Consider the following 121,004-nt stretch of genomic DNA (forward strand, 5'->3'; position numbering starts at 1 on the left):
AGAACACATACTATCTAAATGCAGAAGTAGCAGCTAGCTATCTGTCTATCTGAGGACCTGTCTATTTATCTATCTAGAGCCAGTACAAAAAGATATTTATGACTCAACAGTCAGCTTCCAATGGCTTTAAAAGGAGAGGCCTGTACAATTTTAAAGGACCATACCAATGTTTTTGCACATTTTAGCTCTTTAACCAGTACACTTAATGCAACCGTTGACTTATTTCCAAACAAGGTTGTTGTTATTCAGCCACCGTTTCCTTTGTTTCCCTGCTCAGACATCAGAAATCAATGATCAGACGCCTGCAGCTGTTTGTTCTATGCTGTTATCATAGGATGAGCGGCCTGGTTTACCCCTAGACTACTCTGAGAAAATATCTACAGATAAGACATTTAGTGTGGGGGATTTTGATTTAGTATTGCACAAAAATCACATTAATTAATAACACATTAATCACACTAGCAGGGATTCTTCTTTTTAACCACAGCCAAAAGAAAATCATTGGCATTATTATAAAATTCTATTTTAACCATTTTTTAAAATGTATTTCATTTAACCAAGAATAATATGCATTTTGTTGTTATTAAAGGTTCTGGCATAATAGAAAAAATCATACATTTCTGTCATATAATGTAACACACAATGATTAAATTTCTCATATGTATTTCAATTTTTTTTATTTCCTTTTGGTTGTATTGGGTTAGTCTAAGTTTGTGTGACATTTGCTGCTTACTGCAAATATCAATGATCAAGACAAAGCACATAATAATCCCTTACTTTGCATGACTTTATCACTACATCAGTTTGTTAAGGTAGAGGTCTGTCCATAAATATTTGGACAATAAGATTTTTTTTTTTTCAATTTTGCCTCTGCACACCATCGCAGTGGATTTTCAATCACGCAATCAATATGTGGTTAAAGTGCAGAGTCTCAGCTTTAATTCAAGGGGTTTTACTAAAGTATTCCATTAACTGTTTGGGAATTACAGCCATTTTAAAACATATTAACTGGCATTATTTTCAATATAGCAGTTGTTTTTAATTCTTGGATCAAAACCCCGCCTGAAGTCTAAAACCTATGGACAACACCAAATGCTCGGCTTCCTCCCTTGCAAAGCTCTGACAGAACTTGATGAGTTGTTTCTCTCCTTCTTCATACATTTGTCTTCCCATCATTCTGCCACAAGTTAATCTTGGTTTCATCTGTCCCTCTGTTTTCTGGCAAAGCCTAATCTGGCCTTGTTGTTCTTGAGTGTAATCAGAATGTCCCAGATTGCTGATTTGGCCATTCCTAAAGTTTTTGCTATCTCTCTGATGGGTTTATTTTGGTTCTTCAGCCCAATGATGGTCACCTTCACTTTCATTGCTTTGTGCCTTAAATGTTTCAAATGCAGGGTCAACACTTAAAATCAACTTTGCATCTTTTATCTGTTTAATTTATTATAGAAGAATTAGGGAACTGCCCTATCTGGTCATGAGACTGTCAGTCAATCGTACAACAACTTTGTATTAATAATTCCCAAACAGTTGATGCAATAGACTTTTTTACTACAATGATCAGACAGTCCCCTGTAAGTACAATGTTGGCAACAGTGGGAAGGAAGAACTCAATTTTACGAGGAAGAGACCTCCGGGTCAACCAGGATCAGGGAGAGACCGTGATTGGTTGAGAGTTGACGTGAAAGGAAGGAAGATAAAAGAGATTACAAAGAGATTGGCTCAGTAAGGCATTAATAAGCGCTTTAAAAGGGGCAAATAAGGTTAATCTATACAAATAAGAAACAAGCTAAAGGAGAACGTGTGTAACGCAAAGTGACCTCATTTGTAATAAATGCACTAAAACTTGCTAAATCAGTGGTATGGTCCTGAGTTGAGTAGCTTAGTCATGGGTCCAAATGAACAACTGCACTTTCACCAGTAAAGGTATAAGACAACAGCCTGAAGAGAGAAGCCCTGTTTGAAAAAGAAAGCCACATCTGGATTTTTATAAAAACCTAATGTGGGACGAGCCTCACCTTCTGCGAGGAGTTTGGAGTTTATCTACATTAATCATCTCAAAGGGACATCAGTGATGGTCAGTCAGCCTTTGTACTTGATGTGTTGCTCTTTTTCTTAAGCTCACACAATGTAAATAGGTGAAATTAGCATAGATTCTTGTGTGACCGTCTCAAAATTTCCCCCCCGGAATATTTTACGCGAGCAGTAGATTCCTTAAAGTACATGCAATTGGGATTTTTTTTTTTTTTTTCAGTAAAAGGGCCTGATCGGCGTGCTGATAAATCTGTCGACCTGTTTCGGTCTAAACGGGCTGAAACTCACACGTCGAGCACCGCAAATGACCCGTACAGCTCAGGAAAGCCTGCCCACAGCACACACCCGCGATTCACGAAGACGGAGTTCAGATTTGACAGACGGCCATTTGCACTGACTGAAGATTGGGAGCATCTTTCTTTTCTTTTCCTCATCCTTTAACCCTCCTCAGGCGGTCACATGGCACAGGTGGTAAGCCAACGGCACGGCCTCAATCAGACCAGAATTTGTGTGTTTGCGTCCTCTGCCCGGCGTGTGTGTGTGTTTTTGGTGTGTGAATGATGAGAGTGTGTGTGTTTAATCTCATTGATTTCATTTGATGGCTGCTGATCGTGTGCGTGTTTGCCGTGCGTGTGGAAGGACACATCTTTGCCCTCGCTGTGCATGTGTGTTATGTCATTGTGTGGCAGATCTCCTTGTATATGTGCGTTTGGCGCCTCCGGGCGTGCTTGCACATTGATGACCTCGTCGATCCAGCTCCTGAAGCGGCTGACTCGCGTGTAGAGCGCAGGTGAGGAGGGATCAGCGCAGCCGTAACCCCCGGCGACAACGCCAGTGAGGATCCATCGACCTGTCTCCGCCTGACACACTAACCCGCCTCCAGAGTTGCCCTGGCAACTGTCGTCATGGAGGAGGCTGGTGTCTGGAGGACTGCCAGCACACAGGGTGCCGTGACTGGAGAAACTGTTGCCATAGCGCTTCTTACATTGCCATGATGACATCAGAGGGACCCAGGAAGCAAGAACAGAGTCTAGAAGAAGAGAAAGAAGACAACAGGATTACAAATACTAAAGCAAACAGCTGATTGAGGCGATGCTACAGGTATAAACATGTTTCTATGCTCATTTTGGGCCGTGGTATATAACATGTTAGGCCAAAGGACTCATTAGTGCTGTGTTTAAGCACATGAGAGAGTACCAACAGAGCACTCTCACATCTGCAATCAATAACTTAGAAACTGATTTTAGAAACAGAATATAAAGTCATCTTTCTGCCCGACTGGTCTCATGTTTATCCATGTCCAACCATCTTTCAGGGGTGTGTCTAGAAGAATCGCATAGAGTGGCACCAACCCTTCCTGAACCCCCACCCCACCATAGCCACTGGAGTAGAGTACCATTAATCTTATAGTCCCCAAAACCACTGGATGAGAGCATGGATAGAGCCAGCAGGAATGTTACAGAGTATATTTATTCAAGTACTTGTACTATGCTGCGCTCTGATTTTACTCCATCGCATTCTGAATGTGAATATTCAACTTCATACTCCATTTACTTAATGTTTTAGTTACTTATAACTTCTCAGATTAATTGCATTATTTTAGATCAAGCTACTGAGGAATATATAGAAGTATTTAAAATCATCAACATATCACTAATTCAATAATTAATAATAACAATATTATATTAATACTTTACTCATTTTGGGTTTTGTTGCTGTAGCCCATCTGCTTTAACTACGGTTGGATAAAGGTGTTGTTGCCATTCATTGTATGAACTACTGATCATTATAGTAAGAATCTGACGAGCTGTTTAAACAAAGTCTTGAAAATTGATGTTGTTCTGTGATCAGTACCTTAATTTTTCAGTTATTCAAGATTATTGTTACATTTTCCTCTTTGAATGTTATCATAACAATGAAGGCCTTCAGTTCAAAATGTCGCAACAAAATGAAACAATAATTTTGAATATGGCTTTATCCAACATTTATATTTCTGCTTTGAAAAAAGTCTGCAAATTAGAGCATTTTTAGAAAGATTACAGCAGCTCTGTGAAGCCGTGATTATGCGGGGGGGGGGGGGGGGGGGGGAGGCTTAGATTACCTTGTTAGTATTCTAATGTAAGCCCTAACTTTTGCTAATTAGCACCCGACAGTACAGAAGCAGCTGATGGAAATGCCATTGTTGTACACGTATTTGAACAAAGACGATGAAATGTGATGGGATCTCCAGAGTTATTAAAATTCATCTTGTGGGAGGGCTTAGATGTGCGTGTGTCATGTTTTCTGTTTCTTCGTTGCCTTTTGTGTTACGTAGCCTGATGATTGATGTGCATTTTGCTAATTTTTTTGTCAGTATGAATTAGCTCTACTGCATGTGATAACTGAGACAATTCTTTTTCATTTTCAAGCAGCTGCTGTAACTGGCTTCACCAGACAACAGATAGAAATGAACCTTTAGAGTCATGTCTCATTTACAGTTATTTTCCTATTGGTCAATTAGCACTTTCACTGTTAATTAAACAAAATCAAATCACAGGGAATGAAATGAAATGCAGTTTCCTGTTAATCCATGTACCACTGAGGGCTAGTTTCATCAAACAGTGCACATATTAACCACACGGTGGCGCCAGAGGAAAAGTTAGGAACTCATCGATGTCATTGTGATTTGTTTGCAGTGGAAAAGGAAAACCTGTATTAAATTCCATAGTAATTTCATAGCAATCCGGCCTCATGTTGTTGGGATCCTGCTCCTGACACTAGTCCAGCTCATCTGCTCTCTCATTTATATTCTGTCCTCTATGAAATACTGATGTGAAGATTTGCTGATTTTCACTGTTCTATATGTGTTTGTTGAATGTTAGACTGTCATTAAAGATGTTACTGCAGATGTAACTGAACAGATTTTCAGAATGAAAGTGTTTCTGATTTGTAGCCCAGCACCTTCTATAAAACTTACTGGTCAAAGTAAACCTCAAAAATTCCACAATTCCAGGTTATTCTTGTACTTCTGCAAATTTGTGCACCTGTGTTGAAACACACTACTCACAAACTGGTGATCTCCTCCACCCAGATGTTTCATCTAAAACATATTTTCAGACTTTATCTTTATATAACTGCCTACCTGGACCCGTCCAGCCAGCTGTAACCGTGACCACACAAGAAGATGGAGTACTTCCCCCTGAGTCTGTGTCAGTGGCAGGAAGGCATGCTGCATTGGTGTTGGGATCAAAGGTCAGACAGTGATTCTTTGAGCTAGGTAGCTTAAGCAAAGCCAGATCGTGTCCACCGCTCTGACCCTTAAACTTCCTGTGAACCACCACCTGCTCCGGTGTGAGGCGCCGCTCGGACCCCCCAACTATCACCACGTACCGGGACGGATCGCCGCCAAACCTTCAGGAGAGAGACAGAAGCAACTTAAGGGTGATTTACACTTGTGTATTACTGCGCTGAGTGGTTCCACTGCAATGTAGAAACTGATTTATTAATATTGCTTTGGATTTACCTGGTGACACAGTATGCAGACGTCAGGGCCCAGCAGGGGCTGATCAGAGTGCCACTGCAGAGAGGACTGCTGTCTTCTTCCTGAGACCGAAGCCACACAGACACCTGCCATGGCCACGTGGTCCTGAGCAAGAAGAACGAACAGATCAAAACTACTTCCTGCTTCTCTTTTTGATCTTGTTGCCATTTCAAATTAACTTTTGTTCAACATATAAATGTCAGTCAAACCAAAATAACCACAAAATACGTGATGTTTTCCAACTCGGAAGCAAAAGTTGTGCAAGATTCACCAGCTAGCCAAACGTTTCATATGTCTGCTCTGGGAGCAGCAGGTCAGCAGGTCCAAGTCAGACACACCACAGAAAAGAGGAGTCGGGGTGGAGGTGGGTTGCAAAGCAGCTTGCAGGCAGGCAAAAGCAATTTAAATAGTGTGTCTTATATGAAATTTACTAACTGGATGTGTAGAAAGAGATCAACTCAGCCATCAGCTTTTTTCTACTTTTTATAAATTGCATACAAATTATTATAAACTAAGAATCTTAGAAAACCCGTTTTTAATAGTATTAATCCTGTAAGTCCTGCATGTGCTGTATATGTTATTTCTGTGAAAGCCACAGGTTGCATGAATAATCCAGCAGGAGGTGGGAGGTGAGCCAAATATATATATATATATATATATATATATATATATATATATAATAGCAGCTGGATAGCGTAGTGGTTAGACTACACGCCTTTGGAACAGAGGATCGCAAGTTCGATTCCTGCCTGGGGCGTCTGTATCCAGTAAGGGTCCTAAGGCTAGACCCCCTATGCTAAGCGAGCCTACCGCAGACATGAGCGAGACAGATAAATATGAAGGCATGCCGGCTCGGACGTCGCCCGGATCAACAAGGTCCGCGTCAGGTGTTGAGGAACCAGGGCACCCTGACGAAAAGTGGGCTACTGGAACAAGAAGGCATCGGTGGGCAAGGGACGAAAACAGGGCGTTGTTGGAATGCTACTACGCAAGTAACCCCGGCGGAAGGGGCTACATGAATAGGATGAGGGACCTATGGATTCTTCGATACCCAACATCCACAATGACGGCGAAACAACTAGTAGCTCAGTGTTCCAACATTCGAAAGAAGGGACTGCTCTCACAGCTAGAGATTGACGAGGTACAACACAAATGCTACGGCAAGGAGGAGTCAGGACGCCAGGTCAGGGGGGAGATATCATCACCCCCACCCGAGATTGGGTACATAGCCCCAAGTGCGATAGGAGAAGGATCGGTGAGTGCGAGAGGAACTGACCTGAAAAATAGGATCATGGCCAAGCTTGAAACCTGGATCCCCCGTAGCAGGTTACCAAGATTACGTGAAGTTCCCTCAGAAGGTCTGCTAGATGATGTTAATGCAGCACTACGGGCAATACCTACAACCACGATTACCGACACTAACAAGCTGATCTACAATACGGCAGCAGTGATCAGTGAGATGCTTGGCTACAAGTTGAACAGCCACAAGGGGCAGTACCCTCCATGGAGAAGGAGGCTAGAGGGCAAGATCAAAGTAGCACGGAGGGAGGTTAGCCAACTAACGGAGTTGCAGAAAGGTGCGACAAATAAGGTGCCTAAGAAATACAGCAAGCTGTCCATACCTGAGGCCTTGGAAACTGCCAAGCAAAGACTCACAGCCTTGGCCAGCCGCTTGAGGAGGTACACCAGAGAGATCGAAGGCAGGAGAATAAACCAGCTGTTCTCCACAGAACCAGCAAAGGTGTACTCTCAGTGGCAAGGGAACAATAAGAGAACAGCACCACCAAGGCTGGAGACGGAGCAATACTGGAAGAGCATATGGGAGAAGGACGCAACCCATAACGGCAATGCTCAGTGGCTGGAGGATCTGAGGGCAGACCACAGCGACCTCCCTGAACAGGGTCCAGTAACCATCACAGTGGCAGATATCCAAGAAAGGGTCTCCAGTATGAAGAGTTGGACAGCACCAGGGCCCGACATGGTTCACGCCTACTGGCTGAAGAAGCTGACTGCACTCCACGAGCGTCTGGCAGCACAAATGAACCAACTGCTAGTTAACGAGAGACACCCGGAATGGCTAACTGAAGGCCGGACGGTCCTGATCCCCAAGGACCCCAAGAAGGGACCGGTCCCCTCCAACTACCGACCAATAACCTGCCTCAGTACTACATGGAAGCTCCTGTCAGGCATCATATCGGCTAAGTTGAACAGGCACATGGGTCAATACATGAGCGGGACACAGAAAGGAATTGGCAAGAATACCAGAGGCGCAAAACACCAGCTACTGGTAGACAGAACAATCAGCCGAGACTGCAAGACCAGACTGACCAACCTGTGCACTGCCTGGATTGATTACAAGAAGGCCTATGACTCAATGCCCCACAGCTGGATACTGGAATGCCTAGAATTGTACAAGATCAATGGGACCCTAAGAACCTTCATCAGGAACTCAATGGGGATGTGGCGTACAACACTAGAGGCCAACTCCAAGCCCATAGCACAAGTCACCATCAAGTGCGGGATCTACCAGGGAGATGCTCTGTCCCCACTGCTGTTCTGCATAGGCCTGAACCCCCTCAGTGAGATCATTAACAAGACTGGCTACGGATACCGACTACGGAACGGAGCAGTTGTCAGCCACCTCCTGTACATGGATGACATCAAGCTGTATGCCAAGAGTGAACGAGACATCGATTCACTGATCCACACTACCAGGCTATACAGCAATGACATTGGAATGTCGTTCGGACTGGAGAAGTGTAGTCGGATGGTAACAAAGAGAGGGAAGGTAGTCAGAACTGAGGGGATTGAACTACCAGAAGGCAACATTGCAGACATAGAGGACAGTTACAAGTACCTGGGGATCCCGCAGGCGAATGGGAACCATGAAGAGGCCGCTAGAAAAGCTGCAACCACCAAGTACCTGCAGAGGGTCAGGCAAGTCCTGAGGAGTCAGCTGAATGGTAAGAACAAGATCCGGGCCATCAACACGTACGCCCTGCCCGTGATCAGGTACCCTGCTGGGGTAATAGGCTGGCCAAAGGAGGAGATAGAAGCCACTGACATAAAGACAAGAAAGCTCCTTACCATGCATGGAGGGTTTCACCCCAAGTCCAGCACCCTGAGGCTGTACGCTAAGCGGAAGGAAGGGGGCCGGGGACTGGTGAGTGTCAGCACCACAGTCCAGGATGAGACAAGGAACATCCAAGAATACATTGGGAAGATGGCCCCAACTGACCGAGTGCTCAGTGAATACCTCAGGCAACAGAAACCCAAGAAAGAGGAGGGAGACGAGGAACCATCATGGAAGGACAGGCCCTTGCACGGTATGTACCACCGGCAGATAGAGGAGGTGGCTGATATCCAGAAATCCTACCAGTGGCTGGACAAAGCTGGACTGAAAGACAGCACAGAGGCACTAATCATGGCAGCACAAGAACAAGCTCTGAGCACAAGATCCATAGAGGCTGGGGTCTATCACACCAGGCAAGACCCCAGGTGCAGGCTGTGTAAAGATGCCCCAGAGACAATCCAGCACATAACAGCAGGGTGCAAGATGCTAGCAGGCAAGGCATACATGGAACGCCATAACCAAGTGGCCGGCATAGTGTACAGGAACATCTGTGCCGAGTATAACCTGGAAGTCCCGAGGTCAAAATGGGAGATGCCCCCAAGGGTGGTGGAGAATGACCGAGCTAAGATCCTGTGGGACTTCCAGATACAGACGGACAAAATGGTGGTGGCTAACCAACCGGACATAGTGGTGGTAGACAAACAGAAGAAGACGGCCGTAGTGATCGATGTAGCAGTTCCGAATGACAGCAATATCAGGAAGAAGGAACACGAGAAGCTGGAGAAATACCAAGGGCTCAGAGAAGAGCTCGAGAGGATGTGGAGGGTGAAGGTAACGGTGGTCCCCGTGGTAATCGGAGCACTAGGTGCGGTGACTCCCAAGCTAGGCGAGTGGCTCCAGCAGATCCCGGGAACAACATCGGAGATCTCTGTCCAGAAGAGCGCAGTCCTGGGAACAGCTAAGATACTGCGCAGGACCCTCAAGCTCCCAGGCCTCTGGTAGAGGACCCGAGCTTGAAGGATAAAACCGCCCGCATGGGCGTGCTGGGTGTTTTTTTTTTTATATATATATATATATACACTCAACAAAAATATAAACGCAACACCTTTGTTACTGCTCCCATTCCCCATGGGATGGACGTAGAGACCTAAAATTCATTCCAGATACACAATATAACCATCCCTCCCAAACAGTGGTCACAAATCAGTCCAAATGTGTGGTAGTGGGCACATCTGCTATATTGAGATAATCCATCCCACCTCACAGGTGTGCCACATCAGGATGCTGATCTGACATCATGAGTAGTGCACAGGTGTACCTCAGACTGCCCACAACAAAAGGCCACCCTGGAATGTGCAGTTTTTTGCGCTATTGGGGGTCTGGGGACCCAGAACCGGTCAATATCTGGTGTGACCACCATTTGCCTCATGCAGTGCAACACATCGTCGCATGGAGTCTATCAGATTGTCAATTGTGGCCTGTGGAATGTTGGTCCACTCCACTTCAATGGCTGTGCGAGGTTGTTGGATATTCGTGGGAACTGGTACACGCTGTCGTATACGCCGGTCAAGCACATCCCGAACATGCTCAATGGGTGACATGTCCGGTGAGTATGCTGGCCATGCAAGAACTGGGACATTCTCAGCTGCCATCTGCCCTGAACAATGTGAACCATGATTCATCCGTGAAGCGCACACCTCTCCAACGTGCCAGACGCCATCGAATGTGAGCATTTGCCCACACAAGTCTGTTACGGCGATGAGCTGGAGTCAGGTCAAGACCCCGATGAGGACGACGGGCATGCAGTTGAGCGTCCCTGAGACGGTTTCTGACAGTTTGTGCAGAAATTGTTTGGTTGTGCAAACCAATTGTTCCAGCAGCTGTCTGGGTGGCTGGTCTCAGACGATCTTGGAGGTGAACCTGCTGGATGTGGAGGTCCTGGGCTGGTGTGGTTACACGAGGTCTGCGGTTGTGAGGCCGGTTGGATGTGCTGCCATATTCTCTGAAACGCCTGTGGAGACGGCTTATGGTTGAGAAATGAACATTCAATGCACGGGCGACAGATCTGGTTGACATTCCTGCTGTCAGCATGCCAATTGCACGCTCCCTCATTGCTTGTGGCATCTGTGGCATTTTGCTGTGAGACAAAACTGCACATTCCAGGGTGGCCTTTTGTTGTGGGCAGTCTGAGGTACACCTGTGCACTACTCATGATGTCAGATCAGCATCCTGATGTGGCACACCTGTGAGGTGGGATGGATTATCTCAATATAGCAGATGTGCCCACTACCACACATTTGGACTGATTTGTGACCACTGTTTGGGAGGGATGGTTATATTGTGTATCTGGAATGAATTTTAGGTCTCTACGTCCATCCCATGGGGAATGGGAGCAGTAACAAAGGTGTTGCGTTTATATTTTTGTTGAGTGTATATACATATATTTGTCTATCCAGTTAAGCCACCAATGAGAATATTTTTGAGAATATTTTAGAAAAAATGGTCTGAGAAGTGAAGCAAAACAGGTTTAAATTTTCATTAATTCTGTTTTACCTGATTTTTTCCCCCTACCTGAGTATGTTTTCCTCTCCCTGATTCCTCCTCTTGCCATCTTCCTCGGCCATCTTCCTCAGCCCACAGCTCGGCTCTTCAGGCTTAATCTGTGCCGTTGATTCTCGTGGCATGATGTCACACCGTACCCCTGCATCCTCCCTTCGTCTGCAGCCCTGGATGCTCTGGCCCAGAGAGGGACACTCGCCTAGGAACTCCTCTTTCCCTGTGCACCTCACCTGGTCCAGGTGGACGGGTCCTTTCCCCTGACCAAACCCTCCAGCTGCAACTGCTCGACCGCTGGGGATGACACACATTCAAGAAGATGTGACTTTATGGTATGTTTTTGTTTTCACTAAAACTGTCATCTCTCATTCACCCTCACAAACATTAACCTGTGTCCAAGCTGTCTGCACACCACGGCTGCGTTCAGATCGTTCCAGCCTGAGTCGCAAATACTTCCCCAGTCACCATGGAGATACACTTCGACTCGACCTTCCTTCCTGCTGCTGCCACCCACAAGACGCACCAGGGGACCTAACCAAAAAAAAAAAAAAAGAAAAACAACGCTCATTCATATTCATGCCTGCGCATCTATAGAGACGGTAGCTGTATGTCCGCTGACGGTGTTAAATGTCATCCAGTGTCTCTTTATCCGGCCGCTGTTCTCATTCTAATGGACTGTGTGTGTCGACAGGAGAAGCAGGACCTCTGGAGAACAGAGCCAGTAACATCGCTTTATTTTCACAGCTGTCAGCATGTGACATGTAAACCATTTGGACAGAAAAACACCAGTTTAAACAAGGAAGGCAGGCAGCATGCGAGCAGCGGCCTGCAGCAACATCTTGCCCTTTTGTGGCAAAATAAATTTCAGCACCACCAAATCTCTGCAGTGCGGTGCAATGATACTCCTGGTTTAACTGGTTTATTTCTTCCACTATATGAAAAAGAAAATAAACTCTTTAAAATTGTGATTATGTTCTGAGACAGGAAATATATCTTTGTAAATTTAATTCAAGTTATTATTTTTAAAACCTGATCTTTATTTTTGTCCATACAAACACTGGGCATGAGTGGCTTAAAGGGTGAGGAGGAGAGCTCTGGAGGTTTGCCAGTTTGGGGAAATAAATCTAAGTGGTGAGTGCTGCTGCTGTAATGTCCTTCGGCAAGGCGGTAGCCTCAAGTTGTTCACAACAAAGGCTGTATATAAATGATGACTTACAGTTGGTTTAAACTTCTGCGTTCAATCTGCGTCGTATGTGTGCAATAACTCCCCTGAAACAGCTATGACTACTCCGATTGGCCTGTTCAGTACCGCAGATTCCTCCTATGCATTTCTGACTATGTTTTCTTTGCAGCTTTTTTAGCGTTTATCAGTTATTATTGAGAGAATAACAGCCATCGCCTCAATATAAGGTCTCACAGATGTCAGAATCTGTCAATTCCTGGTGGGACACTGCCGAAACTATCAGGAAGGATGTGATGGAATCATAAAAAGTGGAAAACCTTGAGTGACAAACATGTTTGCCTCAAAAGATGCTCATAACACAAAGCAGGGATCCAGCAGCGAAAATTTTCCCAGGAATGTATTTGTCTACTTGACTCCCTCTCACTTAAAAGCATTATGTGACACTACCAGAATATATTGGAGGTGTGTAAAGGGCAGATCCTGAGGAAAATTATCCCAAAAGTTAAAAATGTTTCAGAATTTAAAAAACAAATCGGCTGATTCATCCTAAACTACTGCATGAAATCATCCCCATCACTCACCTGTGGAAGGTGCAATGACCGGCACCTCATTAGTCTCCTCGTCGGACCTTCCTCTGCAGCGAACACCGACGTCCTCGCTGTGGGAGCAGTCGGTCCGTCCCCAGATCCCATGTTGGCAATCCAGCAGCGAGGTTTCAGATCCCTCGCACTGGACATCGTCCAGGAGGATCAGGCCCACGCCCTCGCCAAACGTCCCATCAGATACGACCTCAGCGTGACCCCTGGAGATGAGAAGAGTTTATCATCTACTTATAAAGTGATCAAAATGCAAACAGCAGTCTTCTTAGTTGTAACTATGGCAAACTTGGGGTGCAAAGAGTGCAGCTGCAATTTTCACTGAAAAAAGCTGCATGCAAAAAGACTAAAACTGTGTTCATACCTGTAACCCAGCTGCCTGCAGACCACCTCTGCATGCTGCTGGGTCCAGTGGTCGTCACACACCGTCCCCCAGTCACCGTTATGAAACACTTCGACTCGGCCCTCCCAGGGACTGTCTCCTCCAACCAGACGCACCACACCGTCTGAAACATTTTGTGGTTATAAGCAAAAATCAGATCCTCTTTTCTCAAAGGGAAGATTCTGTTTTATAGATGCTACATCTGAAATTAATATTAAAATCTGTATTTTTGGAGTTTGGTCACATGTATTGATATGTTACTGCTCGGCTCACATAAATCCTGTTCCTACTTGTCACAAACAGGATGTTGCTGCTCTATGCAGTAATGATTTATTGATGTTCGGAGCCCAGCGGCTATAAATAGCAGCTTTAAGCTCATCAGTGTGTACAATTGCTATGTGTGACTGTGTATATGTATGTGTGTGTTTGGGTGCATGTACCTGTATAAGGGCTGCAGGAGACCCCAGCATCCTCCATGTGGTCACAGTTGTGCTGCTCCCAGTTGCCATGAGGACACTGATCCAGGAACAGCTCGTTTCCTGTGCATTTCATCGCATCCAGCAGGATGGGACCTGAACCCTGACCGAAGTGAGCCCAGGACCAGGCTTTCGCCACACCACTACAACACAAACACACACACACAGGTTTTTCCAGAAGGTTACTTAAGATAAGATAAGTATATTGTCTAAAGGAGCAGAGAGGGTAGTAGAGGGACCTGAGAATAAATAGGCCATTAATAAATAGTTAAAAACCAATTACCTCAACACCTCAGTTTATTTATCAGGTTAACTGACAGAGTCAAATATCTAAAGTGATGGCAGTTTTACTTAAACAAAGGGATCAGATAAAATGCTGTCAGGCAGCCAAACAGTGAATAGTACAAAACTGTCGTCCCACAACATTTGTGTTGGGGTGAATTGTTAAATGTTGTCATTGTTGTGCTTAAATTTGTAAACCTTGTCTTAAACTGCATGTTTAGATATTCTTCTGTTCTCCTCCCCCACATGCAGGATGGTAGAGAAGGGTATAGTGTTTAACTGCAGGCACATTCCATCTAAAGCTTCTGGTTCCTTATCTGGTAAGGGATGGTTACTCCCGGCCATTTAGGGGCTCGCCTGTGCTTGTATATGGCGAACCATTAAAGGGGTTAAGCCATATACAGGTGAGGGGAGATGACCTTTGGATAACTAGGAAATGTGGTTGAACAGTTGTAAGCATATATTGTGTGGCAGGAAGTCACATCTGCAGAGACACATACACATGCACTCACTTGCTTGCACATGCATGCACACACACACAGTGCCTTAGGTTTTACGATACACCACAGGGGTTTTACGGTGAGAGGTTGTGTAACGGAGTAAAAGCTGTGAGGGGAGACTGGAGCTTTGGAGTTGGCTACAGGTGTGCTTGTGTTAGCTCTGAGCGCAGTCTCCCCTTGGAAGTAAAACGTACGAGTGGATCTTGTGTTCTGTTTGCAGTCTCTCGTGGTCTGATTCCAGCAGGGTTGCATGTTTAGACCCAACAATTTGGCATTGATAAAGCTACACAGTGTCGCACAAAACGATCAGCTTTCCCAGGAGGACGATTCATTGACACAAAATCTGTCAGTCTGCTGGATATAACTCTGAAAAACACGACTACGACAAAAAATACTCTAAAGATACTCTTTGAATAAATAAAATCATCCAAAATAATAAACTGCTTTTTTTTGTGATGTCTTCTTAATCCCAGCTTGCTATAAAAAGCCCTTTTGTGCTTCTGCTTGTGCTAAAAGTGATGTTTAACCTAAAAATAGCATGCAGCAGGTTTGTTAAAAAGAAAAGTAAAACATATCAAACTACAGGGTGGGCCATTTATATGGATACACCGTAATAAAATGGGAATGGTTGGTGATATTAAAGTCCTAAAGAAGAGGGTTGCATTGACAATCCAACACAATGGGCAGCACATTGAACACATGTTATAAGTGGTCAGAAACTTGTAAATAACTCATGAAAGAATAAAGTTACGTTGAAACCAAGCACACCATTGTTTTTCTTGTGACATTACCAATAAGTTTGATGTGTCACATGGCCCTCTTCCTATTGAGAAAACAAAAGTTGTATCCAAGATGGCCGACTTCTAAATGGCCACCATGGTCACCACCCATCTTGAGGAGTTTGCCCTCTCACATATACTAATGTGCCACAAACAGGACTTTAATATCACCAACCATTCCCATTTTATTACGGTGTATCCATATAAATGGCCCACCCTGTACAAAATGTTGCAGGAAAACCATCAACTAATTATTTGTTATTTATAAATATGAAAAAATAGGAGGAATCAGAGTACGGGAAGCAGGGAAGGGCTGGAAATTATCTAGAAATGATTTTATACAGTGAAATTTATTCAGTACAGCTTCTTAAATTTTAAAAGGCGCACAGATTCTGAACTCTTTGCCATCAAATCTTAAAAATTTTAATTAACAGGCAAAATTATGGCTTGTGTGGTCATTGTTGCTGTTTTCTGTTTGATCTGATATTTGCATTGATATGTTGTGTCTTTAAAAAGCCCAACCAGGGACACGGTCTGCAAGGTAGCTGTGGCTAAACGTTTTATATGCACTGTATAGTTGCATTCTGTTTAAATGCACTCGTGTTAACATGTGTTGTTTAAATTTTACAAATAAACATTGTATAAATAAAATACAAATACGGATGGTAAATGTATACTGAACATTTGTAATTACAGCCTCTCAGATATAATTTATAAAAGAATTCTTATTTTCTTTCATATGAATCATCAATTCATTTGTGAATTATTTATTAGTGTAATAATTTACTTTTTTAATCAGTTAAAAAAAGTAAAACCTTGTGTTTTTCATTCATTACTTACATTTAATGTTTTTACTTCTCCATTTTCCTCATTATATTTAAAAACTTGCACTTCCAATTAAAGTACTAAATGCAGAACTCTTACTTGTAATTGATTATTGTCACAGATTTGAGTTTTTCTTCCTCTGCTGTTTGTTCACAGGGAGGAGTAGTGTTAGCTAGTGCCAGCATGCAAAGTGTCTACATGTTTGACACGTATTCTCTATCTATTGCAGAGCGAAACAAAAAATAACGAATACAATCCATGTGGGGAAAAACAAATCGAGTTTGCTTCGTTTTGTTTTGCGTGTCAAAACACATCAGCGCACAGCTGTACACAGCTGTGTGGGAACCTGTGCATCAGTGTCAGGACATCTATTAATCACACGCACAAACACAGATGGTGAGGTGTCCCCCGGTGTTTCGGGAGATGAAATGCAACCTCGTGTTAAACATGGAGGAAGATCTTCACTTTCTTCTCCGTAGGGTTTACATTCTGTGTGTGAGGAAGTATTTTCAAGATGAGACAAACTGTAATCTGCTCTGCTGGAGAATCCTGAACATCTCCAGCTTACTCAACGGCATCTGATAAATAATTCAGTTTTAAATCTTTTTTGGGGCAGCACGGTGGCACGGTGGTTAGCACTGTTGCCGCACAGCAAGAAGGTCCTGAGTTCAATTCCACCATCAGGCCGGGGTCTTTCTGTGTGGAGTTTGCATGTTCTCCCCGTGTTTGCGTGGGTTCCCTCCGGGTACTCCGGCTTCCTCCCACCGTCCAAAGACATGCAGCTTGTGGGGATAGGTTAATTGGATAATCCAAATTGTCACTAGGTGTGAATGTGTGAGTGCGAATGGTTGTCTGTCCCTGTGTGTTGGCCCTGCGACAGACTGGCGACCTGTCCAGGGTGTACCCTGCCTCTCACCCTATGACAGCTGGGATAGGCTCCAGCGCCCCCCGCGACCCTGAAAAGGATAAGCGGAAGCGAATGGATGGATGGAGGGATCATTTCTGGGATTTTAAAGATACTGGCATCTTCTGTTTGTAAAGTGATTAGTGAAATTTCCAGAGCTGAATGTTCCCTATATTTGTGTCATCCACAATGCCCCATCAATTCAGTCAGTTTCAGTTGCCACACTGCAAACCTGTAAATCTTGTGTAATTGTGGTGCCATTAGTCTTTCCACTGAGAGTGGGACAAATAAACACCTGCACAACCAAAAGGTGCAGTCAAAAAGTTATGCAACTCCACACATAAAAACCTGGACCGGATTTACATTGGGCTGCTATCCCCCTAAAGGTCGTCTCCTTGAGCAGCCCTGCAACAACCTGCACACTTGGGATATGTGCTGGATCTCCTCCACTGAGTCAAAAAGGCGACACTTTAAGGACAAAGTCACAGGGAGCCAAATCGGGCATCTAGGGCAGGTGGTGTGATACATTTGCTTTGGCTAATAAAAATCCTGCATTTCCAATGTGCCGTTTGCTCTTTCTCCATCAGATGCATCAAAGAGTTACAGTAATGTAAATGCAGTCAGAGACCCTGGGGGAGTTCAATACACAGCACACAACCTCATATTTATATACCATGTTCAAAAAATTAAGGGAACACACAAACATCACAGTATACACAACGTTAATTAAACTTCAGGGATATCAATCTTTCCAATTTGGAACCATAAACCACTGTGAATCCATTTCATCTGCTTTAGTGCAAATAAAATTGACAACAGGTGCACTTGAGAGGCAGCAACAACTGTCCCAAAAAGGGAATGTGTCATGGTCCGTGGGAACAGGTAGTGTTCGTGTTGACTCAGTGGCTACGCCCTCGGGTTGGGTCGACAGCATCGCACCTGTATTCCATCTAATTACCAATTACCGGAGAACTATTTCACCCAGCGCGGATGGCTGCTCCACGCCAGTCCGTTAGTCACTCTTAGTGGTCACCGTCTGGCAATTGAAGACATCTCCTGCATGTTTTGCGTGCAAGAGAACTCCCTCAGTCTCCGTCTCTCCCTCCTTGGATTCTCTCCCACGGACACCCTCCCATCCAAGCCCCACGGTCTGACTCTGATTGTAAGCCACAGCATTCTAATTCTGGTTTAGTTTTGACTCTCTCCCTTCCTGCACACAAGTAATTGTTCCCCTTTCTGTTGCAGCTTCCCAGGGAATTTCAGGTCCTCGGCTTGAGTTTTATTCTCGTTCCCTTGGTTGTTCCTGATCATTTATGTTAGAGAAATAAATCTGTACATAGTTCCTGTGAATTTTGTATTGAGTCTGCTTTTTGATCCCCACTCTGTGTGTATGAACCTTGGTTCGTGACAGAATGGTTTTGCAGGTGGTGGCCACAGAATACTACACTCTGAGTGTTGCACAGATGCTCCAGTTCCTTCAGGCTGGCGTATCCATACGTCCCATCACAGGAAGGTTTGCTGTGTCTCCGGGCTGTTACAAGAGGAGAGCTGGGCAAGGCTATAGAAGGACAAGCCAGCAGCTGAACCGTTATCTACTTCTTTGTTTGAGTACGATTGTACAATCAGGAGGCTCACTGTCAGACCGACACAGGGACCTGCAGCGGGCTACTCAAGTTCATTCTTCTAACCTAACTGTCGCAAACAGACTTTGAGGGATGCATGAGCACTCATCATCTTTAGGCAGTGCCAGTGGCACCCGGTTCTCTTTACCAATGAGACCAGGTTCATGCTGAGAACATGTGACAGACATAAAAGACTCTGCAGGTACCGCAGTACATATGCTGCCTGCTACTTTAGGAGTACACTTATCCCCTAAAAACTGTTTGGCCTCTTATTCGTGAGCAGAGATCGAGCCGGTGACGATCCTTGACATGAAAGTTGGGTCAACTTGCCAGGTGGTGAGAACAGGACATACAGGGAGTGATCTAGAAATAGCAGCAGTTCTGGACCTGGTCCAGAGGTGCACAAGGAGAAGACCTTATAGGGGATAGAAAGCCAATTTAAAACAGGCATAGTGTTTGCTTTCTTCATCTGTACATTTGTGGCTCTCCTACTACAGTAGGTGTCTCTGTGGCCTGAGGCTCACAACGTAACCTTTAAACTAGGACAAAGATCAAAATGTTTCCATACATCTCTTATCTAGTTGTGGTGGAGGTGTGAACGTACCCAAAACCGAGCTGTCTGCACACCACCTCTGCGTCCCTGTCGTCCCACTGGTCATCGCAGATAGAGCCCCACCTTCCTGCATGAAACACCTCCACACGACCTTCAAAGTCTTCCTCACCTCCAACCAGTCGCAGAGGAGGGCCACTGCCTGAGAGGAGTTTAAAAGATGGCATGAGATCCAGCAGCATCCACCTTGAATGCTCTCACACACATTTTATTGGTACCGAATCGCTCTGTGCCTCTTATGTATGGGCCGAAACATGCAGGTGCGTTTGCCACGACATTGTGGAAGTCACACTGACCTTCTGGTGGTGCGCACACCACTGCTGCTTCGTTTCCATGGCTACAGTCACCAGTGACGAACATCCTGCTCCGGCACTTACTCAGGGTGTTCTCATCGCCCCGGCAACCTAGACGTTCGTAGTGAAATAGGCCAGAGCCCGAGCCGAACTGAGAGTGCTGCAATGCTGTGCCGATATCGCTGAAAATAGAAACGTCACCGGTGAGAATGAACTTTTTACATCAGTCACACGTCACTGTAACTCGTAGCAGATGTTTCATCCGACCTACCCCAGACCCAGCTGTCTGCAGATCACACTGGCATCCCGGTCTGTCCAGTGAGAGTCGCACACTGCTCCCCACTGGCCGTTCAGGTAAACCTCAACTCGCCCGCTGCCAGAGATCGAGCTGCCAACCAGACGTGTAGCACCTAAAATCACAAACACGCAAATTTTAATGATCAGAAAACTCAAAAATTCACAATGGCAACACAAGTAGATAATAAACATAATTTTGACATAATAACCCAAATAAGTTCAGTACAAACTCGTCTTCACAGGCATCACACATACTGTGAGGCTAACCACTCATCAAGGTGTTTGTTATTCAGTTATTAGATTGTGATCGTATCTCTGGCAGAGCTCCACTGTTTGATTCAATATTCAGCACTGAACACCTCTACATCACTTTATCAAGCACTTGTCTGTTGACACATCCTGCAGACAAACATTAGCATTCCTTTGAAGTTTGGTTTCAGGTGTATCTAAAATCGACAGTCATCCTTTAAACTCGTTTGTCCAGAGGGGAATATCTGTCTCTTCAAATGCTAATCCCTCCAATACATGCAACAGCTCGTAATCATCTGTGGCTGTCTGTTGTTTCATAGCAAATATATAGCTATACAAAACTAAACTTGTTTTCCCAGCAGACCAGTTTTACAAGATGACACAAAACCAGTGGCCTGTTTTGTTTTGTTTTTTTAAAAAGCATTTACATTTATCAGATAAAATTAACTCAACAGACACTTTGTTAGGTACACCATGTGGAAACAACTCAGTGCATTTAATCAAAATGATACTGTTGAAGTTAAAACTGAGCAACACAAAGTGGATAAAATGTGACTTTGAATGTGGCATGGTTGTTGGTACTGGACAGGCTGGTATTTGAGGAACTGCTGACCTACTTGGATTTTCCCACACAACCATCTCTAAGGTTTACAGAGACTGGTCTGAAAAAGAAAAAATATGTAGTGAGCAGAAGCGTCCTCTGTCCTGCTACTACTCATTACAAGGTATGCAGAAGAGTATCTCTGAACATACTGCATGTAGAACCTTGAAGCAGATGGACTACAGCAGAAGAAGAAAACACCGCGTGTCCTTCCTGTCAGCTAAGAACAGGAAACAGAGGCTACAGTTTGCATTTGATTGGAAATACATTGCCTGGTCTATTGAGTCTTGATTTCTGCTGCAACACACACATGTTAGTGTGAGAACATTTTGTAAACAACATGAAAGCATTCCAGCAGGATAACGTGCTGAGTCACAAAGATCAGGTATTCTCAAACAGGTTTCTTGAACTGACTGAGTGAGTCCACAGTCACCAGATCTCAGTCCAACTGAGCACCTTTGGAATGTGGTGGAACAAGAGATTCACATCACTAATGTGATGCTATCATGTCAGTAGGTACCAACATCTCTGAGGATTGTTTCCAACATCTAGATGAATTTGAGCCACAAACAACTGAAGCAGTTGTGAAGGAAAAAAGGGATCCTCAGTGTCAGGTGAGTGTAAATAAATACTAAAAGCCCCACAATCACATGGATTTGAAAGCAGTTATTCTATTAAATACATTAAGTTCATAGATGTTGGTAACATTTGAAATACCTGGAACTCTAATCAGTTTAGAAATTGGTTGTTGAGCCAGTCAGAGGCTTATTTTTAAATTGAGTAATACTGATATAGAAAGTTTAGATTTTACATGCCAGAAACCAGATTTAGAAATTATTCTTCATTACAAGAGGAACTGGGGTTCGGTTTATGACTGTTTTACTGTAATTGGAGCCACAATTTACAAAATGAACATCCTGCTGATTTAAAGAACTCTTCAAACTTGCATTGAGAATATAAACTCATCAGGAAAATATTTACTAAAATAAATAAAATGAAAAACAGCGTCACATTCCCCTTTTGGACATTTAAAATAATGCAGTTTAAGGAACTTGTGCACAAAGGGTCCACACGTTATTGCAGCTCAGTCATTAATCAGTCATGACTGCCAAGTATCAATAGAATTTTATCTTTACACACCAAATTTCTTTGGATTTTGAATTGTTGCAGTTGTTTTGCAGATATTACCTTTTACATAAAAGAGTATCTTCCCCTTTTTTTTGGTGTGAAAACCTTGTGAACAGCTTAACCAACAGCTAACAAATGTTTCATTTGAATCTGCTGGGGGGGGATGCGCACAGCACTAAATGTGGAATGAAATCATTTAAAGGTCAACTTGTTTTTAATCATGCATGAACTGTTCAGAGCGTCTGTGGATATACCCTGGTGGCAGTCGCAGTAGGCCCAGCCAATTGCTCCTGAGTTCTGTCGGAAGAAACACCACGGGTTGGACTCGCGATCCGGGTTCCTGCAGTAGTTGTGGTCACCCAGGCCGCGGCCCGGGTACTGCATGACATAGTCTGGAAACTCAGTCCATTTCAGACAGGGGGCACCAGAGTCCGTCTGCGACACGGTGCCGTTGTAGTATCCCAGTTCTGTGAATCCCTCAGAGCATGACAGAGGCACTGCACACCAAAGGGAGAGGAGAGTAAGTATATGTTGAGGAAGATGAGAGAATGAGATGTTTTGGATGAAAGGACGGGTATTTGGGTCAGCGAGGACAATGAGAATAAAAGAGATAGTTTGGGAAAAGAGAGGTGAAATGGGAGTAAAACGGGTCTTATTTAAATCACATTATCCCCGTGTCTTTATTATATCTTAACATAAAACCCTACATGGATGATTCTCCAGTACTGCAGCAGGATCCCCTCTAAGGCATTCAACCACACTGATCCATGGTGAACTGGGGAAATTTCCATGACCCTGAACCTCCTTATTTAACACGGTGGTGGCCAGATACTGCCAGTAATCTTCTCTGAGAGGGAGGAATGGGTGAGTGAAGCTTCAACAGTCTGAGAGGGAAACTGCTGACATCAAAGTGTAGCAAAATTAGGCCACAAAATGTAGAGCAGGTTTTGTGCTGCAGCTGATTAAAACGCACACAGAATGCGCTAATGAAAAGAAATCATGCTTAAAAATATAATGGGGAGAGTGGTGCACATACAGGCACTGCACAGCACACTCAGAGGTGCAAAGTCACTTAAAAAGGTAAATGATTTATACAAGTAGAGTGGAAAATAGGATCTCTCTGACTTTAGTTACTTGATCTTTTTATTGTATTTGCATATTTGTTGGAATGTTGGTCTGCAGGGCCACACTGAACTATAACATGTTAAACAATGGCTGAACCTTTGCTGATTGCATTAGTCCTTTGCTTCTGTGACAAATGTGGGAAGGGTGGCTGAACTTTGGTACAGATATCCAGGATGTTTGCTAATGATTTTTCTGTTTTTTCTTCCACTCTGTGGACAGAGCAGCAGCACCTCAAACTCGTTCCTGTGAAAGATCAACATCTGCTTAATGTGGCACAAACAATCAGTCACTACATTTTTTATTCACAGCACAACAGCAAACAAGCCGAAGACAGTTAAGAGGAAAAAATAAAACAATCCCGGTGAAAATTATGCCAAGTTCATTACAAATATCAACAAAATGTTAACTATAATACACAACTTTGTCTGCCAACTCGGGCTACATGCAGGTTCTTATCTATATTGCCTTTTGTTGCCTAACAACCACCTAGCAACAGACTGAAATGAGCAGTTTTTAGCACTAATGCGCTTACATCAGCCTACCATCTAACTTATATTAGATACAACAGGATCCTGAACTGCTGTTTATGCCATTTTCCTCCTGCATCAGTAACACAATTCTCTGTCAACCTTAGAAATAGTTATGAGTACATCAGCAGTTTCTGAAATAATCAGATAAGCCCCTCTGGCACCAACAACCACTGCACATTTATGTCACTTAAATCACCTTTCTGTTCAATTCTGATACTGAATTGAACTTCAGCGGGTCATCTTAACCATGTTAACCTAAATGCAGTTTCTGCTATGCGATTGGCTGATTAGGTAGTTGAACAGCAGTTGCATCCAATAAAGTGGCTAGTGAGTGTTTTTTTCTTCTTCTGTCTTTTCAAGTTTCGCTTTGGCTGATCTGTAAGTATGAAAACCCCCTAAACCAAAGAAAGAGCTCGACTGAATGTTGTTTTCTACAGCTACAGGAGTGTTTTCCTCTTGAGTCGTTGCATCTTCCTCTAAAGAACTTACTTTTCCCTCACCAAAGCTTCGGGGGTTTCGGAGGCCAAGCGGCTACTAAACCATGATTAATGGTAGCAGTGTATCAGCAACCCCCAACCCTTATCTCTTCAGCACACACCGCCCTGCAACCCTGAAGCTCACCTCACACACTAACGCACATCCATAGATTTCACTGCAGAGTGACCAACACTGCAACACACAAACACACACAGACAGACTGGAGGCAGATAAGAGGAAAAGCAATTCTGAAGTAAAGCACAAATGTATCCTTAAGAATTAAAAAATCTAAATCAACCTCATACTGGACTCAAAACCTGAATGCGGAGCAAGCAGCAAGAAAAAGGGTGCCTGTCCCTTTAAGGAAATTTGACACTGAGGAAACCAAAAGCAAAATACTTCTGGAGAAAGGGAACTGAGCCACACTCATTATTCTCACTCCCACACCAACGAGGAGCAACAAGTAAGTAGTCACTAGTAACCTAAGCTTTCTTAATAACACATAGCTACTGCAATTAATATTATTTATGTGCTGTACGGTCATAAACTTTTTTGCCGGTAAAGCCTTTTAGCTGAGAAATGTTGTCACAGCTCAAAAATATGATCACACGATCTCTTTAGTGATATTCCCGATTGAAGATATTTGTTGTCTAATTGTCGGAGTCGAATTTCCCACGTTTCACTATGTTTCCGGTGTCCGTAGTGAACTCTGAACTGCAGCTTTTAGGGCAAAAAGCATGAGAAGTGAAAGTAACAATAACAACATACTTTCCAGCTGCATATGCCAAGGATACAAAGGCCACGTGGGACTAATTTTATAATTTTCTTTTTTTTTTTTTTTAGTTTATCTGATTATGACTCCAACAATAGCATAAAGTTCAAGGAAGTTGCCAGTCTATTTGAAGGTTACCGACAGAGTGGGATGATACCTGTGTACCACACATAGTTGGCCAAATGAGTAATAGTTTAAGTGGTTTCTCTCATTCATTGCCTCACTGTGTCAAAACAAGTCTGGAAAGGTTGATAAAACCGAATCCATTAATAGAAGTGCTAGAAACTACAGTTTCTCTAGTGGCCACTTGATGCTAGCTTTAAAAGAGGAGTGTGTTAAGATGCCTAAACTTACAGCAGGAGAGCATGTTTGAAATAAAAAAGAACTGAACTGAACTGAACTGAAAAGCATTTGTACATCCTGAGGAAAAAACAGATTTGGTTCTTATAGATGATTTCCCCCATTCATGGCAGCTGTACAAGGCGTGGAGATTTTATAAAAAAAATTTCTACTTGTTCAAAGGCTTAAACATATGGATCATAAGCAGAGTGTGATATGTGCTTTTCTTTTTCCATGAAAATAATTTAGAAACTAGAGTGGTCCTGTATATTTTTAAGCCTATTAGAACTTTTTTTTTAAATGTATTCTATTCTCAATGTAATGTTTATAGAATAATTGTGAATTTTGAAAGTTCAGAACTTAAACATATGACAATAGCGTATACTCTGCTGTGTAGTTTCTAAGTGAAACTAAAATGTGTAATATTTTATTGCCAATAAAACGAGGCAATACAGACTGTTTCGTTTGTGACTTCTTTCACTTTGTGCTATTTGGCCAGCTGTGCCAATTACAAAACAACACAAAATATGATATTCTGTCCCAGCAGATTTTTTCTTTCTCTGCTTTAATGACATATTTTTTTTCCCATAGAGGAAATCTGTCATCTGTAAACCCTCTTTTACCCATATCTGCGAATCTTCCGACTGAGAAGGAGGAAAACTTGTTCGTTTGCTGAGATCAACGAACTAATAAATGTGTGAAAATGACTCAGCTCTCTAATGTGTTTTACAGCATCATGGACCACAAGTTCTAAATGTGAACGATGCACTAAATGACAGTTATATTAGGGATGATGTAACGCAGAAATGTGGTTGCAACCTCCCCATCAGCCCATCACCACAACTCCACCATCAACTGCAAAGCCAACAATCCGTGTACATAACTTTTCTTCACAGACATCCTGAAAACAACGGTTTCTAAGTGCAGAATGTGAGACAGCCGCCCTGGTTCAGCGATATAAGAAGACTTCACCAGTGTAGGAAATTCTGATGTCAACAACCAGGTGAGTATTTGATATTCAGTAGAAATGTTTCTGTCTTTTTCATGAGACTACTGCAAAATCTGTCACTCTGAATCCTTTTTAATCCTCTTTTATTTGATTAGGAGTAGCTTTTGCTCTGAAACAGCTAAGATCATGCTTCCTGCTAGTCTTCTCAGACTGAAAGTGAAAGCCAATTTTACTTACACTTTAACCCCACTGGGAATTTCTTAAATTTTTATCAGAGGCAGGGACTCGTAGACCAGCCTGATTATAAGGGGTGTAAGCCCTTTGATTGACAGCTGGGTTTGCCCTATTCAGCACTGAGATATAAGAAGAAAAGGAATCAGCTGTTTATTTTCCCCAGTAGGTACATTTTGTTTCAAGTCTGTTGTTTGGTTGCCAAAATCAGCATCCTATTTAATATCACAGTGGCAGCTCGGTAACCATCCACCCTAACTAGTGCAAGCATTAACTAACTTCCAAATATGATCACATGTGATTTAAAAATGAATAAATCAATATATAAATAATGACGTTCAAGATATCAAACGAGCAGTTCCTCTTAATGCACAACTACGATCATCTGTGATAGCTACTAACTCCTTTTAGTAAGACTCAATATTAATCAATCAATATAAGTCAGTATAAATCAGTAAAAGTCATCACATTCACATGGAAAAAAAATGTTGGTCTTATCCAGTTCAATTTGTATTAATTCATCGTATATATCTGTTTTAATTATACAATCTAAAATATACATATACGGTATGCTATAAATATACTTGTAAAAATATCAAATGCACAGTCCTGTGTTATATTAACATATACACCTTTATACACTGATCTATAGTTATTTAACTACACCTCTCCAAAAGTATTGCTTTTTATAATACGTCATTCTTAATATAAAGATTTAACACCCCACCGCTTCCATATAGTGCTTTATTGGTGTTTTATATAATTTTTTTAACTGATTTATATTTGTATAGCCTTCTCCACATTACTCCACAAAACCACTCCACAGGCTGTTAACTGCATGCTCCTCGTTGTTGTCCTCGCTTTGTGTTTTTTCAAATGTAGCTCCCCTCTCTGTCTGTGAAAACTTAACATTTAAAATTTTTGGTAACACATTATTTCTTCTTCTGAATATTATTTGACCAGTTTTAAATCTGACCAGATCTGTGAATTTCCACATTTTTGAATTTAGAAATATATCCGATCTTATTAACTGTCCTTACTGCACTTTTTGTGCATAGTGACTGTAGTGTGCTTTTATACCCACATAGCAAAATTTGTATGGCCCGGATCTGGCCCACACAATGTGCTTACACATGGCCCACATACCGCAAAGTATGACGACCCTTTGGTGGCCCAGATCAGGTTTGTCAGAGGTGGCCCGCACAAGGCCAGTTGCAGACACACTGCTGACCCAGAACAGTTTCAGCTCTGCCCCCAGATGTCAGCCTAATGTGTACCTTAATCAAGCCATGTAATAACAACATGTGCCAGAACACAATAGTAACATGAGAAAACTCTGTTCAGACAGTGAATGGACTGATTCTTATATAGTGCTTTTCTACTCTCCCAGATTACACAAAGTGCTCTATACAACATGCCACATTCACCCACTTCCTCTAAATTGAGTGCTTCATAACTACATTCAAACTCTTGACATGCAGACTGGGATCGAACCACTAACCTTCCAATCAGTAGGTGACCTGCTCTATCTCCTGCGCTATAGCCAACCAGTAGTAAACATGAGTAAACCCTCACTAGGTTTAGGATAAAGTGTACACTCACAAACCTGTCAAACCTGCATTTGAAACGTTGGCTACCATAGCAGTATAGTATTGCAACATGGCATTTGGGTCTTCTAACTAAAATAGGAAAATAGGAACATAAATAGTGCTGTCATTGCCAGACCTGGCCCACGTCTGGTTGACATACACCCTGCCATGACACCAGTCAGTCAGAAGGGCCAGCTTGATGCCGGATCCAGGGAAGACCTGTTTTCTATGAGCCTGGGCCACATAAACCAAACCACAATCAGGCCAGATGTGGCATGCCATCACATAAACAGTGCCATCTATGCCAGGCATGGCCCATATCTGGATGACATACCACTTACCCATGCCAGAAGTCACCCAGCAGTGCCGGCTTGACACCAGGTTCGGGCCAGACCTGTCTGCTCTGTGGGTTTGTGTTACCCCACATCTCCATATAGTGAGCTCTCACATTAGCTCATCTAATCAGTCTATTTGTGAATAACATCAGTAGTTATGTTATTAGAGATCTGCAGCTCAGATCTGCACAGCCAGGTGCTGTTTTTATATGGGTTAGTGGCTTTAAATTCATAAGGTTAATAAAGTTAATAAAGATTCATGAAGTTAGCAATAAATTCATCTTTATTTATACAGGAAAATGCCTATTTACTACATAGCAACAGGTTAAAAAAAAAACAATGCAAATACATAGTTAGAAAATGAAACGAGAAAGAATGGCATTTATTAAAAACCCAGTCTATAAGCATGGGTCCATTTAATCCTGAGTCTCGATGATGGTGCAGTTTGGTACATTTGCTCTGTGGTTTAAGTGCAGACTATCTGGTTATGAAGTGATTTGAATGTTATCAGGACGATGCTGGCTGAAAAAGGAAAAATTTGTTCCCGGGCAATACTGAGGCTCATTAAGGTGATCGCACAGGTCGCATCCTGTTCTGCAGCCTGAAAACAACAGAGCGAAACCTGCCATTCGAGTTTTAACTTTAATGGTTAAAGTCAGCGTTAAATAATTACAGCACTAAATGCAAAGATAAGCCTTTTGCTTATATAAGTAAACTCTCGGGGGTTGTTTTAAAGAGTTAGGCAAAAATGTAACTTCCACTAAAAATGCAGTGACAGCTGCTGTTAAAAGCTCCAGAATAGCTCATGAACTTATTTTAGCTAAAGCAGCTAATCTGAATGTTGGCCTAGATTTAATAGTGTTTGTCTGTTTTCTTAGAAATGGCATCTGGCAGCAGTCTCTTCTCTGAGGACCAGTTTCTGTGTCCCATCTGCCTGGATGTCTTCACTCGCCCAGTTTCCACTCCATGTGGACACAACTTCTGCATGTTGTGTATTGAAACCTACTGGAAAGATGCGCAAGTCTGTCGGTGTCCTGTCTGTAATCACGCTTTTGAAAGAAGACCGGATCTCAAGGTCAACACTTTCATTTCAGAGCTCGCGTCAAACGTCTTGTCGCTTAAAGCTAAAGATTTTGACACCTGGAGTGCTCATTCACTGCAGGCCAGCCCTGGAGCTGGGGTGCTATGTGGCATCTGTACCGACACACCGCAAGAAGCAATTAAATCATGTGTGGAGTGTCAGACTTCATACTGTGACGTTCATCTGGCGCCTCATCACCTTGCCCCTGGACTGAAGAAGCACACGCTGATTGAACCTGTGGCGAGCCTGGAGGGGCGCATCTGTGAGGAACATAACAAGCTGCTGATGTGGTTCTGCAGAGACGACAGCGCTCTGCTGTGTGACGTCTGCTCCAGCTCCCGCCACAAGGAGCACTCTGTTGTTCCTGTGGAGCGGGCGTACGACGAGAAGAAGAACCTGCTGGAGCACACTGAGGGTAAAGTGCAGCGGATGATCCAGGAAAGGCTCCAGAACGTTGTGAAAGTGAAGGAATCAGTAAAGCTAAGCAAGACAGAAACTGAAAAGGTGACTGCCAGCGGCGTGCAGGACCTAACAGACCTGGTGTCTGAGATTCAGAAGAGTCAGACAGAGCTCATCGCGGTCATCGAGGAGAAGCAAAAAACTGTAGAACAAGAAGCAGGAGGGGTAATTAGTGATATGGAGAAGGAGATCACAGAGCTGCAGGTGACAAGTGTGAAGCTGATTGAGCTAAAGCAGACTAAAGATCAGCTCCATTTTCTCCGGCACTACCCAAGCTCCTCTGTCCTGCCTCAAACAATGGATCCTTCCCATCTCAGCTTTAACCGACACCTGGAGATACAACACATAGGCGAATCTTTGAAAAACTCCGTCTCCCAGCTGCGAACAACGCTCAACAAAATGAACACAGACATACAAAAACTGTGCGACAGATCAGACGTGTCAAATAAAGCCACGCTCAGATATATGCAGCAGTACGAAGTGAACATCTTGCTGGATCCGGACACGGCTCATCCTCTGCTCATGATATCGGACGACTTGAAACAAGTAAGATACAGCATGCGCTCAGGATGGTTGGCAAACCAAATCTCGAACCCAAGCATGTTCACTGAGCATCTTGCAGTTCTGGGAAACAGAAGCTTCTCATCCCGCAAGTTTTACTTCGAGGTTTACGTGGGCCAGAAGACCGAGTGGTGTCTGGGCATGGCTGCTGCGTCGGTCCAGAGGAGAGGGTCACTCAGTCGGGATTTGCGTAGTGGGCTGTGGGCCATGTGGTTCCTGGAAAATAAGTTTGAAACCTTCAACTCTCCGGATGAGCCGGTACACTTTGGGAAAGTGGAGCGGATCGGGGTTTTTGTGGATTACGACCGAGGTCAAATATCATTTTGGGACACGGAGGCTGCAACACTTATTTACTCTTTCACTGAGTGTTTCTTTACCGAGGAGCTATATCCGTACTTTAATCCCTGTGACAATGAATTTGGCTCCAATTTAGATCCCATGATAATAGTTCCTGTTGGTGAAAGCGAGTCAGCGGGGCTTCAGAGACTCACCCTTTGAATCAAATATTTTATTCTGTTTGAGTCTTTGTGGGGTAAAAGCCAAGTGCCTTACATTTAAAGACATATATCCAATATGAAGGACGTTTTGGATATTTAATGTCTTTATCAGATATTTATCAGTGAGATAATGTGAATATGTGAGGTTTTCTTGCTAAATTTGCTAATCGCCTATCCAAGTACAGATTTTTTTCAGTTTTGTTTGGTTTCTTTTTGCTATTAATTAGCTAGAGAAAAATAGATCAACAATTCTAACGTGTTTCAGCTCCTCGTCAAACTGACACAACATTTGGGCGTTTTTCTCTCGTTTGAAAATGTTCAGGTACAAGGATGGGACTGAAAATGATGGAAAAATCTTCCAGAAAGCCTGAAGAACTATTGCTGCAGACCACTTTAAAATTACAAGAAAGACTGGCTCCTTGGAAAGAAAATATAAAGAAATGACAGTAGAATAAATCCAGTTTTGACAAATAAAAAGGAAAAGCAAACTGATAAAAACAGTGAATGTGAATCTCAATATGAAAGTCTCTCAATGTTTGTTTTAAGGAGGAAAATAATATTCAAACCTTCAGAAAGTTTAGATGTGCATTTAATGACTAATGAGTTATTTATTATCACAGTTTTTCGTATAATAATTAAATTATTTAGTCTATCACGTTATGACACATTGCCAGGCAGCTTCATAATTGTCTTATGAATGTAGGACGGTGGCTTCATCTGCAGACTAATTCATTACACTACAAAAAAAAAGACTAAACTATAGAGGGGGGGTTTTTCTGCTACATATGGTGACGTCAGTTTAAGGGTGAAAGGTTCGAGGCTTGTAACGAGTTCGGCACTTCGTGCACAGAAGATTGAACAGCATGTTAACGAGGGAGAAGAATGGGTGGAAATAATAAAATTGAGGATTTAACTGAAAAGAAAGTGGTGCTGTAAATGGGAGCAACCCCTGTGATTTCAAGACAAAATATGAATTCACCAGGTGTTCTTACTTATATAGCCGACATGGAGGTACGAGTGGAGTCGGTAAAGTGGTGAAAGGACTAAAAGGATGTGCGTCTGTAAGTCACGAATAGATGCACATTTTGCACGTGTTTACGGATTTGTAGAAAGAAATGTTGCTGCGGAGTAGTGTATTCTTTTGTATGTGTTTTTGGGCACTGTGAGCACTGCTAAAGTAGATTCCAGTATATTAAACAGATACAACAGATATATCCACATAGCAAGTCAGAGAAAAACACTGTCCCTTTAATTTTGATATATTTAATATTACATATATACCTGATTGAACATCGATCTGATTTAATTTTCAAGTGTCAACTGGAGTCATAATTCCCTGACTCATTGCAATGGTTTTTGTATTTTTTTGCAATATCCAAATAAATAATATTTGTGGGGAATGAAAGTCAAAATAAATGACATTTTTTGCCTACAATTTGTGGCTTTTGTAGCTCCTTTTTTCACCTCTCTCATATCCAGCACAGTTTAGAAGTTAATGTAATGTGTACAGAAAGAAAGTGATAGGTTTTTGTGTTACTGGTTAGTTGGCAGTACTCCGCAAACAAATGAGGCTTAAAATACACTGAGAAGTCAAGGAGGAGCCAAACAGTCATGTCCAAGGCAAATTAATGTTGTTGCACTAAAATCTGGACAGTACCTACGGAAGAGGATTAGGGCCACAGGAAGAAGAAGAAAAAAAAAGGGGGGCACGTTTTTTTTTTCTTCTTTTCCAGAATTCTGAGAAAAAAGTCAAAATTCTGAGATTAAAGTCAGACTTGTGACTTTTTTCTCAGAATTCTGGAAAAGCAGGGGGAAAAAGACGTGCCCACTTTTGTTTTTCAGTGGCCCTAATCCTCTTCCATAAATACCCGAAGTTGAAAAATGGTAAAATTTCCAATAAAGTGACAAACATGACTTTGGCCTTGAGCAGAATTTGGGTGAAAATCCACTATATGATCACTGTGCACAGGTACTACACCTGCAATTCTTGTCCATCTGACACATATTCGTGGCATAAAACATCAGACGTTTGGCCGGATGAGCTAAAAATGATTGAAAATCAAAATAAGTTGAGCATTTTAGAATATCGGCAAGAGAAAAGAAATAATAGATGAGATAAACACAATTGGAGATAGGAATTACACCTCAAGGTCATTGTAGTTACTAGTTGGGTCGCTGGAGAGTTAACGCTGACATTTTGTGTCGATGCTGATGAAAAATAAATGCACAACTTTATCTTTGAGCCATTTTTCCTTCTTTTTAAGCACTTAGGCACAAATACAAACAAACAATCATCAAATATTTAAAAAAACACAGGATACACTGCCATGTTCCCTTACTGCTTTGTAATTCGTAATCTTACCATGTAAATCATGTAATATTTTCACATATATATTTTGCATTTGTTGTGCTGAATGGCAAAAACATGCTTAAAAGCTGCACAGTAGCATTAATCAAACTTTTATCTTCAGCTTCATAAAATTTTAATAAAGTAAAAAAGCGTTACGTAACTAAAGAAAAGCAACATTTTCAGTATCGCTCAAAACTAACATTTATTATGATTTTTCATGTCTCAATATGATCCCTAAATTCTCCCCTTGTTTATATTTCACCACTTTAATATTTCACTACGCTCTTTAATGCATTTCACACAATACTCGACACCCTCCTCATTGCCACGACAACCGCACTCTGCCCATCGCCATGGGAACACTCAGTCTCCCTTCTCCCGTAATCCGTTTCCCAGCCACAATGAGTATTTGACACGGTTCACAGTCGGAGGCTGGCTGTATGGGGGGTGGGTGTGTAGCAACAACATCCTCTACACAAAACACACTAATAAATCTGGAAACCTGAGGAAATTTGCTTTTACACCATTTATCCTCATTTCCACCCAATAAAAAGAGGCAATTTTAGCAGTATGTGAATTTATGCAGGTGTTCAGTATTGTTAAAAAGCCACAATTTGAATTCCCCGTGATGGATGGTGTGTTTCTGACTGCATGGGTCTGTCAGTGTGTAGCGAGTGTTAAAGCGGAGATGTTTCACCGCACTGGAAATGAGCCGAGAGGGAGGAGTTCTTTGCCCCAACCCCCCCTCCTATCTTCATCATGCCCTTCACTCCTCTCAGGGATGCGGAGAAAGAAAGAAGAGGAAAATGAAAGGCAGAGGGGCGCAGGCCAGGATGAGGGGGAGAGGAGAGGTAGGAAAGAGTGGGAGGGGCTTTGTGAGAGTCTGAGTCAGAATGTGGGTTAAACTGGAGGGAACGGAGAAAACAGCAGAAAGGAGAGCGATGGTGTAGGAGGGGAGGACAGATGGGAGGAGAAAGTAAATGCACAGAAAGAGGATGAGAGCGTCACCTCTCGCCTACCTGAGTTCTGCACCTCATTTAAGTAGCTGTCTTCAGCCACCACCTGCATGCACAAAAGAAAGAGAGTGAGACAAAGGACCAGAATTTCATCTTGGTATAATAGTAAACAAAGAACAAGAAAAAAACATGAAATTCATTTAAAAGCAAACATAAAAAGGCAAAGATCTTCTAAGCAGATTTGGTTGAAAACTGGTGGAAATTAGGCCACCAGCGCATGATTCATTTTCCACCACAAAGTCTGAACTTTAGTGAGTCGTGACGCGTAAACAACATTCTAAAATATGCATGATGATTAGTTACAGGCCGTATCTGACTCCTCATAATTATGAATTGCAAAAAGCAAATGTGAAAGCACCAAAACAGCTGGACTGCAGCTCGATAATAACGCCTTAACACCCCCAAAAAGGGGAAAAACCTTTCATTGAGTCTAATTAGAAACAAATTTAATGGACAGAGAGTCATAAGGTCTCAAGATTATCTCTACAATTACCTTCACTGAGCACGAAAGCAACTGTGGCCATTGTTATAAAATAAGACGGGTAATTTTCTATCTATAAGGTGTATATTTTAGATAATTTCGTTTCATTTCATGCCTCATACACAGATGCTCGTGTTAAACATGGCTCTGTAAGACGTCATAAGGAGCGGATATATCTGAAGCACAGGTGCCCTGCTCACCTGCTGTTCCAGCCTAATACTTGTGAGGGACAGCCACTCAGAATAAAAGTTAACTGAAGAGTAGAGAAACTGAAACTCTCTATTTCAGACAAAGGATGAACTGAGGGGGTGCACCAAGGCCCAGAATAAGATAAATAAGGATTATTTTGATCTGTGAATCATGCAAAGCTACTCTTGAGTCATGGAATAAAAAACATGGAGCTGGAGACGAGCAGAAGAGGTCCTCTTTAATGGTTTACTGCACACGGGGTAATCCCTTGAGTATTGCGTATATTTAGTTTTTGTGCAACTTTACATGCAGATTCAAGCATTTCCCCCTAAAGTATTCTGATTTGTTGGCATTTATCCTTGAACATGAAGTCGTCTCGATGTACTTTCGATGTATTAATGAGTTTACTCCCTGATTCTCACCACTTGAAGTATAAGTATAAGCAACCCAGGGACGACAGTACAGCACAGTAACTGCAAACACACACAGTACTAGACAGCATCAGAGTTTATATTGCAGTGTTTATTTCATTTTAGATATCAGATACACATTTACACAACACACAGCCCATCTGCTCTGCTGAGAGGGCAGCGATATACAGCGCATTTCACCGTCACACAGGTGAGTTCTGCTCTCTGCTTCCTGTCACTGTTTCTGGCCACTGCACACGCACGCGTGAAACCAACACGCAAACGCCTCCCAGAAGACTCAGCTTAATGGTATTACATCAGGAACAGGCGACCTGTGATAGCAGACACGGGTGCCGATATCTCCGCTCATGTCAATCACACGGCTCAATTACGGCACTAATCTGCTCTTGCACCTGCGTCCAGTGTTTGGCCATGCAAACAGACGCACCACACCAGATGGAAGGGCAACAAATAAATAAGCAATAATCGAGACCGCTGCAGCACTGAGATAGGAAGTTGCTCCAAAGTGATGCTTTTAGTCATAAATGATCACACTCGTGCGTGCCACCTAGATGACTGTTGCTGGTAAGGTTTTGGGATATTAATGATGATTTTTGTCACTTTTATGATGTGAAACCTTAAAAGGGTCAAAACCTTTAAAGGGTAGAGTGATTTTACTTGGCATTTCTTATTATGTGTTATTACAAGGGAGCCTGGGGACCTGCAGAAGACTTCACGGTGGTGCTGAAAGCATAGTGACACAATGATTGTCAGGCACAGATAAGAAAAGTGAAAGTATTTATCAGGTCTGACAGCAAACCAGCTGCAGAGAGGGTTAGTTTATAACCAGCAGAGCAGGATTAGGAGGATTCTCCTCCACTAACTGACCTCACTGTTAAATTGAGGTTGAATCCTGATGTTTAATATGAAAATTTGGCAAAACAGGTGATGATTTTTTTTATTCCCCCCTTTATGCAAGTGACACAAAGAAATCTTGATTATAAAAAGTTCCTCGCTACAGTAACCTCAATGTTTAGCCAGTGCAAAATCAGCATCGATTTATATGGAGGTTCAGCTGATATAAACAGATATCCTAGCTGACTTTTTTTTTATTTAACAAAGCTGAAGTAAAGTAAAGTAAATCAGTTGATTATAATACATGAGCATGCTTCCACCAAGGCCGAAAGGTCCCCTCACACCACACATTCATTGAGTCTTTGGATCCAGATTAGTTTATGACAATGTCTCACAGTTTTTCTTCTTTCATTATGACTATTGTGAAAAAGGGGCTTCAGATCCAGATTAAATTCAAAAGTTAACCACTTGTGGGTCAAGCCACACCTTTGGTAAAAAACTAAAACAAGTAAAACAGTCTGCAACTTCTTATTAATAACTCATAAATCTTGCACAGAACACTAAACACTGGACACAGTATGGCTGAACATTCCTTGACAATTAAGGTTTAAAGGGTTCAAGGCCATTGTGACTTTATACATTATGAATGTATCCATACTAATTCACAGCTTCGCTAACGCCATTATGCGTGTGTCTACAGGATTTGTGGTAGTGGTGATGTTTTACTCCAGTTAACAGACATGATCTTCTTGGCAATGAACACGGGAATGGGGTCTTGTCCTAAAGTGTTCTGAAGAGGTCCTCCAACTGAAAGCACCATCTATACTCAATACTCAACTGTTTTTGCTCCACTCTTTTATCCAACCAGTATCCCTGGAGGACTGCAGTCCCTGAAGACATGCGAATGACCATTCATGAATCTGCAGTTCCTCCAACACAAAAGTGATGCAAACACAGGACCTAAAAAAAAACCTCATTCCAATCTTCCAATCAAATTCCTTAGATTCCATAGATGACTACAAACAGCTTTGTTCATGCACATGTCCTCACTGGCCAATTCAATTTAAGCTCCCTGTTTTATTTCACAGTGAGGGTGTTTTCTGCCACCCTCTGCTGTTACTAGTATCCTGTAGATTTGTGAATATGATTCTTAGTTGGATGTTTCAGTTTGTGTGATAAAATATTGTTCAACCATCCGATACATCAAATAACCTCCTTGGCAGAGGTAAATCATAAAGCAATTTTATCACAAATCCCATTAACTTTGATGTTGTAGCCTCTAATAAGGGTTCATAATCTGCAGAAACATTCATTTTATTTAACATTATGCTACTGTATTATTAATAATATAATTCATATTTGTAAATCTGCTGTATATTGGCTCTTTATTAAGTGAAGATGACACAAAAATGTATTCTGTGATGTAAATTGGAGGCTGGTTTCTGCCTATTGTTTACATACAAGCATTTTAGTCTCCACAGACTGAGCCACAGGAAAGCAGTTTGTAGGGTATAGAGATCTCCAGATTAATTTTCTGTTTTGTTCACATGTTTCCAACAAAATGAAGAGCTTCTGAATTCCAAGAATTCCTGCCAGGGGGGAAAAAACAAACTGTCTAATAAAGATGAAAAATTAGGAATTCATCTGCAGCGTGCTCGGTGTGCTCGATGTGCACGGCTGCTTTCAGTGTAAGTGGGTCTAATTAAATCCCGCACACTGCTGTACTCCACTAATGACTTCTACACTGGCTACTCGGCTCATATGCTGCATATTAACGCAACACACTCCAACTGCAGTGAGAGGAAAACTGGACGAATGTGACGAATAATTGATTGATTGATCATTAATTGATTGCGTTGCTTCTGCAAGACACAGAACAAATGAGTGAACCTGACTTCCAGCTGACCCACGCATGACAGAAACACCTGCTTCCTCGCGTTTCGAATTTAACATTTCTACGCTGACATGCAGTGACAGCTTTAACAGCCCGTGCTGGGTCCGTTCCCCAAACACCGCGGGGGCAGAAGAGGCACCGACGGGTTCTTCTCATGATATCCTGCCGCGGGGGGTGGAGGAAGAGGATGAGGAGCAGGAGAAAAGAGAGGAAGGTGGAGGGGTTGTGTTTGTCACCCAGCACAAATGGGTGTGTGCAACAATGTAGACTCCGCTTAATTGGGCAGTGTACCTTCATGCCACCATTAATTGGCTAAAATGTGGTGCTCTTTAAATTTCTGACCTGCACTTGCATTGTTGGAAATGCAGCCCAGAGAGAAAAATACACGAAAGCATCCTTTCTGTGATATAGACCTTACAACGTGGCGGCACAGCCCTGAATTCTTCTACAGGCTTATCAATACAACTGTCAGTTTAATCAGGCTGTCGGACTAATTCGATTTTTTTTGGTTTTTTTGGGTTTTTTTTAATGAAATGCAGCAGAGGTCAGCAAAGCGTGACCGTCACGGGACATGGCTTCAAAAAAAAGGAAAGCACACACAGAGAGACACACAAAAGAAAAGAAATAAATCAGGGCACATTGCACTATAAAGAAAAAACACATCCTCATCAGCAGCAGGCAGGATACAGTACCTCAGCTAACAGTGGCAGCCAGAGACAGGCGGTTCCGATCAAGCACAACATTTCCCGGCTGGTGAGAGCCATCCTTCCCGCCCGCTGTGTCTGTGTCATAGCCAGAAAAGCCGCCGCTCCTCTCCCATCTCTGTGTCCAACCTGCCCGTGAGGTGAACCGTTATCCTCCGGCTCGTCCCGCTGCTGGAAGAAACGTGGTGTGCGGTGATGATGATGATGATGATGATGTCGGCTACGTGGTGGCTTTTACGCACAGAAGGCAGGGTGCGGCACTATAAACGGGATGAAACACACAGTGATGCATGCACACACACGCACACACACACACACGCTGAACCAGTCTTGGGTGAAATAATGTTGAGCTCTGCAAAAACTTAATGCCACGAGCATGTCGCGCTCACACGCCCGCGCGCGGACACATTTTTTGTCAGGGTGAATTACTTAACTGAATTTAACTTCATTTTATGTCGTTGGTCTCAAGCTGTAGCAGATTTAAGACTATGCAGAAAATTTTCCTCAAAAACTCTCCAAGTGACCTTTAAAATGTATGAAAATGAATACATTTCTGAGTAAGACATGTCACTTAGGCATGATTAATGATGGCTTTTTAACATCTTATAGGGGGCAAATGGACACATAAAAATATTAGTAGTGATATGACAACCAGAGACCCTTGTATGTCAAGGAAATTCAGCAACTTGAGTTAAAACTGTCTCAATTTTGAGATGCCACTAAAAACAAAGCAGACTGACTTATGATGGGGTGGTAAACACATTCGAGGATTACCTGCAAAGCAGAGCCTGGGACGTTCACTAGCAGCTACAAATTGCTTAGATGGGCATTAACTCATTTATTAGTTTTTATTAGGAGCATGGTTCTTCTCAGGTCAGCAGAACAGTGGTGTTTTGCTTCACAGCACTCAGTCAGTAATGTGTTTTAAGCAGCAATTTTAAGCCAGGGACTGCCATCGGTCGAGTAACCCACTGCATTCATGGTGTCACAGCTTCACTCATCTCTCATGAAGATAAAACCTGAACATCAGTGACGTGGAAGCTCATCCAGCTTAATATTGCACATAAATCACAGATTATTGTAATGTGTGAAGTACAGGGAAAAAGGGGTTACCTTCATTGCACAAACTAATGAGAATTCCACTGGAAGGTCCCATCTGCACCGTCTTAATGTTGGAGTCAACCAACAGGACCCTTCCTTATATAATTATGAGAAAAAAGATTCATTTACCAGGATGCAACATGGAACAGGATTAAAGCTATCACATCACTTAGTTCCTCATTTCAGTTCAAGGTCTTTATCAATTTGTGCATTGAGAATCTTATGTTAATAAATGGTAAAGGGTTTGAATTGAATATTCAGAATCAGAATCAGAATCAGAATACTTTATTGATCCCTGGGGGAAATTATTTAGTATTATTCAGTACATCATGAGAGAGAATGTGGTGAAATTATTAGTGTCCATGAAGATCAGCCCATAAAGCGATACATGTGACCTTGATCTGGGGTACAATTTGGATGAAGACCCATTAGGTGACCACTGTCCGCAAGTTTGATAAAATTCTGATCAATGCTCTAGGAAGAGCAGTGACTCTTGTGAATTTGGATGGACAGATGGAAGACCAACGCCTCCTCATGGCACAAGCTCATCAGTCCTAAGGCCAGATGAGTTAAAAACACAAACTGAGAAACTGACCTTCATGGAACAAACACAGAATCACTTTTTATGATAGAAAATACACAACATTAAAACACTGTCCATAAGCATTTCTACAAATCCATATTATTTATTGCAGATGCAGACAAGTGTGTGTTTTGCGTTTGTACTTACTGTTTGCTCAGTAGCATTGCGGTGGTTTTTAAAAGTAATTTTCCCAAGTGGAGAAGATCAGTTTATCCAGATATTCCTGGTTGTAATGGCTTTAGCTTACCTTAAAGCTTAGTTTGGATTACATGAATAGACCTTGCTATGTTTGATGTTTTAAATGAGTTTTAAATTACTTCATTACTTCATTAAGTTGCTGTGTCTTTGGCTTAAAAAGATAATAATCTTTTCACTAAATTATATAAAATTTGCAGTTAGAGATCACAAGAGTTTGAGAAAAAACTGGGACCCGAAAATGTTCTGCTTTTAAATATTAAAGGAGTAAAGATTAACACTAAAACATATAATGGAATCAAGCCTTGTGGATAGAAACATTAAGGTTATTTTTGGACTCTAAACACCAGTTTACAACCTGTATTTGGCTGAAAACGACTCAGGAGTTCATAACCATAAATATCTTTAAATATATACAGAATTGTGACTTTTTTTGAATCAATAAATGAGCAAAGACATTTAAGCACAACTCAAGTAGTCACTGATTATCTGCTGTGAACTTGGACCAACATGTTAGAGCTCTACCATCATCATGATGCTGAAAACAATGGGAAAATATAAAACGTATTTGCAAAACTGATCCAGTGATTCGGAGAATCTATGAGTGTAAGCACTGAAGCAGTTTTTTCAAAGCTGGTTTTAGACAAAACCCTCACCCAGACACTCATGAGTCATTCATCTATAAATAAACAGTTTCAATAAAGAAAGCCACATGAGGCCCTGTCCCTGTTTGTGCATGAAAGGTGCTCTTCTTCAATTATTTAAACTGCTGTTGGAAAAAACGTTTTTCTACTATTTCCTTTTTATTGCTGCAGCTTTGTAAGAGGAAACATCCAAAGCAGAAACTGGCTGCAAAATAAATTCAGCACAGCAGCAGGTTTTGGCTGACGGTGGCAAAAAGTGTTCCAAAAAAAAATACACGTTTTGATTTGTTGTCGGTAAAATTGTCTGAGTGTGTTGCTTCAGAATGCTGCATTTGAAGCTGATCCAGGAAGAAGCATTTCACATCAGAAGGGATAAAACAGAGCGAGCTGCCAGGCCGGTTTGTCTTCACTCAGCAGTTGGACTGCACCGCACTGCTGGGCAGAAGTGATCTGCTCAGCTTTTTCCAGTTTGTGAGCCTTAAACTTATCAGATACACAGAAATGCAGTCACAACAAGGCTCGGCTTAAAGAAGAGCTGAAACTTGCTTCTATAAGGACTCTCATGCTAGATTTGACCAATCTTTAGGCTTTGAGAAAAGTGAAATCTAAATGATCAAATGATATCAGGGACAAAGCACATGTGCCAGATCTGTTCTGTAAACCTGATTTTTATCTACAACAGCAGTAAGGGTAGGTGGTCTGTGAAGCATGCATGACTTCAACTCTGTGGGTAGAACACATCAAGTGCCATAACAAAATATTCTGCAATAAAATGTTATGATGCAAAATACTGATTGTGTTTATCATGTCCACAATCTCACTTTTGCATGTAAACAAGTAGGCTTGATGGGGATATCATCAGTGAAAGTATTTGGTTAAAATGTAGCCCGATGATCGCTCTGTTGTACTGTACTACATCACAGAAATGCAAAACGTACCTGGATGTTGGAAGGCTTTTAGCTTAAGCTTGCAGTGTGCACCTGACCTGTTAGCTGGTGTGGAAGGAGATCAGATCAAGTTCTCACCATAAACAAAAAACAACTGAGACGAGATGGAAAAGTAAAAAGGCAGTGCTCAAGTCCCTTAAAACTGTTTTCTTTTTAATTGCCAGCAGGGGGCGATTAGTTTTTTTAAAAAGCAGTATAGAGGTCCATAGCAAAAACATCCTTCCTTCCTTTTTATGAATAATCTTATCAATTGTTACCGCAATAACACTATGGTCTAAAATTCTAGGTTCACATGTACTGTACTGAATACAACATGGTGCTAGTTTTCTAAATCATGGTCCCACAGGTCGCTACATCCATCTTTCTTGTACAGCTTATGTGGTAGCGCTGCAGACCTCAACAAAATTTCTTGGCCATCTATCTGTTATTCTGATGGGATATTATTCATTGACTCATCGTTTCAGCTCTAAACTGAAGGCTTTTTCTCAAACCAACATTTAGCGTCTGGCCTCACACACACCATCCATCATCGCTCCAGTCTGCTACGTCAGCGCTGCGCATTGATGCAACATCAGCCCTGTCGCTTTTCATCTGCAAACACCAGAAAACATCTGAACAGGAGACAGCTGCCAGTCATTGTTCAACCTTTCTTCTCATCCTCAGACTCTGCAGCTTCTCTTGGATCTTGATTCAAAAGCAGGGCAAAACTGAACCCAAGCCATAAGATGTCTCTTTTTCATAAAATTTCAGCACCGAATCAGGCACTTGGGCAATTTTCTATCCCTGTGCCTCTGTGATCCCCCTGAAGCTGTGGGAAAGAGATTAGCTAAATTCATCTACTTCATAGAGTTTTGTTTTACCCACGAGCCCCGGGCTGGGAGATTACTTATGAAATTAACTTTTTTTTCTTTAAAGTTTAGTGTTCCCACTCAACGATTGCTTTGATGTTGCTGTTCAGTGATAACACTTTGCTATCTTTCAGCCAAATCCAATTTCTCTTATCGTAATCGTCATCTGTCTCTCCCCATGTTATCTCTCCTTCTCTTTCCCCCCTCATTTCTCTCACTTATCATTTTCTGTTTATTGCATCCTGTCCGTGTAAACAACATGGAGGAACCAGTGTAATATAAAAGTAATATCTTCTTTAAACACACGCGCGGATGGCTTCTGCCACCGTCTTTGTCTCCCCATATGCGATCCTGCATGAGAGTTGGCATCATGCTGATTTTTTTTTTTTTTTTTTGCAAACGCCTGGTTGTCACGGCAACACTCCTCTCAGCACCAGTATATCTCCGCATCCTTGGCTGTTTGTGCATGTGTCCAGAACAAAAGGCAAGAAGAAAGAGGAAGCGGAAAAGAAAATAAGAAATCACAACAAATTAAAATCGCCGCAGGCTCTCTGCTCTCTCCGCCTGTCAGGGAGGATTTCTGCTGAAAGACAGAGCTTTGAAGATTACCTTAAAACAAGCACGCACGCACACACACACACACACACACATGCACACATGCACACAGTCAACATACAGTATGTATTATATGTGTGTTTTTGTGTTGAGGTTCTTCCCCACAAGCACTTCCTCAAATCCCATTACACCCCCCGCTCCCAAACACTGAAAGGATCCAATCCCCACAGCCAAGACAGTTGGTATGGAAACGGATCAGTAAAGCTCCAAATCTTTCTTTTAACGACTCATTACTGTTTGCTGTCGCCCATTAATGTCACTACTTCCACGCTGTGACAGCAAGAAACATCATTACTAACCCAGATCGCTGCAGGGATGAGGAGGAATATGTGAATTGGGTGGTGAGCACAGTGGCAATCATCTTGTTTGCCTTCACTCTTGACTGTAATATTTCATTCCCCCCCTCAACCCCATTAGTTTATCTGGCTTCCGTTTATTTGCGGGGCTATTATTGTGCTGCTTCACTTTACTGAAACACAGAAAACATGAGTGGAAATCTAGTCTGAGATGCTCTTCTAATCATTTTCTACCAGGGAGATAAGACAACAGGCCAGGCTGAACGAACGCATGGGGTCCCATTCTGCTGTTCTGATATTTCACACCCCATAAAATCTAAAAGGCAGTACGGCATCAACATAAAAGTAAAAAAAAAAAAAACATGGGTGTAAGTGCAGATAGGAGAAACACAAGCCGTGTTGATTTTGCAGAAAGGAGATCACAGCTTTTGTATCACTCTGAGCATCCAAAGCCCCGTGGAGAGCCCCTGCTCTGCCGTTGCTCTCATCTCGCTGACAGCCACAGAACAGAGACGCAGAAATCAGGAGGATGGTGGAGGCTGGATGGGGAGAGAGGGAACATGCTGAGGGTGGAGCGCAAAAAAGCGAGAGCACGTTGAAGATGAAAGGGCTGGAGCTAAGAGGCCTTAAAGGAAAAAGCTTATGATGTTACTGCAACTAATCTTCAACCTGCATGAGTAATCTTACCTGGGGTTGAGGAGGCACTGAGGCGTGTGACTTCAGCTATGACGGCTAGCACCAGCAGTGAGCGCTCCGGCTTCACGACTGCTCACACAGTCTTGGAATAAAACTTCCTCTGACTCAGCTGCCTGGCTAAAATGACACGTAGTAATTAGGATGTTTACTCATGGATAGTATTGTGCAGATGGCTGATGAATGAATTGCACTGTCAACATGAGAGTTTTATTGGAATGTTTCTCAGTTACACCCATGTGCTAATTACCCTTAGCATTGACAGCCTAACATCTCACTCACAATCTTTGCCTCAACAGAAGCAGATGCTGCAACTGACTGAATTGTCTGTTGCACCACATCCCAAAGGTGCTCCACTGGATTCAGCACTGTGGACTGTGGAGGCCATCTGAGTACAGTGGACTCACTGACATGTTCAAAAAACAATTCTGAGATCATCTGAGCTTTGTGATATTTGATATCCTGCTAAAAGCATGAAGATGGATACATTGTGATCATAAAGGGATGGACATGGGCAGCAACAACACTCAGACTGCCTGTGGCGTTTAAAGGGTATTAAAAGGTCCAAAGTGTTCAAAGAAAATATCCCCCGCACCATTATAAATCAGCAAAAGGCTGAACAATTTATACAAGCAATGAAGGATCCTTGTGCTTCTTCTGACACCACCTTCCAAATGTTGCAGGAGAAACTGAGACGCATCAGACCAACATTTTTCCAATCTTCTGTTGTCTAATTTTGATGATCCTGTGGAAAATGTAGCCTCAGTTTCCATTTCTTAGCTGAGTGGCATGCAGTGCTGCTGTAATAGCCCATCTGCTTTAAGGTTTGACTTGTTGTACTTGGGTTGTAATGATTTACTTTTGCTTTCCTATTAGCTCTAATTAGCAGCTTAACCATTCTCCTCTGACCTTTGACATTAACAAGGCATTTTTGCTCACTGCTGCTCACTGGATATTTTTTGTCTTTTTTAGATCACTTTCTGTAAAGCCTGGAGATGGTAGTGTCAGAAAAAATCCCAGCAGATTAACAAAAAAAATCCTGACAAAGTGACCTGTGGGTGTATGTATAGATATAATACTATAATACGATATAATCCATATATTGTTCCTTGTACAGTGACCAAGGGTCCCCTCACCGACACAGAAATACAGAACCCAGGTTTGTTTGGTTATATCTAAGTTCAAAGAGCTTTGTATAGAGGAAACTGCAGAGCAAATCTCTGGATTACTGTTAGCTGTTTCTGTCACGCAAATTGGATCTTATTTAATGTAAACTAGACACTAAAAACATAAAAGATTTATCAAATCTGTTCCTACTGCTATGTACTTTGGTTTGGAGCTATTTTCACGATTACATAATAAGTGTCTACATATTTTATTTGTCTGTGCTTATACTTTTGGGCTTAAGGTGTATTTCTGATTTTTTTTAACTACATTATAATATATTCTGTAGCTGTCTGCTGTTATTGGCTTGTTACAACATATGCAATGTGCATAATATTGCTATATAGCCATAACAAATAATCCATCTGAGGTCTCAAAGTCATTAAGTGTATACTGTTGTTTCATCTGTTTTATGCACAATAGTAGAAACAGTGATTAAACAGATGAAAGATTCACATTATTTTACTAAATAAAGGGAACTCCTGTTTGGATAGGAGGATATACAAGGTGAAGGGGCTGAAGCTGTACTCATCATCATCATCTCACATCAAACTATTATTTATAACAAGCTGGCTGGATGGTTCCCAAAAGAAATCACGGAGAGTATTTCATCCTCTGCATCCAATAACAAAACTGATTTTTGACTTCAGCGCTGATCAAATGCTTGTTTTTGTGTACACTGTGGATCAGCTCTTTGTGGTGTGTTCATTTATTAGAGCTTGGTTAGTTCGTTTGATGTTTTCAAATAAACAATTTCTTACAAATCAGTGTGCATGTATCGTCTTTGTCTGGTTTAAATGAGGACTTTCATATCTGGTATATGTCATGCTTGTCAAGCAAATTATGAAACTACACTGCCACCATCTGATGGTAAGAAACAGGACACTCAGTGAGATGTAGAGTAAAAAGCCAGATGCTTTTATTTGAAATGAACAGTTTAAAAACGTACTTTTACTCACAGTGATCTTATGTTTTATGATAGTTAGGCTTAAGACTAATTTATTTCGTTTTCTGCGGTTTTACAGGAAAGTTTTTGTTTGTTTGTTTATTTGTTGACAGTTGTAAATTGGGATTTTCTATAACAGACATAATCAGCTTATTAAATATGAGGAATTGAAGAAATGGTGAGGATAAACACTCCTACACTTGGTGGAGCTTAAATGTTAAATACTGTATATTTGTCCTCACTATCAAGATTTTTTTAAATATCACTGACTAACAAAAATGGATTTTTAATTGCAGCACTTTCACTTCTAATGGATTAGTTTTATGTGATATTTTTTACTAAATTTAAATTGATGAAGTAAATTATTTAGAGTCACTATAATGGAATAAGATATTTAAAATTAACTAAAGAAGACATTTAAAAAAACACCAAAATAAATTATAATAATAAAAGTCTCTGGGAAGACAATGTCACTCTTATATTTTTGTAGGAACTATTTATTGGATAAAATCTATAAATTAATTTAAATGAAACTTTTTTCACTTTGTTAGTAATGAAATATTTTTGTGTCAAAAAAAATCATCCATTAAAATAAATAGATAATAATAATAACCTTCGACTTACAAGAAGATCCGTTTTTTAATTAATTAAACAAATGTAACAAGTATAACAAATATGGCAACATTTTCAAAGACTTTTTCCAACTTGAGAAAATACCAATACAGGCTGTATTTCAATATATAAAAGACAGATAAGGAAAATAATGTAAACATAAGTAACTAAAGAAATTAATAAGACATAAAAAAAATTTCTAAGAACCGTTTTTCAACCACTTCAGTTAAACCACAATGGTACGGTCGGTTCTGGTTGCTATGGAAACGTGTAGCTGTTGGGCAAAACAGCGCAGGCGCAGAAGCAGATCTCCTGGGGGGGGGGGGGGTTCCAACCTTTATTTAAAGATTAGTGCAAAACAAAGTAGAATTAAACAGTACTACATTAAAGGTGTTGTACTTACAGAAATTGTAAACCATAAGCAAACAAACAAACAAACAAACAAACAAACATTATTCAGAACCTACATTACACATACGCTAGGGGGAGAAGTTTTAGCTGATTAAGCCAAAAAGCGAAGAGATTGAAGGATCTTCATTTTTTTCACATACAGCCATCGTTTTTATAGCTTTAGTTTTAGAAGAATTCTTAGTTGAATTTAGATATTGCAAAAGCTCATAGGAGTATACATAAAAGGAGGGATGTCTTCCTAAACATTTGTATTTGTGAATATGAAATTTACCCATTAAGATTAACAAGTTAATCATATATCTGTTATCATTGTTGAATTGTCTTTGTTTTTTGTGGAGACCAAATAATACATATTTCCAAAACAGAGCAAATCCTTTAAATACATTTTCTGAGATAAAAACACATAATCTCTGCCAGAAGTCTTGTACAAGAGGACAAAACCAAAGAAGACGTATAGTGGATTCCTTGCAAGTCTTACAAAAACTACAGTTTGCGTCAATGTCTAATTTGAATTTGCTTTGAAGATAATCTTTAGATGGGTAAATTCTGTGTATTAATTTATTTTATTTTTATTCGTTCCACATAATATCATCAGTCAACCGGTTCCAGAAAAAAATTACATATGGTAGCGTGGTTATACTATTCTGAAATAAAGATCTCAAAGGTTTATTGTTGTTTTTTGAATGCTTAGAAAAGCATATCTTACCAACAGTTTGTATTGGAGATGCCAATGGCCTGTGGTCTGATGGGATATTAGGTTTATTCTATAAAAGCATACAAACCCCTGACTGATAGCTAAATTGAAATGTAAACAAAATTCTTCATAGAAGAAAAGCATACCATTTGAATCGAATAACTGGTTAACTAAAATAATATTGTTCCTAAACCAACTATCTAAAAAGATAGATTTTCTGCTGTTCATTGATGACCGCAGATCATTAGCCTACGGTATTTCTGCGGTTCTACCTTCGTGCTGTCATGTTTCTGCAGCGCCCCCGTGTGGTGGCTATTAATCTTTGGCGGACCAAACTCGGAGGAGCAGGTGTGGCGACCTGATGCCGGAAATCACGGGTGCTAACCTTCACAATAAAACCACAATTTTGTTTTACCTTTGTTAACCAGACATTACTACGCCACTGACGTTTAAATACAGTGGAATCGTTTTTTTTCTCAAATTAGTTAACATCCAGTCCGCACACGTTCCTGTTGCTTTTTCATCTGTTATTCACAGATTCCACAATAACACGATTTAGTTTTTGAACCCAAATTAATATGTTTCTGCTAAAGTGCCCAGCTTTTTAATTAGTGTACTTTAAGTTTTACTTTGTATCTTTTGTTCTCTTGCTGTTTATCTGTTTCTTTTTTTTCTTTCTTCCTTCCTTTAACATATTTGTATTTTTAAATCTTTATGCTCTGTCGTCTTCTTTTTCTGGTGTCTTGGTGAAACACTTATTCTGAAAAACCAAACCGGAAAGCGTTCCCGCGCGCGGACGATTTCATGAGCGGTGAGCTGGAAGTAAGACTGTCCTATGATGAGCGCGCACCGGTGCCGGCTGTGGGGGGTAGAGGACGCTGACTGAACCGGTTATCTTGGTATATCAAAGTCCTTTTTCAAAGTGTTTCGTGTTTTTAATGTAGATAAATCTTTAAAGAGTTTGACTGATTAAATAAATTAAAATAAAATCCCGAGGATGCTTACAGACATGATTGTGGAGGAAGAATTTGAGATAAAGGAGGAGGAACCGTGGTACGACAAGCAAGACCTTGAACATGGTACAGTTTCCTTTCAGTCTTTGTGTCTCTGTGCTTAGAGATAAAGATTCGCACTTAGTCTTTATTTACCCTGCAGGCAGAGAATTACAGGACTGTTACAGCTGATAATGATGCGCGGTGTTTAATATATGAATGGCATTATAAGTAATTTTAAAAATATGCACGGGCAATATTTGCATTAATTTCTGTGGGTTTTAAGTCGGGGTGGTTTATTTAGTCTGAAGTCTGATTTAGTGGAAATTTTGCGAGTCCTAGAAGTGTGCGAGAAAATCCAGGAGTCAGCAGCACACTCACATATGCGGCAAAAACAGAACCGCTCTGCCTGAATGTGCCTCTGACTTTATTCATCCTTTCTGCCTGCATGGGCTGCTTTTACGCTAGTGGCCGTGGGTTTGTGTTCCTGTGTGTGTGCAAAAATCACCTTCAGATTTTATCATGTTTTTGTCCATGTAGAGTGAAAAAGAGCTTCGCCTGTAAATGTAAAAGTGCATGCCTTTATTCCTTTCCTTAATTGAGTTTCTAAAGAGACACTTTGTGTTACTGGATTGCTGCCAACACCAACAGCACCTCTGAAAGCTGCTTGTCAGGTCTCCTTCACCATTAGTACAGAGCCATGAATGCTGAAGGACTTGCAGTTTCACCTCTCTTCGTGTCTCCTGCAGACCTGCAGCTGGCAGCCGAGCTGGGGAAGACCCTTCTGGAGAGGAACAGGGAGCTGGAGCAGGGGCTCAAGCAGATGTACTCCAACAACCAGGAACAACTGCAGGAGATCGAGGTAAATACCTCCCTTCTCTCACAAAGTATAGTCCTAAACAGAGCTCTCATTAGGCCAGGCTGTGCTGAAAACATCAAGAGATGAACCCGCTTCTCTCACACAGCTCTGATTTCCTCTTTAATGCTTTCAGGGTGTTACTAAATGTTAACACGAAACATTTTGCTGTACACAGCCATTTCTTCTTCTGGGGATGGACAGTCATGTGTCCCTTTACCTTCAAACTCCCGGAAGGCTGTGGTCCAAAACAGTAGAAGCTCAGAGTCAAAACCTTTTCTAAGAGACTTCTGACTTCCTGCTAAATTTAAGTAAATAGGCTCAGCCCGGGGGGACTCTAAATCCATCCCTGCATTAAACTGCTGACATACACAATTAATCTCTTAAGACCTGCAGCAGACACACGTGACTTCAATGTTGACCAGTGCTAGGATCGATTTGCTGATTTACGCTCGCTCTTTGCTGGATTGAAAGGCGATTAATAAAAAGAAGCACCATGAACACCTCATTTAAAATGTACAGCTTGCCTTGTTGACTTTGGACTGTTTATGTTAGCGTGTCCGGGCAGAGTGAAGTTACTTATCAGCTGGGCTTTTTTCTTTCTTTTGATTTTACGCCAACTGATTACATGATGTAAGTTTCCTGGCTGTGACGCCCTGTTAGATAATACGTCCTCAATTAATCTGGGACTTAAGGGAGGCATTTAGGTGTTACTGGGAAATAAAATTGTCGAGCTGTTAACCTGCCAGAAAAATGCTCAAATAGCAGCATGTGGATAATAATAGTAGGTTTGTGTTTACACTGTCTTACTGTTGGTCCTCACATCAAACATGACGTTTAAATATTGAGTATCTGCTCAAAATGCTTATTTAAGAATTTTGGGGGGTTTTTGTAAATCTACTCTCGACTCTGTTCGAGTCAGTGAGAGAAGATTCTTTAAAGGTGCAGAAGCTTCACCTACAAGCTGTTCAAACCTTTTGTTTGTGAGGGGCAGCCAATCAGATGAAAGTGGGCTTACAATGAGGGGAGCTTGGAAAAGAAATTCAAGCTAGGCTTTAAAGGGAGAGGAGCTAAAATATCTGTCAGCTGGATAATGAATTATTTTAAACACTGAATCATGCAAAGCTACTGTAGAAGACGGCGAACATAAAAAGATGAGTTATCAGCGATTTTTGTAATGATTTAATCATTAAAAATAGCTGCTCATTTGACCTGCTAATGACTGATAGTGTATTTGTTAACAATAATAGATGTGTTTCTCCTTTTAAGCTCTTATCACCTTTTTCTCTCGCCTCCAGTACTTGACAAAGCAGGTGGACCTCCTCAGACAGGTTAACGACCAGCACGCAAAAGTGTACGAGCAGCTCGACCTGTCGGCCCGAGAGCTGGAGCAGAGCAACCACAAACTTGTTCTGGACAACCGGGCAGCCGAGCAGAAGATCCAAGGGTGAGACATTTATCACCAGTTTCTTATTAAAAACTTTTTTTTCTTCTTTGTTTTTGTTTTTTTACTAACTTTGTTTTCACTGGTTTTTATTTTTTCTGTGCAGGCTTACAGAAACAGTGGAGCTACTGCAGATGCAGGTGGAGGAGCTGCAGCATCAGGTGGAGGAGCTGAAGCTGAGTCCCTTTCCACCTCAGAAACCTTCACACAGAGAGAGCTGGCCTCGCAGCACTCACAGCGTGTCCTGCCTGCAGGAGCTGCAAAACACACTCAGGTGGGTAACGCGCAAACACAAATTATCACAGACCAGTGGAGCTTAAATAAGGAGTCGAGAGAGCTGACTTCAGACGGGCAGATCTGAAGCTTGCATGTGTTTATATCATCATGAATGGTTCTGGGAGCCATTTATGATGATGTCGTTTTCCATCTTCCCTGCCTAATGTTACACGCTCACAGTAAAAGGGGCCCAAACCTCCAATTATGAGGTAAATGTAAGTAAAAGTAAACACTGTGGGACAAAATTGACCACTGATATAACGATATCTCTGCACTGATTTCATTACACAGTCATCTGCTGCAGGCACAACATGCTCCATGATGACTGTATGAACATATTCTCTGAAAAACATCTGCAGGAAGTCGTATTCAGGCACTCAATCTACTCAGGGGTGCAACAGTGCAGGGAGATACTGTAGTCCTCAGTTCAGCTGATATTTTAGTTCATTTTCCACAGATACACCTTGCATAATTATTATCTGAGCCTGAAAAATGTGCTGTCAGTCCTGTTCTTGCAGGTGGACATCCAAAACCTGCTAATAATGGATAAACACCTGTAGTTTCAAACTCTATAACAGGTGAAATTTTATATATTCTGGAGACTGTGGACGGTAATTTGTCAGCTCGTTGCTGTGTTTTTGTATTTTACTCTGGTAAAATCGCCTTAATTGCTCTTTGTAGGTCTCAGGAGGAGATCTAAGCCGATCCTCTCAGCTTTAGCTAACCTATCTGCACTGATCCTGCTCTTCCTGGCAGCGGCTCGTTTCTACCTCGCAGAGGCCTGCGTGCTTCGTGCCCCCGTCACTTGTTCTTGATCTGTAGTGTGACGCGTTCATTCACAGCCTCAGTTTAGTCTCTGTGGTGTGTAATCCTGTTAGCAGGGCTTCTTCACAACATGCAGGAAGTCTCAGTGATAAAGTCAGAGAGCGGTGGTTGAGGTTGGAAGAAAGGAGGTCAAAGTCTCGAGCTGAGAGAACAACTGTGTCTCAATATCTGTCTGAAGTTAATGAACTCTCACACAGGCTGCCCGGTGCTACTGATAAGCCCTTGATTCCTTGCTTAGTGTGCTTTCTTTTCACCGGTCGTTACTTATTTATTGTTTTCAGCTCTTCTTTATCTTGGATATATATAAATTTTCACCCACACATCAAGACAAACGGATGAAGCTGCAGATTTGGTTTAAATTGTCAAAACGCTTAAACGGTCACAAAACACATAAGATTTAAATGCCAGATTGAACAGCCTGGCTGCTGACCTTTGACCCTTCTCCCAATTGCATTTATTGCCACCTTTTAAGTTGTTAAGTAACATTTATAAATAAGTGATAATGGATAAGATTAGCTGAGGAAATAATCTCCATTAGAGATTCTTTCGCCGGGTTCCTGTGGAGCTTTTAGCCATATCACATGGTCTCTATCAGCCAACAGGGTGCTCTCCTGGGAGTCACTGCTTTGGTCAGGACTGTAGCCAACCATCTGCTGGCTGTAGCTTCATATTTAGTGTCCAGACATCAGTTCTTTTATTTAAATACTGTATATGGAAATCGGGGTCTAAAATGCACCTGTTTGTGCAGGTACGACTACGATCCCGACAAACCCTCAAAGGATATCGAGCCGTCTACCACATCATGGCAGGAAGAGGAGCAGGACTCGCTGCGACAGTCCCTCCATGCTCTTCAGACACAGTTTGCCACTGAGCGTGCTCGAAGGGAAGAAGCAGAGCGAGAGGCTGAGCTGCTCGCCAGAGAAAATGCAGAGCTGGAGCAGCAGCTGGCCGGGATGGCAGGATGTCAGGTAAGACTGACACCAGTATCTCTCTGTCCTTAAATTTGTTTCCGACTTGCATCCATCCACTTTCTTGATCACTAATCCAATTTAAGGTCACGGGTGGCAGGTAGCACCCTGGACAGGTCGCCAGTCTAACAGTTTGTCCAACTGTCTATCTTCATCAGGCCAGACTGTCTGAGCTGGAGCGCGAGGCGGAGGAGCTTCGTCAGCTCTGGAAATCAGAATCCTCTACAAGATGCAACAGGCCAGACGTCCTCCACGGCCTGCTGCCACACACAGTGTTCCTCAACCCAGAGGAGGAGAATGACGGAGAGGCATCTTTGGCTAAAAGCCCCGCGGTCCTGAAGCGCTGGAGAAGTGAGCGGCTGATGAAGGCGACGCAGATGCCAGACTCTCCTGACAGGGTCTATGACCACGAGTGCTCCTGCGTGCGCCGGGCCGAGGTAGTGAAATATCGCGGGATCTCGCTGCTCAACGAGGTTGACGCCCAGTACAGCGCCTTGCAGGTGAAGTACGACGAGCTGCTTCGGCGCTGCCACTCTGAGGAAGACGAGCAGGACAAACTGAGCCACAAGTCAGTGCAGACTGCATCCTTCATCGCCACCACATTCCCTCCTCTGACAGGCAGGGAGGGCTTTGAGGATGACTTTCACCAGCCGGAGTACAAGAAACTCTTCAGGGAAATTTTCTCCCGCATCCAGAAAACCAAAGAAGACCTGATTGAAAGCCAGGGGAAACACTCAGCTGGGAAAGCTCTGCCTAATTAAACACTTGTAAAAAGTTAAAAGGGGGGGAAACAAGAACAAAATAACCGTCTAATAACCGTCTTCCTGTTTTGGAACAGCTCTTCGAAAGACTTTTATCTACCCAGAAACTGTGATCGCCGCACAAACAGCTTAACAGATAAGGGCAACACAGGAACACAAAGGCTAACACCACCAGCTCACGTCGCAGATGTGGCTCGTTTTGCACAGAAATACCAGTGCCTGACGCCACCGTCTCTACTGTGCAATCGCTTTACCTCAATTTGCGAAAACGTGTTCACAAACAACCTCCTGGGTGAAATTTTCTGGGGGAAATTGTCTTCCTTTAAGCCAACTAGTTTGAGTCACACAGTTTCCTTTTAGAGAAGAAGCATTCTAAAGTAAAATCATCAAGTTCCCAGTAAAGATGCAAAATTCTAGAAAATATAGAAAGTGTACGTCTTCCTTAGAGTAAATACTTCCTGGAAATCAAACCACATCAAAGCTTGAACTTAGGCTCTGTGACATTTGTTCTAGACTAAGGTAACACCCAACAAGTAGTCTGAAACATTAAGTGTTTTAATTTTACTGTCGGAGAAGACAAATATCCCAAAAAAGTACACATTCAAGAAGCTAGAGCTGGGACTTTTAGCTTCTTTATTGAAAAAACAGCCTTGGTCCACTGTTTTCTGATTCTGCTCCGTTTATGGTTACAACCAGCCGTTGATGGAAATCTTCGCCCTTTAGCCTATCGGCGCTCCACCAGCTTCTTGTTAACGGTGCGTCTCAGAGGTGCTGAGCAGGTATTGTGCTGAGACCAGAAAGGGAACAAAAGCAATAAAAGTTGTTGGCCAGGCAGCTAAACAATGACAGCGTCTCGTCTCAACTCTTTGGATCACATGATCACAATCGCTTTTATATATTAACTCCAAATGGCGTTGCTCTTTCTGGGAAATTTCCAACATCATTATTAGGAAATTATGGACCTGTGAAACAGAAGACCATGTCTGTTTTGGGATTTTTTTTGTTTGTTTGTTTGTTTTTAACAGAGCTCATGTGAGCTGAAATACTTTATAATTTATGGTTTTCTTCTCCACTGTAGCAAAACAGTGAATTTCTCGATGGTAGTTTTCCTGCACTTGTTAGAGTCACCATTGCAAGGTTGACTAAGTCTGGGTATACAATGAATGACGTATTTGTGATGGAGTTCAGAGGTGATTTTAGGTGCTCTAATATATTAGGGTTTTTGTAACTGATGCATTATCCTCCTGAATTTATACTTGATTGTCTTGTGGTAGTTTAGATGGCTGTAAGCGAATGTTATAATAAAGTTTACCAAAATATTAACTGTGTACTTGATAATATAACCTGTAACGGTGTCTTGAAGCTTTTTCTTAGCAGCACTTCTGTTGCTTCTGCTGCCCGATGTTCACGAGTCCTTGTTCAGCTTAATAACTGTGCACTGCTGTATCTGTAGATGTCTGTAAAATCTCAATGAGATGCACTTTAGAATTGCACAGGTGTTTTCAATGCTCTTCTGACACTTTGTGCGTGTGTTGTAAATGTAGCTAGCTAATGCTACATGTGATGTGCTACTGTCTCCTTCAGAGACCTGAATAATCTGCTGTGTTTTTCGCTGTTTCGTGGTTAATGTTACTTCTCTGAGCCATTAAAACATGAAGCAAGCTGAGATGGAGGCGTGTGTGTGTGTGTTTACCATGTTTACATCTTTGTGGGGTCCAAAAATTTGAAGTTTACTGTACTTGTGGGGACCAACAGTCGTTATGAGGACAAAATCACCATCCAGACATGTCTGAAGGCATTTTTGAGACTCAAAATGAGGTTTTAGTGTCAGAGTTAGGGTTAGGCATTCATTTTTGGTGGTTAGGGTAAGCGGCTAGGCAAAGCATTGTCAATTAGATGTCCCCACAAGGGTATGAAAACACAACTGTGGATGTGTGTTTTTTGCTCTAAAATACAATTAAATCTTATCTATCGAGAAAAACGTCACTGATCCGCTTTAACAATCAGATAAAAGCTTTGAAGTCAGCCACACAGACACAGGGCTAAGGCCCAGCCCAGTCTAAAAATAAAACAAGAGTCATTACAAATTCAAATGAGATAACTGCCCTGAGCCTTGTGGGAAAATAATGGTGCTGTAGCAAGAAAAAATCAGAAGTTATATAAAAACAAACAGTTTATGGGTTACGTAAACATGTTTAACCAGCAGCACAGTACCAGAGACGCAGTGGGATTTTTCTAAATGCTTAATTTTAATAACAGACCATCCAAGAAGTCTGTGCTTAGGTTGAAGGTGCAGGTGTGCATTAGTGGCGGGATCAGGAAGGACATCCTGTCTTTGTTTATTTTGCATAAGCAGAGAAACTATGGAAGTTTTATTATGGTCAAATAGTCTGAACGTTTTGGCATTAATTGCGTAAATGTTTATTCGTTTTTAATTTTTAAAAGGGAATCTTCTTTGCGTCTGTTGACATCTACGTACAAAGTAATTCACATTAACTACTAACTTGTACCCCAGCCTTCATCATGGCTCTGGTAAAATCATGTTAAGAGACTAGTCAGGTGAAATTCATCCCCCGGGAAGCATGACCATACCAGGCTGAACTGACTTAAGATGGAGCGCCAATCCCTGGATCCCCCTTCACCCCCACACCTTACACTGCAAGGTTAGCCACAAATGGTTCTTGTCCTGGTGCTTGCTTCTTCCTCCCCACTATCACCATAGCCTTATCCACAGGAGATGAGCTGATCTTTTGGGTTATCTGTCCAATAGTGTAGATTATTGCAGAATTCAGATCAAATTAGGGCCCAAACTTGTGACTAACTTTATGCAAAGCCTCCAAGATGGCAGCCCAAACACTACAGTAAAGTAACTCCTCCATCACTTCTGGATCTGAAGACTACATTACTATAAACATTCTGATCAGATGGCTAAACTGAAACAATAAAAATGCAGTTTAACAGCTGTCCAACTGCTCCTGTAGCACACACACCACCCTCTCCTCCGGTCCCGGCAACGTCAGGTGTGGTCAGCCTCCCCTGACACCACTACCCTCTCCTGCAGCTCAGCCACAAACCACAGCCACGTTGGAAGAGAAAAAGAATGCAGTTGATGGCTTTGCATTTGATTTTTCACTCTTTTTACAGGAAACAGAGGGCTGCACTCAGGACAGTGAAAATGAGGGACAGGCAGAGGGACAGCAGATGTTTCCATATAATGTGGCAGAATTTAAAGAAATCCTTCATTCCAGACGTTGGTTAGGATATTGTTTTGATGCAGATTTGCAATTTGTATGTTTGTTTTTGTTGAATCACTGGGACTTTAAGATTTACATTTAATCATTATATTTTTTGACAATGATGCAGTGTGAGAAATTGTTCAAGGCTGACATGTTTTCTGATTCCTCACATCTCCATCTTGTCTACTTAGCCCTCTTTTTTCTGGAGGAAGATGAAGCTCTTGAAGAAGCAATTCAGCGTAGCCTCCTAGAAGAGTCTGATAGGCCGAGTGCAGTTCATGATTCAAGGTAAGATTTCAAAGCAACCTTTGATCATTGGATATCTTATTTGCATCTTAACTTAACTCAGAGGGCAACTGGTCTGCAAAGCTGGAACTGGAGTGAGGGAAAGAGGAGTCATCATCCAGATCAGACTGCCATTAGCAGTCCAGACACCAGTGAAGATGAAGAGGACGACACTAATTGGATGTTTTTTCATTTTCTTGTTTACTCAGAAAACTAAACTGTTACTCTAGAATTGCATATAAATGGTTTATGCACCATTTAAACAATTGTCATATATTTATGTTACTACTTATAACCACATATGAAACGTTGTACTTGATTCCATATATTTCCCACGCTGTACTTGTTTGTCTTTAAAATAATGCCACATGCTGTTTGTTTGATGTACTAGAAAAATGAAGGACAATAAATTAATATTGAGTACAGTGGTGTCTCTAACTTATATAAGTTAGAGATGTAAGAAATAGAGATATCAGAAATATCTCTAACTTATAAGGGAAATATAAGGGAATTTACAAAATGTCTTACTTGCAGGAACCCAAAGAAGTGTTTTTGTGATAAACAAGTGTTTTAATTTGTACCAAAATAAAATTTAACTGAAGTATAAAAAAGGGCATGTGTTTTACGTCGTGCGTTTGCTTTTTTCTGCCTGCAAAGTCTGTAACATCTGGAGAAATTACTTTCTTTAAAACACTTGTCTTGTGATATCTTGTATAATGTTCACATATGTCCGCTAGGGGGAGCGCGTTGGCCACAGTTGGACAATTTAAATTGCAGTAAGGTATTTTTTTCTTGTGTAATCACGTTTTATTTTTATACCCCAGTGTTAATCCAGTCTTTGCATGTATTCCCTGGAAGATGCATTTGACTTTAATTGATTCAGTATTTATAATTCCTTATATCGTAAATACTGCATTGGTAATATGATGTATATATATTTTTTTTCCTTAAATGCGCATGTGCATCTTTTAATTTTTAATTACCCAAAAGCTGTAACCATTAATTTAGAGCACAGCTTGCATAACTTCTGGACAATATGTTTTTCACTGAGTCATGACCAACCTACACTAGCTGAGGAGTGTCACTGTATATGGACATTATTTATCCATCATACATTCATGTATGACTTAACCTGTAATACAAGTGGGAAAAATCCACTAAATATAACCTACCATACTGTCAAAACTTCTGCTTCCAGCTAAAGCAGAGATCTGAATATATCGCCCAGATAAAAAGAAATAAACTAATAATAAACTAATGGGGTGCTTTGGCTGTATGTTTTGGGTCATTGTACAGATGTCACACTGCCCCCGCCAAAAAGGATCTCATGCAGCGGAGACGGAGAGCGCTAAACCTAAGGCCCGTTTCACTACACGGGAGAAAAATCCCAGACAGCTTCAGCTGACAGAGCTGTGACGAGACGCCCATTAAGCCCGGATGACATTGATGGCATTAACTCTGTGCAGGGCAGTGATGGAACATTAAAAACTACAATTTTCATGTGTTGAGCTTAGAATGAAACCAATTTTACCTAAATTGCATGATTTAGTACTGTCAATAGCAAGGAATCAAAAAAGGTGGTTATAATGGGTTTCAATTGGTCAAAAACGGCCACGCTAGAGGCAAGAGGAACAATTTGGTGTATAGTGTATATTATCGACATTATTAAGGAGCTGATGTTGAAAATTAAAAAAAAATCTGAAAAAAATATACGCCTTTGGGGAGTTTCATTCCATTTCCATTAAGAGAAAAAAGAAAAGTGAAGTGGGCACAAATGGCCACCATAGCGCCCAGAGGGTTAAAGATATATAGCACTTTAAAATAGCCAGCACAGGACCAAAGTGCTGCACAGTAAATAAGTTAAAAACAATAGAGTATACAAAACAGCAAAAAGAAAAGAAAATATATTTATATATATATGCTGGGATTTGTTGACACCATGACATCATTGCATTCAGTTTTTATTCACAATTTGTTTAGTGTCCCAACTTTTTTGGAATCCGGTTTGTATATTTTATTTTATTTTTTATATATATATATATATATATATATATATATATATATATATATATATATATATATATATATAGACGCTGTGTGTCTATCTTTAATGTGTGCCTGCTTCCAGTGTTCACAACTCCTCAGTAAGTAAGTCAGCAAGTATTGGCTGTCCTAAAAGTTGCTACAACTCGCTAAATTACGTCATCGCCTCATTGGCACAATTGCTCATGCTAATGTCATTGGAACCTACCTACGGTGTAGGAGACAAAAATAACATCGTGGAAGGGACAGAAAGTGAGTGAAAAAACATCCCATTTCCAATTTATTTACAGCTACAAATTACATTTCTTTTACCAATTATTGGCTTTTTTAATGTCACAATCCCAACCCTACTCCTTTATCTGGGCTTGGACCGGCAAAGGTGACCCGAAATAGGAACTCTGGTGGAGTTACTTTGTGTGTGTGTGTTTATAAGTAGTAGTTGTGATCCACAAAACAACATAGCAGTAAAAGAAGAACTGACTGCGTTACAGTCAGTGCGGGAGCAGCGGCTTCGCTCATGCGCGATTCATTTGCAGTTTGGACACATAGGTGAAGATCATTCCCAAGAGCCCTTTCAACGTGGGCGTGGCACCCACACTGGACCTCAGCAAGGTCAAAGTGACAGGTGTGGGAGACAGTATGTACCTCAGTGATTGTTTTTGGAAACTATAAAAAAAACACTATTTTAGTATCCTGCTGGTCATAATAAAGAAAAAAAACATGAGCTTCTGCATATTTTGGAAGAGTTTTGAGGGATAGTAAATGGAGCTAGAAATGACCAAAAACTGCCTCCTTTAAAGACTTACTGTTGTAAAAAAGAAAAAGAAAAAATCAAATGCTCTTTGGATTTTCACGACACTGCACCAGGAGTGATTTGGTACCTAGAAGAAATCCATATACAGCAATGCCTGTTCCACATTTCACAAAAAACTACAGCAATAATGACAAAAGGCATCAAACATTTAAAGTGTTTATTGAGCAAAATAACAAACCAATAAAAAAAATATTACTTGGAATATTTGATGATGGAGGAAATCAGATTTGGCCTGAATTTCAGCTCATATGTCCACAAATGCAATGTGTTGGAAATCAAAGCGTTACCTCATATGAAGGGTTGGAGTTTGTCCTGAATGCCTTGTGAGGCAGAGGCACTTTAGACGGAGGCTCAAGATAGCAGCACGTGGCGATAACATGGGCGTATCAGCCGCATCGCCACTTAGGAAGGTCCAGTGTTTGTGTGCTGGACTGGTGTTTGCACAGAGACAGATCTACATTTTATTCCAAATCACATCTTTATTGGTTCTCATCAAGAAATCGGTCACTCAAAGTTCCTCTCAAAGAAAGGAAAATCTGAAACTCTACATTCAGCCAACAAAAACCTCGACATTCATTAAAAAGTTTAGAAATCAGTACTTGTGACTGAATAACAGAAATGTAGGAAACCATATTTGATGAAGCAGCTTTCAGGTCCACGATTGCCAAAGTCATCAGAGATTTCAGTTTATTAATACTTTAGCTTGGTTTGTTTTTTTTTTCTTACAGTATTCAGCCATATTTTATCTAAGCATTGAACCCTTTAAACCCACCTTCCTCTTTTATGCAATAAATAAAAATATCAAACTCAGCTGATACTCCTTAAAGTCAGATTGGTGAAAGTGTAAAAACTAAGGGAGAATTTTGGTGCCTAAAAGGCCTTAAACAACATTTGCCTTGTTGGTGAAGCAATAAAGTAAAATGTGTTTTTTCTCTGAGGAAATTTCCAAGGAGGGGTGAAGTGAAAGCACTCTGAGCCACAGCTGCTTTCAATTGTAAACAGCAAACTGATGTGGAAAAGGTTTAGCTAAAGAATAATCAGATTTCAGGTCATAAATGCAATAAAACAAACAAACAAACAAAAAAAAAACCTACCAATAAACCGCAAATATTCATCTTTCTAGTTCTTCATTTTTTTCCTCCCTCTCAGGCTTTCGAGCTGTCAGAGTACGTGGGGAGCTTCAGTCCTCCCACTGAGTCAGGGCGCTCACACGAAGATCAGAAATGCTTCAGCTGAAATGAGAAAAGCTTCTTGTTCTGAGCACAGCTTTGTCCTCTAGTCGCCCACTCTCAGAGCGGGGCGAGCTGCTGTGATTGGCTCTCATCTTTCCACTGCCCTCCTGCGGGACACCTGAGAGTGGATATGATTGGCTGGGGGTGACTGCATGGGGGGAGGCTCCCGGGGTCAGGACTGTATTGTTCCCTTTAGGTACCACATCCCTGCGTGGCTGCTGCAGCACTCCTGAAAACCAGACAACAGGTTAGATCAGTGGACAACATCTGGTTGAAAGGCAGACGTTGAGACTCAGAACTGGGCTCACATTAAGCAGCCGGTCGATGTCAGCTTTAGACACGTCTCCAAGCTCCTGAGCCAGTCTGGCCTGGATTATGTTCCTCCTGACCCGGTAGTTCTTGGTGAACACATCATAGAGCAGCCGGCGGTGCTGCAGGGAGAACAAAACCACACAGAAGTATGAATTCAACTCTGCAGACTGCAGCTGAAACACCTGAAGTGAGCAGACTACCAACATATAACAAGGTGGTAAATACATCAGAGGGTTGCTTGGGCGCACTGGTGGTATAAAAGACATACAGAGCTTCTGGGTCTTAAGTGTGAAACTGCACAGAAGTGCCTTAAACCTTCATTCCTTCTAATGGGCACTGACTTCCAGTCCTATACAAATTTCAAGGAAAACGCCCCTCTGCCCCATGTAATCATGTTTTTAGTTTAATAGGCTCAGTCACTCATCTGAGGTCATCTTGCATAAAAGAAAAATATGGTTCACTTTGGGAAATTTTGGTCATATTATGTCTCAGAGAGGAGGCTTATCCTTGGGATTAGCTAATCACTTGTGACTGACAAGACATGAGTACGTGAGCCAAGATGGGGATGGCAGAAAATAAACAAGATACGGTGGCCAAAATGCTAAAACTGATCCCCAAAACAGGATTTTACAAACCAATGGGTGACACAGTGGCTTCACCCATCTTTTATGTACAGTTTGTAGTTAAATCTTAATATCACTAAATCAGCACATTAGGAAATATGGATAAATTGCAAGACTGGGTCAGTAGCAGCTTGTTTTTGTAACTCCTGGCAAAAGAAATGCTTTCACATGTAACAACGCATAAAAGCACAACTTGTTTGATGTAATCGGCTAAATTCAGTGGCTTGTTTTATTTCTCCTTGTTTCCAAATGCTGTGCTGAGCTAACTAAGTAGTGGCTATATGATATTTATTGGTCCCTTTTTAATTCTGCACTAGTGTTTTAAATAAATTAGCAATGCCACACACTGATTGACCAAAGCAAGTCTATGTCAGAAATCGAAGAAAACACTTCACAGAACTGCATCTTACTTTAGTGTTGCAGTCAGACGCAATCGTGGCCCACACTGAAACATCACTGATTCATTAAAAAATAATAATAATAAATTATTTTTTTAAATTCTTGTGAAGTTCAGCGATTGCTGTGAGTGTTTACCTTGTCGAAGTCCTCTCCGGTCTCCCACAAGCCAAACACCTTTTGTTCATCTGGGGCTGCTTTGGTCTGAGCAGGAAACTGAAGTTAGAGGGAAACAGAAATGTTAGGCAGGAGGATTTGATCCTTAAACCTGCTCTTAGCTCAACTGCCTGCTCAGACGGAGTCTTCTGAGATTATCTGGACTGTGTGGAGTGCTACACTCTGTAGCTGAAAAATGAAACAACAGTTCCTCTAATGATCACCTGAGTCTGGCTTCACAAACTAGCAAAACACAAATACAGAAGCTTCAAAGTGCAAACTGCAGAGACCAGCGGGTGGCTGTGTCCATCTTTGTGTACAGTCTATGTTTCAGCCATGATCTGAGTATCATGTTATGAAACAGTGTTGTTTTTCCTCATCATTTTGGTTTGAACTTTGAAAATTCTCACATCACTCTTTGACATATTTAAACAAACTAATTTGAATATGATGAATATGTAGCCAAAGGGGCAACACTTCCTGGTTTCTTTGCAGAGTACTAACGAATCATGTTGGATCAGGCTTTGGTTGTATGCAAGTGAGCACTTTGTGTGGAGGGCAAAGGAAGAGCTGCAATTGCCAAATAGCATCATAAAAACATCTGCTACTAACTGCTCTAACTACTCTTTGTTTCTTATTCTTATCTGCATTTTTAAAGAAACAAAGTCTTGGCCCAGATTACTCAAAACTACTCTTGCTGCTCATAAACCCCTGAAAATGTTGTCATCACCCTCAGAGTCTAAGTCTAGATTCTCTGTGGGTCAACAATAGGTGAGACGAGATGAGTTCAACTGTAGCTAGACACTGGTTTACAGATTGTTGCAGCTTTAAACAAAGTCTCTAGTTAATAGCCAAATGTCCCATTAAAAACCATTTTAGCAGCATGGTTCAGTCACATGTTGTTTGCTGAGTTTATATAAACTTCTCTCTGCGGTGCTGATGTTCCTCACAGATTGATCATATGCTGAAAGACTAAATTCAGTGGTCGGGCTCAAGTCAGGCCCGAGGCCCTTTACAGCATGTTCTCCTACTCGCTCGCTCCGCTGTCCTGTCTCCTCTGCACTGCACTAACTACTAAAGACCCAAACACCTAAAAATAATAATAAAGAAAAAAACCTCTTTATAGTAGCTCAAAAACAAAAATGAGGGAGGCGCCATCTAGTGGCACTATTCTGCAATTGCACTTTGCAAGAAAACTGCCTCTCTTATACACTCAACAAAAATATAAACGCAACACCTTTGTTACTGCTCCCATTCCCCATGGGATGGACGTAGAGACCTAAAATTCATTCCAGATACACAATATAACCATCCCTCCCAAACAGTGGTCACAAATCAGTCCAAATGTGTGGTAGTGGGCACATCTGCTATATTGAGATAATCCATCCCACCTCACAGGTGTGCCACATCAGGATGCTGATCTGACATCATGAGTAGTGCACAGGTGTACCTCAGACTGCCCACAACAAAAGGCCACCCTGGAATGTGCAGTTTTTTGCGCTATTGGGGGTCTGGGGACCCAGAACCGGTCAGTATCTGGTGTGACCACCATTTGCCTCATGCAGTGCAACACATCGTCGCATGGAGTCTATCAGATTGTCAATTGTGGCCTGTGGAATGTTGGTCCACTCCACTTCAATGGCTGTGCGAGGTTGTTGGATATTCGTGGGAACTGGTACACGCTGTCGTATACGCCGGTCAAGCACATCCCGAACATGCTCAATGGGTGACATGTCCGGTGAGTATGCTGGCCATGCAAGAACTGGGACATTCTCAGCTGCCATCTGCCCTGAACAATGTGAACCATGATTCATCCGTGAAGCGCACACCTCTCCAACGTGCCAGACGCCATCGAATGTGAGCATTTGCCCACACAAGTCTGTTACGGCGACGAGCTGGAGTCAGGTCAAGACCCCGATGAGGACGACGGGCATGCAGTTGAGCGTCCCTGAGACGGTTTCTGACAGTTTGTGCAGAAATTGTTTGGTTGTGCAAACCAATTGTTCCAGCAGCTGTCTGGGTGGCTGGTCTCAGACGATCTTGGAGGTGAACCTGCTGGATGTGGAGGTCCTGGGCTGGTGTGGTTACACGAGGTCTGCGGTTGTGAGGCCGGTTGGATGTGCTGCCATATTCTCTGAAACGCCTGTGGAGACGGCTTATGGTTGAGAAATGAACATTCAATGCACGGGCGACAGATCTGGTTGACATTCCTGCTGTCAGCATGCCAATTGCACGCTCCCTCATTGCTTGTGGCATCTGTGGCATTTTGCTGTGAGACAAAACTGCACATTCCAGGGTGGCCTTTTGTTGTGGGCAGTCTGAGGTACACCTGTGCACTACTCATGATGTCAGATCAGCATCCTGATGTGGCACACCTGTGAGGTGGGATGGATTATCTCAATATAGCAGATGTGCCCACTACCACACATTTGGACTGATTTGTGACCACTGTTTGGGAGGGATGGTTATATTGTGTATCTGGAATGAATTTTAGGTCTCTACGTCCATCCCATGGGGAATGGGAGCAGTAACAAAGGTGTTGCGTTTATATTTTTGTTGAGTGTATATCATGTGGCCTGAGAATGCCTCGGGATCCTCTAGGAGGAGCTGCGAAGCACTGATGGGGAGAAGGATGTGTGGGATATCCTGCTTAGTCTGCCTCCAGCACAACCAAACTGTGTTTAAGAGGAAGATGATGGATGGTTAGAAGTTATTATGTAGATGTTTAGATAAAAGTCCACTAAACCAGACTCCAGATGTTCGGATTAGCCATTTCTACTCTTGCACAGCAACAGCCAAAACATTTCTGTGATAATTTTGTGCATTTCATTCCAATAAACGACATACAAAAAAGACTCACAGGCACCATTATCTGTTTGCACTGTTGGCTGAGCAGTATGGCGTCCTGTAGCATGTGATCTGAGATGGAGTGGAAGACGCTCCGGCCGACCGGTATGGACGCCACGTGGAGGTTAAACAGCCTCTTCAGCTCATTCAACGTGATCACAAAATGCTTCCGGAAAGTCTTTATCACAAAGTCCTGCAGCTCCGGGGACGCCGTGTTGGCGGGACTCCCTCCGTTGGTGTGATCAAAGTCGGGGGAGGTGGCACTGGGGTAACCATTGAGAGAACCGTTGGGGATTGAGGAGGAGCAGGATGTGTCCATTGGCTCGTCTTCACTGTTGCTGACGGGCTCCTGTTTGATGTGGATGCTGCTTCCTGCGCGTCTGTCCTCCAGGTCCTTCTGCAGAGTCGACTGGTTTTCTTGCACTCGCTCCTGAGCCATCTTCAGACGCTGTTGCCCGCTGATGTGGACAGGATCTAGAAAACACCGCATAGATCACTTGAATAAGCTCCGCAGAGTGTACCGATATCATTTCAGGGGTGTTTGACAAAATGTAACTCAGTACAAACCAGGCTGAGCGGACTTCTTTGGCACAAAGTCTTCTTTAGAGAAATTAAACACCTTTTCCAGCCTTCGGGAAAATAAACAAGCCAGATTATTCCACTGCAGCAAAAACATTTAATAGTGCTAAACTACTGATGTGCTGCCCTTTCAACGTGTCGCTTACTTGCTCTGGATGCCAAGCCACAACATGTTCTGCCTGTGGGCAACATCTGGGTGTTTCTTAATAAAGTCTACATCAGTAGGCAACAGGAACTCCCAGCCCCGGTTTGCCCGAGGAGCTGCCACATGTTCCAGGAACTCTTTCACGTCTTCTGGGGGAAGCTGAAGGAAGAAGGAGGAAGGTGTTAGCTCTCTTTACCTGAATGTACCGAACAACTTCAGCTTCCAGGTCACAAATGCAAAAGAAAGCAATACACTGAGGGACATTAAAGACCCAACAACAGCATCCTTCCACATCCTGATTGTCGAGGATGCAACACAACTTAAAGGACTAATTCAAAGTGCAATGAACCTCTAATTAAAAATAAATAAATAAAAAACGCAGCCTAAGCAATTAACTTTGCACAGCTACTTCTCCTGAGCCATTTCGGTTACTAACAAACAGAAACATTGAATCAAGCATCTCATTTTGGTCTCGTCCTTACTTTGATGATTGATGCAATCTCCTTTCTCATCACAGAGCGCTCCAGAGTGAACCTCCACATCTACGAAATGAAAAGATGACTTAAACTGTGCCTGTCAAGCATTATGCTGTAGCTTAATTAAAGGAGGAACAACTGAGAGAAGCTCACCACAAAGTCTCTGCCACGACAGAGCACCTCAGCAGGAACACCACTGTGAGCACTGAAGGTGTTTTTGGGATACAGAACATCACTGTGGAGGAAAATTTAAAACCCACATCAGTCATTTCCCACTCAATATAAAAACATGGAATTAGACAAGACCTGCTTGACCTGTGGTTCATTTTAACGTTTCAGTTAGATAAAAGATTCCTGGTCTTACCTCTTGATAACCCAGTTCCCCTGAACCAGCAGCGCCACCTGTTGGATGCAGCGCAGCACTGAGGTCGAGTCTGTGCCAGACGCGAGCAGGCCCATCAAATTAGCAAATGGCATTACCTTCACTGGAGAGGAGAGACAGCGAAATGAATGGTAGGATGATGATGTTGCCGTTTATGCTTTAGTGCCCCCACGTGGTACAAAGAAAAACTGCACAGGAAATGTTGAGTGCCATGGATGTTTGCATGTGTGTTAAAAAATAATAATAACAATACATTGTAAAAAAATTAATTTAAAAAAAGCTGTTCTTTATCATGTTATCCTACCATTCTTCATCAGAGTCTTGACTTGCTCTCCGAGTGGCAGAGTGCGGAGCTGGGCCATAGAGAGCACATTACTGGGACCCACAGGCTTCACCCTGACAGAGAGGAAAGCAAGTTAATGATACGATTCACAGACTGTCACTGAGTTGGCATGCAGATGTACGTGCCAGAAGAGAGGGGCACACTTACACTTTCTCCTCTGCAAGAGGCGGCATCAACATCGCCAGATACTCCCTGAGAAAATGAGAGAGGAGTGAGAGAGGAGAACAGAACAGCAGCAGAACTAAAACTGCATCAACATACAGCTCATCAGTGCCTAAGAAATAAACTACACATCCAATTTAATTCAGATAATAAAAAAGCACAAGTATCAAGAAGTTATTTATTTGTACTCACTTTGGAGTTTTGACCAGTTCAGAGTTCTCCGAGGCATCCACTGACTGACAGAACAGGTACTGCCTTTCATGCTCCGAGCGCCCGCCCTGAATTCGATATTGCAAACACAAACTGCTTTATGATGATGCATAACCAGCACAAATCTCATAACGTCAGCGCTCATGAAAGGAGACAAATTCATCCCAATGGTGAGTACTCCCTCTACCTTGACTCCGTGATAGGTCAGGTGAACCCAGGGCTCCTCCGCCTGCTTCTTCTGAAGGAACTCGTATGACTGGATCCTCCTCTGTCTGGCCTGCTCCGACTCGGGACGAGCAAACCTCACCTGGAGCACGAGCAGGAGAATTTAAATCAGTGTAATTATGATAATGGATTGCATTTTCACTATTCATTCACTCTCACATTCACACACTGGTGGAGGCAAGCTACAGTTGTAGCCAGACTGGACAGACTGACAGAAGCAAGGCTGCCAACACCAGTAGGCGGTAGGGTAAAGTGTCTTTACCCTGGTCTTTACCAAGGAAACAACGACCAGGACAGACAGCCCAGTAACCTTCCGGTTACAGATACGCTTCCCAACCCCCTGAGCCACGGTCGCCTGAGCTTGACCGTAAGTGTTTGTGTTTAAGCATTTACCGTAATAGCCTTGGCTTCCTCCTCAGCTTCATCCTGGGAAGAGTCTCCACCTGTACACACAAGACTCTGGTCAAATAACTGTAATCATACCTGCTCCTACCATGATGTTTGAGGAAACATCTAAAAATAAACATATAACATGCTTTAAAGCAGGGATGGGGAATTAATTTCTCCAAGGGGCAAATATTAAAAAACTGGGACTGTTGTGGAGGTCCACACCAATAAACCCTCCACAACAGTCCCAGTTTCTTATAACTGCCACTTGGAAAAATGTAAAGAAGAGCTACAAACTCATTTTATTCATTCTTAACTTCAGTAAGGATGACATTTGGCAGCCTCCCTTGTACCCTAATAGAAAAGTGTAAAACCTCAGTGAAGAGTTTCTGGGGTTTTCCCCAAGGCTGGCTGCATAGGCAGAAACTATCCTCACTAACATCTGATGCACACACACAGTCATTTTGTTCTGTAAGCAGGCATGGAATACGACAAAAATCACTCAGTTCAGGAAAGATCAAGGTTTTCTAGGAGTAAACGATTAAGGTTTTCAAACAAAAGATAAACTGTGTATACTAAATAATCCTTCTCAGAATTTAATCTGGAAAACAAGAAAAGCAGGCACACCTTCATTGGCCGCCTCCCTCTCTCTGGTTTTGTTGTCGGCCTTGTCCAGGTAAGAGAAGCTGGGCCTCATCTGAAGAATTCCAGTCAGAGGTGTGACGTGAAGCTCACCTGTTTACGCCATCAATAAAACAACCAGGTCATAAATCCTACTCTGATTGGAGTGGACTCATCATAATATGTGTGGTTCAATGGCTGATTGTTTTTATCTTTTGGTGCGAGGTCACAAAGCCAAAACACAAACATGGTGCCACAATGTACTATACGGGCTGCTGAACCCGTTAATCAGGTCAGACCTTTGCGAAACACAGCAGCTGCGTATCTGGAGGTGTTGGTGGTGGCCTGGATGGAGGAGAAGGTCTGCTTGTCCATCATTTTACTAGAAAGGGGGAAAAAACTGAACAGTCAGACCAGAAGCAGGACCTGAATCAAAGAAGAATGTATAAATCAAAGAACATACGCAGAGTAGGTGTTGGTTTCGTCATAACCCGTGCCGTCCACATTTAGGGCGATTTGCTCTCCTTTACTGCGACAGTAGTTTGGACTCACTGTGTCCATGGATATTTCCAGCTCCACCTGTATAAGGAGCCGTACATAAATGATAAACAACTACAAACACCCGATTTAATGACTTTCAACATTTCTGAAAACTTGTAATACAAAAAATCTTATCTTATAATTTAACCTGATGTAACCAATTAACTTGAGAAATTGGTGATATCCAATACTTTAATATTTCCTCCTATTCACACATCTCCCCTGAAACAGAAACACATTTTCAACAAAACACAAAATACATCAACATCAAGTTTCTGATTACCTTTTGCTGCTTGGGTTTGATCTTAGCCGCCAAGTGGGTGACATCATCATAGGTCATGGTGGCTGGTCGCACAGGGTACTGCATCAGGGGAAAGCGGTGAACTCAATTAGTGACTCTTTGAACATTAAACATCAATCACACCCCAGACGGTCCAGATAAGTTAGAGAAACTGCTCACATGTGGGCTCGTGAGGTCGTGCTCATCAGTGCACGGGTACTACAAAGGGAAAAGCTCACCTGGAAAAGATACAGCTTATCTGCGAGGCTTTTGGCGAGGTACACGTCGATCTAGAAAAAACACAAACATAGATCAAAGTCAAACAGGCTGACGTCAGGAGCCAACAGCCAAACCAGACTTTCCTCCAAAGTTCCCGAACTCAGGGTCATAGCAGGGTGAGAGGTTGGGTACACCCTGGACAGGTCGCCAGTCTGTCGCAGGGCTAACACAGAGAGACAGACAAGTAGGGCTGCAGCATTTGAATATTTAAGTAATTCAGTTTGCCTGTCGACTCAGAAATCGAATGAAACTCACAACACACCTGGCAGAACATCATGTTATTTAGCTCGTCATATTCCAGTCACAGAAATTCTTTTGTCCATGAAACCAAAAAAGCTGCGCTTTCTTTTTGCCTCATAGTCTGATTTGTCATAACTGTTCCGTTTTGTGGTCGGCATTTCTTTGGCTGCCCCTTCTTCACCCTGACCTCTCTTATTTGGCTGAGCAGAACTAAAATACCGGCGTAAATCCTGCTGCTTTTACACACGCACTCACATAACGCTCAGCGATTCTCTGCGCGATCAACCTCTCACATGTTTAAGCTTGCTGCGGGAGATTTCACTTGTCACGTTTGAATAGTAAGCTAATGAGTGATAAGACGATGTCAGAGGAATTGGTGCGCAAATTATCGTTACTCACCAATCAGTGTTGTCGCTCTCTACACACCGTTCACGCGATCGCAAAGTAAAGTGAAAGCATAAAACAAGCGCAAATTCAAACGTGATTTCAATGTCACATATTGACAGTGGCTCATCGATGTCAATGACAGAATTACTCAGCTACATTTTCGAAAGAATGCAAAAGCATTGACATATATTTTTCCTTCCTATGATAGCCCGACGGGCAGGGCTGAGATAGATTTTGGTAGCCCGACTGGAAAAAATCGCTAGCACTGGGACGTCGAGCTAGCAATTTTGCGAGCCCTGTTTTTTTCTTTGATTCTAAACATTTTGTTAGGAGAGCCTTTAAATAAATATGGCTTAGTACACCCCATGCCCTCTTTAGATTCACCTCTGTGTGCTGCAGGTATCACTGCAATACAAAGTATTAAAGTTGTCTTCAGACTTCGTTAGCAGTTAATCCGCATAATTTAATGTAACGCCTGTAGCCTCTTTGTGGTGCGTTTATGTAGACAGAGACAGCGTGTCTTTGGGCTGTGGGTCGAGCACTCTGAGAGAACATGCAAAACCCACAGAAAGATACTAAATTCGAACTCATGACCTTCTTGCTGAGAGGCAGGAGTGCCTCACAACTAACCACCGTGCCACCAAGTAAATAATAGATTATTAAAATCAGCCGTGTCTCCACTTAGTTCAAACAAATCTTTTTCCTGCTGAAAAATCAGCTGCCAGAAGTAGTCAAGCCATGATCACTAAGCAGTTAATGAACTGTGTCCCTGTCAAGTTGAAAGGCACTGTAGAACCTTCAGCACCAATTACTAAAGTACATATTTAAAGTCATTAAATATGTATGCTGTACAATCATTCCACCCTGGAAAATGATCACTTCAAAGAAATAATTAAAAGCCAAAAATTGCCAATGACGACTATATGTAAAATTCACACTACAACTATGAGTATAAATGCTGATATTTGCTGCCAGGTGATTTCATTACCTATGCAGTTTGCATACAGAGCCAACAGGTCTGTAGATGACGCCATCAACATGGCCCTACACTTCATCCTGCAGCATCTGGACTCCCCAGGAACCTACGCCAGGATCCTGTTTGTGGACTTCAGCTCTGCCTTCAACACCATCCTTCCAGACCATCTCCGAGGCAAGCTTTCCCAGATGAATGTGCCTGATCCCATCTGCCGGTGGATCACTGACTTCCTGACGGACAGGAAGCAGCATGTGAGGCTGGGAAAGAATGTCTCGGACTCCCGGACCATCAGCACCGGCTCCCCTCAGGGCTGTGTTCTTTCTCCTCTGCTCTTCTCCCTGTACACCAACTGCTGCACCTCCACCCACCAGTCTGTCAAGCTAATCAAGTTTGCAGATGACACCACCGTTATCGGACTCATCTCGGACGGGGATGAGTCTGCCTACAGGAGGGAGGTTGAACGTCTGGTGTCCTGGTGCAGCCACAACAACCTGGTGCTGAATGCCCAGAAGACAGTGGAGATTATTGTGGACTTCAGGAAGCACACAGCTCCACTCCCCCCCATCATCCTGACTGACACCCCCATCACCTCTGTGGACTCGTTCCGCTTCCTGGGTACCACCATCACCCAGGACCTGAAGTGGGAGCCCACCATCACTTCCGTCATTAAGAAAGCCCAGCAGAGGATGTACTTCCTGAGGCAGCTGAAGAAATTCAACCTGCCAACACGGACGATGATGCAATTCTACACTGCAATCATCGAGTCCATCCTCACCTCCTCCATCACCGTGTGGTACGCTGGAGCCACTATCAGGGACAAACAGAGACTGCAGCGTGTTGTGCGCTCTGCTGAGAAGGTGATTGGCTGCAGACTCCCATCTCTGCAGGACCTGTACACCTCCAGGACACTGCGGCGTGCAGCTCGGATCTCAGCTGACCCTTCTCACCCTGGACACAGTCTGTTTGACCTGCTCCCCTCAGGCAGGAGGCTCCGGTCCATTCGCACCAGAACCTCTCGCCATAAGAACAGTTTCTTCCCCTCTGCTGTCGGACACATGAACAATAACCGTATGACTGTTCCCACCACTAACACATGACCCTACGCTGTGTTCACTGCATCATTCCATGTTTGGCACTGATCACCACCTGCACTCATGTATATATCATGTATATATCTATCCACTTAGCACTTTTAATTCTTATTCTTATTTTTATATTTTTATGACAGTATGTTTGCACTGAAGCACCGCAGCAATTTCCTAATGTTGTAAACCTGCTCAACATTTGGCAATAAAACCCTTTCTGATTCTGATTCTGTTAATACACCTAACAGAGACTATGCATGGAAAACACCTGGGAACTGTTTACTTCCCGTGAGGCTGTTCACACTGATAAACGCAGAACAGCAATAAAAGGTGCACAGGGCAGAAAAAATGCTGTATCATACTTTATTAGGTCAGTGAGACGTGTAATATCCTTTCACTTAAGGCTGTAAACATACCTCCTCTATAATGGGGTCGTCATCATCACCGCTGGCCATGTTGATGTGATCAGAGCAAGAAGGTGAGATGGGCAAATCTTGGGGGAGAGGGGAAGGGGGTGCAACCTGGAAAAATAAAAAACAAACTGGGTCACAGGAGCTAAATGTCCGGCTGCACACTCCTGTTACTGTTATGGAGTGGCTACACCCAGGCAGGCAACAAAGGCACCAGATGACAGGAACTTAGTGATCCTGCACATCACAGTTACATCACAGTTCAATCAGGAGGTGTCAGTATTGGTAATAGCCGATACTCTTCAATTAACTCAACAAGTAAACCATAAGATGCTAAAGTAGTCAACTTCCTATGGTGATTGTGCCGCCTGTCATGTGATGCTTTCACGGACACACGTAAAATCCACATGATGCAACACAGCAGTAAAAGACTCCTCCTCGTGGAAACATAACCCTATCAAACACTGTGTCAAGCTAATAAAAAAAAAAGTATGACGCCAATTTACTGGCTGCCTATATAGAGTGTTTATGGTTAAGTTAGCTCCATTAGCAGCAAACCCTGCGAGCATTTATCACAGGGCCTACACAACACAGCGGGTGCTTTTTTTTTTATTCCTATGTAAAAACAACACCAATATAAAGAAGATAGGATACACAGCACTAAGCTGAAGATGTCTGTTTCCTGTAAACAAACGTACAAGCAACAATATTAGCTACCAAGGCGGTAGCTAGCAAATGTAGCCTAGCGTGAGCTAGCTTAGCATGGCGTGCTTAGTTAAAATAACACAGATTCAATCAGCGGGCCTGATTTTAACTCTTCTTTATGTAAGAATAGCAGATTCCTCCCTCACCTGCACACTTCACCGTTCAGCTTTAGCTATCTCATCCGGGTGTAGCTAGCCCAGGAACGTGGTGCGGAGAGCTGCTGCTGAAGTGGAGTTTAACTCAAGACAGCTGTAGTCTACTGCTGCTGTGATACCATGTTGACTCTGCTCCACACAGACACGTGGGGAGGAGCCCGCGCCCATAATGCACAGCGAGTCCGCTTGTGTCATTATTTTAGTACGCTGTTCATTCATAACCAACTACCCCTAGGTATTACCTAGGTATTACTTGTGGACAATTTAAGTTTTCAGATAAAATTGTTTCGCGAATAGAACGGGAAAAACATATTCTGGCAGCGGTGGGATTCGAACCCACGCCCCCGAAGAGACTGGAGCCTTAATCCAGCGCCTTAGACCGCTCGGCCACGCTACCGTTGTGATACAATACATTGAAACAGAGGCTAATAGCAAATATAAAGCCTCCTGACTATAAAGTTTGGGTTGTACCCGTTTTAAATGGACTTCAGACAAAAATGATGTAATATGAAATCTAAGGACATGCAAAATATACCCTGAAGTCTCCTGGGAAATTAAAAATTGTGTTTTTTATTATTGCACTTCTATTAAGTTCGTTTTTTGAGACTGCAGCAGCAAATACAGGATAAACGTGTCCTCAATAGACAGAGAGGAGCCGTTACAGACTTTAACTTCAAATCACGTCTGCAGCACAGAGTCAGCCTTGCTAATCAGCTTCCTAGTGTGAGTGGAGCTGCTGTTAAGACAGATAGCTACAACAAAAAAAGTGCACGTCGTACGTACGTCATCTGTTTGAAAACCTCATGTTTATTTTGAAAAAATTACTCTTGCCATTGTGGTCAATTAAAATATACTACAGCTTAATCTTTTTCTTAGTTGACCATCAAAATTTTCTTTCAAGGGATTTGCTTTGCCCATGTGGGCCACTGCATATTTCTTGTAAGCGGATTTTGGGGGCTTCTTTCTTTGTTGGACCCTCTCAGTTCATGATGTAAAACCTGCACTACAGCAGTTTACAGTTCATCACAGGCTTGAAACTTAGCGATTCCAGATTATACCGACCAATCTTCCTCTTCTCTGAGGATAATAGTATGGGTCTTCTTCCAGAACTTGGCAAAGTGGTGACATATCTCTGAGCTCCGGGATCAGAGAAAACTGCAAAGAAAAACAAGACTAGTGAGCTGAAGCATTTACTTGTTTTCTTTTGTCCCATAACCAATCTGACTGCAAATTAACTTATTTTAGTTAATGGTGCAAAAAACTAAGGTAAATTGTTTCTGTTATGACACTCACAAAACACCCTCATTTTAGGTTACAAGAGTCCTTCCACTAGTTAGAAAAATCACAACAGGATCATGATTGGTAAAAAGAACGGCAAACTTTTATTTTACAGTTTCATATTCCAAGCACTTTTCTTTATCACACATATTCTCTTAAACATAAACATGTTAACATCTGCGTCAAAATAAGTAAATCTTTTTTTGATAGGTCAGACCTTTTCATTCATAGAATCACATTAACTTAACTCTAAAGGTTAATATAGACATGAAATGAAAGAAATGAGGAGCCAGGAAATCTAGCTTTACAACCATACAGAAAGAATCCTGAAGATAAAAGTCTGATGCTGAATGGCTCAACACACACCAAACGCGCACACAAACAAACCACCAACACCAAAAAAATCTGTCATAAAAACAGTAATGTAAACTGAAGTCATTCAGGTTTTACCCAGAATGTGTAAAAAAAACAAAAAAAGAAAGAAAAACAGCCACACATCAAGTCTCGTGGCCTTTTTGGAGGTTAAAATAAATCTCTTTTATGTTGTGGAGTTACTCCTCCATTTGTGCCCAGGCTTCTTCAGCTTTCATGTAGTACTGGTTAGCCAGTCGACCCTTCATGGCCGCCATGGCGGCTTCTGCAGCTTCAGTAAAAAGGTCACCTGCAGGAGAGAGACAGAATGAGATGTTACAGGCAGTCGCTCCACCAAACAGAAATGAACCCCAACCCCACGACCATCATGTGAGACTAAAGCTTCTCCGTGCCACAGATCAAAATCACAAGCCCTACTGCTTCACTGGGAAAACGGTCAGACAGAAACTGGTGTACGATTTCTTGAAGTTAAAATTCTGCACTCGGCATCGGGTTGAACCTGCTCTCTGTGGGTCTGCGGCGAGGTTGTGGCCTCCCTCCTGGTACATCTCTGCCTCTCTGGCCAGCAGAAGGTGGCGAGGCTCGTCCTGGGTCCCATCGAACTCTCCTCCTTCGTCGTAGTCCATCATGTTCAGCGCACTGTTGTACCAGTGAACCGCCTCGGCCCAGTCCTGCTTTCTGTGAAGGCGAAAGGATAAAATGCTTTAACTCACAAATCACCACCACTTAAAAAAAGCAACTGTAAAAATCCAACCGGCCACAAGAGGGAAGTACTATCAAGCAAAGGCAGGATTCCTACGTTTTACCTGAAACATCTGCTTTGAATGAACCTTCACTCACCTGTCAGCAGACAGACCGACTCCAGTATCAAAGGCTCTGGCCACTATGATCATAGAAGATCTGTCGCCAGCCTCAGCAGCCTGCAGCAGATACTTGAAACCTCTCATCCTGTTTCCTGCATTATCCTGCCAACAACACACACACACCAGAATATAAAGCCACCCTGTGAAGTTAAGCTCAACAAAAGAAAGGAAAATAGATGGCGCACAGTACCTCCAGCTCCATGTCTGGCAGTATATGATGAGGTAGCTGCAGACAGCACTGTCCCAAAGCTACGATGGCCTCCAGTTCTCCACACATGGCAGCTCTCTCCAGGTGGTACATGGCCGACTCCTGGTCCCATTGTTCGTCCTTCTCGCAGAAACGACCCGCTTCGTGGTACCGGACCATAGCCAAGTGGACCTGGGTGGGAGATAAAGAATATAAGCGCTTGAAGCATGCAGAGCTGCCTCATTGTGTTTGGTTTGCGATAGGAGGAGTTTGGACTGAACTGAATGCTTAGAATCAAAGAAAGATTTCAAAAATTGTAACAATGTAAGTGTTTTTAGTGTTGGTGGGACCAGAGTTAAATAGTGGCACGGAAACATTAAATTAACTAATGTTTCCTCCTCTTACTTTTCCAAGAATCGACTGGCCGATCTTCTTCTGCAGCAGATTGTTGAGTCGTTCCACCTCGGTGGCCACACAGGAAGGTCGGTGGACGTGAGCGCGGGATGAGTGATAGAAGGTCCACTTCTCCTCGGTCAACTGAACAGAAGCAGGCACCAAAGATCCAAGAAAGAAGAAAAGGACAAAAAAAGTTACCATCTGATATTCACTGCAAGAAATATATTATGGTTGAAAAGTCACACTGCAGTCTCAGAGGTGTACCCATCCAGGAAAGTCTGCTTTGAGCTCAGAGATGGATGAGTACATCCCTGTTAATGCAAAAGGAGCGCACATACAGACACACACACAGTTATAGAAGTGAGAATAAGCGGGATGGCAGAGCAGGCGAAGGTAAAGGAGGTAGATGGTGTTTCAGTTCCAAGTATCACTTTTTATCTCCATTTGTATTTTCCAATTGTTTTCGTTCACTAAATAAATAAAGCAGGCGTCAACAGGAAAATAGCGACAGCGAGTTCAATCCACACAAATCGGAACCGTTTGAAAAGCAGAGCCATCATGCTGGAGGCAAACATTATGCTTCACGGCTAAAAAAAGACTGCAAAGCGCTGCACAGGGAAACACCTGGCTCAGGAGCTTCCATGCAAATAATCACCCATTCGTTGTCAGGAGTGTTTGAGTTTAAGTTCGCAGAGACTCTTGGAGGAGCTACCATCTTCCTCTAGTGAGGGGAAACAAAGTAGGAGGAGTGGAATTAGAGGAGAGGTAAGGAGGGGCTTTCATGGTTAAACAAGTGATGGGAAAACAAAAGTAAAGATGATGTTTAAAGGGAAATTAAAGTAGGGTTATTTGATTAAAGTGGTGATGATGATGATTATGAACGAGGTGAGGAAGGGATTTAGGGATATTTATGTTTCTTTACCCGTCTGACACTTTCCTCGTCCGATTCTGAATATTGTCTGTTGTAGCGATGATGGATCTATGTGACAATATGACACGGACTGTAAAACCAGCTGTCACGAAATCTAACAAGTGTTGAATAAGTGCATCGACAGGGCATGATGAAGCTCATTTCAGGTAATATGCAAGAGGACGTTCACAAACTGGATCCAAAAGCGGGATTTGGATCACAGGAAAAATACATTTAATGATTAACTAAAAGCTTCCTCTGTCCATTTCTGTTGAGCAGTGACAAAAATCTTTACCCCGTCTATGTGGTCATTTGGGTCTCCTTCACTCCTCCTCTCGCTCGGGTAGCCGCTGTCCCCGCCGTTTTCTGATTCCTAAAGACAAAAATTAAGACAAGAATTTCTGATTCCTGGTGGTAAACTTTTGTCAACAAGTCAGCTACACAGATATAGTTTTAAATAATGTAAGTAATGCTGTTAATCAATGTGAAGCTTGGGGTTGGGGGAGTGATGATGCAGCGCTCTTTGTTTTTTTAAATGTGCTTTCTTTCTTTTTTTTTTTTTTTTTCTTTCTCTTTTTTTTTTTTTTTTTTCTAAATGACATCAGAAACAGCAGTATGCAACATTACGTGATGGCAGAGCTTCAGTTCATCCTTTGTCATTTTTTTTTTTTTTTTTTTTTTTTTTTAATAAATAGGACAGGGGGAATGAATGAGAGAAAGAGGGGGAGAGAAAGAAAGAAAACCAAAGGGGAGAAGAGACGGTGAGAAGGGGGGGGAAGAGAGAGAAAAAAAAAAAAAAAAAAGAACTCCTGGGTCACCTGTATGGAGAAAAAAAAAAAAAACAAACAAAAAAAACAAACAGAGGAGACAGCAAACAACAAAGAGCAACATAATAATAGAGAAAACAAAGCACCATCACAATAAACTAGCTAGTCATAGATATCAATATTTACTAAATAATAAACGATATTGTGCAGCACGCAAGATAGACAGCGCACAGTGTGCTTTGAGGCAGCAGCCAAGAAAGCTTTAGTCCGTGTCTGTGAATACCCATGTGTGCATACCTGTGTGGATCAGCATGCTTGCATTCCAAAGGTTTCTCCATGTAATGATCTGCTAGGGAGTGTGGGGGGGCCACAGTCCCGTCCTCCAGGGTGTGAAGCGGGTATGGAGGAGATCAAAACTCCAGACATCCAGAGGCCCCCAGAACACAAGAGACCATGGAAGACCAACAGAGGGGCAGCCTCTGTGCTTTCTTTCATTGCTTGTGCTGGTTAGAGCCACTCTCACCATCAGTTTTTACTTACCCTGTGTTCGCTTGTGTTGCTTATTCTGTCGTGTTCATACATTCCGATAAAAGACGAGCCTGTAAAATTGAAATAAAATGCAAAACCACTCACCACTTTAGCTCCTCAGTATGTAAGCTATGTCTGAATACTTGTGTATCTCAAGATATCTCTAGATACCTCTGCTAGCAAATTTCCAGTAACATACAATGACATAAATGTCTATACTAATCTGTCTACTAACTCGACATGAGTACTGTCAACGCTGAAATCCTCCTTCTGGCTAAAAATAGATTATTGGTTCCTCTTGTTTTGCACATGTGACCATGTCACTGTCAATACTTTGTCCAAGTACTCTTAGTGCACTTTATTTATACGTAGTCGTCAGTGTGAATGCTTTTATTCATTCAAATTAACGAGAAAATGGGAAAATACCAGATCTGAGAATGAATCACAACATGGACTGTATATGAAAGATGGACATGTTACTGCCATAACCTGCCATACTAGCAAGGGGGATTCCTCTGGTTGTAAAAAACTTTCCAGTTACATAGAAGTCTCTGCTCACATGATTTGCGATCTCAGTAAACACATTCCTGATGGGTTTAAGAACTCTATCACTACTTTTAAGCTTCATTTAATAAATCAAATAAAACATGTGGTTCTAGTTAGAATCAAATAGAGCGATGAGGCAATTGATTCACGTCTCGCTCGTTACATCCCTTTTTAAAATACCAAGAGCTTCATGACTGGACTTTGCTAACTACTATGTCCATTTTTATATATACAGTAACATTTTCTGTGGGTCTTGCTTGCATTTACTGATTGCTAACTTGCCTATAGAGCCAGCTGCAGTTGGGGGGGAGCAGGGAAGGATGAGAGGGGAGCAGGGGATCGATTCCATGTCGCTCATGCTCTCATCTGCAGACGAGGTCTCAGACAGGCGGGATAGGAGCGGAGGCGCCCGGCTGGCCGACATGGTGCGAACACGAGGAGAACCGCAGTGCTCCTCTGAGCCTCTCAGCACAGTCTGGGCTGACTTCTACAATGAGAAAAAAAAAAGTAAGAAAGATGAAAATAAAAAGAGGAAGAACTCAGAATTTCTCTTTCTTTTTGTTCTCTGCTCTTTTAAGCCACAGACCAACATCTTCTACCAGGATATAAACTTTCAGCAGACATTCATGCCTAAATATGGAAACTGTGAGCAAAGTGAGATACAGCTGCAAGCAGCAATGAGGAAGCCAAACAGCTCAGCAGAACAAGTGGAAGAGGAAGCTTTTGTGAGTTTGGCTTTCCAAAAGAAAGAAAAGCAAAAAACCCAAACTGGTCCACACAGGAAGTGATTCGCTCTCACACCACTTTGCTACTGATGGTTGTTTGTTTCCAGGTAATAAACCAACCAATAAGTATAGGTAATAAATATAACCCCCCCCCAAACTATTCCTACTGCTGCTACTTCTACTTTAAAGGCTGCTGATTTCAGCCCCTAATATTTAAAGCATGATTAAAACATAATTACGAGCAGTTTGTTGGTGCCGTCCAGCTGGGACATCTCCGCAGGGGAAATGTCGAAAGGCGTCAGGCCCATGCTTTTGCAGATCTTGTTACACAGATGCGAGTGGAAGAACAGGGCCATGCCTCGCACACCTGAAACACAGGTGTGATCAGGTTGAAGCTTTTTAAACACTTACTGATCTAAGTTTGTAGCAGCAGTTTGCTGAAAGGTAAGCATACCTAGATTTCCGTCTCCAAAGTCGGTCCCCTTCGCTGTGTGGATCTGAGGGTCGGTGTAGAGATCGCCGACTCCCTGGATGTCCACCACGATCAGCTGGTGGCCCGACCGCTCAAAGCTGAAGTGACTGAAGGCCTGACGGAGAAAAGAGGGAAATTATATTTGACTGTGTCTTCAGCTTGTGTCTTTAGCATGTATTCATACCACTCCACAGGCGACCACTCACCTGTGGAGTGAGGCGGATGTTGTTGTCCCTGACAAAGCCAGAATTGGAGTTGTACTTGATGTACTTGCCCTCGATGTAATGCTCCAGGTGGAAGAGAGGTTTACTGGGTCGGTTTGTCATCTCCACCACACACATCTGCATGATGTCCACCTGAGGATTTAAAACGGAACGAGGATTACGAGGCATCATCTGATTCTGATACTGGGGGGTGAGGGTGATAAGAGATGACAGGAGGCAACTTAAGATAAGACCCGGATCTTTTAAAAATATTGGTAAATGTACAAATATATACCTGCAAGCGAAAACTGAAGGCTCCAGAGTTCACTAAATGCTCCGTTACAGACAGTTTTTTCTGGTCTTGGCTCTGTATGGTGTCACTGAGAGCCGATATCCCTAATATGGTCATCTCTGAAGCCCCACCCACCTGCTGTTCAAGTCTTCTGTTTGTGAGGGGCAGCCAATCATAAGAAAGTTAACTCAAAGTGGGAGCAGCTAAAGGGTCAGCATAAGATAATAAAAGGAAAATAATTTTCATTTAATTGGAAATCACATTTGAGTCTTTTCTCAACCGCTTATCCGAATAGTATATAAATATTTGAAAAAAAAGAAAGAAAAAAAGAAAAGAAGCACCAATCAGAGGCCAGTACGTCTTCCCAAACTCTTTCTGTTGACTTCCCCTGATTTTATCGATACCACCTCATTTCTCCCATACCTGTTTGGGAGGTCGGTGGCGATTGTACTCCTCGCCCCAAAGTTTGGCCTCCATCTGCAGCCTGACGTCCTCAAAGTAAACATTTCTATCCACCGTCTCCATGTAACGCTTGGCCACATAGTTGGACGCCGACTTCCAGTTGCTGCTGTGTGAGAAATTCGACAACTTCTTCCTGCAGGGTAAACGGATCACAGTAAATCTACATTACTTTAAAGATAAAGAAACTCCCTCGCTGCTTTAAATCTTAATAAAAATACATAAATAAAGCCTTCTTCATAAATAATAGATATCAGATGTGCCCCAAGTGATCTCAGGTCACAGAAGAAAAACTGATTTAAATCCACATGTGTATAAATCCAAGAGGAAAAACATGCTTCTTTTTTAGGACCTTTAATGTTTGCGCTGGTGGATGCTGGGAGATTTATTTTTAAACGGAAAATAACTAAAGTGTGTGTGTGTGTGTGTGTGTGTGTGTGTGGGGGGGGGGGGGGGGGGGGGGTGTTGATTGATGGCTCTCTTACATTCCCAACATAACAGACGATTGACCTTTAACAATTAGAGTGTTAGGCTTTTTCTCTAGGATTCTGCAGTGCCATGCAAAAGCCAGTGCAGCCGTGATGGCGCCGCCCACTGCGATTTTAACCAATTAACATCCAGGGAACCAATACTATGAGAAAGAGTTAAAAATGAGCTCCATGTCCCGCCACAAGAGACTTCACAGAGCCCGTTTAGCGTGTTTCTCAGAAAATAATGAACATGTCAGCTGCTGCTATCCTGACAGAGAAATGTGAGGAATGTTGACCTGCGCTGCTTTCTAATTTAAGTCAGACATTTTCCTCTGTTTTGTTTACAAAGAGACCAGAACGTCATGAGGGCAACAGTCATTAGATAAGAAGCGATGAATATAGACTCACGCTCTGAAGCACTCCCTCATGGCCCCTTTCCCAAAAGGCTGTGAGAAACAAGACAAGGGGACATAAATTAGATGAGAGAGAAAGACACTGTGAGTTCCTAAAGTAAAGTGAGGTGTAGTACCTGTGTACCCATCTTCATGTGGATCTGGTCTTGAACCCATTCCCCTGTAACGGCATTGTACCTGTGAAGATGAACAGCTATATTAATTATCTATTTAATTACATACTATTAAAAATTTAAAAGAGGATTTGACATCTATGTATTTAAAAAAATAAAAAAAAAATAAAAAAAACCTCGAATACTTCAATCTAACCCAATCAGAATGTCTGCATTTGAAAGAGGCAGCAGGATTTCATGAGTGAGCGACTCCAAAATAGTGTATATAGAACGGGTGTAATTCTGAGAGGTTTTGAGTAGTTTTGAGAATAGGACAGAATAAAAAACAGTATCCAAATTTTTCAGGGAGATTTGAGGGAGATATGACCCATTAAAAAAACCCCAAAAACGAACAAAACAGTAAAGCTACTTATTTCTGCAAATTTTTTTAAACTTTCAGCATTACGATTTTACATTATTTTGACAGTTGTAGATCATTTTGTAAGGTTTTAAGAGAATTTAAGACACAACAGTCCACAGCAGAAATGTTGTATAATGCATAGCAAATGCAGTAATTTAAAAAAAACAAACAAAAAAAAACCCGAAGATGCGAGGATCGCCGTTTTGTTTTGCAAAACAAAAATCAACTATAAACTTATGTTTTTTAACATGCGAATAATATGAGTTAACAACATTTAGGCTTTTTAACGTTTAAAGTATTAGCAGCTACTAACACGTTGTTCAGCTGACTTAACAACGTGCACAGCACTTCTGTGAAGAAGTGGGTTTGGTGATAATGTAAAACAGGAACACTGACATTTAGCTTCTGTAACCTCTGCTGTAACCCGATGTGCACCTCCCTGTAAATATAACTATTCATCACACTGGCAGACTGGACAGGAAAAAAAAAATGGAGGTGGACATTTCTTTTTAATAATTAAACGAACAATGAACTGAGAAAAAACGTGAAAGTAGAATAAATTTTAGGTGTAGCCAAATCTATCAGCGTCTGCTCGTCTCCCACTGGTGTAAATTTCACTGAGCAGCTTTAAAGGATTCCAAAAGCAATGAATACTCGCTCATGTATCTGCAGCTGCCCGTGTATGATCCCCGCCTGAGTGTACTTCAGCTCTGCAATCGTGTCTTCTTGCTGTGACACATCTGTGGCTCATGTTTTTTGTTTTGTTTTTTAGTCACAGAGCAGCACGGCTGTGCCGGGAGAAGATGTCCGTGTTTATTTTCTCAGATTGTTTTCCACCTATTACTTTGTTAATCATTCACAGGCCCATCGCCTCGCTGACCTGCCTTTTTGAAGCCATTCCCCTCCCTCGATCAATAACCCAGCACACCGAGAAAACAGAGATAAAACTATTCATCACAGAAGTTATTTAAGCTTCTTACTTCTGTTCATGTTTGCCCAGTGCAGTCTCTCCATCAGCAGCCCATTAATTATTCTTATCAAGGAAGCACATACAAGCATCGAGTTTCCTTTGCACACAAAAACAACAAGGAGAGAAGAATGTAGCAGGGAGGGAACGACTTTTCATTTAAGGTCATTTTGACCTCTCTTATTCATTTTGTTTAGGACTGACGTTATTTTGGAGTGGAGGGAGTTGACTATAGTGATATAAATGTGGGTGTGAACACTATCAGACAGGATCAGACTGTCTGTTTGGCCCGTCTGGGCGTGTGTCCCGAGTTAATGTATGCTGGATGTACTAAAAGTGCAGCTGCACGTCCTAAAACTCTAAACTCTATTTTTCCGCCCACGGAAAAACGAGCCCTGTTCCCTTTCCAACATCTAATCTCTGCTTTAGGAACGCAACGTACTATGACTTTCATCCCACTGAGTTCCTCCTGCAGGGGGGCAAAGAGGAGTGAGGTTACACGAGGGTAAAATTAGCACATGTAATGGGAGCATGAGGGCAAATCCCACCCCTGACGATCCCTCCTCCCCCGCAGTCAAATACAAGCTCTCCGTCTGGTTACGTAACGGGATTTTTCCTCCTGCTTTTTGTCCGCACCCAGTGAACTCATGTGTGCTTCTGCAGTTTGGACTGTGAGAGCTGTTCATGCAGCAGCCACAGGATTCTGTGGTCATAATATCTGGATGCACATTCAGCATCACACCCAAGTTCATGGGGCCAACAGACGCCAGAGATGTTTGTGTACAGTTAATAATAGCAGAGCATCACTGACCGAGATATGAGCAACAGAGAATAAATGAGGTCTGCTGTCGGTTCAAGACGAGCCCAAACAACTCATTGAAATGATTTAAAACTACTCTTTTTCATACTTTTACAGATATACACAAAGGCCGAGATCACTTTTTCCTCATATCTATAAAAATTGATGCTCTACTGCTTTTCATTTGCATAATAGGCAGTTATTTTCGGTGGAAAAACTAAAAAGAAGAAAACACTGCACACCTCCAGCTCACCACCAAACTTAACGACTAGGAGAAGAACATAAAGCTCTAAAGGGTTGGATATCTTCCTCAGCAGTTACTGCAGACCACAAACTGAGCCAAAGGAGGGCAAATATTACTCACATGACTGTCACATTTTTGCTGTATACGTCGATAAGCAACAGTATGCGAACATTTCAGTCATTTCAACTTCATTTAAAGCTTGTTGCACTGGCTCCTGAGTGGTTAAAATATCAGTAAATGCAGATTTAATTTGAATTTCCTGATTGACAAACAATGTTGTGATTACAGACTGGCTGCATTTTAAATTTATTAGGTTAAGATTTAGCTGTTTTTCCTGGCACAGAACTTGCTTTTTGGGTCAAACAGAAGAGGTCAAATCTGCTGTGAAAGAGTTTCATCTTTGCCACAAAGTCAAAGTCAGACCTGTAACGAATGCAGGGTTCAGTCGCTATCTCCTCCAGGTGAAACTGCGCCCAGGGGTCGGGCATCGCTTTTGCCTTTTCGATAGCGTGCAGCCATGTTGCCTGGTAGAAAAACAAGACAGAGAAATATAAAGATCTTATGAGCTCGGGAGCAGAATAAAAGTCAGTTTCTCACATCAGGATTGCTCGAACACAGAAGAAAGAGGGGAAGCCCTTCCATGCAAAGCTGTTTAATCTGCACAATAAAAGCAGTTCTAAGCCAGTCTGTTCTCTTTACTCAACAATGCATGCATTGTTTTTTCTGCAATTATTATCAGCTCTCAAATTGAAATCTATAATGTCACGATTTCTGCATTAAAGGGCTCTCCCTCTCGATTTAGGGAGTCAAAACAACCACGTGGCTCACAACAAAGCACACAAACATGAAGCAGACACTGAAAACAAATACCACAGGAGAATGAAGCCATGGTAAAATTATGAGTGGATTTCTGGGCTGTAAGGTCGCCGTAAATAAAATAATTTACAGCTACCTTAAAGTGAACATGTGCAGTTTTCAAAAAAATAACTTGAATCAGATGTCACGAGTAAGCTAAATCTGTTAGCAAGTAACCCAAGCCTTGGCCCAACCTACGCTGCTCAGCAGCACGTCCTCCTCGTGCACCACTGCTCACAGTCCAGCAGATGTCTTTCTATTTAGAGTGAGGAAGGAGCAGCACTTATGTTGAAGAGGAACAGGCGACACATGTTTATCCATAAAATAAAAAATAAAATAAAAAGATCCGGGAGGGATGAAGTGGTTAAAAGTAAAAGCAGGGAGAGGCAAATTGAAGGGCAGAGTGAGGAGCTGGAGGCGTGGATGGTCAGTGGTATAAAAGGGAGAGAAGGAAAAACCAAGATTTAGATCCAAACATACCCGTGCACTCTCAGACAAAACCTTGTACGATCGATGTCCTGCCACTGTATCTGTTTCTTTTTCGTTCTATGCAAAAAAAAAACAAACAAACAAGAAAACGGATCCTTTATCATCAACAGGAAATGTATGCAACATCACTTTAGATAACATTAACAGCCAGGAGGCTCTGAAACAGCAACACCACCGCCACACAAAAATTTAAAGAGCCGCGCGCACTGAATCGAGCTTTTGTTGCAGCTCCCTGCTGATGTGGAGAGAGAGAGAGCCGTGTTTACACACATCATAATCACGAGGTGAAACCGCTCTCTGCTGCTTCCTGTCAGAAAGTACATTTAAATAAAAGGTGGGTTGACCAGCGCTTCACTCGATCAAACACATAAACACACACGTTGAAATACCAGACGAGCCACACAGAACGTGTGTGCAGGCATGCGCGTATCATCACACCTTAAAAGGCAAACAGAAACATTGCAGAACTGAGAGGTGGGGATGATGCATCAGCACAACAAACTGTCATATCCCCACGTCTTATATCTCACCCTGTACATGAAGTTGGATTTAGGGAGCGAGTTTGACAGCTGCCGTGTGTAAACCAGGTTTTTAAGGTGGCTGCACACTTCTTTGGCCGAATCGTCCAGGATGGGGCAGATGAAGTGGTCTTCGTCATCATCCTCGCTGGCGTTGGACTCGCTGAGGGAGGATGCTCTGTGTTTGAGGGCACTCCGCTGGGCAGAGGGTCTCTTGGCGCTGCCATCCTCCTCCATGCTGAACATGAGTTCGTCCTCCATGGTTTCTGTTGCTGTTTTGACAACAGAGTGTGAGAATGGACTGGAAGTAGGGAAAAAACAGTCACATGCAGAGTGCACAGTCAGGGAACCAGGTGACAGCCATGTTAGTGTATGTCCAAAACAAGCATGGATCATGGCTGCACAACTCTTACACCAAATGTGAGGACTTCAAAGGGGGCCAGACCTTCACATTTGAGTTACAGCCATATATTTCATTCAACAACACACATCATGGGAGCTCTAAGTTATCAGTAAGGCTACCAGCAATCAAAAGCATTTCCATTCATTTTATCTGTGTTATCTAGCAAGTCAGTCGGTCCTTCTGTAATCAAAGGTTACTGTGCTCTGAGAGTTTTAAAGTAGGAGCACAGGAATGCACACTCAAGAACATACTTCTGCAGGTTCAATGTGCCCCCCACGTTGTAAAACATCTAGCAGCAGCCATTCCTGTTGTACAACTACAGCATGCAGCAGTGGAGTTTCCTACAAAGAATCATCTTCTAATTTAATCTATCGCGACCTGCTGTTATAGTAAAAGTATTAAATGACCAGCCAATGAATAATCGGATGTAAAGACACACCTCTAATCCCTCAATCTTGACAGACTGTGACAGCAAATCCAGTCACCTCGGTCTTCTTCCGTCTCTCGGTATTGGTTTGCACTTAAATAGTCAAGGCTCCAGGAGCAGGAGTTCACCCCTCCTCTGAGACCAAAACAAGAGTGGATGCCTCCTAGTTCTCCGTGGTATCCTCAAGGTCCGGGACGTGCCTGGCGCAGGGCTTTTGTTCTTGTTCCGTCCACCACGGCGAAGGCTTCCCTCCGCACGTATCGCAGTGTTCTCTGTTGGCCACGCCCCTGCGTCCTGCTGCGTTCAGGACGGTCGGAAATAGAATTATAAATCGGAAATGAGTGTTTAGCGGTAAGGAAGAAAAGACTTCTGACAGGTCTCAATTAGATCTGGCAAACAAATAAAAACAGCGTAAGTAGCAGTAGTTAAAATTATTATCGTACAGCCAGGCCGCAAAAGCAAAAGTGTGTACTTTCACAGGAGCATTTGACAGTACCACGAGCAGAACCGTTTGTACCGTCCTCCAAAGTGCCACTCCAAGCAATGGTTGCCTAGCTAAACAGGCCACGTGTGGCAGCACGGAGGTTCATCGGAAACTTTACGACCGCACTTACATGCCATTTAATAGCTATCGTGCAGGTGACAAGCCAAACATCCTTGCAAATATTTACTTGTTTAACAGGGCCCCAAAATGGCTTTAGCTACCTTAACAGTGGGTTGGGAGTACGTTCTTTACGTAGCTTGCCATCACCAGTGTGTGAATGGGTGGGTGATTGTGTATAGTGTAAAGCGCTTTGGGGTCCTTAGGACCAAGTAAAGCGCTATACAAATACAGACCATTTACCATTCTTTAGCTCTTATTAAAAATATTAGCAGTGCCTTATCCGTCCAGGGCTTCAGTGATAACTACAAATTTATTATGTGCTCGAAGAAAGTTATTAGTATTAGTAGTAGTAGTGAAACTACACCATCAATGGTATAACGTGAATAAGAACATGTTTCCCGTCATATAAATATGTGTCTGACGTGTGGTATCACGGTAGCGTGGCCGAGTGGTCTAAGGCGCTGGATTTAGGCTCCAGTCATTTCGATGGCGTGGGTTCGAATCCCACCGCTGCCAGATCTTTTTCTTGCCTTCTTCACCACGACCTCGTATTGACATATCGAATATCCTTTTTCTTTTTTGGTTATAAAAACCAGATACCAGAATTGATTTCCACTTTTTTGTTGTTGCTTATAGTCATAAAAACTCGAGGTCTGATATTGTAGTGCCATCTTGTGGCCAAAAACAAGCTTTGAGAATTTTGGAGGACACCTTAAAACAGACAGTCACCCACCACCAGGACATTTGAATGTTTTTTTTATTATTATTTCTTTAATTTCTGATGATTTGGGCCTTTTCTGCACCACTTTATGATGATGGAAACACCTGTGAGTAAATAAGAACATACAAAATGAGGTGACAAATGCTTCTTAGAAGCTTCTTTCATGTTTTTATTATTGCTTTTATTTACATTTGAAAAAATAAAGAAAGTCAGCGGTAATAAAAGTTTCCAAATTTGTTGACAGATTTCTAAAGTTTGCTGAAGTTTAAGCGAGTACAGAAATATGGGTCATTTTCCAACAGAGTCCTCAATATTATATTCATTAATATAATATAAAGAATGTATAGTAATGATTAATATAAATTCTTACAGAGAGCTGCACAGTTAAAATGGACGAAGGTCTTCATCATCTGTGCCCTTTGTTGTATTTGCACCCATCTCTTTAATAAAAGATAAATCATAAGGGCGCAAAATAAAATTCAAGACACTGTGCTTAATTACATTTAACAGATTCACATGCTTGTAGAAGTGTTTGTCCCATTTTTCACAGTCTACATTACTCTGTAATCATTCTAAGATTAGGTTTCATCCTGACTTGGGTTTCACTGGGCCCTGATATTTTCCATCACATGCTGAGAAACCACAAACTGCATTTTCTGGATGGCCAGCTGAGTGTCTTCAGGAGAAATCCCAAGATGCCACACGGCCCTGACAGAGTTCCCAAAATGAGGGTACATGAGAACCTGTATCCCCTGCCCGAGTGCAGCCTCCTCACTCTCGCTAACCTGAGCCATGTGGTCACAGAACTCGCGGGGACTCAAACTGAGATCCTGCAGGCGGAAACGCAGGATATTTGTCTCCACGGCAGCCAAGTCAACAGCGAACAAGTTAGGATTGCAGTCGAGAAGAGCTGAGCGTGGAGAAGAAACAAGCTAATTACACAAAGGAGTAAAGTGGGAGCCAGTAAAGTATTTAATTTTCATTGAAGGGTATTCATGTAAAATCAGTCAAATTCCAGTAATTTGAGCCTCTAGAACTCAGGAAACATTCACTATATAAAGGTAAGATTTTGCATGGCTTCATTAAACATACTAAAGTTATTGCATAAAAAAACAGCAGATCCTGAGGAAGTCACGTGGATTGAATTTTCATGGAATAACCAGGTAGTTACTCACCTTGAGCAAACATTTTTGCATTGCCGTGATCCTCCTCCAGTCTTCCAATCATATTCTGTAAGGAGAGTTTTCCAGCTGCTGCCAGTATGCCAGCCTGCCGCATTCCCCCACCGAGTGCTTTGCGACACCGTACCGCTCTGGATATGAAGTCCTTGGGTCCAGCCAGCACGGTACCAACTGGGGCACCCAAACCCTGATACACACCCAGGATTTTGATTGTTACATTAATCCAGTTTCACCTTGGTTAAGAAGAATCTTGACTTTGTGTGTGTGTGTTTATATACGTCAAACCCACCTTGGAGAGGCACACACTAACAGTGTCTGTGTGCTGCAGTATGGCAGATGGAGGCACTCCCTGAGCTACAGCGGCGTTCATTACCCGGGCTCCGTCCATGTGAACGGACAGACCATATCGATCTGCTAAAGCACGCACCTTAAACATGGAAACAAACCATCCAAACATCACATCATTAAATTTTTAATAAGGCACGAATCACTATTGCTTTTGCATCAAAATGTGGCAATCAGCATGACTCTGTAAATAATACATTTCAATGGGAAATCTTCCTGCCGGAGACTACGAGTCTACAACAAAGTCTCCGGGGATACATCCCCATGGCAACCAAGAAAAGGTATCTTTAATAATAATTGAAGAAATTTAATTAACAATGTATTTCAAATGATAACCAAATGTATATGACCCAAACTGTGGTCTCTGCTGCGAGCAGTGAAATGATTCACGCCACCCTACGTCCGTACTACTTTGGCTAACACGCTGTACTGAACAGGGAGCACAAGGAGAGAACATATTTCTCCAATATTAGCTTTTCTGTTCTGTTAAATACAGAATTTCATTCAAAATCTTTACCTTTAAACACAAAGTTCTAAATAATAAGACCCCATCATAGCCTTAAGACCTCATAGTATCTTATCATCCCAGTGGAGCACTTTAGTTTCGACCTACAGGGTTTCTTGAAGTTCTTGGAGGCTGTAAAAGCCTCTCCTGAGGAACCAGCTCCTGCTTTGAGTTCAGGTGACAGACACCCTTTCTATTTTTAAGATTAAACTTAAAACTTTCCTTTTTGAAAAGGCTTATAGTTGGGTCTGGATCAGGTGACCCTGAAGCATCAGTTAAGGAGCTACTTATGGATACTTTATTTATGGATACTTTGCTGGAGATCTCAGGCAGCACTGTGTTAAAATCAGGCATGAGTCACCGAAAGCACTGCATGGGCTCAGGAACATTTCTAGAAATCACTGCCTATGAACGTTGTGCCGTCCACAAATGCAGGTCAAAACTCTATCAAAGAAGAATCCATATGGACACATAATCCAGAAACACTGACATCTTCTCTGAGACAAAGATTGCTTAAATTGGACTGATGCAAAGTGGATCTGGGGTCAGACTAATCAAAGTGAAAGTCATGCACACACACCTCCTGCAGAAAAGCCAGAGGTAGCACACGTCCACCTTGAATGTTGTGCGTGTTTTCCACACATACGAGCCGTGATCGTGGGTAATGGGGGTCTGGGTAACCGTGGCGTATCTTTGACTCCAGCTGCTCCAGGTCAAACGTCCCATCGGGGAGCGTGGTCACCGTGGTGGAGTGCACGCCAGCCAGCTGTATCAACACAACAAATACACACACACTCTTGTCTAGTTACAAAAAAACCCCATCATAGATGAAGCTGCTGCGGCACACTCACCTGAGCGCTACCTCCTTGCTCGTAGATGTGTAAATGGGACAAGTCCCCCACGATTACCTCGTCGCCCCGCTCCCTGCAGTGCACCATCACTGTTGGATGAAATGGAGGCATGTTTGCGACCATCCAGGACTAGTTAAGACTAATTCACACACTGCCAGGTGAAAGCAAAACTGACCTGCAATGAGATTACTCATCGTTCCAGAGGGGACGAACAGGGCGGCCTCCATCCCGAACATATCTGCTGCGATTTTCTGTAACTCTGCAGACATCACGCTTTACGTTTGAGCAGCATTTCACATACAAAAATGCAAAGACTTTAGAAGACTGCAGTGCAGTAAACCATTTCTCTAGTCATGGTTCAAAGGACAGAGAGGATTTTGTCATATAGACTGCAAAGTCAGCATAAAGACCTTTGTTTTACTTGGAGAGAGTTTTGTCTGCATGATAGTTGATTTAAGTGACTTTGAACGTGGCACAGCTGTTGGTGGCAGACAGGCTGAAACTGCTGACCTGGTGGGATTTTCTCACACAATGATCTCTAGAGTTTACAGAGAGTTGTCTGAAAAAGAGAAAATGTCCAGTGAGCAGCGGTTCTCTGACTGAAAATGCCTTGTTGGTGTCAGAGGAGGTTTTATTGTTTGGAAATGTTTAGTTTTAGTTGAGTTCTTATCAGTTTCAGTGATACTTTTCTTCTTTTAAGTATTACTGTATGGAAGGCTTAAGTTAAAGGCAGGTTTTAGGAAAATGATCCAAAGTTTCAGGCAGGCACCGAACTGAAAAAGACTAAAATGAAGGATATTTTGTCTATATTTATATTTTATTTTAGTTCATTTTCCAAGTTCACAAACCATTTCCGTTTTATTTTTCAAAAAAAACAAAACAAAATTAAAAAAAATTCTTTTAACTAAAGTTTTTTTTTTCACACCACAATCAATTTTTAAGTTGTTAAAAAATGTCGCAAAATAGCAAATACGACAGAAATTAAAAGTCATATATGGAAATTTTTAATGTAATTTATTTATTTATTTATTTATTTATTTACAATTTTTACATGGTTCAATAAACTTTCCATTTTTTAAAAGGAATTTTCTGTCAATAATCTGATCATTTAAAAAAATAATTAATGTAAAAGTAAGCCACACAGTACTTTTCTCGGGAATAGCACACGTTTGGGATGTGACCACTTTATAGAAGAGAAGAAAATAACTTTTTTTCTTTGTCTGTTGGTGTCTTGGTTGATCCTCCAACTGTGTGGTTAATTTGGATTACTGGGTAATCCTGTATTGGATAATCCAAGTGACCAGTGCTTGAATATGGAAACTATGGTCTGCTATATATTATTAAGAAGTAACTAAGAGGTACTAAACCAGCCTGGTGCAAATATAAAAATACACACAGACCAGACAAGGGGTCAGTTATAATTTAAAGAGAACAGAAAACCATTTAAAGCAGAATTTAACTCTTTCTTCGACTCTAACCGTTAACTGTCGGGTCTTCTCCCATCACGTCGTCTCCTACCTCGGCCTCCGCCATTGCCTGGCGCATGGCCGGACCCGGCTTGGTCACCGTGTCGCTACGGAGGTCCACCACCCGAACGTGGGCCGCCCTTCCGGGTCCAGCGTAGCTGGGCTTTCCAGAGTTGTAGTATCCCCTCGTGGAGCTGCATCCCAGCACGGAGCGGAGGGCGTTTTGGGCAGCGAGCGGTGCCACAACACCTTGATGGATGAATTTAAATAAAAGCCTGCAGGAAGATGTTTTTAACGCCATAATGGTCCCTTCTCAGTCATTTTCACTGTTATTACCGAACTTTGTATCGGTGGAGCTGTAATCGATAATCATTGACTGCAAGGGAAGTTAATGGATGACCTATAGGCGCATCCAAGTGCGCAAAGCGGCCTGGACCTCAAGATGGCGCTAAAATTCCAGCAAAGATTATTATTATTATTATTATTATTATTATTATTATTATTATTATTATTATTACACACGTGTACACTCGTTAGGTTAGTCCTGGTGAGGATGAGGGGCGCGTGAAAGACATATAAACTGCATTTTATCTGAAGCAGCTCTGCTGACACTTTGTGCTTGTTAAGCACAAAAGAAAACTGAAGTTTGTTTGATGGTCTTTTCAAACTCAGCCCTTTTCTTTTCAATGCACTTTTCAAACCGTGAGCGGTCATTTTAACCACTGTTCTGTCAGGTTCTCAACATTATTTCTGCAGGGATGCGTCTGCACATTGCGCTGTCTCACTTCATGTGAAAAACAAGGGTCACATATGCACATCTACTTTATGTAACTGCATTTTTTGTCTTTTTTTCAGTTTTTGAATTATTTTTGATAATGTGTGCAGAGAAAATATATTGACAGGTGCCATGTTAAACTGCACTTGACCTGTGATGATTGCCTTCCTTGCTTAAAACATGTATGACGTTGTCTGAAGAGGATGAGAGACGAAACATCTTCATGAAGCTTAAAGAAGTCCAGTTATTTTCTTTCCAAGCTCATAGGACTATCATGATCTGGAAAACCTACATTCATGGGTCTGACTTGACTTCATTTCCTTGATTTCTGATGCATTACTTTTTTTCACAGTGGTTTAAGATGCAAATGTCGTTTTTAAGTAAAGGAAAACAAAAAAAATCCAACACCAGGTGGCAATTCAACCACACTTGCCTGCTTGTTTTCATAAGTAACATTACTGCTTCTTTCATGTTCTCACTGAGGGGGGAAATGCACGTGTTTCAAATAGTCGGGGTGGTGTGTTTCCTTTATGCTCATAGATCTAGATTTCATGGAACACAGGAAACGTATCGCCTGCAACAAATGCATTTTTTCTCCCAATAAAAACATGAACCAAACAGAGAATGTATTTAGGAAACCATCGGGGCAGTTGATACATTTTTATCATAAATTTATGCCATAAATCTACACAATTCCCCAGAAGTCAAGGAAATTACAAAAATGCCCAGGGAAAGACCTGATCCCTGCTTATGAGTCTTCCCATTACCCAAAAATCTACGCCCACACCTTCTTCTCCTAAGAAATCTGCCTGTATGTTCAAAAGCGTTCACAGGGTGAATCAGCAGCCTAAAAAAAACTTTTTTAAAACAGTGTTTATATTGTTTGTAAAAGACTTATGAGGCTGTAGCTTGTGGTGCATATATTGTCCTAAACTACTCAATAAACTGAGCTTTACAGGCTTCAAAAAATGACATTTATTGGGAGGTTATTTTACAAGATTACAGGTCTGTCCCTTGTATGTGTAGTTTAGTTTTGTTCTTTATTTTTCAGGCTCCACACACAAAAACACTGATTTGATAAAAAAAGTCTTTGAACCACATTTGGCTACTAGATCATTTCAATCTGCAGTTCCTTGGAAGGTAGCACACACAGTCCCACACACAGATGTTAATTCTTTCATCTATAACACACCTCATTTAACAAGCAACCTATCCCATCAGTTTATATTTTGCATGACATGGAAAGATATGAAAATCTACACCTTTTCAACTCGTTCTGGATTTGGGGATTGTGCAAAGGCAACGCTTCTTTTAGGAACAGTCGGCCCCTTTCAGCTGTCGTCATCGTCTCTAAGTAAAGTTGGAGGCATAGCGAATGACTTTAAAGCCAAGAATGTGCATTTGAGTGCAAAATTATGTTCTCAAAATGGAATATTTTGTGTTTAATGCAAATCTCACTGCAATGGTACTGCTGGGATTTCTTATTCAGAACTTTTAAGGCTTGTTTATATCTTCTATTTACTATAATTTACACAGAAAGAACTTTTTAACAGCTCTACACACATAATGCTGCTTTATCTGTGACAGACATCTAAAATGAATGGGTGAAAATTAAAGTTATTTCACCTGGTCTGTGAGTTTCTAATAATAATCTAAAAACAGATCAGTCGTGTCCTGTGTAGCACACATGTTGAATTTGAACACATTTGCCTTGTAACTCTCAGCACGGACCGCAGTTTGTCCGGCATGTGTTTCATAAATGTGTCCGTGCACCTGTGCGCGTTTATCTGTCTGCTCCTGTGCCACTTTGCACGATTTGTTTACGTCGTGTTGTAGCCACGAATACTCTGAAATAACTATGACACCTCAAGATTCTTCAAGGGTCACACACCCACTTTGGACCTGACCTTTATCCCCACGCTGAGCTGAAAGGCTGAATCTGACTGGCTGAGTCTGACTGGCGTGACATTTACAGTCCAGTGGTGTGGTGGATTGTAAGGACCCTGAAAGAAATGTATGTTTTTAATATTATAGGCTTTAATTTACAAGTAATTTGTAATTTATTACTAATTATTCCACCATCGGGCATCTTATTTTGAGTGATATTTTCAGATATTTCAGCAATCTAAAAGATTTGGAGTGTTTCTGAATAAAATATTTTAGATATCCCACATTTACAAGTAAGATTGGTGGCGTTTGCGTGTCATTCTGTCTGTAAATGCGATAGCTCGAAAGGTTTTGAGCTAATTCTGACAAAACTTTAAAGGGGGGGTGTAGACTGGGCTTGCATCCACAAGAGAAATATTATGTCATGTGACCTCTGACCTCACTTTTACATTTTACTTCTGCTTTTCTTTCAAGTTGACCCCAAAATGTGTTTTATTTTTAAAAATAAAGTATCATCAAAAGAAAGAGAATGAGCTGCCCGCAGTATAAGATTAAATAATGAGCTCAAGTTATTCATGACCACCTATTTACAAATCAATAGCTATTATCCATTATCTACATACTGTTTGTGTAATCAAAGTAAACCTCTGTCATGCTACCATTAATGGATTTTTACTGCACTACAAACTTCTACAAGTAGGTTTAAAAAGAAAAAAAAAACCCAAAATGAATGTTTACAAAATAAAATACTATTCCTATTAAAGTAAATACTCCCCACAGAGTGGAGGTTTGCACTCTTGGATTACTTCATCGTAATCTGTGGTTACAGAGTCAGCAGATATTCTAAATACACCTGCCTGAAGTTTAAAATTAACACAACGAAAATAGGTTTGTAAGAAGCGACATACAAGGATTGGCTAAATAAATATAATTTTACTCATATAACCTTTTAAAAAATGTTCCTTATTGGATAAAAAAGTATTGAAAACGATCCCGTCTTCGTTTCACTTTCTAAACTAACTCCGTGGCTTGAGTGTTGAAGCTCCGGTACATTTCCACACTGGTGCTATGATGAGGCTCAGGCCCAAACTACACTGGCACCATCCTGTTTTTTATCTGTAACAAAGCCCCAGTTCTGTCACGTCCCTGAGACTAAGTCAATATTTGGAGGTGAAGGTTTGTGGGAATTTCTCCACCGCTGATCAAAACTGGCTGAGAGGGAGGCGCATCTATTGCAAAGCACCTCTCTCCTCCCTGTGACACTGAGTTTTGCTCTGTGTGCTGCAATTGTTAGGGCCACATTTGCATTACAGGCACCAGCGCCCTCCCTACCCCCACCCTCACGCACATTTCCCACTCACACGGATGGGCTTACTGTCTTTTCTGATTTTAATCACCTGATAAGGACCCCAGTGTGTGCCATCAGCTCGGCACTGTGCTGTAGTCAAACTTAATAATGCCAGTAACACAGCCAGGTTTTATGAGCCATAACCAGTCATCATTAAAAGTCATTAGCAAACATCAGCCTTGTAAAAAGGCCGCAGTCGGTCTCGAGAGCCCCACAAGAGCCATGAAGAGAGAGAGATAAAGATGCATCAGTAAGCAAGACAAGCAAGCAGTGATGGATAAGTGTGATAAGACAAAGGAAGTGGGAAATGTCCCGAGTTTTTACGGGATCCTTGTTGGCACCGCGCTCTCGCATTCTTCTCTGCGTGTGCGCAGAGCTGCGTGCCTTTCTCTCGTGTTTTGTTTCCCTGCGAGTGCCTTCCAGCATTCCTTGCCTGTGCATGAGGGGGAGAGAGTGGTGTTTTGGATAAAATATTGAATTAGAGAAAAAGAGGCAGAGAGGGAGAAATGAAAGAGAGGGAGAAATATTGACTCCTTCTGGGAAGGAGCGAGACGGCAACGCCTTTCCAATAACCATAAACCCACTGGGCTGAAAATAGATGGGCCGAATGAATAAACGAATGTGTTCATCCCACATGAGCTCTTCTCTTTCACGGACGGCAGAGGAATGGAGGTGACCCCCCTCCCCGACACCACAACAACCGCCACCACCACCACAACAACCTCCTTCCCTCTCTAACTATCTATCTATATCTCTCCTCTTTCATTTATTCACCATGACGAGAGATATTAACTGGAACAAAACAGGTGTTTATGGGAAGCCGTCACTTGAATGATGTCTTTCAAACACACACAGACACACTCTCACTCAACACATACCTCTTTCTGTAAAGGTGTCGACATCAGTGCCTGTGAAACAAGAGTAACATCTGTTTCACATTTCACACTACTCCCCCCCACTTCATATGTCACGGGCCATGTGGACATGCTTTACTTCACACACACACACACACACACACACACACACACACACACCCTCCTGTTTCCTTGACTTTAGAGGACATTACATTGACTTGCATTCATTTCCTGGAGACTTACCGTAACCAGCACTTTCCTAACCCTTATTACCGAAACACTAACCAAGGCTTAACCCTTAAATCTAATGCTTTCCATCGTGGGACTTTCTTTCTGTCCCCACTGGGGGACTGTGTAAACAACCTCTTGTCCCCACTACGCAATTTAAAAAAGAACATGTTGCTCTTAGGAAGCAGGGGGAGCGTGATGGTGTAAATTCTTTCTTTCCTTTTTGTTTTTTTTTCTAAGCATTTCATTGGGGAGTCCTCTTTTCTTGTTTCTTTTCTTAAAGCGTAGCTTCTCCCATTTCTTCTCTTCTACCTCCCCTCTCCCTGGTGATTTATCACCACACAGTTCCACTCCGTGCTCAAAAATACACAGACAGCTGAATATTACAGCCATATGCGACAGCTGAACATCTCATTCCTGAACTGTGGGCATTAATCTGCTCCTATATCTGGTTTACTTAGAAGGGTTGGATTTGCGGGTTCAGGCACTGATTGTTATGTGGTAAGGTCCGACTTGTAGGTGTTAAATGGACTTGAGGTCAGTGCTCTCTGTGCAGGCCTGCTCCGCTAAACTTGGAAAACACTTTCTTTTAGGGGGCCTGCATCCTATGTGGGCAATGATGTGTTGAAACCTTCCCACAAAGCTGGGAGAACAATATAAAATATTACGGCAGTCTGAAGCAATAAGAGCAAGTCACTGGGCCTGAGGGGCCTAACCCAAACACTGTACAGGGGTGTCTGCATGCTTTAGTCCCATACTGTTTACTTTTGGTTGTATTTGCAAAGTTTTGAGATGTCCTGTCTCCACCCTGGTTCTACTGAGAGAAATGGAATTTAGTTTGCGGCTGAAAAATGACATCTTAAAAACTCAAAGTGCATCACAGTTTATTTCCAGAGAACTCGCTGTGAACAGTTTTCATTGGGAATGTTGTCGTGACCCAATGAGTACCAAAGAAAACCCTTAAAAGTGAAGCCCATTGATTGGATTGTTTCCACCGTAGCTTAAAATTGACATACCTTATCCAGAAATGATGATGTAAAGAAGAAGATATCTTAGATTTTCTGTGTTTTGTCATGGGTGAATAGTCACTTCATGCATTGTGGTGAGGATAGTTTGACAGTGTGAGACGGGGTTAACCAGACCAGACCATCAAGATTACCCACTGTAGTAATCAGCTGCAACCACTATCGCCTGTGTGTTCTCATTCATCTGATCCTTCATTCAGCTGCTCGCCGGCTTCTCGTTTCAGTCAGTCATTTCTCACTTTGTTCATTCAGCTGTAATTACAGACCCCGACCAGCCTGCACAGTCTCGCTTCCGAGAACCGTCGCGTCGCTCTCTTTTTTTCCTTCTGCTTTATTCATTTACCAGACCTTCAGCTCACCCCTCGCAGCGATCCTGTCACCCTCCTGACCCTCTTTTCACTCCTCCTTCTCCTCAATCTCCTTTCCCACATTGCCCACTCCTCGCTCTCCACCTCGCTCGCTGGGAAGTCATGTGACTTCTCTGAATCTGAGCCCTATAAACCAGCAGTACTTGGGGGGCTCAGTGTCTATACTGCTCTGTGATTGGCTCTTGCATTCACACGCTGTTCACACACACATACACACTGCAGACCCCCTGTGTACCTCTTTCAGGAACAAATGTGATCCTTCACATTAAGGAGTGGGGGTGCTGCCGTGCATCTGTGTTTGTGTGTGTGCAACGGTCCCTTTTGATTTTTGGTGTTTAATGAGTGGGAACTTCTCACAAGGTGAAATTAAGTATGCACACACATAAGCCCGAGCAGTGCCATTTGTTTTATGTTGGGGGTGTGCGTGCTGCAGCAGGCCAGTGGCTGAATGGAGTCGATTCAGAGGGCTCGGCATTGGGGCTTTTTTAATCCAATTGGATCCTTGTTGAGACAAAACAGAAGAGCCTGTCAGCTATTGGCAGAAAAGTGCCACTGTTCATATTCAAACTCCTCGGTTTGGATTGAAGGCTCCTGTCGAGTTTAATTTGCAGTGAGAGCCTGTAAAATCTAATGTATACTTTGAAACGAGCCACAGAGAGTTGTTTTGGGCTTTTCAAGATCCCAGGTTTTTATCCCGCTCTGATATTCCATCTGGCACGGCTGGTGTAGTTTCAGGAAGTGACATGAATGGTTAATGATTTGAATCAGTGTTGAAACAACACTAAAGAGAGCTGATAAAGAAACAAAGGAAATGTCGTTGATGGTTTAATGCCTTATTATGTAACTGACTGACAGCCAGAGGCTGACACCTTTTTGCACACATTTCCTTAAGCTGTCAGTTCATTCTCTGCAGTGCGTGTGTGTGCTGGCAGGTAAGTGCTGGTTGGTCCACTTCTTTTGGTTCAGACTTAAATCTCAACAGCTTTTGGATGGATTCCTTTGAAATCTTCATCGAGAAATTCACAATCACTGGAGGATCAATAACAACTGCTGTGGTGATCCCCCTGCTTTTCCCTCTGTACCACTGAATGAGTCATTTATCCCGTGAAGCGCAATATCTGCATTTACAAAATGAGTTGGCATGCATTTTTGTACAGATGTTCATATGCCTTAGAGGATCGATCCTAATCACTTTGGTGATCCCGCTTTTCTGAGAGAGCTTTAGCAATGACACATTTTTGGCTCCGGTGCTGCATTTAAAAGTCCCTTGCTATTTTCCCATATTCCATCTACTGCTTGCCGCTTTGAGTGACAGAAGAATGAAAACCATAATGTGCATTACATTTTCATTATTTTCTTTGAAAAGTCCCATAAAGAATTCAATATTTTTGTTTGACTACAGATATCAGAACTACGTCTTTGTTCCACCTTAATTTTGGTCTTTTTAATCTCCCAAGTTTTTCGCCAGGGACAAGTGGTCTGTTTTTGTTTGTTCTTTTGTTTTTAACTTTATCCCCATTTAATATAGAGAGCACACTTCCATGAAAGATGAGGACAGGCCAAGTCCATGAGGTTGTCTGTAAAACAAAGCCCACTTAAAAACTGCAGTTCCTGGTATGGCCACTTGAGGCTACCCCAAAAGGAATCCCTTCAGACTCCCCATAAAGAAAACTACTGAAGTTTAAAATTTGATCGACAAGTGTCCTGTCGCAAGCAGCTGTAGTGAATGACTGACTGTGCTCCTGTTGCATTTTAATAATGTTAGCTGATAATTGCTTGCAAAAACTTTGTGCTCCGGTTTTGGCAAATTCGAATCTAGAAAGCGATGCATAACTGGGAAACCACACCTATCTCTTCATGCCTTGTTTATATTGGTTATGTGTCATGTCTAAAAAGAAGCATAATTCACTATATGCAAATTGTGATGCCAAGTTTGAGAGACTGCAGAGGCTACGAAGCACTAGAATGGCTAGGGATGAAATTTTCAGGTATAGTAATGATTTGTTTGCCATATTATCATTCAAATATTCACACGCTAGCACACCACCTAGGTAAATAACCATTTGCACAACACCCATCGTTTTCCCGTACCAACTGCACTGATGCATATCTGTGCAAACAGCAGTAACTAGTATCTATGTGTCACGGTCCTGGGTCTCCTGACCCAGCGTTTTTAGTTCTTTGTGATTTTTGTATTATTGTACTTGTGTGTGATTTATTCTATGGCTTCTAGTTTTGATCCCTTGCCCTTCATGTCTCTCTGTGTCCCCTCTGTTCTGTGTAATTGTGTGTCTTTGCATGTTTGAGTTTCTTGTTTTCTGTCACTCTGCATTGTGCATTATGTTCTCATGGTTGGTTTTTTGTTACTCTCTCTAGTCTAGTCTCTTGTGTTCCCAGCTGAGTATTTCCCTGTGTATTTTGGTTCTTAGACCTCTGCCTTATGGTTTATGTCTCTGTATTTCTTAGTTGCTGTCTCCACTGTGTCAAGTTCGCGTCTCTGTGTGATACTTCCTGTTTTACTTTGATGGTCCGTGTCTCATGTGAATGCGTCCTGCTTTGCTTGTCTCGTCAGTCCTGATTTCTCCCAGCTGTGCCCTCCTTCTGTGTCTCATTCCCCTCGTTACTTCCCAGTGTATTTAAACCCTGTGTTTCTCTGAGTCAGTGTCGCGTTGTCCCTCTTGCTGTGTGGATCTCCCTGTGTGTCTCTCTGTGAGTTTTCCAAGTTCCCAGTTTAGATTAGTTTGTATGTTTTTTCCCTGCCAGCAAATAAAGCTGAGTTTTGAGTTCACCTCCCTGAGTCTGTGAGTCCTGCACTTTGGGTCCAACTCCTGCCTGCCGCACAGCGATTCATGACACTATGTATATTTATCTGTGGTTCACAAAGTCATTGTGCATGTCAACGCAGGAATGTGGCTCAGTGGTTAGCAGTGTTGCTCGACAGCAACAAGGTCCCAAGTTTGGAGCGAGATGAGTGCAACACCTTCTGTTCCGTTGCACAGGTTTGCTCGGAGACTTTTGATACAGTTTTTGTCCCTTCTAAGGTTTTACATGTCAATAAAAAAAAAAATTAAAAAAAAGATCTAGTCCTAACCAAGTCACAACGATGCATGGCATTACTACTCCATGTCATTATGTATTAAGCAAAAACAAAGCCACAATGTAGAAGCAGTGTGTGGAAAAAAAGGATTCACCCCATGATTCATTAGCATGCAAAACTGTTTTTATCAGCAATAACTTGGAAATGTTTTTCTTTACAGCTTTATCAGTCTCTCACATCATTGTGGAGATAAGTTGGCCCACTCTTCTTTACAGCGCTGCTTCAGTTCATTGAGGTTTGCAGGCATTTGTTTATGCACAGCTATCTCAACGTCCCACCAGGACGTTGCAACACCTTTATTCTTTTCTTTTTTTCAGCCATGCTGTTGTATTATTTCTGGTGTTCTTGGGGTCATTCTCCTGTTGCATGACCCATTTTAGCTCAAGCATTAGCTGTTGGATAGATGGCCTCACTCTGACACTAGAATTCGTGTCAGTGACTGCAGGGTGCCCAGATCCTGCAGCTGCAAAACAAACCCAAATTATCCCCACCCCATTATTGTGCTTCACAGCTGGTTGAGCTGTTTGTGCTGATATGCTCTGCTTGCTTTTCACCAAATGTGACTGTGTCTGTGTATGATGGCCAGACATCTATACTTTGGTGTCATCCATCTAAGAGACTTTGTTCTGGAAGTATACTGGTTTGTTCAGATGTGTTTTGCATATCTGGCAACCCTTCTAAATAAGCCATACCTGTTCGGTCATTTTCTAATTGTATTTTCATGAACTTTAATATTTAACTGAGGCCTGTAGAGTCTGAGATGCAGCTCTTGGGGTTTGTTTTGCAGTTCTTTGAGCACTACAGTGATCTTAGGGTGATTCTAGGAAGACTGGGTGTACTTAGTTTCTCCACACATTCCTTCATTTTGGGTTATTTTTGTTAAATAAATGATGGCACAGTGTCAAACATTGCTGTTCATCTGAGGCGGATTTTACTTGTTTATAAAACCTTGTTTGTAAAAATTACAGATTATAATTATCATGTCTTGATATGTAAAACCTTAAAATTTAAAAAGGGTGTAGTTTTTTCTTCTTCTTTTTTTTTTTTTTTTTTTACCATGACTGCAAGGCGTCAGTCCTTCTGCATTTCATGATGGCTGCTGCTTTACTTCAAATACCGCTGATAGTTTCTTTATCACATCTAAAGCCGCCAGTCATGCATGCTGTTCACTGTTGGCATTTTGAATGTGTGTCAGTGCCTACTTAAACATTTCCTACAGTTGTCTTTATCACTCACTCCGTTAATGGCTGGTAAAGTATTACTAGTAGTCACAAGTATTCTGGGAGGCAGAGGCCGCAGGTAAATACTCAAGTATTCCTGTCAGCTTTTCCTACCTTTATATGTATCTTTTGGTGTGTGCTTCCTAAATTCCCTGTAGGCGTAAATGGGAGAGTAAATGGTGTTCTGTCTTTATGTAATAATCCTGCGACTGACTGGTGACCTGTCCAGGATGTACCCTGCCTCTCACCCTATGACAACTGGGATAGGCTCCAGCCCCCTGGGCCCCCCAAGTTAGATGAGCAGAAGAAAATGGATGGATGGATGTTTGCCAGAACTAACAACAAAAACTCTCTTCTTGGAGAGCATCTGGGAGTATAATAGATTGGTTTGTATGCCTTAGGTAAGACTGAAGTTCATAAAGGAGATAGACCAAACGCCCTAGACAAAGAACGACCTCTATACACGATACAGATACAAATATACAGCATTATAAATACTGTGCCACTGCGTGGGGAACGCCTCAACCTTTACAAACTAAACATTAGACATTTTAAGAGGCACAATAGCATTGTCAACAGGAAGTTGAGATTGAAAGCAATGGTGCAAAGGTCTCAGGAGTTATTGGACCCAAAGGGTGCATCCAATAAGCAAAAGAGTCTTATTTAACTGACTGTTACTAGCAGACACACTGAGATTAAATATTCAACTTGACATAAACATAAGAAAATATGAGTCATTTGTTCCCCCCCCCCCCCCCCCCCCAAAAAAAAAACCCTGAACTCAAGCCCAGCTAGCTTTTTTTACAGCCTTCAGCTGCATCTCTTTTTTTTTTTTTTTTTTTTTTTTTTTTTTTGCCTGTCCCGTTTGGCTCTTTTGCCATCAGAATTGTTGTCTAAAGGCAAAGAAAGATGCCCAACGTATTTACTTTACCAAACTGACCATCCCAGCCTTGCCGTAATGGTCCATTTGATTCACCTTTTATTGTTTATTTTATTTTCACTTACTGAATACGGGACAGACTTGACTGGGGGAAAGAAGGGGAGAAAGAAAGAGGGAAAGAGAAACAGCTGAGAAGAGGGACGGGGGAGAAGGGCAAAAACCAAAAACCAACAGAACGGGCAGAGAAAAAAAATGCATATATCAATCACCTGGATCACCTGCTGAGAAAGAAAAAAGAAAGCAAGCAGAAGAGAACAAGAGTAATAGAATAAACAACATCACAATGATATATGGGAATATGACAGTAAATACTAAATGTTAAACATTATTGTGCAGCACATAAGATCAACAGAACACAGTGTGCTTTGAGGTAGGAGCCAAAAAGGGTGTAGTTTGTGGGTGTGATCACCCGTGTGTACACCTGTGAGCATGGACGCGCTTGTTTTTTTTTTTTTTTTTTAAAAGGTTCCTTCATGTAATAATCTGCTAGAGGGTGTGGGGGGGCCACAGCCCCGTCCTCCAGGGCGTGAAGCAGGTGTGGAGGAGATCAAAACTCCAGACATCCAGAGGCCCCCAGAACACAAGAGACCAAGGAAGACCAACAGAGGGGCAGCTGCGCCACTGTCCCGGAAAGAGCTGAGGAGAGTCCCAGATGAGGGCTCACTCAGCAGCCGCGGAGCAGAAGCCAGGGGGAGTTGCAGTGACGCGCCCGTGAGCTCCGCCGGCAGCCAGCTGCGCCTGAGTGACCGAGCCCCAGGCCGAGAGGCCGGGGGCACCCCACCTCCGAAGTGGCCCGAGCGAGCCCCAGGCTCCAGGCCCCGATAAGCGGCCGCCAAGGAGTGAGCCGGTGTGTACCTGGACGCCCATCCCCGGACACAAAGAACCACCAACGCACCGATGTCTGAGGGGGTCCGCCACTGGCAGGGGAAGTGGTGGTAGGGGGAGATAGGCCTCCAAACCTTGGAGGGCCTGAGATGTCCCCAGAGAGGTGGCGCCTGACACCCAACATGACATATAGACACAGACATACAGGCACACACAGATACAAACATCCATTCCCACCCTCATGCTCTCATATGCACTTACTCCACACTCAACCAACGTGGAGACAGACATAAAGAGACGCTGTACACACGATCACACTCCCCAAGCGTACTCTACAAACCGGGTCTAGGTGCCCCCGCCCCTGGAGGGGGGAACTGCACCCAGACCCAGGTGGTGTTTCCCTTTTCCCTGCGGTGGGGGGAGGCAGACCGCCCCGACTCCGCAGCAGCAGGAAGGCTCCACACTCCAGACCGCAGTCGGACGGCCAACTCCTCCTCCTAGTCCTAGCCCCCCTGCTCCAGCAGGTCGCAGAGAACAGGGGTGAGAGAAGACTCCGAACCTCCCTCCACCCGCTCATTGTAATGTTGATGCATGTGTGTTCTAAGGTGCATTTAAAACCCAGGAGGGCATGGAGCTACCTGCCAGAGAGCAGCAGGTAAGCGCATGGTCCCTCCTGCTAGCCCTCAATGTCTACGTGTATTTAAAATTGAGAGGTGGGCAACGATGCCAGGGGTGGGGTGTACACCCTGATGGTACTTTGGACTCCGTGTATCGTGCCCACCCCCAAGATCCTATATGTATGTGTAATGAGAGTGTGAGTAATGTGAATGTCTAAGTTGTGGGATAAAATTGAGGCAGAGGCAGCCAGAAGGGGACAGAGGGGGGGGTAGCCTCCTCTGCACCCTGGTGACATACCCCTACTCCAAGGCCCTGCATGTGTGGGTGGTTGTGGTGGAGCGGGAAGAGGGAGGCAGCTGGAGATGGGGAGGGAAGGAAGGGAGGGGCAAGTGACCCCTCCCTGGGGCCAGCTCCCCCGCTGACCCCAGTAGGCACCCCCATACTCCGCGACCCGCCAGGGAAAGGGGGCCCAGGCCCATCCAGACCGGGCCCAGTGCAGCAGCGCCGCCCGGCCCCACAGAGCCCGGGACAGTCCACCCAACCCCACCACAGAGAAAACTGCACCCACCCCACCATCCACTCATCTTCCAGACTACATAAGACAATAAACACCCAGGCTGAGATCTTCCTCCACCTCTCCTGTATCTCCCCCTCCTGCAGAGGCAGCTCCTGAGGAGAGGAAAGCTCCTGCAAGATGTGACAATCTCCCCCACCAGTTGAAGAGCCCCCCAGGTGGCTCGACGCACCGGCGGCACCCTGCTCCAGGGCTGGGCCCCCATGCACCCACCCGCCCACAACCCCGGCAACACACCAACCAGGACCCAAGCCCCCGAGGCCCGGTCCGGGTCCCAGCCCAGAGACGGAGCGCCCCCAGAACCTCACGCCCATCCCGGACCCACCCAGGGGCAGCCAGGCTACCAGGTCAGTAACCCACGTCCGTCAGCACAGACCCTCCCCTAGCCCCGCTGCACGCAGCCGCGAGGAAACAGTCACCAGAGAGCCAACAGAGCCCCTAACCGGACATGACCGCTACCCCGGGTTGAGCCCCCCAAGGAAGATGCCTCCGGGGAACCCCCCGACGCCCTAAGCCTGTCCCTACCCCCACACCAATCACAACTATGACCCCCCACCCCCACTAGGTGATGGAGCTGATCAAAGGAGCCCAGAGCAATTGATCTGATGTGGTGGCAGAGGCTGTATCAAGACTAATGTAATCTAATAGATAATTTCTATATTGGTTAGAATTAAGATTATTTTTATTTTTCCAGTTCATGAGGACTGTTTTCTTGGCTATGCATAGGGCAGTGAAAACCATATGGGCGATATTCTTTTCTGAAGTGACATTATCTAAGCTGCCTAACAAACACACTAAGGGGGAAGTTGGAATGTTACATTTCAGACACTTCGATAAGTCTTCACATATCTCGCGCCAAAACTTCTGAACTGGTGGACAGAACCAAAGAGCGTGGATATAATTGTCCGGTGAATTGGTTTGGCAGTGTGAGCAGTTGTTGGTAGACGTAAAGCCCATCTTGAACATCCGATGACCTGTATAGTGCACTCTATGTAATATTTTGTATTGAATTAATTGAAGACTGGGATTTCTAATTAGATGAAAGGTTTTTAAGCAAATCTGAGACCAGAAGTTTAGGTCTAAGTTAACTGATAAATCCGCTTCCCTTCAGCTGCATCTCTACTTTAGCACCATAAAAGCAACTATAATCAATATTTTACAGCAACAGTGAATTAAATGGGAATGTGAAAACAACTCATTGTTTAGCCGCCAAGTGTACTCTTTTAGTTTGCTCTTATATTGGTGTTGTTGGCCACAGCAGTGGGCTGTTTTCAGTGGGAAAAAAATCCTGTTCCACACAAAAGAGAGTCAGTCGAAGGAAGTGAAGCATTTAGCTGCTCAAGAGCCGCATCACATTTTGTCTGCAGCAGAGAAGTTTTATCAAAACACATCACCATAGACACTTTTTGAAATAACCAGGACAAAGGACATGACAGAATTTGTAAAACCTGTTCAGTCCTGCTCATTAAAAGGTTTTTGTGCCATAAGCTAAAATCATAGGAAGAAGATTTGAAGATCTAACTCTAGGCAGATGATTGAGAATCAGTATGTGAACACGTGGCTCAGACTGACAGCTGGTGCAAACATGTGAAACTTTAGCCACGTTAAAATCGATGTAATGAATGCACGAAATGTTTGGGAAGAGATCAAAATAGAGCCAAAGACATTTATTTTTTGTTTGCGTCCAGAGGGAAACACTTAAAAAATGAAATTTTAATGAATGTCACTTATTTTTTGAGGGGGGGAATTTCACAACGTGACACAGAGAGGCAAAGTGAATCCAAATCTAATCAGAAAACAACACAAGGTCATTGACAGAGTGATCAGTCAAGTGGAGCAAACAAATCCGGTAAGGGGCAGGCGTAAGGCAAAAATCCAAGTACAACCCAAAAAAAGTCACACATACAAGGAGATCAATAATAACACCATGAGAGAACACGAGGAATCCCACAAACTGCAATGCTCACCTTTAATGCTTGAAATGCAAGAAATACAAAACAAACTGGTAACTGAGGAGTGCATGGCAGGACGTATCGGTACAGGCGAAGGTTATTGGGTAATTGTAAACAAGTTTAAGGAACAACACGGGTGAGGGGGAGGTGTACAATCACAAAGAAAGGAAAACTAACCAAGACAGGAGATAAACATATAGATGAAACTTTACTCTCTGTATGACTTGATTCCTGATTCCATTAATTCCAGCCGTACAGACCTGTACTATAACATTGCCTCCACCATGTTTGACTGATGATGTGGTATGCTTCAGATCATAATCTGTTTCCTTTTCATAATTTTCTCTTCCCATCAATATGTAACAAGTTCATCTTGCTTTCAGAGAATTGTTTTCAGAGCAGTTCGGGCTCTTTTAGATGTTTTCTGGAAAAGTCTAATCTGACCTTCTGGTTTTTAAATGTACCCAGTGGTTTGCACCTTGTTGTAAACTCTCTGGGTTTACATTCAGGAAAGCTTCTTCTGATTGTAGACTTCAACGCCTGCTTCCTCAAGAAGAACCAAGAACCTCCAGAGTGTTCTTGACTCGGTGTTGTGAAGGTATTTTTGTTAACCATGGAAATAATTCTGTGATCATCCACTGTAGTTTCTTTGGTCTTTTCAGGCCTTTTGATGTCACTGAGCTGGTCAGTGCATTCACTCGTTTTAAAGATCTACGAAAGTAAATGATTAAATTACAGATTTAACCACTCCTAACGTTTTTTAATACCTTTCTGATATGTTCATTTAGTTTTTCAGCTTTTTTTGACATGTATTTGGACGTCATATTGAGAGACGTTGTTCAACACTTATTTTATGGAAATAAAGCAAACAGGACTTACCTGACCATGAAACTGGTCGTCAGGCAGATATTCAGTTACTTTTGAGCCTCTGAAAATGGGGGGCTATTTATAAAAAGCTAAAATCTTCAATTACACCTTAGCTATTTGATTTAAAATCCATTGTGACCATGTACAGAGGCTCTACTACACTAATAGGAAAACAAATGCATCATTGTCCTTAAACTTGGACTTTTTAATTAAAGTTTTTTTTTAAATATTTCTTTAAATAAAAATGATCGTTAGGAGGAAAAAGAAAGAGCTGCATCACTTCTTTCTGGATTTTGTAAAGACCAAAAACACAAGCTAAAAGTGGCCTTAACTACAACAAATTATAGATAATGTTGCTCGATAACCGATGTGTAAATAAGGAACTGCTGGCTAACAAGTCTGTCACATGTTCCACTGCAGAAGAAGGCGTTGATAGATTGTTTAGAAAAGCCTCATAGGAGCTTTTTTTGTCAGGAATGCTTCCTTCTCCTTAATCATTTCTTAAAATCTTCCTTCCTTCTTGCATGCTTGCTTTTCTTTGTTTGCATTTCCTTTTGACGTTTGTGTCTTTGGCTTTCTTGTGTCGGCAGATCTTAATGAAAACACGAGGCTTTTAAATGACACACACAAAAAAAGAATTCTGCTCTTCCCTTTAACATTTTACTTCCAGTTAAACTGCAAATGCTGGACTTTTATTTTATTGCAGCACTGCAGCGAGTTTGTAGGTAGTTTACAGGCGTTGCCATTCATTCGTGGCCTAAAAAACCCCTTACTCACCACATATGTATGTGCATATGGTAATGTTTGAACTCATGTGCGTGTCTGCTACAGTCTGAAGTTCAAATACTGTGCAGTCCTGTTTGCTGGCTGAAGGGACACGGTGACACCTGAGAGTGTTAGAGGGTTTGGTCCGAGTCCACGCTGTTACAGTAAGCCATTTGGCATCTGAGCTTCTCTGCCGGTACGCTTGTGCAGCTGTGAATGAAGAGAGAGGGGGGAGAAAGTACAAGTTAAACAATGTGCCTAATACAACGTGCCTTTTACAAACAGTTTAGTTACTTTGGGGTAATCTCAGTTAGCCATATGAGTATTTCCAGTCAGTCAGAGACACACCCAGGATTTCCAGGGTGATAAGTGATGATTTATGCGAAAGTAAAGATCATCACTAGAGGTTTTGAGTGCTGCAGAGAGCGTAACTGTACAGCACGGATGATTGGTAGTAGGCTTGGAGGAATATTGTGTTTGTTTGGATGTGTTTGTGATGCGTCACTGTCAGTGAGTACAAGTGAAGGCGCTTTGTGCACACACAAACAAAACACATACATGCACTTGTGCATTTAACTGCATGTATTCTTTCCCATATGGTTTTTATTGATCCCCATCGCTGTTATACCCCTTCTGCTCCCTCTGCTTCTCTCCGTCTCTGTCTGTGTGCACTGATGGTGAAGGAATGATGGAATGCTGGAGGGTAAATGTCTGGTTTCCTGGAAGCTGGTCTGGCTTTATCAGAAGCGGCTGTGACAATACTCGAACTGATGGGCCAACCCCAACGCCTTTCCTATAAGCACCGATCAGGCAAGAAAAAGCCTTACTGGAAGAAATAATCAGCAGTCCAAGGGGCCTTTCCTGGAAGATGGTTGTGACTTGCTAGTTGTAGAGTACAGTCCTAACCTTTTAATATTCTTTCCTCCTTCTATGCGTGTTGTGGCTGACTTTGGCAAGAGCGCAAAAATGACATAAAACACAAAAGAAGCTGCAGATAGCACACTTCAATTTTGATCAGGCTCCAGGAGTAAAACTGGCTTACATTTTGAAAAGTATTCCTCTTATTGCTCAACTTGCTTCTCACTTCCTTATGCTGCATTAAAACACAGCATTAAAGTTATGAGAGTGGACAGCTTCAAATACCTCGGAGTTCACATCACGCAGGACCTGTCATGGTCCTGTCACATCAACACCGTGGTGAAAAAGGCCCGACAGCGTCTCTACCACCTCAGACGCTTGAGAGACTTCCAACTGCCCTCCAAGGTGCTCAGGAACTTTTACTCATGCACCATAGAGAGCATCCTGGCGGGAAACATCTTAACCTGGTTCGGGAACAGCACCATGCAGGACAGACGAGCTCTACAGAGGGTTGTGCGGTCAGCTGAGCGCACCATCCGCTCCGAGCTCCCTGACCTGCACTCAATCTACAGCAGGCGGTGCTGGACCAAGGCCAGGAAGATCGTGAAGGACCTCAGCCATCCCAACAATGGACTGTTCTCTCTGTTGAGGTCAGGAAAGCAATTCCGCTCCCTGAAGACCAACACAGAGAGACTGAGGAGGAGCTTCTTCCCGCAGGCGATACGGTCTCTCAATCACACCACCACACAGTACTGACCCACACATATGGTTCTTACACACACACTGGACTTTCTGGACATTGTTTTTGCACAACACTGGTCACTATATTCTTCATTTCCAGTTAATACTTGTACAGCTGCTGTTATTGTGTATATATTTATTTATATTTAGATTTCTTCATACATTCTTATATAGTTCTATATTGTGTATTTTGTTGTACAGTTATTTTATTTTCAACTTTAATTTATATATTTTATCTTATTCTTCCCAGTTAAATTTACCCTTCATTCTAATTTGTGTTGTACAGTTATTTCATTTTTAACCTTAATTTATATTTTATTCCTTCCTAGTTAAATTTACCCTTTTTAATTTTTCATATTTATTTCCTATCTTATTCATAGCCTTTTCCTTTTTTGTTTTCTTTAGGTCACGAGCAGTTGTCCAAGCATTTCACTACATATCGTACTGTGTATGACTGTGTACGTGACAAATAAAATTTGAATTTGAATTTGAATTTGAGAGGCAATGCCCGAAACGTTGGTGCGAGTGTTTTGATTGTTGGGTTGGGGGGGGTTCTCCAAATGGAGCTCAGTTGTTTGAGACCCGGGTGTTGTGTTTGGCGGGGACACTGTTGACAACTGTTGAGCTGGACACAGCAAGTCATAACCCGAAAAAAATGAATCACGGTGGAAAGACTTTCTGTGAGTGTGTGAGATTCACGACGCACAGGCAAAATATTCCAGCGCCACTCACTAGGCAACTATGGGGAACATAAGATGAGTCACAGCGAGCTGAGCTGGCTTATTTGAACAATGTGTTGTGTGTAAAACTGGATTGTTCTGGTTGGATTTTGGGAAGAAGGCTCACTCATTTTCTGTTTGTCTCCTAACCTACGTCATCCTTCTCTCCAAGTGCCCACTCAGTTTTCCTCTCATAAACAAATAGTGTCATCTGCACTCGCGCACAGACGCACACCAGCGTCCAAACAGCAACCCTGGATGCGTTTTTTCCTGGAAGTGTCAAGGCAAAAAATGAGGAACCGAGTTTTTGAATCATTGTAATTACCTGTACTGAGGTGAGCTGTAAAAACAGTTATTAAACATTAGCCTGTGATTCCCACAGAGGTCTTAGGTTGGCTCGAGTCCAGAGAGATGTGTGTAGCACTGGCGGCTGGCCCAGTGAGGTAGACGAGGTTACTCCTCTATTTTTTAAGGGATGTGAGGGAGATCAAAATATAACTGCTTAATCTCATCTTGAACATAGGAGAGAGGAGATAAGTAGAGAAAAAATAATGTTGGTTTTAACCTTTTGGACTTGACCAGAGTCGCTTTGCATGACTCATAGTTCAAAATAATCCTCGTTTATCTTACACTGGGCTGTGGTGCAGTTCCTTTAAGCCACCTTTCAAACAAAAGGTTTGAACAGGAGAGCAGAAAAGAGCCTGAAGCCTTCAATTTTAGCTCACAAGGCTTAAATGTAGAAACTTTGGCCATATTAAAATGAGGATCCACCATTTTTACAGCACATGTATGACATAAAAAAAAAAAAATCAGGAAAATCTCCCAGGTCCTCCTTATCTGATTTTAATATTCTCTCAGCATCTTTTATTTCTTGTTTTAAGCAATTATTTCCTCTTCAGGACTCCCCTACCTCACACACTCCCTCCTTCTGAAACACACATTAACACCAGGCAAGAGCCGTAAAAACTCAACTCAATTAAAGTGCCTCTTTCCTGGAAGCCAGCCTCAGACAGAGCACAAGGTATGCAGGGAATGGGAACCATATCTGTGTGTGTGTGTTCGGGGAAATGAGGGGGGGGGGGGGGGGGGGGGGTGTAGAAATGAAGAAACTCACCTCCTGCTTAATTTTACCAACAGGCGCAATCTAGCTTGACCAACCACTTACGCACACACACACTCTGCTTTGGCTGCGCACTAAAAGACAAAAAAACTAAAACCACAGACGATCATAAATCTCCTCCACGTGGACCCTTTCACCTATTTGACCTCAAACACACACACATATCCATACACACTCCCTGGAGGACACCATCCTCTTTCAGCCCCTCAGGCAGGATGTATAAAACCCCACTGCATTCCTTTCCAGTTAGGTCCAGCCCAAAGTGAGCTCTCCACACAGTGACTGCTGTGTCAAAGTGTGCATGCATGACGTTGACCTAAACCCTCTCCTTCTGGGAAACCCTTTGTTACTGTGCCATGTGCACATCAGCTGTGCCCTCCCTCCATCCTTTCCTTCCATCCTTCCCTATACGTTCTCCAATCCCTGTGGAATTTATCCACAATCCTCTGGCAAAGAAACGGAGAAGCGTGGATCGGAGCAACTTTAACCCGGTGATGAATGTGCGTCCTCCTCGTGTGCTGCTGCTCACTCTTTTTCAAAGTGTGCCGACTGAATAAACACTGCTTTGTTTAACTAGGAAATCCCAATTGTAAGTAAATAGTCTTGCTGTGAGGCCAGGAATTGCTGGAATAAAAACCATTTTACAATTTATTAGAGTAAATTAAAAGTGTGTGCAGTCAATATTGAATTGGTGGAAGTTCAAAAGAAGAAAAACAAAACAGTAAATTAAGACACAAGGCAAATGCATTGACTTTTGTAAAAATAGTGCTTTTTAATATAAATTATTGAAATATTTTAGAAATATAAATATGTGCAACGTTCCTTTTCATTTATTTCTGTAATGCTTTGTCATTCCAGGTATTACAGCTTGTATTGCCAGACTAGTGGCCAGCCTGTTGCGAGAGAGTCTTTATAAAAGACAATATGATTCACATACACGTGGTCCACCGGTGCAACACATGTTTTTAAAAAAAAAAAAAAAAGAAGAGAGTTGGTGTTGATGTGACCCAGATTTGACCAAAAAAAAAAAAAAGTGTGCCGCCCTCGCCTCGAGTGGCCATGTGAGCTCAAACAGACAAAAACATAAAAGGCTGCCACTCCAATATGGATCACAGGTACGGGTCAAACAGCAAAAGCACTTCCTTTTTTTGATCAAATCTAAGTTTTGAATTCTGGTTTACAAAAGGCTGTTTTCTTTTCTTTTTTAAGAATCACTTGAGGGAAAAGTGTAGTGTATCCTTAACATTCAGACAAGTCCAACTGTTCACTTCTCCTCCTCCAGAGGTTATGATGGAAAAGTAGACAAAAAAGTAAAAAATACAAATCCTTTCTGAAGTTACAGGAGAAGGCAGACAGATATTCAAACACACTGGGGCATTTTAACAAATAGAAATGAGCCGGAGATGATAATCCAAGACAGAAATAAGACTCAGCTAAAATCTTTTTCCCCCTCACACAGGGCAGTTATATTTACAGGAGCGGCGTCCTGTTGTGCTCTATCATTTCCTCTTATCGGAGTTTTTGTTTAGCTGTATACCAGTATGTCTCCTCCCACCTTTCTCCCCCAAGTCTACCCCTCCTTTTCAGTTTCCTTCTCCCAATCCCACTCCTCCCTCTGCTTTAAAATCCTCGCCCTCTCCGCATCTTTGGGATCATCACCATTATCATCATTCCCCCAAGGAGCTTTACAGTGTCGCTGACATTTTTCCAGCCAGTCGGGATAAAAATAAGGTCTGCTGTTTTGTTTGGTCCCATGCCAGGGCTTTTGTCCCGGTAAAAAAGCTTTTGTCTCGGCAAGAGCGGCCTGTTTTCTGTCACTGTCAAAGCATACATGCATCTCTGAAACAAAAAGGCAGGGGGAGGGGGGGCTGGGCAGTCAAATGGTTATGGATCAGGAACAAGGAACACATAGGAGAAGAAAATGCTTAGTAATTATTTTTTTTAACCTCCCCCCATCCCCCCAAAACTCCCATGCTAACAAAACCTTCATGTGGTCTATACCTGTGCGTGTGTTTGAGGGTGTGGGTGTGTGTTTGCATATGTGGAGCTAGAGTGCATGACCATCCCACTCCCCCTCTATGAGGCAACACTTGCGGGAAGCAGCAATGGAAATGTGTGCACCACCACAACACAAACACACTCACACACACACTCACGCTCAGACAAACAAATCCTGTGCGTTCTCTGTACAGGGCCCCCCTCGTTTGGACTTTGCCTTTTCTCTGAAACCCCCCACCCCCCACTCTCTCTACCCACTGCCGTTTGTCTGTCCAGTTGTAAATGTCACGCAGACAGCAGCAGCTTTGAAGCACATTAAACCCACCAAAATATCACTGGTGGTGCATTGATCATGCCTTTCGCTGCCATCGTTAATATTGACCAGTCAGGTTAATCTTCTACGAGGCACTGCTCTGCGTCTCAGTCAGTCATAGGAAACGTTGACCTTTGACCTCAGGCTTCATCTGCCACTCACTTGAGTGGTCAGTGTTTTTGTTTTTGTGTGTTTTTGCAAAGCAGGACGGACGAGGTAATCGTCGGTTACCCAAATCACACTCCTCATCCCCAGAAGGTCAGCGGGTGACCCAGAGTAGATCAGTGATCAGCTGATTCTGGAAAACTGACCTCATGTTAGCACTTAAGGTTCAGTCTGGTCAGTTTATGTCCACACAGACAATCTCGCATTCACCGAGAGCTGGTCCGTGCTGTAATCCTGGCACTTGGTCCATGCAGTAGAACCTGTCGCAGTTCCTGTCAGTCATATAGGAGCATCATACTCCTCCAGGTAGTCTCTAAGTGTGTCCGGGAGCTGCTCAGTCCGCTCAGACGCCCCCAAGCCCTGATTGTTCAGCGTCCTCCTGCACATGTGCTGCAGGCTGGAGAGACAAGTCGAGAGGGGTCGACGCAATTCCAGTGGGATTTTCTCCCCACCGGTATGGATCAGATAAACATTGTGTGCCTTTGTTTTTGTCTCTCCTGGATTGTCCCCACTCGCCCGTTCCTTGGTCCCTTCAGTATCTTGCCCCTTCCCCATGTAGTGCGCTACGAGTTTCAGCACACAGTCAAATTGCGGGAGCTCCTGGGTATTTTGGGGGTCTGGCTGTAGGAAGAAGCCTCCTCCCTCACTGTGGATTCGCAGATTCTTGGTTCCCTTAGTTGTCTGGACAGAGAGTGTGAAGAAGTGGTGGTGGTCTGAGGAGTCACGGACCAGGAAAGTGCCAGGGGGTTGAGAGCGTAGCAGGGAGCTGGCTTCCCGGCCTCCGACAGCTCCCCAGTAAAAGCCACTCTGCTGAAGCTTATGCAGTGCACGCATCACCTGAAACGGGTAAAAAAAAAAAAAAGCCATGTTGAATTTCCAAGAATGCCAAAGAAACCACACACACAAAACGTAATAGTTTAGCTAACTCCTCAGATGTGACTGACCTGCTGGTAGTGTTCATGCGAGCTGAAGGGCTTGAAATGATGCGGGGTAAAGTTCGACCCCTGAACCCTGCCCTCTGGAGAGGTGATGCTGCTCATGGCAAGGGGGTTGTGTCCTGCAAAGGTTACCATGGCCATGCCATGGCCCCCTGCCTCTCCCTGCTGATCGAGAGGCAGGGGGCCCAGAAAAGGAGCGCGGGATTGGACAGGTGGAAGAGAGTCGGCAGCAGAGCGAGAGGGGAGACGAGGGGGGGAGCGGGGTGAGGATGGCGGGGTCACACACCGGGTCCAGGGCCCCGGGGAAGAGGAGTCTGATGCATCCAGAGAGGGGCTGGTAGAGAGCACCTATACACAGCTGGAGGGAGACAGTGAGCAAAGATTAAGCACTTCCAGCTATATATAACCTCATCTTGGCTTGCAAATATAGAGCCATAGAGCCTCATTTGAATTTCACTCCTGCATAGGCAGTGAGAAATAAATGGCCACTGTGCCACACTGAAGCTCTCAGTTTACCCCCATAAAAATGCAGTTATGGCGACTGTAACAAATGCATATGGCATGAGCGGGCAGCGAGCAGGCAGGTTATATTTAGTTTAAATGAATGCACTGCTTACTCGTGCTGCTGCACCGTGCAGCCAGACAGCAACTGGATCCTGATTGCTTTCAATTGTCTTCGATCGGGCGCACCGCAACAAGGGATTTCTGAATCGGGGTCACTGTGAAAGAGTCCAGCCAGCGCAATTTTTTTCTTCTATTAACCCCCTCCATTTCTCTTTGCTAAATAGCTGTATTCCTGCTCGGAGGCCCCGTTCTCCGGTTTCACGATGACTGAAAAGGTGTCCCGTCTGGTTCTGGTTTCCCAAGATACCCTGCAGGCTCTACGGGAATTGGAAGTCGGCTTCACCGGACAGTGCAGGCGCCATAGCGACTCAGAACTGCTACGGAGCCACTGGCGTTAAACTCGGTCCACTACTGATGATACTGCGAACCCCCCGAGCATTAACACTTTTAGGACCGTCTTCAGCGAGAGCCCGAGCTGCTAAATAAAACCACAGCGCTTTAAAGTGCCCCATACCCCAGTTTTCTGTCATTTTGCCTACTTTAAGACGATGACCAGCGAACCGCTTTTAAATGTTTTAACTTACCTTGTGGATACACACAGCCCAGCGCCGCAGCCGCTCGTCGCCAAAAGAAAAGATACGCAAACTACCCGAAAGTAGTGCTTGAAAAAATATTAACTCAGGCATTAAAATCCATAAAAAAAGTATCCAAAAGAGCGTGTGGGTTTCCTTACCGAGCAGAGGAATGTGTCGGCAGCGGTATCTGCCGGAGAACTCCCCGTGTGTGTGTGTTGGGGGAGGAGGGGAGGGGAGGAGGTTTACTGGAGGTTGTTTCCAGTGAGTAAAGCCGATGTTCGTAAAGCTCCGCCCCCCTCCGTTCAGAGGTTCTTCCAGTAAACACACGAACGCACGCTCACGCACGCAAAAGAACACACGCGCGGGCTCGCGCCCGCTCTTGGCGGATCGCCAATAAATAATCAGCGTGACCTTTACCGGGCTGTTTCCTGGTACTGCTGCTGGATTCCCTTCTCGACAAGGTGAAAAAGTTAAAAGCTCCACATATGGCACAATATAAAACCGCAGCTATGGCTCATGTTTTAGAGACATACTCCACATATTCTCGCTATAATAACTAACCATAATATGCTTGTACATGCACTGCAGGACCCTTCTTTTTTTCTGCATTCATCTAACACTCAGATCTGCCGTTAAAGCATTAAAAATCCTCAGTTCCATATAAAATAATGCATCCAAGTGTTGATATCTATGTAGAAATCAGCATTTCCCCCGAAAATATGGGTTATATAAACATATTCACACCCGT

At 42.6% G+C, this 121,004-nt stretch overlaps 7 protein-coding genes and 2 non-coding genes across 19 annotated transcripts; 3 read left to right on the forward strand and 6 right to left on the reverse strand.

The window, feature by feature from the left end:
- Nucleotides 1-2,525: 2,525 nt before the first annotated feature.
- Nucleotides 2,526-38,838, reverse strand: LOC146626934 (neurotrypsin-like). Its single transcript, XM_085360921.1, has 14 exons — nt 38,740-38,838; nt 34,222-34,264; nt 22,162-22,404; nt 19,904-20,042; nt 19,636-19,814; nt 19,334-19,481; nt 13,782-13,960; nt 13,324-13,465; nt 12,945-13,165; nt 11,570-11,711; nt 11,196-11,474; nt 5,534-5,656; nt 5,153-5,421; nt 2,526-3,061 (listed from the first exon to the last, which is right to left on the reverse strand). Exons 1-14 carry the CDS (start codon nt 38,836-38,838, stop codon nt 2,526-2,528), a joined length of 2,742 nt encoding a protein of 913 aa, XP_085217047.1.
- Nucleotides 24,260-31,392, forward strand: LOC146626935 (E3 ubiquitin-protein ligase TRIM21-like). Of its 2 annotated transcripts, none has more exons than XM_085360920.1 (3): nt 24,260-24,502; nt 25,883-26,153; nt 29,133-31,392. In XM_085360920.1, exon 3 carries the CDS (start codon nt 29,135-29,137, stop codon nt 30,851-30,853), a length of 1,719 nt encoding a protein of 572 aa, XP_085217046.1. In that variant the 5' UTR covers nt 24,260-24,502; nt 25,883-26,153; nt 29,133-29,134; the 3' UTR covers nt 30,854-31,392. The 2 variants fall into 2 exon arrangements, with proteins under 2 accessions (XP_085217046.1, XP_085217045.1); XM_085360919.1 differs by having other exon boundaries at nt 26,047-26,153.
- Nucleotides 38,839-49,497: 10,659 nt separating the features above from the next.
- On the forward strand, nt 49,498-54,622 carry LOC146626936 (cerebellar degeneration-related protein 2-like). Its single transcript, XM_085360922.1, has 6 exons — nt 49,498-49,579; nt 50,242-50,354; nt 51,647-51,795; nt 51,899-52,066; nt 53,642-53,861; nt 54,020-54,622. The coding sequence occupies exons 1-6, from the start codon at nt 49,498-49,500 to the stop codon at nt 54,620-54,622; spliced, it is 1,335 nt and encodes a 444-aa protein (XP_085217048.1).
- A 6,600-nt stretch (nt 54,623-61,222) lies between these two features.
- polr3e (polymerase (RNA) III (DNA directed) polypeptide E) lies at nt 61,223-75,277 on the reverse strand. The gene is made up of 21 exons (XM_085361519.1): nt 75,145-75,277; nt 74,300-74,404; nt 71,156-71,206; nt 70,920-70,997; nt 70,560-70,675; nt 70,396-70,478; nt 70,103-70,210; nt 69,482-69,531; nt 69,051-69,170; nt 68,846-68,931; nt 68,639-68,683; nt 68,453-68,544; nt 68,131-68,251; nt 67,920-68,001; nt 67,773-67,832; nt 67,292-67,449; nt 67,134-67,195; nt 66,580-67,040; nt 63,702-63,779; nt 62,541-62,663; nt 61,223-62,461 (listed from the first exon to the last, which is right to left on the reverse strand). The coding sequence occupies exons 2-21, from the start codon at nt 74,336-74,338 to the stop codon at nt 62,405-62,407; spliced, it is 2,070 nt and encodes a 689-aa protein (XP_085217645.1). The 5' UTR covers nt 74,339-74,404; nt 75,145-75,277; the 3' UTR covers nt 61,223-62,404.
- A 191-nt stretch (nt 75,278-75,468) lies between these two features.
- On the reverse strand, nt 75,469-75,550 carry trnal-aag (transfer RNA leucine (anticodon AAG)). Its single transcript has one exon. It is a non-coding gene; the product is annotated as a tRNA-Leu (tRNA).
- Nucleotides 75,551-76,558: 1,008 nt separating this feature from the next.
- Nucleotides 76,559-89,509, reverse strand: eef2k (eukaryotic elongation factor 2 kinase). Of its 7 annotated transcripts, none has more exons than XM_085361520.1 (20): nt 89,262-89,509; nt 88,432-88,691; nt 87,893-87,958; nt 86,981-87,081; nt 84,151-84,211; nt 84,030-84,067; nt 83,116-83,287; nt 82,404-82,553; nt 82,180-82,312; nt 81,965-82,092; nt 81,283-81,487; nt 80,467-80,525; nt 79,455-79,532; nt 79,172-79,228; nt 78,905-78,970; nt 78,259-78,390; nt 77,857-78,045; nt 77,644-77,768; nt 77,303-77,481; nt 76,559-77,092 (listed from the first exon to the last, which is right to left on the reverse strand). In XM_085361520.1, the coding sequence occupies exons 2-20, from the start codon at nt 88,678-88,680 to the stop codon at nt 76,983-76,985; spliced, it is 2,298 nt and encodes a 765-aa protein (XP_085217646.1). In that variant the 5' UTR covers nt 88,681-88,691; nt 89,262-89,509; the 3' UTR covers nt 76,559-76,982. The 7 variants fall into 7 exon arrangements, with proteins under 7 accessions (XP_085217646.1, XP_085217647.1, XP_085217648.1 ...); XM_085361521.1 differs by having other exon boundaries at nt 88,432-88,720; XM_085361522.1 differs by lacking the exon at nt 89,262-89,509 and adding an exon at nt 88,833-89,246 and having other exon boundaries at nt 88,432-88,720.
- Nucleotides 89,510-90,287: 778 nt separating this feature from the next.
- On the forward strand, nt 90,288-90,369 carry trnal-uag (transfer RNA leucine (anticodon UAG)). The gene has a single exon. It is a non-coding gene; the product is annotated as a tRNA-Leu (tRNA).
- A 423-nt stretch (nt 90,370-90,792) lies between these two features.
- Nucleotides 90,793-95,267, reverse strand: tha1 (threonine aldolase 1). Its single transcript, XM_085360923.1, has 7 exons — nt 94,935-95,267; nt 93,632-93,715; nt 93,457-93,545; nt 93,186-93,371; nt 92,045-92,182; nt 91,750-91,942; nt 90,793-91,484 (listed from the first exon to the last, which is right to left on the reverse strand). The coding sequence occupies exons 1-7, from the start codon at nt 95,221-95,223 to the stop codon at nt 91,177-91,179; spliced, it is 1,287 nt and encodes a 428-aa protein (XP_085217049.1). The 5' UTR covers nt 95,224-95,267; the 3' UTR covers nt 90,793-91,176.
- Nucleotides 95,268-116,460: 21,193 nt separating this feature from the next.
- socs3b (suppressor of cytokine signaling 3b) lies at nt 116,461-120,476 on the reverse strand. 4 transcript variants are annotated; one of them, XM_085361529.1, is made up of 4 exons: nt 120,266-120,469; nt 119,735-120,156; nt 119,124-119,475; nt 116,461-119,016 (listed from the first exon to the last, which is right to left on the reverse strand). In XM_085361529.1, exons 3-4 carry the CDS (start codon nt 119,256-119,258, stop codon nt 118,459-118,461), a joined length of 693 nt encoding a protein of 230 aa, XP_085217655.1. In that variant the 5' UTR covers nt 119,259-119,475; nt 119,735-120,156; nt 120,266-120,469; the 3' UTR covers nt 116,461-118,458. The 4 variants fall into 4 exon arrangements, with proteins under 4 accessions (XP_085217655.1, XP_085217657.1, XP_085217656.1 ...); XM_085361531.1 differs by lacking the exon at nt 119,735-120,156 and having other exon boundaries at nt 120,415-120,476; XM_085361530.1 differs by lacking the exon at nt 119,735-120,156.
- Nucleotides 120,477-121,004: the final 528 nt, after the last annotated feature.

The sequence above is a fragment of the Diplotaxodon limnothrissa genome, linkage group LG8 (genome assembly GCF_057381915.1).
Source record: "Diplotaxodon limnothrissa isolate DT_005_m linkage group LG8, D_limnothrissa_male_GT1.1, whole genome shotgun sequence".
NCBI classification, from domain to species: domain Eukaryota; kingdom Metazoa; phylum Chordata; class Actinopteri; order Cichliformes; family Cichlidae; genus Diplotaxodon; species Diplotaxodon limnothrissa.

Bases quoted from the DNA above. Each gene is read 5' to 3' on its own strand.
- polr3e (XM_085361519.1), bottom strand. From the start codon at position 74,338: ATGGCCAGCGGTGATGATGACGACCCCATTATAGAGGAG. The intron at 69,171-69,481 runs GTAAATGCTTAA...CTCGTGCTCCAG, and splicing joins AGGAAGCCAAGGCTATTACG to GTGAGGTTTGCTCGTCCCGA. The intron at 67,450-67,772 runs GTAAGGACGAGA...TTCTTCCTTCAG, and splicing joins AGATTGCATCAATCATCAAA to CTTCCCCCAGAAGACGTGAA.
- socs3b (XM_085361531.1), bottom strand. From the start codon at position 119,258: ATGGCCATGGTAACCTTTGCAGGACACAACCCCCTTGCCATGAGCAGC. The intron at 119,017-119,123 runs GTCAGTCACATC...TACCCGTTTCAG, and splicing joins CGCATGAACACTACCAGCAG to GTGATGCGTGCACTGCATAA.
- eef2k (XM_085361520.1), bottom strand. From the start codon at position 88,680: ATGGAGGACGAACTCATGTTCAGCATGGAGGAGGATGGCAGCGCCAAG. The intron at 82,554-83,115 runs GTATGGGAGAAA...TTAAATCCTCAG, and splicing joins GCCACCGACCTCCCAAACAG to GTGGACATCATGCAGATGTG. The intron at 81,488-81,964 runs GTAATTATGTTT...TTCTCATTGTAG, and splicing joins ACGGCACCAACAAACTGCTC to AAGTCAGCCCAGACTGTGCT.
- LOC146626935 (XM_085360920.1), top strand. From the start codon at position 29,135: ATGGCATCTGGCAGCAGTCTCTTCTCTGAGGACCAGTTTCTGTGTCCC.
- LOC146626934 (XM_085360921.1), bottom strand. From the start codon at position 38,838: ATGACACAGACACAGCGGGCGGGAAGGATGGCTCTCACCAGCCGGGAA. The intron at 13,166-13,323 runs GTATGAACACAG...TCTCATCTCCAG, and splicing joins TGCAGGCAGCTGGGTTACAG to GGGTCACGCTGAGGTCGTAT. The intron at 5,422-5,533 runs GTAAATCCAAAG...TCTCTCCTGAAG, and splicing joins TCTGCATACTGTGTCACCAG to GTTTGGCGGCGATCCGTCCC.
- LOC146626936 (XM_085360922.1), top strand. From the start codon at position 49,498: ATGCTTACAGACATGATTGTGGAGGAAGAATTTGAGATAAAGGAGGAG. The intron at 52,067-53,641 runs GTGGGTAACGCG...CTGTTTGTGCAG, and splicing joins GAGCTGCAAAACACACTCAG to GTACGACTACGATCCCGACA. The intron at 53,862-54,019 runs GTAAGACTGACA...TATCTTCATCAG, and splicing joins CCGGGATGGCAGGATGTCAG to GCCAGACTGTCTGAGCTGGA.
- tha1 (XM_085360923.1), bottom strand. From the start codon at position 95,223: ATGGCGTTAAAAACATCTTCCTGCAGGCTTTTATTTAAATTCATCCAT. The intron at 93,372-93,456 runs GTGAGTGTGCCG...GTGTTGATACAG, and splicing joins AGCAAGGAGGTAGCGCTCAG to CTGGCTGGCGTGCACTCCAC. The intron at 91,485-91,749 runs GTGAGTAACTAC...CTCCACGCTCAG, and splicing joins TGCAAAAATGTTTGCTCAAG to CTCTTCTCGACTGCAATCCT.